General features: G+C 29.1%; 10 protein-coding genes, 1 non-coding gene and 1 pseudogene across 31 annotated transcripts; 7 read left to right on the top strand and 5 right to left on the bottom strand.

Annotated features, from left to right (window-relative positions):
- Positions 1-9539: 9539 nt before the first annotated feature.
- Positions 9540-11692, top strand: LOC137818075 (uncharacterized). The gene is made up of 2 exons (XM_068621298.2): positions 9540-9671; positions 10844-11692. Exon 2 carries the CDS (start codon positions 10850-10852, stop codon positions 11474-11476), a length of 627 nt encoding a protein of 208 aa, XP_068477399.2. The 5' UTR covers positions 9540-9671; positions 10844-10849; the 3' UTR covers positions 11477-11692.
- An 8423-nt stretch (positions 11693-20115) lies between these two features.
- On the top strand, positions 20116-25066 carry LOC150024830 (uncharacterized). Of its 2 annotated transcripts, none has more exons than XM_090296213.1 (2): positions 20116-20248; positions 21482-25066. In XM_090296213.1, exons 1-2 carry the CDS (start codon positions 20156-20158, stop codon positions 22100-22102), a joined length of 714 nt encoding a protein of 237 aa, XP_090152339.1. In that variant the 5' UTR covers positions 20116-20155; the 3' UTR covers positions 22103-25066. The 2 variants fall into 2 exon arrangements, with proteins under 2 accessions (XP_090152339.1, XP_090152340.1); XM_090296214.1 differs by having other exon boundaries at positions 20180-20248; positions 21470-25066.
- Positions 24179-25066, top strand: LOC150024831 (uncharacterized; annotated as a pseudogene).
- Positions 25067-34445: 9379 nt separating this feature from the next.
- On the top strand, positions 34446-35769 carry LOC137819220 (uncharacterized). The gene is made up of 2 exons (XM_068623000.2): positions 34446-34485; positions 34865-35769. Exon 2 carries the CDS (start codon positions 34867-34869, stop codon positions 35497-35499), a length of 633 nt encoding a protein of 210 aa, XP_068479101.2. The 5' UTR covers positions 34446-34485; positions 34865-34866; the 3' UTR covers positions 35500-35769.
- A 5630-nt stretch (positions 35770-41399) lies between these two features.
- LOC137818710 (uncharacterized) lies at positions 41400-43111 on the top strand. The gene is made up of 2 exons (XR_016516421.1): positions 41400-41444; positions 42187-43111. It is a non-coding gene; the product is annotated as an uncharacterized LOC137818710 (transcript).
- Positions 43112-45800: 2689 nt separating this feature from the next.
- On the top strand, positions 45801-49303 carry LOC137819743 (uncharacterized). Of its 2 annotated transcripts, none has more exons than XM_068623711.2 (2): positions 45801-45956; positions 48404-49303. In XM_068623711.2, exons 1-2 carry the CDS (start codon positions 45864-45866, stop codon positions 48983-48985), a joined length of 675 nt encoding a protein of 224 aa, XP_068479812.2. In that variant the 5' UTR covers positions 45801-45863; the 3' UTR covers positions 48986-49303. The 2 variants fall into 2 exon arrangements, with proteins under 2 accessions (XP_068479812.2, XP_090152503.1); XM_090296377.1 differs by having other exon boundaries at positions 45852-45956; positions 46626-49303.
- A 6273-nt stretch (positions 49304-55576) lies between these two features.
- Positions 55577-58077, top strand: LOC137818476 (uncharacterized). Its single transcript, XM_068621929.1, has 2 exons — positions 55577-57428; positions 57602-58077. Exon 1 carries the CDS (start codon positions 56345-56347, stop codon positions 57374-57376), a length of 1032 nt encoding a protein of 343 aa, XP_068478030.1. The 5' UTR covers positions 55577-56344; the 3' UTR covers positions 57377-57428; positions 57602-58077.
- Positions 58078-60831: 2754 nt separating this feature from the next.
- LOC137819742 (NAD(P)-binding Rossmann-fold superfamily protein) lies at positions 60832-63883 on the bottom strand. The gene is made up of 8 exons (XM_068623708.2): positions 63404-63883; positions 63018-63107; positions 62849-62904; positions 62552-62647; positions 62358-62435; positions 61656-61718; positions 61406-61579; positions 60832-61188 (listed from the first exon to the last, which is right to left on the bottom strand). Exons 1-8 carry the CDS (start codon positions 63675-63677, stop codon positions 61009-61011), a joined length of 1011 nt encoding a protein of 336 aa, XP_068479809.1. The 5' UTR covers positions 63678-63883; the 3' UTR covers positions 60832-61008.
- A 1423-nt stretch (positions 63884-65306) lies between these two features.
- On the bottom strand, positions 65307-69299 carry LOC137819741 (PHD finger protein ALFIN-LIKE 4). 2 transcript variants are annotated; one of them, XM_068623706.2, is made up of 5 exons: positions 68987-69299; positions 67763-67795; positions 66864-67092; positions 66567-66702; positions 65307-65901 (listed from the first exon to the last, which is right to left on the bottom strand). In XM_068623706.2, the coding sequence occupies exons 1-5, from the start codon at positions 69078-69080 to the stop codon at positions 65629-65631; spliced, it is 765 nt and encodes a 254-aa protein (XP_068479807.2). In that variant the 5' UTR covers positions 69081-69299; the 3' UTR covers positions 65307-65628. The 2 variants fall into 2 exon arrangements, with proteins under 2 accessions (XP_068479807.2, XP_068479808.2); XM_068623707.2 differs by having other exon boundaries at positions 66570-66702; positions 68987-69274.
- A 5176-nt stretch (positions 69300-74475) lies between these two features.
- Positions 74476-79135, bottom strand: LOC137818980 (nuclear transcription factor Y subunit A-3). Of its 7 annotated transcripts, none has more exons than XM_068622654.2 (6): positions 78654-79135; positions 77186-77484; positions 76581-76729; positions 76432-76506; positions 75292-75459; positions 74476-75124 (listed from the first exon to the last, which is right to left on the bottom strand). In XM_068622654.2, exons 2-6 carry the CDS (start codon positions 77442-77444, stop codon positions 74729-74731), a joined length of 1047 nt encoding a protein of 348 aa, XP_068478755.2. In that variant the 5' UTR covers positions 77445-77484; positions 78654-79135; the 3' UTR covers positions 74476-74728. The 7 variants fall into 7 exon arrangements, with proteins under 7 accessions (XP_068478755.2, XP_068478756.2, XP_068478761.2 ...); XM_068622655.2 differs by having other exon boundaries at positions 78567-78655; XM_068622660.2 differs by lacking the exon at positions 78654-79135 and adding an exon at positions 78418-78576.
- Positions 79136-83885: 4750 nt separating this feature from the next.
- Positions 83886-99522, bottom strand: CID4 (CTC-interacting domain 4). 12 transcript variants are annotated; one of them, XM_068623698.2, is made up of 15 exons: positions 99251-99522; positions 96522-96688; positions 96289-96450; positions 95994-96130; positions 95583-95776; positions 93158-93335; positions 92828-93058; positions 91238-91365; positions 91027-91093; positions 90874-90907; positions 90387-90613; positions 90101-90247; positions 84686-84781; positions 84543-84599; positions 83886-84197 (listed from the first exon to the last, which is right to left on the bottom strand). In XM_068623698.2, exons 2-15 carry the CDS (start codon positions 96658-96660, stop codon positions 84168-84170), a joined length of 1827 nt encoding a protein of 608 aa, XP_068479799.2. In that variant the 5' UTR covers positions 96661-96688; positions 99251-99522; the 3' UTR covers positions 83886-84167. The 12 variants fall into 12 exon arrangements, 7 of the variants coding, with proteins under 7 accessions (XP_068479799.2, XP_068479801.2, XP_068479800.2 ...); XM_068623700.2 differs by having other exon boundaries at positions 96522-96718; positions 99251-99393; XM_068623699.2 differs by having other exon boundaries at positions 98623-99313.
- A 3443-nt stretch (positions 99523-102965) lies between these two features.
- On the bottom strand, positions 102966-108327 carry LOC137819738 (phospholipid:diacylglycerol acyltransferase 1). The gene is made up of 6 exons (XM_068623697.2): positions 107826-108327; positions 106494-106716; positions 106043-106326; positions 105153-105465; positions 104221-104480; positions 102966-103730 (listed from the first exon to the last, which is right to left on the bottom strand). The coding sequence occupies exons 1-6, from the start codon at positions 108284-108286 to the stop codon at positions 103244-103246; spliced, it is 2028 nt and encodes a 675-aa protein (XP_068479798.2). The 5' UTR covers positions 108287-108327; the 3' UTR covers positions 102966-103243.
- Positions 108328-111726: the final 3399 nt, after the last annotated feature.

Genomic DNA, 111726 nt, shown 5'->3' with positions numbered 1-111726 from the left:
TCAAACTAATTTTTCAACAATTTTTAAATACAAAGACAAATTTGTATACTTACATTTTATCAATATAAAAAATACATTTTTCAATTACACCCACATCACTCACAAACTTTCATAATTTTTTCGTACACTTTCTACTTTATTTACTTTAATCCAAAAAATCTCACTTTCTTAGAGAGTCTTTCAAATAATCTTAAATCTACTTTCTCAAATAAATAATTTTGTCTATCATAGGGTACGTGTCATATATGTAACACCGTATAGTGTCAAAGTTCAAGAGGGGGTGAATTGACCTTTTAAAAGTTCTCGCAGAATTACAGTACACAGAAAATAAATCGATTTATTTGGAAATGAACAGATTTATTTTGGCACTGTTTACGTTTGAAAACGTTTATATCAGCCAAGTTAATCTCGAGATTATGCAGATTGATTTTCCAGATACACACTGATTTTAGGAGTATATTATGAAACACATAAATCAGTGACCTTCAATTTTATAGGCAAGTGATAAAGGTTCAATTATTAGTTTGACAATCAATTGGGTAACCTATCACAATCAATCTGTGGCTATTAGCAGATTATGTATGTTCTTTTCAGAATCAAACAGTTTTTCCATAAATTAAGAACAATATGAAACAAGCCCAGAAAGAACAGATTTATTATTAATTGAACCAATTTATTTCTTGACAGTTTAACAGCAGTAATTCGAGTGCAGAGGTTAAGGGAGATTGAAAAGACAATTATACTGGTTCACTCCAATGAGCTACATCCATTCTTCACCTAATCCAAGGTGAAATTCACTAAATCACAATCCAAACAAACACAAACACCACTGTTCTTGAACCCTATCAAGAAGAGTTTACAACCACACTTTTACAAGAAATGAAATGTGAAACGAATACACCTGATAGAGGATGTAGAAATCTGCCTTAAATCAGTAGAACAGATTGCTTGAACAGTAGCAGCACCTCTCACCAAGCTTTGGAACTAAACAAGAACAAACACACTTTTGATTTTCGAAATCTTTCAAGAACGAATGCTAATTCTTTGTAAATCCTTAATTCTCTGATGCAAAACTTATTTTCTCAATTGTATGATCTGTGTTTAAACTCAGAAACAAGTTTTCTTTTTATAACTGTTAAAAAAAGAACAGATTGAAAATAAAATGAACAAATTTATTTTCAAAAAGCAGTTAGAGAATTGTTATGTGAGGAGACTTAGTCAACCATTCTGGTGCAAAAACTAAAAACCGTTTAAGATAGACATGGCACCAAAGTAAAAAAGAATCTATTCATTTACAGATGAACAAATTTATTTTTCAAAATGATAACAGACAAAGCTTAACTATTAGAACACAGTCGTTTTGAAAGGTAGAAGACTTAGTCAAAATACTTGATGCACAAAATCTAGTTTTCACAAGACTTAGCCAAAGCATCAGTTTAAAAAATGATCTGTTTATTTAGAAAAGAATAGATTTATTTTTATGCAGTAAACTTGTTTTTTGTAAAACATGTGAAAAACAGTTTAAGAAATTTTGTGCTTGCTCTTATCACATGGTCAGGGGTTAAGAGGTGAGTTACCCAGCAAAAAGTATACTCTTAAACACCCTCTAAACACTACCTAAGACATACTTAAAGCAAAAGGAAAATATACATGAATTGTACATAAAAGTCTTCATCAAACACATGTCTTGAAGGGGCAACAACCATCTTCAACACCGTGTTCTATAATTGTTTGTTAAGTTTAACAGTCCATCCATATTGAAAGATCAATTATTTTAAATATAACACACTTTTTTGTTTATTGTTTTAATTTAATGAAAAAATTATTTTATTTTAGTATCTGTGGACTTGATCTATTCTCAACTTTATTTAAATTATTTTCTAAAATAAAGTAAGAGTTAAAATTTATTAGTCTGAAAATAATAAAAAAACTAATTTAAGCATCATCTCCAATTAATATTATACTATTTCTTTTACAAATGTGTTGATTCAAATCCTAAAAATTTGAGTATTAATAAAGAGTTAGGTTATTAACATCTGACCATAAATCATTAGTCATATTAGAATAATACAATGCAAGGATAAATGCAAGGATAATGATTATTGTACACTATCGTGTTTATGTAATGTTATGTTTTGACTAGAGAGTGAATTTGAGATCATTTGAAGAAAAAATTATAGAAAATGAGGTTGTTTGAATTAAAATAATAGAATAAAAAATACAGAGAAAGTATACAAAAGTTTGTGAATGATGTGATGAGTGCGATTAAAATTATATATTTTTTAATTAATAAAAATATAACATTATAAATTTATCTTGTATTTAAAAATTATTGAAAATTAAATTAAATTTATTTCTTTGTGAATTAAAATTGTTTTTAATTAAAACATTATTTTCGATAGTAAAAAATAAATTCGAAACAATTGCATGATGTTTGAAATTGTCAGAAGATAGTTATGATTGTAAATTGGAATGACTATTTAATGTCATATATTTAATAAATGTGAAATAAATAAAATTATTAAATTATTAAAAAATTTAAATAAATACAAATTTATATTATATAATGTCTTATTTAAATGAAAATTTGAAATATATAAAATATTCAAAAATTCTAAATAAATAAAAATTCTAAATTATGTAATATCATATTTAAATAAAAATATGAAATAAATTAAAATTTTAAATTATTGAAAATTTTAAATAAATATAAATTTTAAATTATTTAACGTCCTATTTGAATAAAAATTTGTAATGAATAAAATTTATAAATTATTAATAATTTTAAATAAGTAAAAACCCTAAATTACTCAATGTACCACTTAAATAAAAATCATCAATAAATAAAATTTATAAGTTGGTAAAAAATCGAAAAAAATATAAATCCTAAATTACTTAATGTCCTATTTAAATAAAAATCTAAAATAAATTAAATTCTTAAATTATTCAAAATTCTAAATAAATACTTTAATGTCCTATTTAAATAAAAATATAAAATTTTTAAAATATTCAAAATTATAAATAAATAAAAAACCTAAATTATTTAATGTTCTATTTTTAAATTATTCAAAATCCTAAATAAATACAAATCTAAATTATTTAACATCGTATTTAAAAAATCTAAAAATCAACCCACAATCGATTATGGGTATCTAGAATCGATGTTTAGTGAAATAGTCATTGGTAATCGATGTTCCACATGTTCAAAGCACCACAACATCGATTATGGACACCCAACATCGATATTCACTGAAAAAAGCATGGACAATCGATGTTTCGTTGTTTCAAATGCACTTGAAACATCGATTTTGAATTGGAAATAAAAGGAAAATTGATGTTCATGATCAGTCATTTGTCTAAAAATGCAAAGGACATTTCAGAAAATACATATGTGTCACGTTGTCTTTCTCATGTTTTTTCTATACTTGAACGAGGAAGTGTCACGTTGTCTTTCTCATGTTTTTTCTATACTTGAACGAGGAAGAAAAAAAAAACGCACTCATCATTTCACGCTTGCAAATCAGCAAGAGAAATGGAAACAAACACGAGTGTCACCCGTCGGAAGCAAACACTACATAAGTATTTAATTTTTATTATATTAAAATATATATAATATAATATAATTACATTTAAAATATAAAATATTTATAAGATTTTAGGTACTTGTAATATAATTTATTTAAGAAAAATAAAATAATTTAAAAAATGTATTAGTAGTTTTATGAAAATAATATTAAGAAATTATGTAGTTGTTACGTTAAAAAATTAAATTATTATTTAAAAAAATAAAAAATATATTTATCTATTTATCTATTTATTTTATTAATAAATAAATAAATAAATTTTGTTATTAATAGAAAAATAATCGTCCAATTAAAAATTAATAATAAAAAATTACTAAATATTTATATAATATTATAAATATTTATTAAAAGATAAAATTATCAAATTAGAAAATAACACAAAAGAATTATCAAATAATATATCTCTTTATATAATGACACAATGATATATACGTCACAACACGTTACACATCCAATCTCACACCATTTTTACATTTCAGTTTTTCGAATAAAAAATAATTTTAAACATTAATATTGGAATAAGTGTGATGTGAAATGTTGGAAAGTGGAAAAAATGTACAGTTCATGATAATGTGTAGGGACTTACAAAGTACAGACCACACAAATGAGAGGAAGATGTGTTCTCATAGGATTTTGAATTGGTACATGCATGCAAAATTCTTTCATTCTCATAGGATTTTGAATTGCTATATGCATGAAAAATTCTTTCATTGTCATAGGATTTTGAATTGGTATATGCATGGAAAACTCTTTGATTGTCATAGGATTTTGAATTGGTATATGCATGGAAAAGTCTTTTATCAGAGAATTGATGACAACATGGTTTTCCTTTGTTCTACTGGGAAAAAAGGGAATTAGGCAGTTTTTACTGTATAATTTTGGAGCAACGGCAAACCAATTCTTATTTTTTATTGATTTTGTTGTTTTCAATGTCTTTGATTTACATACTATTGTTGATTTTTGTTGATTTTTTTATAAGGGTTAAGACATTTTTGAATTAAACTCTTTAAATGTTCTTCTTAATTTAATTTTATTTTTTACTGATGAAAAGTGTCATAAGAAGACATATAATTGGTGTTTGATTAGAGAAAAAGAAAGAATACTCAGAGAAGAAGAAAAGGAACAGGACAATGATATTTTTATATTTTAATTTTTTATATATATATTCTATTTTCCAATTAATAATATTCTTATTTTACTTTAAAAAAAATTATATTTATTTTTATTAGTTAAATATAATATTTTATTATTAAAAATAGTTGTGAAGTGAAAATGAAAGAAAGAAAACTGTTCAGACTTGAATTTTTCAAAGTTGTGACCACGGGATATACTAGAACTCAAAATGTGGAGACTTAAACAATTAAATATTTAAAATGTTTGACTGAATTTTAATATCACTAAATACTTAATTTGGTGTTTTCCTAAATTGAGTGGATGTATGGGAATTTAAAAGTGTGAAAAAAAAAATAGTATGTTTGGATTTTTTTTGAGTGATGTAACTATCATGAGAGAATTTTTTATTCTTTAAAATGTGTGAAATGTAAGTTTACAATTTTATTTTTGTATTTAAAAATATTTAAATAATGAGATATGAGATATTTTTGTATAATTTGAGTTAATTCAAATTTTGTAAATTCATTTTGGTACCGTTAAGAATAAGTATTAATACAAGTCATTTAACATTGTCGGAATATGAAAATTTATCATAAAAATAATATTATTTAAGCATATATAAATTTACCATTATATTAAAAATAAATTTAAAACTATAATTTATTTATTTGTGTATTTTAGTTATTTGTAATTAAAAAATTATTTTCAAAATTGTGTAGGAACTCACTTTGAAAAAAAAAATACAGATTATATAAATTTGTCAAAAAATTAAAAATTGTCAAAAAATAATTGTGTTTATATTAAATATATTTTTTGATATTTATAATTGTATCGACTTAACAACAACCACAAAACAAATCAAACAAAAGCAACTTTAGTGTAAGCTTACAAAACATAGGCATAATCAATTATGCTTGAAGATTAACGCTAAACATAATCGATTATGACTTTTAAAATAGTTGATAATCGATTATGACTAAGGTTAAAAGTATCAAACAATCGATTTTACTTAGAAAATATAGGACATGATCGATTATCTTGCATGTGTTTTCTCATACATAATTGATTAAACATTTTTTTTAGTAGATAATCAATTATCTTGTTTGTGCTTTCTCATATATAATTGATTATCTACTAGAAATAAATAGTTAATCGATTATGATCTCCGTGTACATTGATTATGGATCATCTAGTTCAAAGCTTCAATACAATGCTATCTTTGATCATAAGGTACAAAACATCTCTTAAACACACCAAATTTTGAAATGGGAGTGAAGAAACCTCTCAAATGCTCTTAAGAGACTGGAGAATGGCACTCAAATGCTCTGAAGGCACAAACTCTCAGCAATAGAAATATGAAAGCATCAAATGGTGCACAACATCTTCACGGGCACAAGCTTTTTAAACCAAAAAAATCAAAAAGCAGTTACTGATGCTTTATGTGGATTCCTTTCCTTCTACATGGATTCCTTCATGGCAGTGTCTCATTGCATTAGTTTTCACATGCACACACAATGGCAAAAATGAATGGTACTTGCAATAGGCAAAAACAATGAAGTAAAAGCCAAATATGGTACATGACTTTAATTGTATTTCTTCGAGTTTCTTTGTAGTTGAAAGAAGATGCAGAAACCTCAATGACTTGCTCTTCCGTCCTCACACATATGAATACAATTTTCAATTTTGTATGTGGCTAATATATGTGTGAACTTAATAAGTGTGAGACATAAGTAATAAAATAAACTTAAATAAAAAAAAGGATAATTAAACAATAAGTTTTTTTTTTGTATTTTAAAGAATTACTAATGCAAACTTAAAAATAATGTGTTTGTCTTTTCTCTCTATGAAATTGTTCAATTTGAAAATATGGCATAAAAAATTATACTTGAAGAAGAAGAGTTCTTTACTTTTGTAGAACATAAAGAGAAAAAAAATAAAAAAAATGAGAGAAATATTTTTATTCAAATTTTTGTTTAGAGATATTTTTATTGTTTTGGGTTATGTAATAAAAATGGTGTATTTCTTAGAGACAATGTAATAGTGAAGATTAAAGTTAGGAGTTAAGGTCATTTAATTCTATGTTGGTAATGGTGGAGGAGGAAGAGTTCTGAGGATTTTTTTTAATTTTTTTAATGGTGTATTGGAGTATAAAGTTTTTCTTTATCTTAAGGTTATTGGATACAATCATCCCACAATCACCAATGTCACACACAATGAAGTTCACTTTCTAATACATTTAATAATAATGATGAAAATTCACTTTCTAATACATTTAATAATGATTTTTTTATATTCAGTTAAAAAATTTGTTTTTTTAATAATATGACATATGTTAGATCTTCTTTAATGATAATATCCTCACATGAGGTCACAACCTCTTTTTTTGATCTTATTCAAATATTTATTTCCTGCTCATCCAATATATTTATCATTTCTACAATAACATAATTCTCAACATATATTTCAATACTATTTATGTATTATTATCAATTCACATATTACCTTCACAAAGGTTTAACTATTAATATACATGCCTAACTTTGTATACATAAATTATATAAGCACGTTAAAGACCTACCACACAAGAGGTAGAACGAAGCCCTAAACAAAGAAATAAAAAGACCAACTTATTATACAAAATCTCACAACTTTTTTCAATTTTGCTTGAAATCATTATTATCTATATTTGATAATATTTTATATTTGTTTCACTAAGCAAGAAAACCTTCTTCAACTATTTTTTAATTTTCTCAGAATTTTAATTTATTAATCAAATTTCTTAAATAAACATAATTTAAAAAATAATAATGTGATTATCAAATGAAAAAAAATACAAGACTTAAAAGGTCATCCAAGCTCCACATGGATAGGTATGGAAGATGGGTTAGTGTAGTATTAAAAGGTTTGAAGTAAAGATAATAAGAGAATAGTAAAGAATGGTGTGATTATTGTTGATGATGTTGGATGCAATGGAAATATTTAAATGAGTTGGAGATCACATTAATTATCAATAATATATAACTAGAAATATACACATAAATTTATTGTTTTAAAATTTTTGAATTAAAAGAATGCTTCGGTTTTTTGAGTTTAGAGTTTAGGACTTAAACTTTAAACCTTATACATATGATTGTTTTAAAACAATCATATATTAATTATTTCATTTATTCCTAATACATATATGTTAACTATGTGGGTTGAATAATACTATGATATTATTAAGAACTTGTGAAATAAAAACTATTTTCTAATAATATCTTAATAAATTTATAGTATTATTAATAATATAAGACCTCTTTGAAAAGTATTTTCTAAACAAACCTTTTAAGATAAAATAAATAGTATGTAAAAAAATTTCCTTGTTAAAATTTAGAAATTTTTCCTTAAGTTCTTCATGAGCTATATGTAAAAGTTACTTTTTATAAAATTCTCTAAATTTTTTTATTTTATTTGTTAAAGTTATTTTTATTTTTTAAATGTTTGTAGAGTCAACATTTTGAATTTGTTAATTTGTATTGGTCGTATCTGTCTAACCCTTTAGGCTATAGGGTGACGCGGGCTAGTTTGTCAGTCCGACCTCCTTTATTTGTTATACTTTTAAACAAGAATATCATGCTTTTGGAATCAAAATTGATGATTGTCAATTTTTTTTATCATCAAAGAATATAAGAATACATAAAATAAAATGAGACACTTCAGGGATTAACCTTTATACAGTCACTTCAAGGTGTCTCAACCCTTATACAAAAATTACCATGATCAACCTGCTCAATACTTGACCTATATACAATCTTTAGGCTCTACAAACTACCCAATCAATTATCAATAATGAAAAGAAATGGTAGGCCACATTAAAAGAAACATTAACTACCCTATCAGGTTATTTATAACTAATCTTTAAATAAAAAGAGGACAAAACACAATATACAACTTTATTTACATTAATATACATCATTTGATTCATTAAAATATTATTGATATTTACTTTGTTTTGTTAAGCATTAAATCTTTTTTTTTATCAGTAATAAACAATGAATAAATGTGAGTCACTTTAGGGGTGACCCAACCCTTATACAAAACACACGACCTTTAACCTTTTCCACAACATACACCCCGCCAACTCCTAAATACTTAAATAAATTCGGAAAGAACCGCTTACAACCCTCATTCTTATACCCAAACAAAATATCAAAACATCATTTTCATATAAACCAAAGGATCAACACACCAATCAGAGAAAGAAAAGATCGCATCCTGCGACTTGGAAGTAACCCAAGCCTATGCCTTTAGTTGCACCAAAGCGAATACTTCCAATACATCTATTACGCCCCCTCTAAATATTACTCTGTTTCTATGTTTCCAGATTGATTAAAAAAATTATTAATATCTAAAAGTAAATTTTATTATTAATAAATAATTTCTAAATTAATATTTAATTAATTATCAAAATTTTTGCTACCAATATTTAGAATTTAATTATTTGATAGCTAAAACTTTGATAACTATTTAAATGATAATTTAAAAATTATTTTTTAATAATATAAACTATTTTAAATGTTAATATATTTTTTTAATATTTAAAATAATATATAATTTAATTAATATAATAATTAATTTTTTTTTTCTAAAACTTGAACCCTGTTTACTTATTTTATTTTATAATCTAAAAAATAGTCTCATGCATACTAATAATGTCTACATTAGTACAACAACTTGGTAAAGTGAAAGTGAAAGTGTTCAGCAATTGTTTAGATGAAGACAATAGTACAACAACTTGGAAAAATCTTCAATTAAGTGATCACACATCCACGAAACTGATTTTATTGCAAATTCCCAGCATACCCTTATTCCTTAGGCTATGAACAAATTCTGACAGTATATATATGTATTCCTTCTGGCTTCAAAATCAGCAGCTTCGTTGCAAAAAGCAACAAACTAATACCATCTTCACCTTTCTTACTCAAGCAAGTGAAGGTATGTCATCTCCTATTATGTCTTTCTCTCTGCATTTACTTCTTATCAATATTCTTTTAAGCGATATTACTAAAAAAATTTATTAAATATAAACTAATTTTAGAAATAAAAAATAATTAGTTGTTACAGTTATTAAAGTAAAAATAATTTTAAAAATTAAAAAAATTATTAGTTTCTATTATTGATAAATAATTTTTAAATTGATATTTAATTAGTTACCAAGATTTTTGCTATCAAATTTAAAATCTAAATAACTCATTAGATACCAGTTTAAAAACTATTTATCAATGATAAAAATCAATTTAGAAATCAATAATTTTTTTAGTTTCTAAAATGGTATCTAATTTAGTTACTATAGCAATTAATTATTTTTTTATTTAAAATTAATTTTTAATAATTTTCTTATAGTATAATAACTTCTAAAATTATCATAAGAGGTTTTCAAACACTTGTAAATATATAACATGAAAAACTAAAGCAAGAGGAGGAGAAGGAATCATTCTGTCTTAGAAACACAATTGATATTGGGATCTTACTTTTATCAAGTATAAAAAAATAATATTAAACAACATATGTATTTTTGAAGTATTTTAAAATGTTCTCATGGTGTCTTGAGAGATTTCAAGCAGACAAACAAGTAATAGAAAGAGACTCTTGTGATTGATATAGAGCCCAATGCAGCGGAATTCTTCATTTTAATTGTTTTCAGAAATTCAATATTATTCATTTTTATTTGAATCATATTCAAATATTAGACAGCATTGACCCGGTTGATATTTGAGTGTCGTGCATTAATAATACTGAGAATCAAATTTAAAGAACTATTCATGCTATTACTATCTGATCCTACCGTATTTAAATCCTATTGAATTATTGGACTAATACTTAGTACCGATCCCAAAACTTACAAGAGGCTTTAAAAAAATAACTTAAAAGTAATATTGATATAATCACATATCTTTTTTTTTTCTTTTCTGATAATTTTAATCAGTTAGTTAATTATACAATGATTTAAAGAAAAACACTTTTTAACCCTACACAATAATGCTTTTAGTTCTTTTTAATCCATGGCATATAAAAGCAATTAACTGAATAATTAAACATTGAAATGATTATGAGATATTCATGTAATTAAATCTAACATATGCAAGTACTTCTTAATTTTCATGAAGCTCATTATGCAAGATATATCAGTTACCATGGACCAAAACTTGACAAAAGAGAATAAGTGGTGGAAAAAAGGTATAGAAAAAATGGCGAATTGGCTGGCAATCAAGAACAAGAATGAATGGCTAAAGGACATGAGAGGGAATCTGAGTTTGGCTGCTACCATAATCACAACCATCACCTTTCAAACCGCTATTAATCCACCAGGTGGTGTTAGACCAGCCACAGAGAGTGGAGAGCTGAAATGTCTAGAAAATTTAGAAAATAATCCATGCCCTGGTGAATCTGTCCTAGCTATAGTTTACCAAGAAGCTTATGTCAGATTTCTTTTATTCAACACTATATGTTTCGTTTCATCCTTAGCTGTGTGTCTCTTGCTTGTGAGTGGTTTCCCTCTAAATAACAGATTTTTCACATGGCTTTTGTCAATAGGCATGTGCATCACCATGACCACTCTCACTTTGACCTACATGATTGGTGCAGATATGGTCACACCTTATCCCGTTTGGTATAGAACCCAAACCATGTATAATAAAGTCATTTACACTTGGCTTGCACTCTTAGGACTCATCATACTTTTCCTTTGTCTGCGTCTATTTGTTTGGATTGTCACTAAATGCATGAAGAAACGTAAATGATGACCTCCAACAGTGTTGTTTTTTTTATGTGACTTTTGTAGGTTGGTTTTCTGTCAAGAGTAGTTTCAACCTTCTGTTTATGCTTTTTTTTACTTTTTTATTTATGTTTGCATGTGGGTTAGAGCACTTCTTATTTAATACATCTTTGTCGTTGATAAAAAAATTCATGTATCTTATGTTATCCTTGTCTAAATTGAATAAATTTGTATTTTAATTTATGTGTCATGGTATTTTTTAAATTGTGTCTATATTATAATAATTTTTTATTTTTCTAGGACAATCGAGTATAACTTTTGGAGATTATAGTTGTAAATGAAGTTTTGAGAAAAAAAATTTTCCAGTAATCTATTAAGGGATGAATAAGAAAGATAAAAATACAAATGTAGTGTTGGAGAATAATGTAAAAGGATTGGAATACTTCGATTCAATTTTAATTAATTAATTTATTTATTGTTATTGATAAAAAAAGAAAATAAATATTAGAAAATGGCATGAGTAATTCAATCTTAAAAATTGTCATATTTTTTATATGAGGTATGGAATATATCTTAATTGAGAAAAAAAATAAAATGAAAAAGATTACTAAGATACTATTATATATTAATGTTATTTGACCATGAAACTTTCAATGGTCCAATTTAACATATTTAGAATTGATGTAAAAAAAATGGATACAAAAAATTTGCTTGTGCGGTAATTTATTGTTTGACATGTGATTGTGTTATTCACTTTAATTATTTTAATATATAAAATTTTTAAAAAATAATTGAAAAAATAGATTTTTTTTTACAAATAAGATAATCATATATATACATATATCTTTTTTCTAAATTTAAAATATTGTAAATAATAACTTTTATATTTGTATATTTTGTGTTTATATTTTTTTATCGATAAAAAAAACAAATAAATTGAAGTTTCAAGGTAAAAGTTAAAAAAAACCTCAGCACTCTACCATCCAATTTAGAGTCACCATAATTTTATCAAGAAAAATGTTTATTTAACACTCTACATTCTCAATAAATATTAATATTTTAATTATTTATAAAATTTATAATTTTTTTAATTTTATATTTTGTTTATATTTTTATTAAGGAAATTTTTAATTTTTTTATTATAAATATTAATATTTATTGTGAGTGCAAGATGAAAGATGAGTATCAAAACATGGTAACTTTCTATACTTTTCCCGCTAAAGGTAGGTGAAAAAGTTCAACCTCAGTTATAAAGTCAAATCCCCTCATTTCTCTTTTATTATTCCCTGCATCTAATTCATTTTCTCTCGGTATGCTTTCTAGTGCCACTAAAATCTCCTAATACACCAATTTTTAAAGGTTTTTACTAGTTTTAGTTGAGTTAATTCTTCCCATACAGCTGTTTTACATTTGATATGAAGGGGTGAGTATGTTTAAGATTTGTTCCACATACTTACTAACCCCTAAATTATTATTTAAAATAAACTTTAAAATAAATTTTATATTCACTTATAAATTATATTTTTTTTTAATTTTTAATTGACGTGAGATTTAAGAAATAGATTCTTCTATTGAAACCAACAAACCTATGGGAATCACCACTTTTATAAGGGAAATTTTATTTCAGACTTACGCTCACATCACTTCATTTTCTGTAATTTATAAATTGTACCATGGTTTTTAGCCATTCCTTTGGAGAAAAAATAATTGAAAGATATAAAAATTAATTGAACATAATTACATATTGTAAAACTGCTAATTTATTTATTTTCGATAACTCCCTAGATAGCATCGCAACTGGATATGTGGTCTCCCTGACATGATGTAGTTTAAGAATTGCTTGATAAAAAAATAAAAAAGAATTGTATATATGAACGCTAAAGTTTACACTAATTAATGGTGATTTAGATACGCAATTGTACCATGCATTTTTTCAATTTTAAAAAGCATTGATAAGCATGTATTTTTTGTAGGTTCTGTTTTTTCATTAAGAGAGCATGTCTCTTTATTTTTCATTAAGAGACTCGTTTAGATGTAGGTTCTGGTTTTAATGCAGCTAATGTAGATTCAATAATGGTTCTGCTTTTGGTGCTGGCCTAGATGCAAAAGGAGTGACTTCAAAGTTCCAAAGCTCCAAAGTTTCTGCATTGTGGATCCTTAGGAGGAGAAAATCAAAAGCTCCAAAGACATGCTAGTGATCAGAATTGTGAGATCATTTTGGTGCCAATACAATTGATAGTGCTGGTATACAATTGATTTTGGTGCCAATACAGTTGAGAAGTTGAATGAATGGTTCAATGCGATTTTCGAAGATTCAAATCAGTTGCGAAATTGAACAATTCTTCTTCTTATATAAAGAGAGTTTCATCCACTTCGGAATCACAACTTTCACTCACCTTCTTCATCTTCCTCATCCAACACAATGTGAAACCTTTCTTCTTCCTATCACCTTTACATATTTTCTCTTTCTCTCATCATTTATTATTATTATATTTCTGGGTCTATTGGATATTACTTTTTAAAGAGTAAGTTATTAGTTTTGATTTTTGGACATTTTAGGAAGTTTTTGTTGTAACTTGCACAATACATCGCGAATCAATCTTTATGATAAGTGATTACGCACGAAAAAGAAAAACAATTGAGTTCTTTAAAATATTTCAATATGAATATTCTACATTAACTACAGAAAGGTATAATCATATATATAGTTACCATATCTCGTTGATACTGAAAAATAATTAACTCAAGTTCTCTTCAAACTTGACTGTTAACGGAATCCATTGTCTAGATATTATACATACCTGTAATACTATTTTAAGAAGTATAATTGACAATTGATTACTTTTTAACTCACTTTATACTCAATTGTTTACTGGTTTTTGAGCGTTTGAATTTTTTTTTTTCATGTGGATCACTATTAGATTTCCAAGCATAAAGTTTGATAATCATTTAAAAAAAAAAATCAAATCATTCACACAATTTGAATTTTCTTTGGATGACTCCAACTCAATAAAAACAAATATGAAATGACTTTATTAAAATGGAATATATATATATATATATATATATATATATATATATATATATATATATATATATATATCCTTGTCACAAACTAATTTCGTATTATATAAAAGTCTCCTAATGAGGTCATAAGTCTTTAGCGATTTAAATTTTATTAGTTTCCTAAATATTTCGTAGTGAAAAAAATAATTAACTAATAACGTTAACAAAATTAGTAAATTAATTTTTTTACTTTAAGTAGATATTCTTAAGTTCATCATTGTTAATATTCAAAACTACATATACAAACTATATATGCAATTGACGACCTAACCACGATCTTGTGTCGTTTATTTTTATGCAGTTGATTCATGATTGTGTCTGTTACTTCCGCGTGTGTTTTTTCCATCAGTGAATTCGACAAAGTGAATTTGAGATCATTTGAAGAAAAAGTGTGTAGAAATTGAGGTTGTTTGGATTAAAATAAATAAAGTAGAAAATGTAGGAAAAGTGTATCAAAATTTGTGAGTGATGTAATGAGTGTAATTGAAATTATATTTATTTTAATTGATAAAAATGAAACTTTACAAATTTGTCATTGTATTTAAAAATTATTGAAAATTTATTTTATTTTATTTATTTGTGGATTATAACTATTTTTAATTAAAACATTGTTTTCGATAGTAAAAACTACAAGATTGCGAATGATGTAAAATTGTCACAACATAGTTATGATTGTCAAATTTGAATAACTATTTAATGTCATATATTCAATAAAAATATGAAATAAATAAAATTCCTAAATTATTAAAAATTTTAAATAAATTTAAATTTAAATTATATAATGTCTTATTTAAATAAAAATCTGAAATATATAAAATTTATAAAATATTTAAAATTCTAAATAAATACAAATTCTAAATTATTTAATATCATATTTAAATAAAAAAACTGAAATAAATTAAATTCTTAAATAATTAAAAATTCTAAATAAATAAAAATCTAAATTATTTAATGTTACATTTAAATAAAATATGAAATATATAAAATTCCTAAAATATTCAAAATTCAAAATAAATAGAAATCCTAAATTATTTAATGTCCTATTTGAATAAAAATATGAAATAAATAAAATTATTAAATTATTAAATTTTTTAAATAAATACAAATCTAAATTATTTAATATTCTATTTAAATAAAAAATTTAAAATAAATAAAAATTTTAAATTATTCAAAATCTTAAATAAATACAAATCTAAATTATTTAACCTCATATTTAAAAAAGTCTAATCAACCCATAATATTTAGAATAAATGTTTAGTGAAATAGTCATGAATAATCAATGTCCACATGTAGAAAGCACCACAACCCAAAAAAAAAAGCATGAACAATCAATATTTGGATGTTTTAAAGACACTTGAAACATCGATTTTTTAAATTGGAAATAAAAGGAAAACTGATATTCACGTTCAGTCAATTGTCCAAAAACGCAAAGGGTATTACAAAGAATACATGTGTCACCCGTCTTTCCATATGCATAAATAGTGAAACTGTGGAAGGAAACACTACATTATTGTATTTAATTTTTATTATATTAAAAATATATAATATAATATAATTACATTTAAAATATAAAATATTTATAAGATTTTAGGCACTTGTAATATAATTTATTTAAGAAAAATAATATAATTTAAAAAATATATTAATAGTTTTATGAAAATAATTTTAAGAAATTATGTAGTTGTTACGTTAAAAAATTTAGTTATTATTTTAAAAAATAAAAATATATTTAACTATTTATTTTATTAATAACTAAAAAAATTATTTTATATTTATTAATAGAAAAGTAATTTTCCAATTAAAAATTAATAATAAAAAATTACTAAATATTTATATATTATTATAAATATTTATTAAAAGATAAAATTATCAAATTAGAAAATAACATAAAAGAATTATCAAATAATATATCTTTTTATATAGTGACGCAATGATATATACGTCACAACACGTTACACATCCAATCTCACACCATCTTTACATTTCAGTTTTTCTAATAAAAAATAATTTTAAACATTAATATTGGAATAAGTGTGATGTGAAATGTTGGAAGGTGGAAAAAATCTACACTTCACGATAAAAATGTGTAGGGACTTAGAAAGTACATAGCACATGTGAGAGGGAAAATGCATATTCTTTGTTGTACATTAGATTTATTTTCAATGTTTTGATTTTATAGTTGTTGGTTATTGTATAATGATTGAAACACTTTTGAATTAAACTTTTAAACTGTTTTTTTTTAATTTAATTTTATTATTTGATGATAAAAAAATGTCATTATTGACAATGATATTTTGATATTTTAATTTTTTTTATATATTTCTATTTCCCAATTAATAATATTATTATTATATTTTAAAATTTTATTTATATTTATTTTTATTAGTTAAATATAATATTTTATTATTAAAAATAGTTGTAAAGTGAAAATGAAAGAAATAAAAATGTTCAGACTTGTATTTTTCAAAGGTTGTGATCACGGGATATACTAGAACTCAACATGTTGAGACAATGAAAAAATTTAAAATGTTTGACTGAATTTTAATATCACTAAATACTTAATTTGGTGATTTACTATATATTGAGTGGATGTATGGAAATTTAAGATGAAAGTGTAAAAAAGATGAGTATGTTTGGATTCTGGTTTATAGTGAATTTGTAAGGAAAATTTATTAAAATTTGTGAGTGATGTAATTGTGGTGAGAGAATTGTTTATATTTTAAAATGTATGAAATGTAAGTTTATAAATTTATCATTGTATTTAAAAATATTTGAATAATGAGATATGAGATATTTTTGTGTAATTTAATTTAATTAAAATTTTGTATTTTTTTAGTTATTTGTAATTAAAAATTATTTCAAAATTGTGTACGAACTCACTTTGAGAAAAAAGACAGATTATGTAAATTTGTCAAAAAAAATTAAAAATTGTCAAAAAATAGTGGTGTTTGCGTTAACTACATTTTTTTTATATATATTTATAATTGTATTGACTAATTAACAATCACAAAACAAATCAAACAAAACAACTTTAGTGCTAATCTTACAAAAACATAGGCATAATTAATTATGCATGAAGATAAACGCTGAACATAATCGATCATGACTTTTAAAATAGTTGGTAATCGATTATGGCTAAGGTTGAAGGTACCACACAATCGATTTTGCTTAGAAAATATAGGACATGATCAATTATCTTGCATGTGTTTCTCATACATAATTAATTAAACATTTTTTTTAGTAGATAATCGATTATCTTGTTTGTGTTTTCTCATACATAATTGATTATCTACTTTTTAATTGATTATGGCATCCGTGTACACCTAATTAAACATGGATCACCTAGTTCCAAACACATAATGATTCTAAACACCTAATCTACCATGAATCCAACACATTACTAATTAAATATTAAGATGATATACAATTTTTCATTTTGTATGTGACTAGTATAGGTGTGAACTTAATAAGTGTGAGACATAAAATAAACTTAAATACAAGAAAAAGGATAATTAAACAATAAGTTTGTTTTTTGTTTTTGTATTTTAAAGAATTACAATAATGCAAACTTAAAAATAATGTGTTTGTCTTTTCTCTCTATGAAATTGTTCAATTTGAAAATATGGCATAAAAAATTATACTTGAAGAAAAAAGTTCTTTACTTTTGTAGAACATAAAGAGAAAAAAAAGAAAAAAAATAGAGAAATATTTTTATTCAAATTTTTGTTTAGAGATATTTGTATTTTTTTGGGTTATGTAATAAAAATGGTGTGTTTCTTAGAGACAATGTAATAGTGAAGATTAAAGTTAGGAGTTAAGGTCATTTAATTCTATGTTGGTAATGGTAGAGGAGGAAGAGTTCCGAGGATTTTTTTTATGGTGTACTGAGGTATAAGTTTATCTTAAGGTTATTGGATACATATAATCTCAACATTCACCAATGTCACACAATAACACCAATGTCACATAATAATGAAAGTTCAAATATGTTAGATCTTCTTTAATAATAATATTCTCACATGAGGTCACAACCTCTTTAATCAACATGTTGATTTTTTTAACATATTCAATAATGTAAAGATATATAGATCATCATTATAATGCATGCTGAGTTACAATATTTTTTTTCATCTTATTCAAATATTTATTTCCTACACATCTAATATATTTGTCATTTCGAAAATAACATCATTCTCAACGTACAATTCTCATTCTCAACATACAATTCAATACTATTTGTGAATTATTATCAATTCACATATTGTCTTCACAAAGGTTCAACGATTAACTGAGAAGGATGAATATAAAGATAACGTTAATATATATGTCTAACTTTGTATACATAAATTATATAAGCACATTACAGATCTACCGCACAAGAGGTAGAACGAAGGTCTAAACAAGAAATAAGAAGATCAACTTATTATACAAAATCTCACAACTTTTTTCAATTTTGCCTGAAATCATTATTATCTATATTTGATAATATTTTATATTTGTTTCACTTAGTAAGAAAACATTCTTCAATTATTTTTTAAACTTTCCTTGATTATAATATTAAAATTTGATTCAATTTGATTATTCCCTCTTATATTCTTATTGTCCAAAAAGTGATATTAATAACTACAACCAAATAAATAGGTTCAAAACAAAAAAAAATTACAAAAAAATAAAAAGTGATGAGTTCATCTCTGAATCCGTCAGTTCATCCTATAGGATGAAACATGTTACCAATTTCAGTCCATTTAACATAAGCAGATCAACCGGTCCGTCTTGCTTTTGACGAGTCAAGAGTAGGTCGAACTAACCATGACTTCTTGTTTTGTGCGTGGTAACATGCTTTTGGTGTGATGCATCAATTATATGCTTTGGATTAGATCTTGATATTTTGACATCCAACTTTTTTTCTACACGTACTTAATAACAAACAATAACTATTATTTTAATAATTTTTTTATATAATTTAATTACAAATTTATCATTTATTGTATTTTTTTTAAATCATCACATCAAGAATGGTATATAACTCTATGGATGTCAAAGTATACACTACAAAAAATCATTAAACATAGACTACTTTTAGAGACAAAAAATAATAGTCATTATATTAACTAAATTACATATTATTTTAGATATTAAAAAAATTATTAGTATCTAAAAATAATTTTTATTATGAATAAATAATTTTTAAACTGATATTTAATTAATTATCAAAATTTTATCTACCAACATGTAAAATTTAATTAGTTGATAGTTAAATTTTGATAACTAATTAAATAATAATATAAAAATTATTTTTTAATAATATAAACTATTTTAATAATAATTTTTTTATTTTTAAAAATAATATTTAATTTAATTAATATAATAATTAATTATTATTTTTCTACAACTTGTATCTGTTTACTTATTTTATTTTAAAATCTAAAAAGTAGTCCCATGCATACTAATAATGTCTACAATAGTACAACAACTTGGTAAAGTGAAAGTGTAAGTGTTCAGCAATTGTTTAGATGAAGACAATAGTACAACAACTTGGAAAAGTCTTCAATTAAGTGATCACATGAAACTGATTTTATTGCAAATTCCCAGCATACCCTTATTCCTTAGGCTATGAACAAGTTCTGGCAGTATATATATGTATTCCTTTTCTGGCTTCAAAATCAGCAGATTCAGTTGCAAAAAGCAACAAACTAATAACATCTTCACTTTCTCACTAAATCAAGAGAAGGTATGTCATCTCCTATTATGTCTTTCTGTCTGCATTTACTTCTTATTAATATTCTTTTAAGTGATATCACTATAACAAAATTATTAAATAAAAAATAATTACTTGTTAGAGTGACTAAATTAAATATCATTTTAAAAATTAAAAAATTATTAATTTTTAAATTTGTTTCTATTATTGATAAATAATTTTTAAGATGGTATCTAATTAGTTATCAAAATTTTTGTTACCAAATTTAGAATCTAAATAATTGATAGTTAAAGTCTTGATAACTAATTATATATCAATTTTAAAATTATTTATTAATAATAAAAACTAATTTAGAAACCGATAATTATTTTAATCTTTAAAATTATATCTAATTTAATTAGTATAACAACTAATTATTTTTGCAGTCTAAAATTAGTTTTTCTTTAATGATTACCGTAGGTTTTCAAACACTTATATATAATATTAGGACAAGGAATCATTTTGTCTTAGAAGTAGAACTGACCTGCAATCTTACTCTCAAGTATAAAAAAATTATCTAAAAAGCAGTCAGTCACAACAAGAACAAAATTTTTTTTCATTAATTTCAAACAATAGAGAGTCACTTTGTTTTGCTGTGTTATGTTTTTAGAGTATTTTAAAATGTTCATTATTTTAAAATGTGCATGTATCACTGTCTTTAGAGATTTCAAGCAAATAATAGAAAGAGACTCTTTTGATTCATATAGAGCCCAATGCAGTGGTATTCTTCATTTTAATTGTTTTCAGAAATTCAATATTATTCATTTTTATTTGAATAATATTCAAATATCAGACAGCATTTTGTTAACCCAGTTGATATTTGAGTGTTGTGCATTAATAATACTGAGAATCAAATTTAAAGAACTATTCATGCTATTACTATCTGATCCTACCGTATTTAAATCCTATTGAATTATTGGACTAATTCTTAGTACCGATCCCAAAACTTACAAGAGGCTTTAAAAAAATAACTTAAAAGTAATATTGATATAATCACACATCTTTTTTTTTTCTTTTCTGATAATTTTAATCAGTTAGTTAATTATACAATGATTTAAAGAAAAACACTTTTTAACCCTACACAATAATGCTTTTAGTTCTTTTTAATCCATGGCATATAAAAGCAATTAACTGAATAATTAAACATTGAAATGATTATGAGATATTCATGTAATTAAATCTAACATATGCAAGTACTTCTTAATTTTCATGAAGCTCATTATGCAGGATATATCAGTTACCATGGACCAAAACTTGACAAAAGAGAATAAGTGGTGGAAAAAAGGTATAGAAAAAATGGCGAATTGGCTGGCAATCAAGAACAAGAATGAATGGCTAAAGGACATGAGAGGGAATCTGAGTTTGGCTGCTACCATAATCACAACCATCACCTTTCAAACTGCTATTAATCCACCAGGTGGTGTTAGACCAGCCACAGAGAGTGGAGAGCTGAAATGTCTAGAAGAATCAAAAAATAATCCATGTCCTGGTGAATCTGTCCTAGCTATAATTCACGAACAATCTTATTTCAATTTCCTTCTATTCAACACTATATGTTTCGTTTCATCCTTAGCTGTGTGCCTCTTACTTGTGAGTGGTTTCCCTCTGAATAACAGATTTTTCACATGGCTTTTATCAATAGGCATGTGCATCTCCATGACCACTCTCACTTTGACCTACATGATTGGTGCAGATATGGTAACACCTTATCCCGTTTGGTATAGAACCCAAACCATATATAATAAAGTCATTTACACTTGGCTTGCACTCTTAGGACTCATCATATTTTTCCTTTGTCTGCGTCTATTTGTTTGGATTGTCACTAAATGCATGAAGAAACGTAAATGATGACCTCCAACAGTGTTGTTTTTTTATGTGACTTTTGTAGGTTGGTTTTCTGTCAAGAGTAGTTTCAACCTTCTGTTTATGCTTTCTTTTACTTTTTTATTTATGTTTGCATGTGGGTTAGAGCACTTCTTATTTAATACATCTTTGTTGTTGATAAAAAAATTCATGTATCTTATGTTATCCTTGTCTAAATTGAATAAATTTGTATTTTAATTTATGTGTCATGGTATTTTTTAAATTGTGTCTATATTATAATAATTTTTTATTTTTCTAGGACAATCGAGTATAACTTTTGGAGATTATAGTTGTAAATGAAGTTTTGAGAATTTTTTTTTCCACTAATCTATTAAGGGATGAATAAGAAAGATAAAAATACAAATGTAGTGTTGGAGAATAATGTAAAAGGATTGGAATACTTCGATTCAATTTTAATTAATTAATTTATTTATTGTTATTGATAAAAAAAGAAAATAAATATTAGAAAATGGCATGAGTAATTCAATCTTAAAAATTGTCATATTTTTTATATGAGGTATGGAATATATCTTAATTGAGAAAAAAAATAAAATGAAAAAGATTACTAATTAAGATACTATTATATATTAATGTTTTTGGACAATGAAACTTTCAATGGTCCAATTTAACATATTTAGAATTGAAATAAAAAAAAATTGGATACAAAAAATTTGCTTGGACGGTAATTTATTGTTAGACATGTGATTGTGTTATTCACTTTAATTATTTTAATACATAAAATTTAAAAAATTAATTGAAAAAATAGATTTTTTTACAAATAAGATAATCATATATATATATGCATATTTTTTTTTTCTAAATTTAAAATATTGTAAATAATAACTTTTATATTTGTATATTTTGTGTTTATGTTTTTTTATAAATAAAAATAACAAATAAATTGAAGTTTCAAGCAATATGTAAAAGTTAAAACACAAATGCCATCCAATTCAGAGTCACCATAATTCTGTCAAGAAAAATGTTTATTTGACACTCATCAGTTACATCCTACACTCTCAATAAATATTAATATTTTAATTATTTATAAAATTTATAAATATTAATATTATAATTATTTATAAAATTATTGGACCAATTCGTAGTATAGATCCCAAACTTACAAGAGGCTTTAAAAAAATAACTTAAAAAGTAATATCGATATAATCTCATATCCTTTTTTCCTTTTTCTGGTAATTTTAATCAGTTAGTTAATTGTACAGTGATTTAAAGAAAAACACTTTTTAACCCTTTAGTTTCAAAATAACTACACACAATAATGCTTTGCCTTTTTCTTCTTGCACCCCTATGTTTTTCTATCTGTACCCCCATAATTTTAAAACTTCCAAAACTGGCCTTGACCTTTTATTAAAAAAGGGTACCGTGGTGGAGTGTGGTATGGATTCATCAATTCGGAAGTGAATCATGTTGTTTTACAGATGAGGAGGTGTTCTGAAAGCAAATTGTTAATAAATTGTTGATTTTCGGATTACTGAATTTGGAAGCCTAACATCTGTTACAGATTGATGGATTCGGAAGATTTACGGATTCCCCGATCCGAAAGATTTATGGATTTTCCAATGAAGATTTATGGATTTCCAAATCCAGAATGTGAAAAAATCAATGCGGATTCCTGATTCCGTAAAATTACCGAACTGCATTGTTTGGAATACTAGATATAAACTGCGGAAACGATAATTTGAAACACTAACGATCACCACCAAAAGAAACACTTTTCTATGTTAAGAGATGGAGCAGCGTCGCCGCTGTTTAGAGAGAAATAAAATCCGTGTGTGCAATTTGAGGGCAAAGGAAGAAGAAAAAGTAGTGTGGGTCTTATGTGCATTTTGGAGTTTTTAAAAAATAATAGGATTATTTTTGTCTTTGCATTATGGGGGTACAAGAAGAAAATTGTAGGAGTACAAAAAGAAATTGCCTAATGCTTTTAGTTCTTTTTAATCCATGACATATAAAAGCAATTAATTGAATAATTAAACCTTGAAATGATTATGAGATATTCATGTAATTAAATATGATTCCATAACATGCAATTCATTACACTAAATGCAGAAAACTGATCTAACATATGCAATTATAGTTGTTAATTTTCATGAAGTTCATTATGCAGGATATTCTAGTTCCAATGGAGGAAAACTTAGAGAAGAATTGGTGGAAAAGAGGTATAGAAAAAATGGCGAATTGGCTAGCAATCAAGATGAATGGCTGAAGGACATGAGAGGGAATTTGAGTTTGGCTGCTACCATAATCACAACCATCACCTTTCAAACCGCTATTAATCCACCAGGTGGTGTTAGACCAGCCACAGAGAGTGGAGAGCTGAAATGTCTAGAAAATTTAGAAAATAATCCATGCCCTGGTGAATCTGTCCTAGCTATAGTTCGGCAATAAGTTTATGTCAGATTTCTTCTTTTCAACACTATATGTTTCGTTTCATCCTTAGCTGTGTGTCTCTTGCTTGTGAGTGGTTTCCCTCTAAATAACAGATTTTTCACATGGCTTTTGTCAATAGGCATGTGCATCACCATGACCACTCTCACTTTGACCTACATGATTGGTGCAGATATGGTCACACCTTATCCCGTTTGGTATAGAACCCAAACCATGTATAATAAAGTCATTTACACTTGGCTTGCACTCTTAGTACTCATCATACTTTTCCTTTGTCTGCGTCTATTTGTTTGGATTGTCACTAAATGCATTGGCAAACGTAAATGATGACCTCCAACAGTGTTGTTTTTGAAGGGTGACTTTTGTAGGTTGATTGGTTTTATGTCAAGTTTCAACATTCTGTTTATGCTTTCTTTTACTTTTTATTTATGTTTGCATGTGTGTTAGAGCACTTCTTATTTAAAACATATTTGTTGTTGATGAAAAAATTTCATGTATGTTATGTTATCATGTGTAAATTGAATAAATTTGTATTTTAATTTACGTGTCATGGTATTTTTTTAAATTGTGTCTATATTATAATAATTTTGATTTTTCTAGGACAATCCAGTATAACTTTGGAGATTATAGTTGTAAATGAAGTTTTGAGATTTTTTTCCACTAATCTATTAAGGGATGAATAAGAAAGATAAAAATACAAATGTAGTGTTTGGGAATAATCTAAAAGGATTGGAATACTTCGATTCAATTTTAATTAATTAATTTATTTATTGTTATTGTTAAAAAAAAGAAAATAAATATTAGAAAATGGCATTAGTAATTCAATATTACAAAATTATCATATTTTTATATAAGCTATGAAATATATCTTAATTGAGAAAAAAGATAAAAAAATAAAATGAAAAAAATTACTAATTAAGATACTATTATATATTAATGTTTTTGGACAATGAAACTTTCAATGGTCCAATTTAACATATTTAGAATTGAAATAAAAAAAAATTGGATACAAAAAATTTGCTTGGACGGTAATTTATTGTTAGACATGTGATTGTGTTATTCACTTTAATTATTTTAATACATAAAATTTAAAAAATTAATTGAAAAAATAGATTTTTTTACAAATAAGATAATCATATATATATATGCATATTTTTTTTTTCTAAATTTAAAATATTGTAAATAATAACTTTTATATTTGTATATTTTGTGTTTATGTTTTTTTATAAATAAAAATAACAAATAAATTGAAGTTTCAAGCAATATGTAAAAGTTAAAACACAAATGCCATCCAATTCAGAGTCACCATAATTCTGTCAAGAAAAATGTTTATTTGACACTCATCAGTTACATCCTACACTCTCAATAAATATTAATATTTTAATTATTTATAAAATTTATAATTTTTTTAATTTTACATTTTGTTTATATTTTTATTAAATAAATTTTTAATTTTTTTATTATAAATATTAATATTTATTGTAAGATGAAACATGAGTATACTTTTCCACTAAAGGTAGGTCAAAAAGTTCAACCTCAGTTATAAAGTCATTGAAATCCCCTCATTTCTCTTTTATTATTCCCTATCTAGCACCATTTATACTTTTATTTCTCTATCTAACACTCTTTTGTTTTTATTTTCCTATCTAACACCCTTTTGTTTTTATTTCCCTATCTAGCACTCTTTTATTTTTTATTTCCCTATCTAGCACCATTTTAAAAATAAATAAAAAATAAAAAAATAATTTTTTTTTTATAATTTTAATTTTGAATATATTAAAAAACAAGTATTTTTAATGTTTAAAATGTTAGAAATATAATTAATGAATAAAGAAATGAGTTTTTACAAAATAAAAATAAAAAAGTAATAAATTAAAAATGTTTAGTTTAATTTTTTTTGTAAGAATGAAGAAAATAAAAAATTAAACTCTACAACATCATAAAAGTTGAATTTATAAACATAAATTAGTATTTATTTTTGTTATCATTGATAATGTAATCATGTTAATTTCAAATAAAAAATGCAGGACATAATTATAAAAAAAATCAAAGTCAATTAGTATTAATTAATATTGAACGCAGAAATAATATTGAAGTGTCTATCTACCCTAAATGCAAAATCCTAAAAAAAAACTAATGCAATTGCTACACTTAATGCTTAAAAATGAGAAAAAGAAAAATGTAAAAATAAATATATATAGAAAATAAAAACAGCAACATTGCAACAGATCTTTCATGTTATGAAACACTATTTGATGGAACTCAGAAATGAGGAGTATTGGTCTGCATACACTGGTCAAATACTATGTCCAAGTCCTGACATGAAAATAACTTCAAAGGGGAGACTTAAGTCAAGTCGAATAAAAACTGATATGGACATAAGAGAACAACATAATTGAACAAAAAAATATTCATATTGTCAAACATCACGACACACAAAAAGAACATGTCTCAATATTATTGAATTGTGCACTTCTCGTCATTAATTATTACCATTTAAGAAAATATTAAATGAATGATCATCTTTCATTTATTTTTCTTTTTATGATCAACATCTACTTATTTAGTATTGTCTTATATCTCTTATCTTTATCTTGTTTGAATTTTTTTTTTATATCTTGTATATTTATCTTATTTTGTTTTGCCTTTATTTTATATCTTATATGTTTTTAGTTATTATTTTTTTCTGCCATTGTTTATTTATTTTTGTTTTTTGTTTTTATTTTATTATTGTTGTTTTTATTTTCTATACTTATTTATTTTTACATTTTTTTTCTTCTCATTTTTAAGCATTAAGTGTATCATTTGCATTAGTTTTTTTTTAGGGTTTTGCATTTAGGGTAGACACTTCAATATTATTTGTGTGTCCACTATTAATTAATACTAATTGACTTTGTTTTTACTTCATCAATAATAATAAAAATAAATACTAATTTATGTTTATAGATTCAACTTTTATGTTGTTGTAGGGTTTCATTTCTTATTTTCTTCATTCTTAAAAAAATAATTTTAAACTAAATATTTTTAATTTATTACTTTTTTTTTATTTTGTAAAAAATCATTTCTTTATTTATTAATTATATTTCTAACTATTTTAAACATTAAAAATACTTATTTTTTAATGCATTTAAAATTAAAATTATCAAAAAAATAATAATAATTTATTTATTTATTTATTTTTGAAATGGTGCTAGATAGGGAAATAAAAAATAAAAGGGTGCTAGATAAGGAAATAAAATCAAAATGGTGCTAGTTAGAAAAATAAAAGTGTAAATGGTGCTAGATAGGAAATTTACCCGAATTGTAAAGTCATTGAAATCCCCTCATTTCTCCTTTATTATTCCCTGCATCTAATTCATTTTCTCTCGGTATGCTTTTTAGTGCCATTAAAATCTAATTAAGCACATCAGTCATCAACACAATTTTTTATTAAATTCACAATTAAAGACATTGGCATTTCTATTTATACGTATAGATACGTCGACATGGACACATACAAGATTCGTGACATTTTTAAAATTAAAAACAAACTATATGGGATAATTTTATTTATAAAAAAACATCTATTTTTAAATTAACATTTATATTTTTATATTAAATTAATTATAGTTAATAATGAATACTAAAATAATACTAACAATATCATGTATTATCTTCTCATTTTCTACATTCATGTGTTCTATTATAAACTCAAACCATATGCTTTATGTAGGTAAAACTTAATTCAGTCATTCTAGTTTTTATATCCAATGATTTTTAATTTTATTAATACTAATATAATAACTATTTAAATTAGTGTCATTTAATTAAATTATGTGCTTTATTATTTTGGAGTTTTTTTAGTTTTATTACAAGTCTTTAGTAATTTAAATTTTATTAGTTTCCTAAATATTTCGTAGTGAAAAAAATAATTAACTAATAACGTTAACAAAATTAGTAAATTCAAATTTTTACTTTAAGTAGATAGTCTTAAGTTCATCATTGTTAATATTCAAAACTATATATACAAATTTGACCATTTAAAAATAATTACTCAAATTAAATCTTATTTCAATTTAATAATTTATTTTATCCGCTTCATTTAAAATCATCATAATTGCAACGAAATTAATAATATTAATAAATATAATAATAAAAATATTAAAATTAATAATATTAATAATATAATAATAATAATAATAATAATAATAAAAATAAAAATAGTAATAGTAATAATAATAGTTATTATCATGATCACTAAATATATTTGTTCTTGTGGTTACAAGCAATTGTATTATAAGTTTTACCTTCAACAAAATGGTGATTTTAACTCTAATAGTAATAAATAATATTTTTAATAATAATAATTAAAAATATTATTAATTATCGACGAATTTTTATTGTGGTAAAATAATTTTTTTTTTCTAAGTTGTAAATTATAGTGGGAAAGACATACAACTCTACATTATTTGATCCTATCACTATAAAAAAATCATGAAATAGAAACCAATTTTTAGAGACCAAAATAATTAGTTGCAATAGTAACTAAATTAGAGACCATTTTAAAAACTAAACAAAAAAATTGGTTTCTAAATTAGTTTCTATTATTTTCTATTATTGTTAAATAGTTTCTAAATTGGTATTTAATTAGCAACCAAGGTTTTAACTATGTAGTTAAAACCTTGGTTGCTAATTACATACCAATTTAGAAACTATTTAACAATAATAAAAAATAATAGAAACTAATTTAGAAACCAATTTTTCTTTTAGTTTCTAAAATGGTTTCTATTTTAGTTCCTATTGTAACTAATTATTTTGGTCTCTAAAAATTGGTTTCTATTTCATGATTTTATTGTAGTGAATGAATAGGATTCTGACCTATTTTGAATAAGTCTTATTCTTGTGAGGAGTTGTATAGTAATACAAACAAGTCTTATTGTTTAAGACTTATCATTCAAGACTAATTAAAAATATGAAGACAAGAATATCAACAAATAATATAGATAATATTGATCTCATATAAATATAGAAATATTTAATCACAATTAAGGTGAAATAAATACATAATCTGGAACAAATATGAAAAATAATTTAGTAAATCTTAATATAAGTAGTAAGGATCAAATCATTGTTAAATTAAAGATATAATCAAATAAGATAGAAATGAGGGATGTGAACTTTCAAATAATTGTTAAATTAAAGATATATAATCAACCAAATGAGATAGAAATGGGGATGTGAACCTTAACCTTAAGAAAATAATTACAAACAAAATACATTATTATAAATATGACCAAAAAGTAAAAAAAAAAAACAGAAAATATTAATTAGAAGGATTATCATCTCTCTTGGTTGGAACAAATATTGTTCATACCCTTTATATTTTATTTTATGTTCATTGGCTAGAATAAACGAATAATTATTTGAAGTCTTTTTTAAAACTTCTTAAATCATTTTTATATTTTCTAAGTATTATGATAAGTTTGTTTCGTCTTACATTTTACTTGGAAAAAAACATGGTAAAAAAACTTTGGTGGTTATTATTTGATGCAATGTGTTGAAAAACTTGTGACAAAAACAAAAAAAATTATCAAAAGGTCTTGCTATAACATTTGATAGACGATCTAGTCAAGCTATAACATTTGATAGACGATCTAGTCAAGAGTATCTGACAGACTGTCTAACCATGAACGCATATCAGACGTTCTCGTTAGAAGTGTCTATTATATAGTCTAACCAATAGTGACTATCATAAAGTCTTGCCAAAAACGCCTATTAGAGGATTCAATCGAAAGTGTCTATTAGACAATCTGCTAAGAGTGTCTATTAGACGGTTTCCTAAGAACATTTGCTATTTTTTCTTATAAAGATATGTTGAGTCTACTAATCTTAGTTTTTAGTTCTCTCTATTTTTTTCTCATTTGTTACTCTTTATTTTTGGCTTATATATAGTGTAACTTTTGGGTGTTTATCAATCAATGAACAAAATGTAATTTTATTTCTCTCTTTTTTTTCTTGATTGCTTCTTCCTCTCTTTCTTATTTCTTTATCTTCAATCAACGTGTGATGGAACAATCACATGAGAATGACATACATGTCTATGCATTGCAGAAATCTATTATGGTATCATAACTCTTCTCATGAAGAGTTCTCCTCCACACTCATTTCTTTCTCTTCTTGCTTATCTTTCACTTTCTTTAGTTATGGAAGAAGAACCGTCAAACCATAGTTATCTTTACCTTCAAAGATTGCAAAGAGTATCATTATTTAATACAATGTAAAAACTTCTGACAGAAAAAATAATTCCAATAATTTTTTTGAGTATGACTTTGTCTTTGACTACCATGCATTTTACGAAAATTGAAAAAAAGGTGACTTTTTTTTTAATTTTTTTAACAAGATTGTAAACACTATTTTGTTCCAGTAGATTTATGACAAAAAAGAAAAAATAAAATTATTGAAAGCAAAATAGTTAGTTTCAATTTTTTTAGAATTGATACTATCTTTTATTCAGTCAATTTCAATATTATTATTTTTATCGGCCAATTTCAATATTATTGTTTTCAATCACTTTGAATTCAACATTTTCACTCCCATTAAGCAAAATAAAATAATATAAGTATAACTGCTTTAACATATTAACAAGATATATACCAATTAGTAATTTAGACCATTCACTAATATAAAATTATTAAATAAAAATTAATTTTAAAGATAAAAAATAATTATTTATATATTTACTAAATTAAATATTATTTTAAAAATTTAAAAAAATTATTAGTATTTAAAGTAGTTTATATTATTGATAAATAATTTCTAAATTAATATTTAATTATTAATATTTTAGTTACCAATTATTTATATTCTAAAGTTGGTAGCTAGAATCTTGGTACCCGGTTCTAACCGACCAATAATAAAATTAATTTAGATACCAATAATTTTTTAAGTATTAATTAATTTTTGTCTCTAAAATTGATTATTGAATGATGTACCGGTCAGAATCGAACAAGTCTCACAAGTCTTGGTACCCGGTTCTAACCGACCAATATGTTCAAAATACATTAGGATCAAGAGATAATTAACAAGGCTAAGTCGTACGGAGAATTGGGTAATACACCCATAATCACGATCCATACATTAATCTCAGTCAAACAAAGTCCACTAGAAAGATATAAATAAGCACTTATTGCACCAATACTGAATACTCACTTGAATGTCGGAGCACCTTTTACAGATGTCTTACTGACCGAGGGCGAACAAAAGAAAATGACCTTGATTGAAGGAGAGGAACGAGAATTGAGGAAGGAAGGGTTTGCCGAACGAGTCTATGCCGACCAACCAAAGCAAAAGAGTGAATTATTCAGCCGTTAGGAGTTCTCTCAATTCCTTTTGGCTAGAGACAAAAATCCTTTCTTGAAAATGTGCTGACTTCTCGGTCTCCTCTTTTGAGTTGGTCTTTCGGTCTACTCTTCCTTTGACTTGAGATTGAGCTTAGATGATAGGTAAACTAACTTAATTGAGTTGAATCAACTAGGTCTCTTAGTTCTTGATCTCGCTCTCCTCTCACATATGGACGTGTGTACCACCTGCAATGCGCTCCAATGTCAAAGTCAGAATCAATTTTGTATAATTATAAGATAAATTAACTCTACTTACCTCTTGGGTTGAACATCTATTTATAAGGCTCTCTTATTAAACTTAGAATTTGCTTGAGTTTTTCTTTTTGTACCTAATATTTTTTAAACACACACTTGTATATTTGAACTTGTTTTATAGACTTTACTACATTAATTAGTTATTTTTTATATTTAACCTTGACATTTCGATACAACCTTTCAATTGACCTTTCAACTTATACAATATATATATATATATATATATATATATATATATATATATATATATATATATATATATATATATATATAAAAGCATACTCCTCACCCTAAAATTTCAAACCTTTTATCTGTCCACCCTATAATGTTATCTGGTTTGGAAGATGGCTTGGTGGAGGTACATATTTTGTGCTTTCGAATATTTGTACCTATAACTGGTACCTTTCACACTTTGATTTTGTTGGAATTAATGGTTGCAAAGCCTTCCAAGTTGGTTGGATAAGAAAAGACTTATTCTTCTTCTGATATATTGGAATAATTGTGCATGATTAGGTGTCAAGATAATGAACTTGATTCTTCAACTTTTTGCTCTGCATTTCACTAATTATTCATTTGTAAGTCTCACAAGTTCACAATCACAAGCTTATTTCATATCTTTTTCTTGGTTCTTTCTTATAGGACATTCCTTATGCTCCAGGAGGAGTACATATTCACCACCAAAGTAAGTCCACTAACTGTGGTTTTTATTTTGTGTGGGTCCTAATCAACTTTATTTTCTATGGGTATGCTTTCTCATGTTACAAATTCTCCAGGAATTTACTACAAATTTTCCCAATATTTTTTTCATTTTGCTTATTTTATACATGTTCAATCCAGTTACCAAAATTAGGTTTTTTTTTCTTGCAAGGAATTTTATACATTTTTTTCTGAATAAAATAAAATAAAATAAAAACACAAGAGGTACTTCATCTCATATACAAAACAGTTAAAAAAAATCAAGTAAGGAATATTTTACATGCTTCAGAAAGATTGCAAAAGAAAAAAGAATGGAAGTTTTTTTTTTTTTGGTAAAAAAGATGGGATATTTTGGAAAATAAAGTGGAAAAAATTGATGATGATAATAAATTATTCATTTCAAACCGAAAAAAAAAGAATTTTGCAAAGCTTTTTAGTTTTCAGTATTTTGATTAATTAGTCAGATTAGTCGTTTTGTAGACATGATTTCTTTACTGAACTCCCCTTCACATTAATTTCTCACCCCTTATAATGTTATATAAATAAATTATATAGTATATTTCTCTATTAATTTTTATATATAATATAAAAGTAATTGTTTAGGCAATCTAAAACACACTCTATTCCAAGGCCACTTTTTAATAAATATAAAGATTGACAATATACAACCATATTTTTTATTAAATAATTGAATTTAATATTTTATTATTTAAAAAAGTTGTCAAGTGCGTTTAAGGTAAAATATCTTTTTCCATAAATATATTCAAACCATCAAACATGTGATGAATTTGTAAAAAAAACAAAACTGAACTTACCTTTTCTTATAATGAGAAAATGGAGATAATACTTTGACACTTTTCAAAATTTATATTTTCATCTAACAATTATTTTTATTAAATTTTTATTCAATAATTTAATTTATATTTTAATTAAATAACTTAATTAATATTTCATTATTATATATAGTTGTCAAATAGATATAAGAGAAATAACATATTAAATGATAGGGTAAGACAAATTTAATAGTGAATTTTACCACAATTAGAAAATAATACTATTTTTTTTTATGTATGAACAACTTTGCATCTATAAATATATTTATGTGGTTTTTATTATTAATAAAAGATTATAAAAATAATTTTTAAATTGATATTTAAATTAGCTACTAAAGTTTTAGTTACTAATATTTTAGATTCTAAGTTGGTTTTAATTAGTCTTTTAGAAATTAATTTAGAATCTAAAATATTAGTAACTAAAATCTTGGTAGTTAATAATTAAAAATCACTTTATAAATTTTTATTAATAATAGAAACTAGTTTATATACCAATAATTTGTTTAGTTTTTAAAATTATTTATTTTAGTTTTTAAAATTATTTAGAATGATGATTTTCTTGAGTGATGAATATATATAAAAAGAATCCATCTTACCTTTTTATAACTTATTACATTACATCACTCTTAAGTTGCGACTTGCTCTAATAAGAAAAACTTAATAGTGGATTTTACCACAATTAGAAAATAATCCTCTTTTTTATGTATCAACAACTTTCATCTATAAATATAGATATGGTCTCAAAAGCAAGTTCACCATTCACTTGGCTTTGCGAGCTACCATACCAAAACAAACAAAGGTATGTCAGACCCAATGAATCCTATATTTTATTTTATCTTTCATCTACTTCTTTACTCTACTTTATATCTAGCTAGCTTCATCTCACCTTTCTTCTTTTTTTATGCATGAAAAGAAATCATCCTAAATTTAAACTGTCATGAAAGAAGACACATCACTCTACATTTGAACCTACAAACAAGGTTTTTGATGCATTATCAAAATGGAATCGATTTTTACTATTGAAAATATAATGTGGAGTTGAAGTGGTGTAAAGATTTTTATTACTTTAAAGTGATGAGATTTTGGTTTCACGTTATTAAAAAAAGAAATATGATAATCCATATATGCATACATGCATGCAACTTACAGTTCTAAATAGTTGTTATAATTTGGTGAAGGCATGGCAGATCCATCAATTATGGTGAACCTTTCAGAGGAGGAGAAAGAGGAGTCAAAAGGGTGGAGAAAAGCTCTGAAAAATGTAGGGAATTGGATGACACATAAGGATAAGGATAAATGGTTGAAGGACATGAGAGGTAACCTTTCTTTGGTGGCTACTGTAATCGCAACAATGACCTTTCAAAGTGCTCTAAACCCACCTGGTGGTGTTAGACCGCCAAAAGAGAGTCAAGAAAAAGTGGATTGTTCAGACGATCTCTGGCCATGTCCTGGAGAGTCTGTCCTAGGTTTTAGAATGCCAAAGGATTATACCGACTTCCTTATTTGGAACACTACATGTTTCATATCATCTTCAGCTGTTTGTCTCTTGCTTGTTAGTGGATTCCCTCTCGAGCACAGATTTTTCACCTGGCTTTTGTCAATAGGCATGTGCATCACCATCACTAGTCTTACTCTTACCTACAAGTATGGTGTTGAAATGGTCAGCCCTGATCCTGTTTGGAAAACATCCCTCTCCATGTTTAGAATAGTTTTTAAAATTTGGATCGCACTGCTAATACTCGTGGCTTTTGTTCTTTGCTTGCGCCTCTTTATTTGGATTCTCACTAAATGGTTTGCCAAACCTAAGAAATAATGGCATATCCAATCTATTGGGGGCAATATGTACCTTGAGAGACCTAAAGTCCTACTAAGGACATTATGCAGTAATTATATTGTTGGTAAACTCTGGTGATGGTTTTGTAATAGGTTTTCTGTTTATTGTTTTTTTTAAGAAGTCTTAGTGTTTGTAATAATGTGGTCCGACTTAGAACTCGGATTCGATACGGTGCACTTGTATTTGTAAAGAATTTAAGTTGTTCGAATTGTATAAGGATTGAAGTATCTCTGAAATATTTTTATTATTTATTTGTTTTTTTTCCTTTTTGCATGCGTTTATATATCATGTTTCATTGCAACCTCAACACAAAGACTTTCTTTATTGGATACATAAAGCAAACAAGAGTTTCACTATTTTTAGTCTTTTAATGTGTGGCAAACTCCTGTCGCCTTATTATTTGGGTTATGAAGAAGCTCTTCTACATTGTGGCTTTGCTGGTCGAATTAAAAATGGAAGTTGCGTGTTAAGATATCCAAAAATTGTTGATCATGGAATCAATAAAAAGGATTTTTTTTTTTTCATCGAAGTGGTGCAATTTAGATCATAAATTGTGAATTTGGACAAAAATAATTATTACAAGTCGAACAAATTTACATAAAAAAAACTCTAGTGATTCATACAACTTCACTTTCACATTGAGTTCACGTGAAAGTTGTATCACACTAACATTTTGACATGATTTTAACATAAAATTATATTAATTTGTTTAATCTAATTTTTCAAAGAATGATCGAGAACAAATGTTCTGACCTAAGAAATTGTTGGAGATCTCACATCAACTAGAGATTAGAGTCTTTCATAGTATATAAGTAGGTGCAAACCTCATCCCATTGAGCCGGTTTTATGGGGTTGAGTTAGGCTTAAAGTCCACTTCGTAATATGGTATCAGAGCCATTTCGAGTCTATCCTAGTGAGGGGGGTCTTATTGAGCCGGTTTTATGGGGTTGAGTTAGGCTTAAAGTCCACTTCGTAATAGAAATCTTATAAGATAAATGAATGAATGGACAGAGGATGGCGAACCAGAAAAACTGCACAGTTAAGAGTAGTAGATGGGAAGTTCTCTTAGGTATAAAATGTACTCATCTTCACTGTAAGCTGTAATTTTGGTCGAAGTGAGGTGCTCTGCAATGCAGCCATTGACTTGTTGTGGATTATTCAGATTTGACAAGGATTGAAAAAAAAATTGAAGGTTTTGTAGGTTGAAAAACAGTTATCCAGGTTTGAAGACTGTTTTTCAACACTACCAACTTCCATTGGTTATGCTTCTTCAACAAATATGCTTGTCCACAGGTTTGCCACATGAGATTAAACCTCCTTGCTAATGAATATCAAGTCAAGGATTCAGTTCTTCATGGTAATTTTCTCATATACTGATTTTTTATTTGCATTCATTTTTCATATTGAATTTAGTAAATTTCTTTCTTCATATACCAAAGTGTTTAATTTTCATAGACCAAAATGTTTTATTTTCTTTCTTCTAGAAGGATGCATATAGGAAGGATAGAGTTGGGGAGGTTTCTCCAGTTTACAGTAAGTTGTGGAGGTGCAAAGCTTTGCCTTCCGCTTTGGTCACTGTTTGGAGGGTGATGGAAAATAAGATTGCTATTAGGGTAAATTTGGAAAGGCGAGGGGTGGTGGTAGAGAATCTGGTGTGTGGGAAGGTGGAAGAGTCGTCCAGTCATCACTGTTTTCCATCTGCGAGTTTACCTGGCGGGTGTGGTGTCTTTGTTTTGAGTGGCTTGGAGTGTCATTTGTTATTCACAAGGACCCTTTGGTAAACTTCCAACAATTCAGGTTGTGTTCGGCTTCTGATGTGGTTAATGACGTTTGTGGGGCGATTTGGGTTGGTGTTGTGAGTGAAATTTGGAGACATAGGAACTCAGTGACCTTCGACAGGGGCGTGGTAGATGCGCTCAAGGTATTTGCACTGGTACAGGTAAATATTTGGTCTTGGATTTTTGCAAAGTCCTGTTGTAATTCCTTTACGTACCCCAACTGGGTTTTGAACCCAGTGGATTGTATGAGGCTGGTTGTTTAATGCTTTCTTGAGTTGGTTTGGTTGTTCCTTATTTAAGTTGGAAGGTGTTCCTTAGTTGGAGATTGGTAAGACGCTAGCTCTTTATGTATAAGAGTTGGATCACCCCTAAAGTGGTTCCCATTTATTTATTTTTTATTGCTGATAAAAATAAAAGGTAGTTATGTTATGTTTGCATGTGCTATCTCATTGTTCTTGGTGTGTTGGATTGGACATCTCGGTGGGATGAGAAGAATGCTTATTGATTAAAATTTGGCAAACACATATAAGTTCTTTGAATAAATTTTAATCAAATAAAACGACAAGGTATTAAAAGGAGTGACGAGACTAAGCACGAATGATGCTAAGAGGAATTTGGATATTAAAAGTCATTTTATTATTTATTTAACTATTCATCTTTAATGAAAGATAAAAATATAGTATACAACATATTTTAGTTTTTGTAAAGTTGCAAAATTATTTAGTTTACTTAAATATATGAATTTTATATTTATCCTTTTTTTACAATGTTTATTGGATAACGAATAATTATCCAATAATTGGTTTATATGAAAATTATATATTATTATATGTAGGTTGGTAATACTATTAATGAATTGAGGAAACTAGATAAAGCTAATCAATATTTTTTTTAAAAAAATTAACTTATTATGACAGTTGTGACTCTACCTATCATAATAACTCTATTTTCTATGATCGTTCTAAAAATATTTGTCATAGAAAGTGATTTACTATGACAATTGCAATGTTGAATGTCATAGTAAGTCATATTTTCTATGTTTGTTCTGAAAATACTAGTCATAGAAAGTTTTGTTTAAACATATTATGACAAACATTTTGCATATTTTATAATGGTTTATATATAACAGTCATAGTAAGTAAGCTTGCTATGACAATTTTTCAACTGCCATAGAAACAACAAAGTTTTTATTATGCCTAAATCTATATCACCATCAAAACTGTCATAAAAAGTCTTGTAGACTGTTATAAAATGTTTTTTTTCATTAGTATACTCAAGACTGAGGGACTATGTAGTGATAATAGAAACTAATTTATATTTTTTTATTAATAAGAGAAATTATTTTAGATACCGGTAATTTTTTTAGTCTATAAAATAATATCTAAAAATTTTAGTTTATAAAATAATATCTAATTTTTTTAGTCAATATAGTAACTAATTATTTTTTTACTTTAAAATTAGTTTTTATTTAATGATTTTTGGAGTGCAAGTAGGATTTTAACCTACCTTGAACAAGTCTTATTGTTCACGAAGAGTTGTGTAGTGATACAAACAAGTCTCATCGCTTAAGACTTAAGACTTATCATTCAAGACTAATTATGAATATTAAGACACGAATATTAGCAAATAATATGGATAATATTGATCTTGTATATTTGTTCACAATCAATATGAAATAAATACATCATTTAGAACAAAAATGAAAGACAATTTAATAAATTTTAGTACATGTAGTCAAGATCAAATAATTCTTAAATTAAGAAAATAATTAATAAAATGAGACATCATTTAGAACAAATATGAAGGACAATTTAATAAATTCTAGTACATGTAGTCAAGATCAAATAATTCTTAAATTAAGAAAATAATTAATAAAATGAGACAGAAATGAGGGATGTGAACCTTAACCTTAAGAAAAGTAAGACAAAACAGAAAATACTAAGTGCTTTAGTTAGAAGGATAATAATTTCTCTTGGTTGGAACAAGTATCGATTACACCCTTTTATATATATATATATATATATATATATATATATATATATATATATATATATATATATATATATATTATTTTATGTTCATTGACTAAAATAAATAAATAATTATTTTAAGACTTTGTTAAAACTTCTTAAATCGTTTTCATAGTTTCTAATGGTTAGGATAAGTTTGTTTCGTCTTAGATTTTACTTGTAAAAAACCATGGTAAAAAAAATTTTATGTTTATTATTTGATACATTGTTTTCCAAAACTGTTCATTACGAAATTAACACTTTTACTATAAATAACTTAAAGTTTAAGATTTGAATCAACAAGTAACGAAACTAATTTATCAAATGTAGATAAAAATACTTGAATTGAATTGCTTCTATCTCTGTCATTAATATTTTGGAATAATACAATATAAAATTAATATTTTTGATATTGTAATTTGAAGTCATTCACCTTGATTCCTCACAGATGAAATTCATTAGAAAATTTCTCAAACACTGATTCCTCATATATTTAACAAATCATCCAGCCTTAAGAACAAAATTATGATGCAATTAATAACCTAAAATCTATTCCTATCAAGTTATGAAATATTTTCGTCTATGTCAGATCCTTAAAGATACTTTCCAATTAAATTTAAGGATCAAATTCAAGACTCTATTAATCAGAAAAAATCTAGCAATAAGCATAAAACGAAAATTAGTTACTCCATTGACGTGAAGACCGACTTAACCAAACATATTCTTTCTGCTAGAGATAAAAATCTCCCCTTCCATGCACTTAGTTTAACACTTATCTTATTCAAAATAGACTCTCAGAAAGGCTTCTTCCTCGGATTACCACCCACTTCTAGCCTCAGATACTTGAAGGGTACCCTCATCACATTACAATGTAGAGATTTTGCATAAACACTAAGAGAAGCGTTTTCGACATTAATACCTGTCAGCTTATATTTGTGGAAATTTATCTTCATCCCATAAGTGAGCTCATAATACCTAAGGATAGCTTTCATGTTGATGACATTTGAGAAGGATTTTTCGCATAAAAAAAGAGTGTCATTTGCAAATTGTAAAACACAAACCTCAACCTCCCAACTACCCACCTACACACTTTTAAGCAAATTGTTTTGATCACTTGTCTTACTAACCCATACAAACCTTCACAACAACCACAAAATACAGAAACGGAACTAACGGATCACCTGTCTCAACCCTCTTGTAAACTTAAATTTAACAATAACAAGATATATAGCAATCAGTAATTTAGACCTAAAATTCAAACCTTTTATCTGTCCACCCTATAATGTTATCTGGTTTGGAAGATGGCTTGGTGAGGGTACTCTGTGGTTTGGAATATTTGTACGGCTTTCAAGCTTTGCTTGGAGTTAAAGGTTGCAAAGCCTTCCAAGTTGGTTGGATATGAAAAGACTATTATACATTATTGATTCTCCAACTACTTCATTCAACTTTTTTGCTCTGCATTTCACTGATTATTTATTTTTTAGTCTCCCAAGTTCACAATCAAGAACAATCACGAGCTTATTTCATATCTTTTTCTTGGTTCTTTCTTATAAGAGACTCTTTATGCTCCCAGAGGAGAACATATTCTTCCACCACTAATTGTGGTTTTTATTCTGTGGCTCCTCAACTTTATTTACTATGGGTATGCTTTCTCATGTTATATAAAAGAAATTGTTTAGGCAATCTAAAAAGCACTCTATTCCAAGGCCACTTTTCAATAAATATAAAAATTGACAATATACAACAATTTTTTTATTAAATAATTTATTAGAAAAAGTTGTCAAGTGTGTTTAAGGTAAAACTTTTGTGAAAATATATTTTTCCATAAATATATTTAAACCATCAAATACGTGATGAATATATTTAAAAAAAAATCCATATCTTACCTTTTTTCTGTAACGGAAAATAACATATTAAATGGTAGGGTATAAGGAACACTAGTCTATTACATTACATCACTCTTAAGTCTTGACTTGCCATAATTAGAAAAACTTAATAGTGGATTTTACCACAATTAGAAAATAATCCTCTTTTTTTTATGTATGAACAACTTTCCATCTATAAATATAGATATGGCCTCAAAAGCAAGTTCAGCATTCACTTGGCTTTGCGAGCTACCATACCAAAACAAGCAAAGGTATGTAAGATTTTGTTTCCCGAATCAATCCTATGTTTTATTTTATCTTTCATCTTCTTCTTTACTCTACTTTATATCTAGCTAGCTTCATCTCACCTTTCTTCTTTTTTTATGCATGAAAAAAAATCATCCTAAATATAAACTGTCATGGAAGAAGACAAATATCACTCTACATTTGAACCCACAAACAAAGTTTTTGATGCATTATTAAAATGGGATCGTTTCTTACTATTGAAATATTGAAACAAAAATACGTCAACCTGAAAAAATCGTGTTAAAATGATATGAATTTTATCATTTTAAAATGAAATCGTGTTAAAATAACAAGATTTTTATTCAAAATGATTAGAGAAAAATCTCACTATCATATTATCTTGTAACGATTTTGTTATCATAAAAAAAACTCATTTTAATATATCTGTATTTAAACCGACTATCATGGGATAAATCCTTAACTAATATTAGCTCAGCAAGAGGTATTTTTTCCATTTTTAAATTTTCATAAAAATATTATATAACTTTAAAATCAACATTGACGACTATGATTAAAAAACATATGATATACAGAGATAAAAGTCAAAACTAAATATTATCCATACATGATTAAAAATGTATTTAATTCTAAGAGTATATATATTGTAACAGAAGTTGATGAGATTTTGGTTTCACGTCACGTATGCATACATGCATGCAACTTACAGCTCTAACATGAAGTATATATATTTGTTATAATTTGGTGAAGGCATGGGAAATCCATCAATTACTGTGAACGTTGCAGGCGAGGAGAAAGAGGAGTCAAAATGGTGGACAAAAGCTCTGTAAAATGTAGGGAATTGGATGACACATAAGGATAAGGATGAATGGTTGAAGGACATGAGAGGTAACCTTTCTTTGGTGGCTACTGTAATCGCAACAATGACCTTCCAAAGTGCTCTAAATCCACCTGGTGGTGTTAGACCGCCAAAAAGAAAGTCAAGGAACTGTGGGTTGTTCAGACGATCTCTGGCCATGTCCTGGAGAGTCTATCCTAGGTTATACAATGCCAAAGCCTTATACCCACTTCCTTATTTGGAACACTACATGTTTCATATCATCTTCAATTGTTTGTCTCTTGCTTGTTAGTGGATTCCCTCTCGACCACAGATTTTTCACCTGGCTTTTATCAGTAGGTATGTGCATTACCATCACTAGTCTTGCTCTTACCTACATGTATGGTGTTAAAATGGTCACCCCTGATCCTGTTTGGAAAACATCCACCTCCATGTTTGGAATTGTTATTATTATTATTTGGATGGCACTGCTAGTACTCGTGACTTTTGTTTTTTGCTTGCGCCTGGTTATTTGGATTCTCACTAAATGGTTTGCAAAACCTAAGCTATAATGGCATATCTAATCTAGGTTTATGCCAATATGTACCCTGAGTGACCTAAAGTTCTGCTAAGGATTATGCAGTAATTATATTGTTGGTACACTCCTATAGATTATTTTGTAATAGGTTTTTTATTCATTGTTTTCTTTTAAGAAGGCTTAGGATCATGTTTGTAATAGTTTGTTACGGTTTGTAATAGGTTTTTTATTCATTGTTTTCTTTTAAGAAGGCTTAGGATCATGTTTGTAATAATTTGTTACGGTTTGAACTCTTAATTCGATGTGTTTGTACTTGTAAGGAATTTAGGTTTATAAGAGTTAAGATATTTCTAAAATATTTCCATTATTTATTCGTTTGTTGCTTATAAAAAAATGAATTTGCATGCTTCAATGTTCATATACCATGTTTGATTTTATTCTTAAACATCAAAACACCTAAAACATTGCAATCTCAGCACAAGACTTGCTCATGATTATTGGATACATAAAGCAAACAAGAGTTTCAGTGTTTTTAGTATTTTAATGTGTGTGGCAATCTTCTCTCGCCTTGTTGTTTTGGTTATGAAGAAGCTCTTCTACGTTGTAGCTTTGCTGGTCGAATTTAAAATAAGTTGCATGTTAAGATATCCAAAAGTTGTTGATCATGGATTCAATATTTTAGCATCAAAAGAGTTTTTTTTTTATCTAAAGGGTGCAATTTTTAGATTATAAATTATGGATTTAGGAAAAAAAATGTTAAGGATCAAATGAATTTACATAAAGAAGTCTGGTCACATCCACACTATTTCACTTCACACATGAAAGAAAGTTGTGCCAGAGTTACATGACTTTAACACAAAATTTGTGTATGGTCTCTATGACTTTGCTTAATTTTGAATTTAAGAAACTGGAGTCGTGCATATGAGTGACACAATTTTAGTTGTATCTCTTTTATATTGGTTTCATTCAAATCATACATTTAATTTGATAATTTTCTTAAATTGAAAATTAAAGATTTAATGTGAAATGTATTATGATTTAATAAATCTCTAATTGATATAAGGAAAAGATCACTAAAACTTAAAAATTTTCTGACAAATGTAGTAGGTATGTGAATTAAAACCCTACAAAATACCTTAAAATAGTAAAAAAAATGAAAATAATAGTAAATAATTTATTTTCAAAATTTGGCAAATTTAATGAAATAAGATTAACTCAACTTTATTTAAATTATTTTCTGAAATAAAGTAGGAGTTAAAATTTATTAGTCTGACATTAATAAGAAAACTAATTCAAGCATCACCACCGAATCAATATTTTACTATTTCTTTTACAAATGTCTTGATTCAAATCATAATAATTTGAGTAGTAATAAACAGTTACGTTATTAACTTCCAAGTACTTGTAGGTGACAATAACATTAGCCATACGAGGATAGTGTCTTTTTCTCTCAGTCTATTTACATTTTAATTAGCAGCTGGGTTTACATTTTGTGTGGACTAACATTAAATAAAATTAGTAATCATAATCTTATTAATAATAATATTATTATTGTTATTATTATTAATATTATAAATAAAATTATTAACATTAATATTAATAATATTGTTCATATTATTAATAGTAGTAGTATTATTATTAACATTATTATTAGTATTACTTTTAATAATAGTAATATTATTATAGGTATTAATATTAATATTATAATAATTTGTAGGTAAAATAGTAAGTAATCTATAATTTTATTTACCAATTAATCCAGTACTATTATCTATGGATAATATCCTTTAAAAATATTATCGTTTTAATGCACTAAAACTACATACAAATTTTATTTTCGTATTATTTTTATCAAATTACTTAAAGAAAAATATAAAAGAACTTAATTTTATTTACTTTTAATAATTCGTACTTAAAATCTAAACGTAAATTCTGGTTTATTTAGAGATCCAAATTTATAAATAATTATCACTAAGTAATAGTTATCTATTAATGACATGACATAATGGTATATATTCGTTCACAACACATCGAATCTCACCCATGGATAAGTTTATTTAATAAAAAAAAGTTTAAATTTGAACCATTAATATTCGAATAAGTGTGATATGAAATGTTGGAAAGTGGAAAAAGAAATGAAGAACTTCATGATCGTGTCATGCATTATTGATGTGTTGGGTCAGGGAAAAGGAAAGAATATGTGGAGAAGGAGAAAAGTTACAAATAATTATGGCTTTTCTTTTAGTATGTTTTTGGTGAGATGCATTATATGGTTTGGATTCTGAAAAGTTGTCTACTTTTTTTCTTTTATTAACAATAAAAAATAAATAAATATGAATCACTTCAGGGGTGATCCAATCCTTATACATAAATAGTTAGTGCCTTACTAACTTCCAACCAAGGAATACATTTCAACTTAAATAAAGAACAATCAAAGCTACTCAAAAAAAGCATTAAACAACCAGCCTTATACAATCTACTGGGTTCAAAACTCAGTTGGGGTACGTAAAGGAATTACACCAGGACTTTGCAAAAATTTAAGACCAAACATTTATCTGTACCAGTACAAATACCTCGAGCACATCTATCACGTCCCTGTCAAAGGTCACCGAGTTCTTATGTCTCTAAATTCCACTCACAACACCAATCCAAATCGCCCCAACTTGTCCCATGCATACTAATAATGTCTACAATAATTTTTTCTTGCTAATAATATGGTTAATGCAGACAAATCTATTCTAAATGTGTCTGTACCAACCATTTTCTGCCTTTTTCTGTAAGGATCTTCGGCCATATAAGCTTCACAATATTTAAAAAAGGAAAAGTATTCCTTGACCACATTTTTTATCCACGAAATAAGAATTTATAAAATTGTAATTTAAATGTAAGAAAAAAACAGTGAAAGTGTTATAAAGTAGTATGATAAAGCAATTGTTTAGATGAAGACAATAATACAACAGTTTGGTAAAGTCTTTTCAATTAAGTGATTCACACATCCACTAAACTGATTTTATTGCAAATTTCCCGGCATACCCTTATTTCTTAGGTTATGAACAAGTTTTTGCAGTATAAATGTATTCTTTTTCTGGCTTCAAACGCAGCAGCTTCGTTGCAAAAGGCAACAAACTAATAGCATCTTCAGCTTTCATACTAAAGCAAGAGAAGGTATGTCATCTCCTAATATGTGTTTCTGTCTTTACTTCTTATCAATATTTTTTTAAATAATTATAAAATTAGAATTAGAGGTTGTCAAATACTATTGTAAATATATATAATATGGAAAAATAGCAAGAGGAGGAGAAGGAATCATTCTGTCTTAGAAGCAGAACTGATCTGGGATCTTACTTTTATCAAGTATAAAAAAACAATTATGCACAATTGCTTTCTTGACTATGGTTAAAACGGATTGGTAAATGAATCCTAGTCAATGCCTTCTTTGTGACCAATGAAAGGTCTGTAAGATAGGGTTCAGGAAACAGTCTGTTAGGAGCTTTTGGAGGGTTCATGCATGTCTTCTTTTGTTGATAGCAGCTGGTTTGTGGGCTGTGGTGTCAGCTCTCGGCTATTGGCAGTTCTAAGTTGCACTTGGTTCACGAAAACAGGTGTTTAGGAGTCTATTGTAGGCATGATGGTGGGTTCCTCTGTTTTAGTAGTGCTTGAAGCTAAAACCATGGTGTTTTCTGGCTTTTCTCCATGGGCGTAAGGGCTTTTTGGTAGCAGCTGCTGCTACCGTTTTCAAGCTGTTACACCATTTCTGCTTTTCTTTTTTTTGGTTCTGTGTTGGTGTTGATTAGGGAAGGCATTCAGCTCAATAAGACTAGGTGTTTTCTGCAGGTTCTGCAACTTAGCAGTAGGTGCTTCATCTGGTTTTTTATGCGCTGTTGTGGCACTGGTTTTGCCAATTTTTTAGTTTTTTTCACTGTAGGAATTCTGTAGTCTTGTAGTCTTGGTGTTGGTTGTTTTTTATGCGTTACTTATACTTGTTTATTAGAGCTGTAAATTAGTTGTTTGGTTCTTTGCTTTTAGCCCAAGTGGCCTTGTACGTTTGTGTATATAGTCTTTTTTTTAATTTAATTTATTAAATGTTGATGTATGTTCAGATCTTGTGATTGATATAGAGCCCAATACAGTCGACTTTTTCATTTTAATTGTTTTCAGAAATTTAATATTCATTTTTATTTGAACCTTATTCAAATATCAACCCACATTTATTCACCCGGTTGAGTGTTATGGATTAATACTTGAAATGTGTTTATCAGATGTTTTGGGTTGCTGCTGTTGTGTTATCTGTAGTTACACTACAATTTATTTAGGAATGGATTCCCGTTTGTTATGGCTAGCCTATTTTTTTTTTTTATAAAAGTTAGAACATCTTTAATGATTATGTTAATTTTATTAATTTTTTATCATAAGAAAAAAATAGTGAGAAAAAAATTTAAAGAAATAGTACATATACTATTATTATGGGAATCAAATTTAAAGAACTTGTTCATGTACTATATACTATGTGCGGCACTTAAATTGATACCGGACTCACAATTACAAGATTCATTAGAAGGGTATCTATTTTTACTTGGTTAAATGACTACATTTATAAGATTTTTTTTTTTTTTTTTGTCTTTTGTAAATATTGGATTGAACCTTTTCTGTTAGGATTTTCTATTATTTTTCAGTATATTCAGCACAGTTATCTATTAGAAGAAAAGATGACTTTGCAAGGGATATTATAAATCCCACGATACTTGGATATAGCAGAGTGTGTATTCTTGGCTCTTGCATTCTCTTTTATCTTAAAGGTTGTTTTTATTCTATCTGTTGTCTTTTTTCCGATCTTTTTTTTTTTTTTTTTTTGGTATTCTTTCTCATCCTTGTATCATAAATCCTATTGAATTAGTGGACCAATTCGTAGTATAGGTCTCAAACTATGTAGCACATACATTGATAAAGATAATGGATACAACACGAACACTTCGACACGTGAAATCTCCAAAATGTAGGACACGTTGATTTATATATTATATCATTATGACTAAGTTTTTTGTTTATGCAAGAAAGATGTTTCTCATGACTGGTTCAAAAGGATTTGTTCCTTATTTTTATAATCATAATAAAAACTTATACAATAAGTTTGAGTTTTTTAAAAAATCATTATATTTGTGTTTTTCAAAATTGTATTGGAACCATACTAGAATTGTTAGGAACCCAAAACATAAATTTTTAATTAAACACTTCACCGATACATATGTCGTACGAGTATAATACATGTGTTAGTGTATTATACTCGAACGATAATGATTTTAATTAGTTAGTTAATTATATAATGATTTCAAGAAGAAGAAAAAGCACTTTTAAACCCTTTAACTTCAAAATAAATAAAGACAATGCATTAAGTTCTTTTTAATCCATGGCATATAAAAGCAATTAACTGAATAATTAAATCTGAAAAATATTGAAATGATTCAGAGATATTAATGTAACTAAATTTGATTGCACAACATAACAATTAAATTAAACCCTACATCAATCAACCCTAGGTACATGCAATTAATTCATTACATTGAGTGCAAAAAAATTGATCTAACATATGCAAGTGCTTGTTAATTTCCATGAAGCTCATTATGCAAGATATATCAGTTACAATGGATGAAAAGCTGAAAGAAGAGAAAAAATGGTGGAAAAAAGGTATAGAAAAAATGGCGAATTGGTTGGCAATCAAGAACAAGGATGATTGGCTAAAGGACATGAGAGGTAATCTCAGTTTGGCTGCTACCATAATCACAACCATCACCTTTCAAACTGCTATTAATCCACCGGGTGGTGTTAGACCAGCACCAGAAAGTGGATATGTGGAATGTACAAAAAATTTAAATGGTAATCCATGTCCTGGTGAAAACACTATATGCTTTGTTTCATCCTTGGCTATGTGTCTCTTGCTTGTGAGTGGCTTCCCTCTAAATAACAGATTTTTCACATGGCTTTTGTCAATATGCATGTGCATCACCATGACCAGTCTCACTGTGACCTACATGCTTGGTGCAGATATGGTCACACCTTATCCCGTTTGGCATACAACCAAAACCATATTTTATAATGTCATTTACATTTGGCTTGCACTCCTAGGACTCGTCACACTTGTCCTCTGTCTGCGTCTATTTGTTTGGATTGTCACTAAATGCTTTGACAAACGTAAATGATGGCCTCCAATTTATTCTACTGCTCATTCCTACATCATTAAATAAGTTGCATGTATGTAATGCAATATCCCATGTCATGCTATTTTTAGACTTTGTATGAATGTTAGCTTCTTTTGGACATGAAGGTTGTTCCAAATCAGAATTAAGAGAAGATGTTAGTTATTAATTCAGATTTTATTTACTGTAAATATTGCATTTATGGTCAGTTATAGGGTTGTTAGTATTCATATTTTATAGTTTCTAATCATTGTAATTTTATTATATATATTCTTGAAGTAAATCAAAATGAATGTATAGTTTAACAGTTTTGTAATTTTTCGTACAATTAAGTTCAATCGGTTTTACAACTTTTTATTTTCTTCAATTAATTTCAACTTTATAATTTTATAATTATATCTTTGCTTAGTGATTATGCTGTAATAATTTTGATGTTTTCTATCAACAATGGAGTAACTTTGTAGATTATAGTTGTAAATGCAGTTTGGGATTTTTTTTTTTTTTCACAAATCTATTAAGGGATGAATAAGAAAGATAAAAAAAAAAGGAAAATAAATGTTAAAAAATGGCATGAGTACATAGGTCATATTTTTATATGAGCAATATAATATAACATAATAAAAAAAACAAAAGAAAATGAAAAAAAATATTGAGATACGATTATATATTAATATTATTTGACAATGAAATGGTCCGATTTAACATATTTAGAATTGGTGTAAAAAAAATTGGATACTAAATTAATTATAGTTAATAATGAATGACTAAAATAATACTAACAATATAATGTATTATCTTCTCATTTTCTACATTCATGTGTTCCATTATAAACTCAAACCATATACTTTATCCTGAGATAAACTTAATTTAGTCATTCTAGTTTTTATATCCAATTATTTTTAATTTTATTAATATTAATAACAATTATTTAAAATAGTGTCATTTAATTATATCCTGTGTTTTCTTATTTTGAAATTTTTTTAGTTTAATTACAAGTCTTTGGTGATTTAAATTTTATTAGTTTCCTAATTATTTCGTAGTGAAAAAATAATTAATTAATAAAATATTATTTTTTACTTTAATTATATATTTTTAAGTTCATCACTGTTAACATTAAAAAATATACAAATTTGACCATTTAAAAATAATTACTCAAATTAAACAATTTAATAATTTATTTTCATGCACAATTTCATTTAAACTCATCATAATTGTAAAGAATTTATACTTGTATTTATTTAGATTTCAACATTTATTCAGTTTTTTTTTTACTTTGAGTTATTTAGAAAATTTTACCATTAATGAGCTCACACATCTTTAAACCTATTTAAAAAATATCTTAATTTCTCTCTCTCTTAATTCTACAGAACTATGAAATAAAATAGTAACATCATAATTATTATTAATAATAATATGCAATAAAAATATAAAATTAATATAAGTTTATAAATTATAAAAAATATATAAAATAATAATACTATAAATAATTATGAAACTCACTTATTATAACTACCTTTTATTTTAACAAGATTTTTTATAAAAAAAAAAGTTAAGAAATACAATAATTGATATTAAATATATTTATAATTTAATTTGACATTTTAATAGGATGAAAATAAGTGATGTATTAGTTACTCAGATGTAAAAGTGACTTTTTTAATATTATGTTTAATTAAAATATTTTTAAATACAGTAATACAAATATGTTCATTTAATTTATGTAAAGGTTTTTTACAATTTTAAATTCTAAATTAATGGGCCTAAAACAAAGCAACAGCCCAAAAACACACAGTGTGTCATTAATCCAAACGACTATATTTTTTTACTCTTTTTTTTTTCTTTCATTTTCTATTTTTCTTCAATCCTACCATCGTGTTTGCTTCATAATATAGAAATGTGTATATTTAATGTATAAGAAGAAAAATTAAAAAAACACAAAAATAAAACAGAATAATCACAAAAATCAAGAATAAATACTGATAAAACTTTCTATTTGAAATCGTGAATAAATGTAACAAAAGTTATGTAACTGGTTATATATAATGATTACGTATATAAATATAACACACTATTTACAAACATAATCAATTATGTTTAAAAATTTCATTTTAAATATTATTATATATTTATATATTTTATAATTAATAAATTAATATTATTAATAATTATATTTTATAATATAATATAATAAATTTTTATTTTAATATCAAATAAAATAATTTATTTAAATATAATATTATTTTAAAATATAAAAAAAATTATATCAAAATATTATAATAATTTATTTTTATATTAAATTACTTTTAAAAAGTTGTTTTTTTAATTAAATTATTTTATAAATATATTAATATATAATTAATATTACATCAATCACACCTAATAAAAGTTTCTATTCACCTCTTCCTTTTTTCTCAATTAAAAAAACACTTTCAATTTATTATATTCCTTTCTTTTCTTTCATATGTCATTAAAATTAAAAATAAAAAAAAACTAAATAAAATATATGAACCGGTGACAGCAAACACGTGATAATGAGTATGTGGCATGTTTGTAATGGATGCTTACGAGTTAGAAATTTGTAGAAGAAGATTGTGCAGAGTTGAATATACAAGTCATTGTTACAGTGTTACCAATACTATTTGCAATATTGTAATAAGTTAACCCTATGAATTCTGTTCTATTCACACCATGCATATTTCATTCTTATCTTAACTGTTTTCAATTTTAATTAACTTAATTTAGTTGTTTGATTGCTTTGATTAATTCTAAGTAGAAAAAGTCAACCTTGTTTTTGTATGAATTGAGGAAGGTAACTTCTTTTTTTAATCTATTAGTTTTAAAATTTTGAATTTTAATCATTTTTTGGGTCTATGTCCATTGTATAATCTTAATTGAAAAAAAAAATCAGCATTCAAATTATTATTCCAAAATTGGAACAATAAATATTAACCTCATACCATATTTTTTTTATTAGCGGAATAAATAAATGAAAGATATTTTAGAAATATTATAATTTATTAAAAAAATAGTTATATATAAACATAATCTCCAAAATCATCCATGTTCAACATAATTTATATATAAGACTCGTAATCATAAATCATTTTGGTGGAGAGATTTGTAGGAGATCGGGATGCAGGAAGTTTGAAGAATATCCTTCTAAGATCGTTTTAGGTAAAAGTTTGGAAACAAGAAGAAGTTACTTTTTTGAGAAGATAATGAGTTGAGTAATGACTTTTCTTATTGTCAATATTGAAAGACTCTAAGTTTTCTCTCTATGGGGATTGGGTTAATAATGTTTGGGTGTGGGAATTGGCTTGGAGAAGAGGTCTTTTCGCTTGGGAAATGGAACAGGTTAGTGAGCTTCTGGAAGTTGTACAATTTTCGAGTCCTCTCATGATATTGAGGATAAATGGGTCTCGAAGGATGGAGGTGACATTGATTATTCAGTTAACTCTGTGTATGGTTTTTTAAAGGGTTCGGTAGAGGGGGAATCCTCGAGTTTTTAACAGTTTTTGGAAGATTAAGGCTTGGTCTTCTGCTCACATAACTGCTTAGAGGGTTATGGAGAATAAGATTGCTAAGGTCAATCTGGCGAGACGTGGGATTGTGGTGGACAGTTTGCTTTGTTGTTTTTGCGGGGAGAAAGAAAAGACTACTAGTTATTTGTTCTTTGAATGCAGAATAACTTGGCTCGTGTGGAGTCATTGCTATGATTGGGTAGGGTTGAAGTCGACAAATCATCTTGAGTCTGCCTCACATTTCTTGCATTTTAACTTGTTCGGTGCTCCCACTACCGGTAATTTAACTTTTGGAAATATCCGGATTGTTTTGGTGAGTGAGATTTGGTGTCATCAGAATAAGCATATTTTTAAGGGAGGAGTGATTGATCATTTTGAATTTTTTTCCTTGACTCAGTTGAAGGTTTGGTATTGAGTTACTTCCAAAAAAAAAATTTATTTGTTTTTCCTTTTCAGATTGGTGTTTTGATCCTTTGATTTGCATGTTTTCAATTAAAAACAAGTGATATGTGTTCGGTATATTTTTTTTATGCTGTTTGTGAAAGATTGTTGTTTTTTGTTTGAAATATTAGGGATTTTTAGCCCAAAGTGTATAAGGATTGAACCATAGTGGTTCGCATTTATTTATTTATTTCTTGTCGATAAAAAAATGTATTTATCTTAGAAAAATCTTTTTTTCTTATCCTTTACTCAACATAATGTAAACAGTTTTGTTGATCATCCATCATTGTATTTTATTTTTGTGCAATTTTATATAAGAGTTTATCACTCTATTCCTATTTATTTATTTTTTATTATTATAAAAAATTTAGTAATAAATTATCCTATAATAGAATGTTTCAAACTCCAATTTATGTGTAAAATTAAACCTCCTATATGATATTATATTATTTATAGAAATAAATCAGAAATATTTTACAGAAAATTATCATTATTTTTTAGATTAATCTTTTATTAATCTGAAGATACAAAATAATTAGGTTATCTCCACTATGTAAAATACAAATATATTCCCTTTATGCATAATAAATGTTATACATTTGCTCTTTACAGTTTTTTACGAGAAAGATATTAAAAGATGGTATATATATATATATATAATAAAATGAGGGACTTTATATAAGAAAATGTTATATAAATATTATAACTCTTTATCTTATTCAGCAAATATTGATGGTTTATTTTCTCTCTACTTTTACTTTTTTTATAGGATGAAAATCGTGTTTAATAAGTATTACTCTAAAATGTATTATGTAATTATTTTTTATAAAATACTTTTCTAGCTCAATAAATAACTGGAGCTATACATTAATTTAAGTATATTTTGGTGTTCATTAATGTTATGAGTAGTTTCTAAAAGAAAATTACTTTTTTATTTGTATTTATAAGACAAATCAGTTAATTATTCTAAATTAAAAAAAATGGTTAATTTAATTTAATACATTATATGTCTTAGTTTTAGTATGAAATATATAAGTTATTGTGATCATATAATCATATCTATAAAAATATGAAGTGTGCAAATATTATATATATATATATAAATGTTTAACTAACAACAAGAAGAAGATCTTAATAAAAGAATGCAAGTTGGTTATTTTGGATTGTATCATCTCTTTTTCTTCACTTTTTGGTCCACCACACTCTCCACACTGCATTCTCCCCGGATCTCAATCTCTCACCTTCACCCTTATCCATTCATTTTGTCATAGAACACTATTATAATAACAAAATTCAAAACTATATTTTTAATCTATATACTTTTAATCAAATACATTTACCATTCTTAAGTTTTTATATTAATAACATTAAATTAAATTTTAAGATATAAATTTAGTTTCTTATAGTTTTAAAATGGTTAAATATGTTTTTCGTCTTTGTATTATAATATAAAATTAGTTTCCGTCCGTCTTTAGACCTAGACCATTTACATAATTATAATATGAAAATAATTGGAATTGATCATTTTATATGAAAAATGACTTTTAGTGTTTGTTTTTTCAAAATTATTTGTTATTGTTTTGATTGCAGATATGTCCATTGTAACTACTTTCATTGGATTGATGAAGTGAAACTTCAAATTGAATCAATTTTATATACATGCATATATATTTTAATCATTTTTATACTAAAAGTACTGACAAAAAACTTATTTAACCCTAAAAATTTTGATATTTTTTAAATAGCATTTAATTTATAATTTTCAAATTAAATAACAAAAAGTTCTATAGCATATTTATATTGTTTACCAAAAATATAACGAATAAATAGGTAAAGAGTTTGATAAAGCTATATATACATATAAGTATAAGTAAATAGCTAATAACTAAGAAGAGTAGTAAGAAAATAGATAGCTAAAAAAATAATTGTAGGTTTTTGTTTAGGGTAGGCTCACTTTTATGTGTATATGTATATATTGTTTATTATTAATAAAAAAAATCACTTTATTTGTTTATGTTTTTTTCTTCTCCTTCAATTATTTTTTTTGTCTTTTTATCTTTTCATTATGTTTATTTATCTCAGACAAGGCTATAACCAATTATGTAATAAAGGATAATTATGATAAATTGTAATATTTATCAAACTCAACAAAACAGAAACACATTAAATCTGTTCATTGATGAAACAAAAATAAAAACCCAAACATGCTATGTAACTATTTAGAGAAAATTATGCATGTGATAATAACTAAACTTTGTTTATATGAAACGAGTTTTCTGAAAAAAAATGAATCTGTCGTATTTAGAATAAAAATTAATATTTATTTACATTAATCAAAATCTTAATCTGGGATCTAACAATAAATTCACTCACTTTTTATTTTTTCTGAATCTATATAATATCATACAAACAGATTTATTTTCACCATATTTCCATATGATCGATCATACACATTATCCATCATCTGACAAAGCAGGATCAGACGATTATGATACGCTCAACAAACGAGTAACATGGTAGTAGTGTGGTACGCGTCACAGGAGAACAAAGCTCCAGCCACCCAACACTGGATAAGGATTGCCACGTCACTATCTTTCTCGGAGCACAAATCCATCTGACAAAAACCAACAACAAAAACAAAAACACCTTGACGAACAAACACATGCCCTAATCCGTAACCGACACGTGTCAAGGCCTTCCTCCTTCTCCTCCTACAAATCCACCTCTCATTCCGGTTACCCATCTCTCTCGCACGCACTGTTTGTTGATGCTCTCAACATTTTATCTATATATGCCTCTCTGATGCCGACGGGTGCCCCCAATTTCCCGGCAAGCTTCAAACCTTCCGTCGCCGGCTCCGATTCCGATGTCTTTCCGGTATGAATCGTTTGCGACACCTCTTTTGTTGATTTAGAAATGCTAGATCTACTCATCGTGTCACACGTTCGATCTAAAACCTGGTTCCACAAGAGGAGAAAAAACCACCTACTTCGTTCCCACAAACACTAGTTATATTTCTCTTCCAATTTCGCAACACTTCTTGATTGTAATTTGCCAATTGTACAGCTAGAACATCTTTCCTTTTTAAATTTTTTAATTTATTTCTATATTTTCTTTATTTTTCAATTTTCGTTGCCGGGTTTTCTGAGGTTGTACAGTTAGGGTTGGGTTGGATGGTGTTTTGAAGGAAAGAGCAGATTTTGAATCTGGGTTTTTGTTGGATGGTGGAGATCATGGATATAAATAGCGGTCTCTTATGGCGAAATTGGCTGCAACTTCAAGGTTTTTGAGGTGTTGTGACCTCGATTGTGTCTGCATTTGTCAGTAGTTTTCTGCAATATCAAGGAACGTGACAAAGCTGTGACTGTAACTTAAAAGCTTGGTATTGAAAGTGGGGGAAATGAGCATTAGAATGGCAGAGGGAGAATCTAGTGAGGAGGTTCATGTTCCGGGTGAGATTGATTGGCAAATGCTTGATAAATCCAAGTTCTTTTTCCTTGGTGCTGCTCTTTTCTCTGGGGTTTCTGCAACCCTTTACCCTGTTGTTGTGTTGAAGACTAGGCAGCAAGTGGCTCAGTCCCAAGTATCTTGCATCAGCACTGCATTTTCATTGATTAAGGGTGAGGGTTTTAGAGCATTGTACCGTGGGTTTGGGACTTCTCTGATGGGTACAATCCCTGCTAGGGCTCTGTACATGGCTGCATTAGAGGTTACCAAAAGCAATGTGGGCACGGCCACAGTTAGGTTTGGTCTTGCTGAACCCACTGCTTCTGCAGTTGCCAATGCAGCTGCTGGCTTGAGTGCAGCCATGGCAGCACAGCTTGTGTGGACCCCTGTTGATGTTGTGAGCCAGAGGTTGATGGTTCAAGGTTGTTGTGATTCTGGTAGTCCTAAGGCTTCCGCATATCGGTACATCAATGGGATTGATGCCTTCAGGAAGATACTGAGCAATGACGGTCTTAGGGGCTTGTATAGGGGTTTTGGGATCTCAATTTTGACCTATGCCCCTTCAAACGCAGTTTGGTGGGCTTCATATTCTGTTGCACAAAGGATGGTCTGGGGTGGAGTTGGGTACTACTTGTACAAGGGCAATGATAATGCAGCTAACAGTGCTTTGAGGCCTGATACAAAAACTATGATGGCAGTTCAGGGAGTCAGTGCAGCAGTGGCTGGTGGCATGTCTGCTTTGATCACCATGCCACTAGATACCATCAAGACAAGACTGCAGGTCTTGGATGGCGACGAGAACGGCCGTCGTGGACCCACCATTATGCAGACAGTGAGGAGTCTGGTTAGGGAAGGTGGTTGGATGGCTTGTTACAGAGGTTTGGGGCCTAGGTGGGCATCAATGTCAATGTCTGCAACAACAATGATCACTACTTACGAGTTCCTCAAACGGCTCTCCGCAAAGAACCAAGAGGTTTTAACATGATGAAGGATAGGTTTATGACAGCAAAGAAAAGGATAAACAAAGAGAAGACGAGGTTCATCTTCCCTCCCTTCTCGTGCCTGTTTTCTGTTCTTTTCTTCTTTCTATTTGTCACTGTTGTTTCTTCCCTTTTAGTTTACCACAATGACTGCTTCATCAATGTAAGCGATTGCAGGTTATTACATAAATAAAAATTTACTTCTAACACATCTATTCCATATTTCTCAGTCACCATATGCACAGGCCTCATTTTTACTTGGAAGTTTGATCTGATAATCGTGACTCACTCTGGTTTTCAAATTGAATATCATGAACTATCTGACTCACCAACTCTCAAACGCAAGAATCATGTCATGTGGATTTCAACCTTATGCACCATGTGATCTACTCAAGACTTTTCAAACAAAGAAGAAAAAAATGTTGGGTTGAGAGTATAGTCACATGAGCATTCGAGAATCTTTTATGTATTTTTTCTACTCACATATTTACTAAGCTAGTTATGAGGAAGTGGGAACAACTTTTAGGTATCTATTTTATTTGTATCTGTATAGGTTTGGTTTATAGTGGATAACTTTAATAGAATGGTAGGGCCACCATTACCAACATGTTCAGTGGTGGACCTGACTTTGCTCATTTCCAAAAACAAAATTCCCACTCCCTAATAAATAAAATCACATATCAACCCTGTTGCATCTTTTCACAAATTTTTGTATTCTATAGAATCTTTAACAGATTTTTGTTATTGTTTAACAGAGGTTTCTCCACAAGTTTTCATTGAAAAAAGACAACCTATATGTATGTATATGTATATACATGTATAAGAGCATTCTTCTATCCACATGCTGTGTTAGAAAAAAGTACAAATATCTGTTATATATAAATTAGTTTAACATATAACATATGAAATAATGCTCAGAGGAGTATTTTTTGCCATGATCCTTGTTTTGGATTCCAACTCTGATTGAGTCTCTAATCTGTATTATTTGTTTATAGGTTTTGGAATATAATAAAGTGATAGATTCTTGAGGAGAAGAATCCATGCACCTCATATGTAAATAATTGAAATAACCGTCATATCTAAGAGCCACTTGTCCAAAATAGATATTTTAAATATCATTTTAAAAAGGGTTTAATCTTTTTAAATTGACTGTGTTAATGAATCTGTGAGAAAAAACACATAGTGATAGGAAGGTGGGTAGGCCCCAGAATAAACAAAATTAAACACATACCAATAATGTATAAATAAATGGATAGTGCACAAACATATAAAATGCAATTCAATAAACAAGTGTAAATTGCTTAGCATTTTTCAGTAATAAAATGTTTCTTATTATGATAGTCAAAGTGCATAATATAAATTACATTATCCTTTAAGCATTGTTCATATCGTATTGTTCCTACCATCCTTTAATAAACTAATATGTTCTATTTTTTAATCTGTTTGGATATGACTGACTTCTTAAACTAGTTAAGATTTGGTGTATCTTAATATTGTTAATGACTAGTTTTAAATTTCTATTATTAGTTTTTAAGACTTTGAAATAAATTATTAAAATGTTACAAATGGTTGTTATTGTAGTGGAACATCTAGGGGACAAGAATGTCCCAGTAAAACTATTTTACAAAAAAAGGTGTTATAAATTTAATATTTGTATAAAAATACTTGTGGTTATGTAATTTCTTAGATAAGTATGCGTAAATATATTTTTATCCCTTTAATTCACTTTAAATTTTATTTGAATATCTATTTTAAAAGCTTATATTTTAGTTTTTATAATTTTAAAAAAATACTTGATTTGACCTAACTATAATAAATTTAGAGACTTAAAACACAAAATAAAAATGAATAATCAATTTAAATTTGTTTAACCAACAAATTAAGCCAATCATACTCATCTTAACCTATATTCAATTCAATATGTTTTCAATTCCTTTTAAGATAATCCCATTTATACAAATTGGACTGATAAATTAGAACCATGTTTTACATTCTACTCATGATCACACTGTTACCTACACCACTTTATTTATGTGTATAATCAATAAAAGAAAAAATAACATAACTTCAAAAACAATCAAACATAACCTAAGCATAAACTATAACCAAACAACATTTTAAACTTTACTATTCTTAAATTCAATGTTCCCTATAACGTTAACATAATTAATCTAAAAGGATATAATACCAAATTTAAATTGAAAGACATGTTTTTAACATCATGAAGCTGCTAGAATAAAGAATATATTTAATCTTTCCAAAAAAAAATCTAATGCATCAATTATAATTTTGTTTTAGAATTGGGATATAAATCCTATTTAATTTCACATCTCAGAATAATTTTACCATAGAAAAGAACATGCAGCAACTTTTTTCCTATTCTAAGTCTTTATAATTCAAATCATTCATGTCCTTTAATAATGAAGAGTGGGTTATCATTCTTTAAAACAAAGATAACCAAATCATGTACATAATCATTGATCTGAAACAGAATCTTAAGCCCTTTAAAAATCATATGGTAATTTATTTATTTCACTTCAAATTTACTATAAATGGAAATAAAAGTTATACAGATGAACATTTGAAGTACACTAGTGAATGAACCAGTGAACAAAAGAAGACAAGAAACCCACAACAAACTAGAACAAAATGACATAATTTGGGTGTTTTTAATCTAAATCTAGATCAACACAATAAAATCAGGGTTTGCTTGACTTGGACCCTGCTCCAAAACCAAGATACAAAATGAAATAAAGTTTGTTGGATTCTTAGCTATTTATATATCTATTATACTAGTAGTCCCCACACCTATCTCCATTGAAATTTGTGGGAAAATTATCCATCTCCAATTACTCATTTTGCAGATATTTTTGTAGGAACTGATAGGGTGTGGTCCAAGTTCTTGGATCTGCAACTAACTACAAGTATCATGTCAAAGCATCTAGTCTCAAGCCTGAGAATACTCAGATTTTGGCTAGTCTGAACTCAATATCTATGATAATTGTTAAGTCTGGTTTAGTCTACTATATGCAATTTTTTTATCTAGCCTGTTTAATAGTTTATTTTATAAAAAAATGTATAGGAAGTCAATAGAGATTGAGTGCTGCCACTAAAGGAAATAAGAAAATTTCAAAAAATAATCAATCATTAAATTAAAAATAGACAGAGACACGTTCATCTTGTCATAGGACAAAAATATGATAAAAGTAATGAGAAGATAAGTCCAGTGGATAAACTTCTATTAGAATACAATATTTTCATCTTTATGACAAATCACCATATTATTATTACTCAAGATATTAAATAGTATTATATAATTGTGAGTACTCGTTCAAATTTTTATTTTATTTTAAGTCTGATTCATGTAATTTTCTTTTCTTTTCTTTTCTTGACTATGATAAGCTTACTTGTCTTCAATCTACTAGCCAAGAGAGATCCAATAGGAGGACAGAGCACCCAATTTCTTGCCTTTCAATCAACAATGGTTATTAAAATATGGGATTACACCTGAAAGTTACAATTTTGATCACTTTAAGGCAAGGCACAAGGCTTTCCTTCCCCATGAAATACAACAAACCCATTAGAGAGCACTCTGCACATAAAGAATTAAATAGGGACACACATTTCCTGTCAATAGTCACTGAAGCTTTTTATTTGCTTTCTCCATCAATGTGGACAAACATTCTTTCCAATCTGAAACTTTGTTATCCCCATTGGCCACTTCAAAGATGAAACCAGTTTGTGGGGTGCAATCCAAGGCTGCTACACAAACAAAGGCAGCATCTTCTTTGCTAATACTTCCACTAGCTGCACAACCCTGTTGAAGTAAACATAAAAATGGAATTAGTAAGCTTGGCAATGATACCATAAATAGCCAGCACCTGTTTTTGTTTTGGAGATTTCAGTTAGCTATAGTATAAGCACTTGATAATGTGTAAGGTGGGTTGATGATTAGGAGGGTCCTTGGGAGATCCCTTTTGTCTTGATTTTTTTTTTTTTCATTAAAAGAAGAAATTAAGGCCTCTAGTTTGTACCTCATCAAAGGTAAAGCCTTGCTTCCCACCAGGTGTATCTTGTAATGCACCAGTCCTAATTAGGGTGTAAGGAATTCCTGAGATCTTCAAAACTGATTCATCCTGCTCAGCTAGTTTCTTTGCATTGCTTTTCATCATAGATTGAAAGCCACTTTTACCACTATAAGCTGACAACTGTAACCTTGTTAAAGCAAAAGGGAGTTTGTGTTTGTGGTGAAAAGAAATGCATTTGGGGTGAGGGTAGAAGTACCTGAGATAAGACTATTACATGTTGTACTCCTTGAAGGCTCCCAACGTTAGAAAGAAAACCCTCCTGTAAAGAATGAAACAGTTCAAGAATTTATTCACAAATTTGTTTGCAGGCCAATTTTCTCAACATTATTGCAAAAATAGTGGAAAATGGAGAGAAACAGACTCAAGGGCAGGCAAATTGTTTAAATTAAGAAAAAATGCTTTACTTGCACTGTAGTTTATATCAATAGCAGTAATCATGCTATACACTTGTTCTATGTCTGCTAAGTTGATCAAGTACGTGGTCAGCTATTCCTTGTTCGTCATTCATTCCATAAAAATTAAATCCGAGAAAATTCAATCTCCATAATACAAAGGTCAGTAATATCTTTCTCACATAAGCTAAAAAGAGTCTTGAGTTGCTAATTTTACACTTCCTAAAAAAAACTGGGATACTACAATGAAATCAACCTTTGAATAGCAATGACTTGTGGTGGTTTACATCACAAGACACGCTTCAATTCTTTCCACAGGGAATATGGACTTGACAGAAAACTAAACTTTGTTGAAAAAGCTATGATTACTTAAAATCATAGAACTTCAATTCACAGAGAAGCTTCAATTCTTCTAACCTTTTATTCATGGAACTTAAAAATCTCTTTTGACAACTGTAATCAATGTGAACCAAAGATATATTACTAGAGAGGCATGGTATTCATACATTTGGGCATATGATTGTGCCAACTCCTCTGAGAGCTTTCTTGACGAATCGATTGTCACTTGTATCTCCTGCCATGGACTTTGCAAAGCATCACGTGATCAATAATAAGAATCTGAAAAATAGACAAAACTACTAACAAACAAAAAATATACCGTTACCATCTGTTAGTAGTTTTGCAAATTAACTTCACACACCTCAACATAACTTCCAAAGGCTTCAAGTGCAACCCTTTTATCCTTCACCAGTGCCTTTACTCGAGCTTTTTTGACAATCAATGACAATATGACCATCTACGTAAGTCAGAAAATAAGGCCAAAAATTAGAATTCGTTTGATAATGCAAATCAATCATGGTTATAAATACAACCCATCAATTCATCATATCTTTCTATAAGAAGAATATAAAATCGGAGTTTCAAGATTCCGATGCATCAACTTATCAAGTAAGGCTTTATGCTTGGAATAAAGTTTGATAGAAAAAGGCAAGCAGACCTGACCAATCTCACTATCTCCATCTGTTACCAGCACTGCATCCCTGACCTCATCTTCTGTTTTGAAACACTTTGTCAAAACAAAATCACCAACACTAGAAACAAATGATAATAAGTTTCTCTGACAAATACAACCATTGTCATTTATGGATCACTATTCATTTACTCACCCGGATAATCATCCTCATCGCCTTCTATGGCAGTACCATCTTTTTCAAGGATGTCAGGTGCACCATACCACTTCCTTAATTTGGGACCCCCTGATAATCAACACAGAATCAAAGGCAATAAGCAAAACAGGAAAAAGAAAATGTTGGAAACAAGGTTTTGAAAAACAGACTCAAACCGTGATCACGGCCACAACATCAACAATTCTAGAGTTTCCTGACTGCATCGCAGCCGCAATTACGGCCACATCAGACACACGTTATTGCAATTTTCCTCAATACCAAATATCGTGTCAAAATCACTTCACAACCACAATTTAAAACCTCGAAAAGAAACTTGATTGTAAGACAAAATAACTATAGATGAGGTATGTGTAGAAAGTAACCACCTTCAATATAATCGAGAATTTGCTCCATAAAGCTAAGTTTCTTCTTAGCATGACAGACAACAAGTGGTGGAACAACAGCACCATTATCTCTGCTTGATGGGAAAGAGAATCCAAATGGTGTTCCTGAACGTTGAGAAGAGAAAGGAACAGAATTTTGAAACGATAGAGTGGAAGAAAGCGTAGCAGCATACGCCAACACCATTGTTGGCAGTGTCACACTCCAACCGTCTCTTCCCGCTATAAAGGATAACGCATTTCTTACCAATGATGCCATTTCATTAATAATTAGTAGTCCCTGAAAAGGAAATTCAATCCTTTTTATCACAGCCGTCAAAACACTTCAATTCTATGATATTAACCATTGGATCATGCCAACCTAACATCTCAAAATCCCAAATGCACCCTCTTTTCTATCTAGGGCTTGCCATGACCAAATTGCAAAGAAGAGGCTGCATTTTCTTCAGAAAGCTCGAGACCCAGATGAGCAAAAAGACAAAGGCGAGTCCTAATTTGACTTTTTCTCCATCAACTATGGAAAGTTTCATTTTTTTTGTTTGGGATTTTCTGTTTTCGAAATGTAGAACAGTGTGTAAATTTTATATTGCAGTAATCACGTTAAGCTTTTGCAGTTAAGGTTGTTACTATAGAAATGCTTTTGTAAGTAATCTTCTTTGATCAGAATATCAAATGATGTAAAGTTTACATTGCTTTGTATAGTCATGTAGTTAGATAGCTTAAATAACAATTCTACATGTGTTAATAACAAATGTCTTACGTGGAAATGGTAGTTATTATTAAGGGTTCTCAGTTGCACCAATAGAAAATCTCTTCAATAACTCATCCTTAAAACCTTCCTATGTTATGTATGTTGTCACGTTTCTTCTGTAAATACAAGAACTAAAGCATGAACATTCCTTCCATATGGATAAATGGCAGATAAAGCCTTGACTTCACCCATGATTTAGTATTCTGGAAATAAAAAACTTTAGTAATGAAACCACTTCCATTAAAATTGAGGGATTCAACATTCTGAATGGCCATTTTAAACTTCGCTGAAACCCATCTTTGTAGTTGGAAGAATGAACATGGAAATGTCCATGATCATGTGATTGAATCGTTCTAACGTTAGAACTTCCTACGAAGTAACCTCGTCATCTCAACATTCATCTCCTCCACCTGCTCATCCAATCCTTCCCTTCTAGACCAAATATACCACACAAAACCATCTGCTACACACTTTTCATGCCCAGATATTTAGGATACTTAGATTACTAGACTCATTCCATGCCGAAATTACCTTGTAATTAGGCTTGAATGTTAGAATTGTGACTCACCTGCATCCAAACTCTAAATAGGAAACCTCCCACACCATCTGGTGCTGGATCATATACTGACACAAGGTATGTTTATGACAAGTTGATTCTCTATTTATTTAACTTAAAATCCACAAAATATTCAGTCACATTTCCAAAAGTAGTTGCTGAAAAACCAAACAGCTCCTAAATGCTGGTTTCGTGAGCATTTATTTATCCAATATCTCGTGCTCTTGCAAAAACTAATCAAAGTACCCAGTGCGTAATCAATTTAACAGGTATTATATTAAAAGAACAAGGACTCGTGGTTTCAACTTCACCAGCTTCCTAAGATGATACATGGAGCATGCACGCATTAACTAAAATAGAGAAAACAGTTTCCTTGATACATTAGCTTAGCAACCGTTTTCCCAGCGAAAAGCTCGGTATGAAAAACTCCTTCACAGGAATGTACCTACAAACCAACCCAACAATGTTGAAGAAATTCTCTAGTGGAGTACGCATCCATCTTTTAGATGCACAATGACGGACCAGGAAAACATTAGGCCCAAAAGACCTTAAGTTATGGGGGAGGGTTAGCAAACTAGCAATGACATAACTAGACATCCATTTAAAATAACTTTGTGTTTTTCATTAACCTAGTCTTAGAGTGACATTAAGGAAGAGACTTCACTTTCCCAAGTCAACAATGCATAAACTACAAATTGATCATATCCAAGAAGGCATCAACTGAATTGCAGCTGACAATAACAAAACCAAACACAGCAGAATCCTACAGACTAGAAAAGAAACCTACATCTGTCAAACACAAACTATCCATCAACCGCAACATCTAGGAAGTAAAGCAGAACAACATGATCAGCAAGGAGTCCACAATGATTGTCAGTGGTGGAACAACTTGGCTCATGTTCGTCAAGGGCGAGCTCTCTTGTTACTGCATGATGGACACTTGTATTGCTTGATATGCTCTGCCCTAGCTGGGGTAATCTTCACACATTTACCATGGAACCATTTCTCACAGATGTCACAGCAAATCCAGAATTCATCAGTGCCATAATGCTCACCACATGCCCCACACAAGGTCTCTCCATGTTCATCTTCATCTTGTTCTTCCAGATCTTCATCCTCTTCTTTTGGTTGTTGCAATGGCTTTGACTGTCTACTCTGAGATTCCGGAGCCCGTTGCTGCACAAAATAACAATTATATGAGAACTACAGCTACAATGCATTCCATTTAAACCAGCATGTCAACAGACTACTACGGAAACATTAATTCAAGCAAATATATTCCCAGAATCAGATTAGAATTTAAAAATATAAAAAACCATGATCGCATGCTCGGATATTTTATCCCCCTTTTCATTTAACCCATTTCCTACAGGAATGAGGGTAGTAGTTAAGAGTCCAAAATCCAAACAGATCATTTATACATGTAAGGTACACGAAATATTGGAAGTTAATCAATAGATATGAACTAGTTCATCTGCCTGCCATTACGGGGATAGTATACCATGATATTAAACCCCTACTTACGACGACACAATGATATCCATAAAATGTGATACTGATTAATCTACTAAAGATTTATATGTAGATTTTTCGCATACATTATAATTATACATCACCATTTTCATAACTATTCTAATGTTTAAAATTATAGAATACACAGACCGAACTTTTCTAAAATTAACTTAATGAACAGTGTACTTAAAGTTTAATGAGGCCATAATCTAGAAACAGACAACACCTGAAGATCAAACTGAGTTCATCACTGCTACCCAAAAAAAAAAAAGGTATAAACGAAAAAATATATTTATAGGCCATGCATGGGTGCAAGAAAATATTATTACTGCCTTAGAGCTGGACTTCGACTTGCTGCCACTGTGGTTTGAAACAGTAGGTTTCTCCTTAACTTGCTTCTTTGCTGCACCAGTAACAACTTCAAATATTGTTGGCAGTTCATTGATCATGTTGAAAAGCCGTTTCCTGCATTACATGTGCAAATCATGAGTATATGGAAGGATGAGACACGAAAAGAAAAGAACCTAACCAGACAAATCAGACAAGCAGAATCCCAAATGCTTAGTGATTTTGCACACCAACTTAAGTTAACTTCAGATAAGATTTATGGTCGGAAAATGAAATACCTGTCAGCTTTATCAAACCCGAATCTGGCTCCAAAATAGAATGCTATAGCAAGTAACCATGCATCACTATGGACAGCAACTAAAGATAGCCAGTCTTTTTCTTGCATGCCATCCCTAGCAAAGTTAATGCCCAGCACGGGCTCAGGAAGCTCAGGTGGTACTTCTTCAGCAGGTAAATTTACTTCCCACTGTTCACTGGGAAAGCCATACAAGCAGAGATTCTCCTTCTCTGAAAGAATGAAGGGAAATTATTCATAAAACATGAGCACCAAATAGAGTATCTAAAAAGGAAAGCTTACAATCCCTAATAAAATTCTTAATCCTTTCTCTATGGTATTTTGTTGCAGCTAGAAGAGCTGCAAAAGTAATATTTTTGTTTGCAGAGAAAAATTAACAAAAATTACAACCAAGAGACTGAGAAGCACCAGGCACTCAATTAAATTTAACATAACTCTGCATAGAACAATATCTATAGGAGAATAACATCGACAGTGATAAGAGTATGACAAGTTGACAATGTAAATGCATTTCCCTAGAGTTCAGTCAATAACCAGATTTGATAATCACATTTCTATAATGAAATAACCACTCATAACTAAGCCACGATTCAACAAAACAAAACAGGAGAAGTGTAAATTAATCAAGAGAACAGGTAACTTGGAAGAGTTTAAAATTATACCCTCATATGAAATAGACAGCATTACATATATTAGTTAGTCCAACATTCAAAGCAAAAAATCCTTCAAACATCATAGTAAATCAACCGAATGATTAATTATTTCTTAATCTTTACAGAAGCCCCAATTGAATCCATCTATACAATAAGTTAAAAGCTAAATGATATTCGAACACACAAATGTCGTTGCAAACAACACTACTTTAAAGAGAGTACAACTAACCAGGATCACATTGGTTGTAGAAATCTTCAACATCTGCAACAGCATTACCAAGAAGAAAAAGTCCATCAGTATGAAAAAGCTTCCAAAACCTTCACACATAAATTGTAAAAGATAAACAAATACAAAAGGCTGAGCATCACATCAAGCGTTGAAAATGAATATAGATATTAAGGGTGTGTTTGATTTTCTCACCCGTCTTTTTATTTTAAAAACTTACGTTTACAATATTCAACAATCTATTTGTCTTGTCTTCCAAAATCAGTTCGGGAAAATTGTTTCCGTAACCAGTATTTTAAAAACCAAAAACAATTGGAAGATGTGCTCAACTTTTAGAAAACAGAAATGTGCTCAAAGGAAAAAAAAAAAGTTTCAAATTCAAATGTATTTAGGAGACAAACAATATTTATTTCAGGAAATAAACAAAACTGTTTATGAAAACAGTAAACAAACAAAGACTAATGCTCAGGAAATAAAAGAAACTGACAGGAAGAAACGCATCATATGTATGTTTGGATTGCCGTGTTTCATAGGCACCAAGTGTCCTTACACACTTTCCAAAGCTAAAAATGGAGAAGTAACAAACACCGAAGTAGCAGTTGCAAGTTAAAATATCAGCAAACCACCACATTAAGCGCTAAACCATACCAGAGTTAAGCACTGAAAGGAGAATAACAAGAAGAAAAGGAAGAAACACATGCAAATTCCTTAGAAAGCACAAATCAAACAACACTCAAAAACCACACACACCTACTATCGAAGCTTCAAAGCCTCTCCATCAAACAACAATACAATGCCAATAAGAAAGCCACGAATTGACACAAAAATCAAATCAAATGAAAATTGACAACGGAAAATCATCCAAAGAAAGTTCGAAAAAACCAAGCCCATACACACGCAAACCTAAAAAACACACAAAATCAAAACTTACACATAGCAAACAAAACCTAAATTATCAGCTGAAATTAAAGTTTAAAAAAATGTCAAACACTCCAAATATCAAAACCAAACTTCTCACCAGCACCTGTCAAGCGTCAACGGCAACAACACCGACGCCTAACACGAAGCTAAACCCACACGAAAATTTTCACCAACCCATTAAGTAAAACCAAAAGACAAAACATAAAAACACAAAATTTGTATTCAAAGCACATTACTTGACTAAAAAAACGGCGTAAACGACAGGAATTGAAAATTATCTTAGATGAAGAAAAGTGAAAAATTTACCAGTGGTAAGGGCTTTGATGAGAGCAGCTCTCCGGCCCTTGAAATCCCTAAAAACCTCTTCGACAGTGCGTGGATTATACGTGCGCGAGTCCATTGGGCCTTCCGGTGGTCCTCCTCCTCTGAAACCTAAATCAGAAGAATGAAAGCAAAGGAGAGTGCGAAACGAAGTCGTTTAGGAGGAAACGAGATTCGTGAGTTGCAGAGATGAGAGCTAAAGTGTAGAGAGTGATGCCTCTCTCTGCCTCTCTGCAACCAAAATTTTGCAAAGTGCAGTCACTGCTCAAACACAACAACAAAATAAAACTCTTCTTTTTATTTCTTCTATTATTTTATTTTTATTTTTATTTTAATATTTTACTCATATTTTTTGTTTGCGCCGGCGTGGTTACAAACACTTCTTAAGTCAAATTTATCTTCTTCCATTTTCCTCAATTTTCAAAATTATTTATTTTCTTTGATATTGTTAAATTGTCTTTTTTTCTTTCTTTTCAGCACTTAACATTTTACAATTTATTACTTTTATGTCTGTGTTTTAAATCGATTATTTATTTATACAGCTTTTTTTCTGTCACGAGTTAATTATATATGTAATTTTAAGTTTGAATAGTTTTTATTATATTTTCGAGATGTTTAAGATCCATGAGAAGATTTTTATTGAATTTTTTTAAGCAAAAAAACATTCATAAAATGCTTCTTAAACACAAATGGTAATGTAATAATAATAATAATAATAAAATTAATTACTTTACTTAGATGAGTAATGGTCGCATTATTACTAAAAGAGGAAAAAATCACCTAAATATGCGAACATTCATTTTTGTTTCCTCTATTCTAAAAATAAAACAATAATTTTTTTAAGTTATGATACACTCAATAAAAAACATTTAATTAATGTAAATTTAATTAAAACGATTTTTTTTTTAATTATCTTGTTTCCTCTCTTCAATGCAGATAGCACTGTTATTGAGATATTGTTGAAAAAGTATCTTAAAATACTAAAACACTATTATTTTGAATCAAAATAAAAGCAAAAATAAAGAAAATACTAATATCAAATATAAAGGATATTACTTTTTCGTCCTTGTATTACACATGTGATATTAACGATTCAATCTTATATTGTTATGAATCTAGAAGATGCGTACCTCATTTAAAATTAATTTAAATAAATTGTTATTTTTATCTAAAATTACTATATGTATATTTGTAATAAGTTTGTCTATATCTATAGTAACAATCTTAAAATTTATTCTAAATATAATTTTATTTTATTAATCTAACGTTTTTTCTAACAATACAGGACATCTAAACACCTAAAAAATAAATTATAATTTTGGTTCTTTATCATATTTATAAACTTTGATTTCATTTTTATCTTTTAAATAGTTTTTTATTGTAATATAAAATTTAGAATAATCTTTTATTAAGACATAAAACTTATGTATTAGAATTTTGAACAGTGGCTCCTGAGAATTCGCACAACACTTTTTTTATCATTTTTATGACTTTTCGAGATAATCGTATAATAATCCAATATTCATAATATGCAAAGCAATAAGAATATGGGATAGAAAATTAATTTAAAGGTTGATTTTTCTTCAATGCATATTCTATTAAGTATGTTCAATGACAATAATATGGGTTAACCTAGTTATTTAATTATCTTTTCAAATCAATAGTAATGTTATTTTCTAATAATATATAAGTTAAATATGTTTTTTTCTTACTACAATATAATAGTTTGTTGATTTGGTCTAAATTTTAAACGAACAAGTTATTTTAGTATAAAAATAATTGAAAATGAACATTCTGTTGGTGAAATAATTGACAATTTTTTTTAAAATTTATTATTATTTTGATTGCAATATATATATATATATATCATAATTTATTTCGATCATTTTCATAAAAAAACATTTGTATAATGATAAAAATCAATTTTGTATATACATAGAAAAAATATACTCAACTCATAATATAATATAATATAATATATATATATATATATATGTATTAGGATGTATTAGAAAAATGTTATATATTTTTTAAGCTTTCTTTTATGTAAATATCGTGTCTTCTTGTAACCTTAATTTTCTAATGTACAAAATCCTTCTGGTTAATGATCTTGTAAATATTGGGAAACATATTATAAACTTTTTCAAAATCCACAAGGTAATTATTTTATTAAAAAAAATTAATTAAAATTTATTTTCATCTATTATAAACTTTTTTTACTGAAATATACTTCTATTTTATTAAAAAAATAAAGATAAGGAATCACATGGTTAAAAATTGTAAAACACAAGGATAAATTATAACTACTCTAGTTAACTACGAGTAACTTAATTATAAATTGTTATACATAGTAAGATGGGTTATATTTAGAATTATTATATATTAAAATTCATTCAATAATAATTTTTAAGTGAGTAAGATTTCTTTAGATAGTAGTAGATGATAATTATTTTTGAGAGATGCAATAATAAACATAGTTTTTTCTATATTTTCTCACTTCATTCTCTCTTCTTCATTATTATTAACAGTTCATTAATAAAGTACATTAAATAGAAAATAGTTAATTGTTATATTAATTAAATTAAATATTATTTTAAAAATTAAAAAAATTATTAATATATCAATTTTTATAAATTATTATGTAACTTGTAATAAAAGTTTTAATTACTAGATTTAACTTTACTTTTTCACTTCATTCTCTCATATTCGTCGTTATAAACTAGACATCATCGTCTACAGAGAAAAAATTAACGAAAGTGTGTTAAAAAATGTATAAAGTATTTATTTTCCAATGTTTTTCTTTTTACTTTTCTTTTATAGTTTATAGTTTATAATATACAAACACAAAGATTGTAGTGGAGAAGAAATAATCAACATAAATATTTGAAACTTCATTATTCTTTTTTTTTCCCTCATTTTATCAAACACGTTAAATTATAACATGGTTCTAGTTTTTTTTCATAAGCTGTAATGTGGTTATTTTATTAACAAAAATAATTTAATTGAAATGTACTTTATTCAATCACAAATGGGATATAATAAGTTTGTTGATATTTATAATTATCCTAACCTCACGTTTGGATGTAGAATTTTAAGAAAGAGATTTAATTTTTAGATAACTTAAATACAATTTGTGGCAAAAAATATTATATAAATATACAATTTAGAATAAATTAAATTTATACTAATTTAGAAAATATTTTGATAACTTGTAATTGGAAAATTTTAAATATCACTAAAAAGATGAAAAAAAAACATGTTTGTCTCTATTTTTCTTCTGTCAGTCAACTCTTTCTCTATTTTTCTTCTCCTTCGGTCTCTCCTCTTTCTTCTCTCTATCAATATAGTCTAAAATGAATTGATAATTGTAATTTAAATAATAAAATTTATATATGGGAGTTCAAACTAAAATTTTGAATTAAAAAAAATTAAATTGATTTATTCAAATAACATATTTAAAAAATAAACCTAATTCAATTAAAAATAATTCATATGTGAAAATCTCTAAAAGTATACGATTTTTAATTGGGTGAATAAGAATTTTTTATATTGGCTATTTTGAACATTTTTTTGCTGAAATAAATATAAATTTAAGTATCTAAAATACACAAATTGAAAATAATGTATAGAAACAAGTCGCTGGTCTAAATGATATTAGAGAAAGTTCCTATAAACAAGGTATATATTGAGTCTTATGAATAAAAGACAAAATTTAATCATCGACAAAATCGATGAATATTTTATACCAATAAGACTTTCATAGAATAGTTTGTTATATGCAGGTAAGTGAGAAGGAATAAATCCTTGAAAAAAGCATGCCTTTCACATAAGAAGATTGATTGTGTAGGAATTCTCATTATAATGACCCAAATGGAGCTTGAGGGGGAGTAGTGAACTTACATTTCATTTTAATGTAGGTTTTATAAACATAAATTTCTTAAAATTCAAAAATTAAGAATATAAATAATTAACTCTTTTTAATTTTATTAGGAATAACAAAGTGAATCTTAAAGATGACAAAGTGAATCATAGGGATAACAAAATGAATCTTAAAAGATGACAAAAGGAATTAAATTCGACATATCAATCATTAAAATGAATCTTAAAGATGACAAAAGGAATTAGATTCGACAGATCAATCATTAACTCACATCAAACAAATCTGTCTAATTCGCCAATTAATCTCTATTAATTCACATCGAACGATGATGAAAAATTGAAAAATCGTTATATAATAATCCAAAAATTGCAATAGAAAAGAAAAAGAGAGGTTTGAGATGATTTTTGAATCTTTTATACTGGAGAATCTAGTATTCTTATGCATCTCGCCAATTAATCTCTATTAATTCACATGGAACGAATCTATTGAATCTGATTTGTCTAACTCCTCAACTCATCCAGTTGTCTTGACGAGATAGTCTAGATGAAAAGGAGACGGATGATTCTATAAATTTTATCTTTATTTATCATGTTTTTTAATATAAAACCAAAATTGGTGAAAACCTTTATTTACTTTATACTATTTAATTTTTTTTTAGTGTTATTAATATTTATTTTATTTTATTAAGTACTAAACATGGTTTTTGATTGATTAAAATATTAAAGTCATTTAATTTTATATTATTGTTTCTTACATTATTATTGTTCAAAAAAGAATATAACCAAATAAATAGATTTAAAAAATATATAAAAAAAGAAAAAAAATTAAAAGAAAATGACCAGTGAGACCCGTCGACTCATCAAATATAGAAAGATAAATTATCAATTTTAACCTATATTATCTAGACACCTAGTCTCTAAACAATGAGTTTTTCCTAAATAGAAAATTTTGAAGAAAAAAAATCATTCCAGAATATTATTTCCAGTATCAAAAAAATTCCAATTTTTTTTTCAGATTAGTAAATCCAGAATTAATGTTTTGTTTAGGAAATATTTCGAAAAGAGCAATGCAGAAGTCGTTTTTTAAAGAATTCTTAAAAGAGGTAAAACCGTAAAAGGGGTAAAACAGTTTCTTAAAAAATGATGGGGTGCAGTAAGAAACAGCCATCTCATTTTAAGACCCTAAATTTTAAGCAATTCATGTTTCTTAAGTTCACATTAAAATAATATTTTTATTAATTAAAAATCATTGTAAAAAACACAGCAAACAATGGTGAACCACATGGTTCCATTTAGATCATTGGAAAGAGCTAAGAATCCTGATTCAAGAGATGAACAACTACTGAAATTATCACGAAGGATTCAGTATAAGTTCCACTACAAGATCAATGATCTCATAAATATCAGGGATTTGCATGGAAGTGAAGCAAACCCCAATTGAGAACTGACATTCAGCAAAGCAAAAGATGCTTTGAAATAAACGACAAGGACCTAACAATTGATTTTACCAGAGACACCTTCTTACCTCAAAAATCAAAGTCACAATCAATAAAGCATCAACATACAAAAGATAAAACAGACACCACAATCAAAACATTAGTCCAAAACCAAATTTTCCAATGTGACAACACAAAGAAACATTGTTGTGACTAGTTAGTCAAATGTGCTTCTATGCCCGAACATTTTCAGGGCAACAAACAATATATGATAGTTGAAATCTAGCAAAGGTCCAAAGCCAAGTTGTAGGACAACCAATAGACATAACAATGTATGAGCCAAGGATGACTTCCCCATGGAACACATGCAATTGTCTTCTCCAACTGAATGCAGAAGATTAACTTGCTAGTGTCACATAAGGACTGATAGACGGTGTTGGTTTCCACCACCACCACCCATATCAGAAGAGTAACCCTGCATGTTCCTTCCAATATGAGAAGGGTAACCACATAATCTAAATTCTGATTGATGTTGTTGGAAGACATCACCACTATTAGATGCAGTAGTAATATCGGAAGAGGTTGTTGTGGAAGCACCATCTCTGTAGTTCAACTTCTCCACTAGAACCACCCTCCTAGATTCTGACATGTTTCCCCTCAGATTCAATCGAGTACAGCTTGAAACATCTGCAGCATGGTTAGCTGAAGTGGGTTTAGACTCTTCAACCTTTTTGGTATTCAAGAAGCGACCACCAGAACCTCTAGCTCTCTTCATTGCATGTAGATGGCGAGACTCGTGAAGATATGGCTGAAAAACAATTATGGCAATGTTATGGAGAGAAATTGAACTTTGAGGGAAGAGGAAACATAAGAGAAGTGCTCAAAGCACACTCTTTTTGAACACTTCTATTCCTAGTCAAATTTTAACTTCAAGAGTGATTTGATAGAATTTCTCAAAAACAAAAATGCACTTACTTTCCTTTCTTTGATGAGTTTGTTCTGTGCTTCAAGTTTTGCACGGTATTGCCTGCGCCTCAGAATAGCATGGTACTGCTTTGCATTCACATATATAGGCTCTTCACTGAGATCAAGTGGCAGAGGAATTCTAGCAGTAGCCATTCCTATCAGTTGAGCAGGATGAATCTGGCCATATTTTGACAGCATGTTTCAGAATATGGTAATGGACATAATTTGTCTTAGTGTTACAAACATGCAATTTAATGGAAGTTTGAAGGCATATGTAACTTTTTTAGGTCATTTAATCAAAATAGGGAATCAACACATCATATGAGAATCAAAATACTCAAAGCTTGATTATCCATAGAAGGCTCAATTTCTTTTTACAACAACTCTAGACAAAGGTTAGCAAAAGAGTAACCATGATGTATGGTAAAGAATGCATGTCAGATTGTTAAGTTTATAAAATAAAGAATATCTTGAGTCAAAGATAAGAAACAAGCTCCACCCACCATAATAAAAACAATGAAAGAATAAGAACAAATGAGGTGCAAAGAAACATTTTTAAATAAAAAGATTCTTCATGGATACACTTTATGAACTATTGAGAATCTTTAAGGTTGGCAAGCTCAGAGTGGCACAACAAATAGTACAAACTAATTAAGATTAGATGATTGCTGAAAAGATTCCCAAGGATGTATATATCATAAGTAAAATAAAGGCACTATTCATTACTCATTTAAATAAGTAAAATAAAGGCATTAACAGGAATACAGAAACAAACCATAATAGTAACATCTATCCAAAAGTCCCTCAGAAAGCTTACAATCAAAAGAAAACTACAAATAATAAGGGCCATGCTTTCCCCAAACACCTTTACCATATTTCTAAGTCAACAACATAACAAAATCATTGGAAAAAAAATTGCAGTGTACCAACCTAAGTCAGAACACACACAGTGGGGCAATTACAAAGTGAAAACCTCTTTATACCAGATCTAAACAAAGTACTTTCCAGATAAACCATAATCTGATGCCATGAGTCTGTCATACAGTTACTTTAGCAATTTGTTTACATGATAATCTTTAACTCACTGTGCTGAAGTTGACAATAATACAAAATAGTGAAAAAAGAAATGAATAGACTCCAATATCTTACGTTAGGCTGTGGCCCATATGGAGAAGCTAGTAGGCCACTAAAGCACGGCTCAACAAGGTGGAAAGCAGCATGAGCCTGAAAAGCAAATTATAAGAAAAATATTTGCAAACAGTATCAGTCCACTGAGATACAATCATACATCAACTTACAAGTGGTTGGTTGTGACACAGTTGTGAAGGAGGGAAGGTGAAATCCTGACCCCGCACAACAGACCTGATGGCACCTTCCACACTCTTTCTCCCAGTTGTGTTAAGTGTTGAACAAGCAGAAGAATTGCTACACTGGACTGAAATTTGACCTACAACAAATATTTACCAACATCCATTAAGCAAAAAGTGTTTTCAAATACCGATTAAGTGCATGTTTAGGATTAATTTTGGAGAGTTCAAAAGTACTTTTGAACAGATCTTTCATTCTCAATTCATGCATTGGATCGAAAAAAAATTGTATTGGATCTCACAAAAGTACTTATAGAGCTTTAAACCAAGCATGCACTAAGCACTTATAAAGAAAATTTGTTTAATGTTTGGCTATCATTATTACTTTCCTATATATGAAATGCTAAGTGAGGAGATATCACTTAACAGTAACATCATAATCATAAATTGGTATTACTTCATTTTTTTTCTTTGCTACAAAGATTCCTACTCTTCATTACTTCACAACAGGGGAAAATATGTGTATAGAAACAATAAAAAGGAATCGATTAGAACAGTCAGACATATAGATATAGACTAAGGTTTATTACAAGTACCTGATTGCGCTGAACCAACTTCCTGATAAGACTGACCAGTTGATTGAGATGAAGATGAATCTCGGTCTTGGTATTGAAAATTCAATGGCTTAGTCTTATGGCATTGTTGCGGCAGAACACTCATTTTCAAGGTCAAACCTCTGGACATGGATGATTGTTGAACATTAGATTCAGAGGAAGTCCCCCATGATGTGCATCCAAGAGCATAAGGAGCTGCTAAATGGGTAGAACCAGAGCCTTTCTCAATTAAGTTCTTCATTGTTTTCCCCAATGGATTAAGCTTTGCTTAGAGTACTTACCTTCAAACAAGAATAAACTATGATCTAAAAACCAAGATTGAACTATAGCCTTTTCTCAATAAAAACAACTATTAATGAACATTTCAATTTATACATGCACAAACAAACAAGGCAAACAAGTTGAAGTAGCCACTATTTTACAACAACTTATAGTTTGTGTATAAGAAAAAGCTGCCATCTTTGCATGTCAGCAGCTTGTGGCATGTGTATATCCAGAAAATAAACTCACGGTTCTGTACTGGAAAAAAGATGTACGGAAGAGAAAAACATTATCTTTCAGTAATCAGACAGTATGAAATGCCATGCAGAAGCTCCTATAACATACTTAAAAAGGATTTGGCAAAGAGGATCACAAAAACTAATGGTAAATCTTTTCAAATCTCGAATCAGCATATCATGTCCTATGGATGACATTTAAATTGCCCCACAGAATGTCATGTACTTCTTTTATGCAAACAATTGAACAGTGTCTGGCACGTCATCAAAAGCAAGAAGTAATTGCATGAGACCAGAAGTTTCCTCCTGTCTAAAAAAAGATTGCAAATAAGAAAGTTAATAAATTTCTTTAAAAAGTATGAGTCTAGGAATCTTCTACATTTTCACAGCCTTTAAATCCAACAAAGAATCTTGGTTCAACACAACAAAATAGACAGATGGAATGCATGCGAACCGTTAAATGAAATTGTGAATAAAAAAAGCAGAAAAACATAGGGGTGTTGGGAGATAAGAAAGAAAAAAGAAAAGTGAGGAGCAGAAAGAAAAGGAATTGTTTCCTTTAAAGACTTTTTAGCAGCATAAAAAACATGCCAAAATTGAAAAGCTTCTTCAGAAGTGGTTAATTCCCAGAATATTCACATAAACATGAAACAAAGTCATTGCCAAAAACAACAACAAGGTATCAACCATCAGGAAATAGAAGTCTGTCTGCCTTACACATAACAAGAAACCATCTATCTAAGATCACCTCAGATTCACGACCATGCCACACACACAAAAAAAAAGATTACTTTTTTAGAAGAAAAAAAAAATCTTTGGCAGAGAAATAAATAGTAAAGGAAAAAGAGAATGAAGGGAGATCGTACAGGAAGGAATAGTATAAAGAGAGAAAGAGAAGTTGAAAAATCAGTAAAGTGTGAAGAGGAACAAGAAAATGGGATTTTGGTACTAACCAAAAGCTGTGCATGTACATGTATATGTACTTATAAGCTAAGAAGAAACTCTCAATCTGAAACAGAAACTGAAAGTGGTACCCCACTATTGTCTCACACTCCTCCACTTCATCACCCACTTTCTATTGAATTGAAGCCTTCACTTGTGTTGTATCTGATCTCTTTAAAGTGCAACACACACTTGAACAACTATGAACTCTCTCTATATATATATATCTCTCTCTCTATTTCTATCTCTGCATTAACACAGTCAATTAAGTTGAACTTCAAAACTCAAGTGCACTCTCTCACCACTCACCTTCCACAGACCACACCACCAGCTTTCTCAATTCTCCATTACCCAAAAATATAATTTATTATGATCATTAACGTTAAAGTGAAAAAAGAAAAAGGGTAGATGAAATAAGATCCATTTACAAAGCAACTTTTTTTCTATGGTGACATTGACATATGACGATGTGAATATGATCACATCCTAATCTGAACAAAAGGGTTTTAGAAAGTAATGATAAAATATTGAAGGGATGAAAATGAGTTTTGTCGTGTAATGGTACGTTGAAATGTGCATAGGGATTTGGGATTGCTTTTAAATAAGAGGGCTGCAAGTTTCAACTTCATATCAGACTGTGATGCCTCCTACTCATAGACTTCTGTGTTTCTCTTTAAATGCACTTCTTCTTCATTCTTCACGCGCTTCTTCTCTAACTTTCTTTCTTTCAACACTACTTTCCCTTTCTTCTTATCTTTCTATGATTTTCATTAACTATTTCAACTCTTCACAGATCAAACAGAGGGGAAAAAACATGCAAGATTAACTGTTCTTTCCTCTGTTCTTTGATTATCAGCAGTTTAAATGATTTTGTAGTTTTCATTTCCAAAACTTTAAATAATATTAATTATTTTTATTATTATTATTATCTATATCTCGGTTTTTATTATTATGTAGAAATAAAAATGATAAAATGGAAAGTTTGTGGCAGGGAAATTTATTATTTTCTTTAATGACATGTTTGTTTTCAACGTTAAGAAAAACATGGAGGTGCCCACTTAAGTGAAAAATGTAAAAAATAAAATAAAAATAAGTTTATTTTGTAATTAATAAATATATTTTTAATCACATCTGAAGTGTTTAACATTGTCTTTCAATAAATATGTTTTTTAAATAAGTTTAAAGCAGGAATAATTTGACTTTATTAATTAGAATTATTGACTAACGTAGATTTTAATTAATTAAATTATTGGATAACGTATATTTTAAGTATATTCTTTCATTTTTTCAAGTAGCATCTTCTCTCTTTCTTTTTTTTTTTTAATTATTTACAGAGATTTTCAACTTTGATGACCACATTTTAAATGAAGTTCTAAAATATTATTTAGATATAATCATATGTAATTTTTAGTTGATTTAGAGCAAATTTCCATTCAATTTTTTTTGCAATATCTTGCAGTAAATTTGATTGTGTTAAACTTAGTTAATAAAAATATAAATTGCATATATGAAATAAAAGAGAAACAAATTATATTATAAATGATTGAAAGAAAATATTGAAGATAGAATACGAATTCAAATTCAGGAAGAAAACAAACATATAAATAATAGAGAATTTAGAGAAAAAATAAAGGAGGCTTGAGAGTTGTATAACCCACTCTAAATTTTTTATTTTATTTTTTATATAGAAGGCTAAACTTTTTTAATTGATTATTTTGAAATTTTACAATGAATTAAGATTATATGTAATTAAAATTTTATTATTCAATATTTGTAATAGGATGATACACAATATGATTTTTGAGTTTCAATTTTTGTTATTGGAACTTTTTTAACGCATTTAATTAAAATTCTTATTTAATTTGCATTATTTTGAAAAAATTTATTTGTTTGAATTTAAATGATTGAAATTTAACTTTTATATTAATTAAGTGGAATAATTAAAATAATTTAATTAAACCAATCAATGTTAAAATATAATTAATATTTATATTAATTAAGAAAAATAACTTATGTTATTTAATTATAACAGTAATATCTAAAATAATTCAAAATGAATTTCTTGAAACATGTATAAAAATGAAAATTTATTAAAGATAAAATCTCAATCAATTTTAAAAGTATTTGTGAATAGTACTACTAATATTTTTTTGGTAATGTCTACATTAGTCTTGGTAATGACAAAAAATATAGATATAAGTATGACTCTAATAATAATATTTGACTTTTTAAGTCGAATATTATGTCTTTGTTGTTGCGTTCATAATAAGATATATTTAACTTATTTTGATATTTTAATTTAAAATTTGCGATTATAATTTTTTTATTGTTATTTATCATTAAAAAGAAAGATATTCTTTCATATCTAAATTTTTTAATATTATATTTTACTTAAAAAAAAAGCATACATTTAATACTATTTAGTATTAACATTGGAAATAGGACTGTCTAGAAGTTTGTACTTCAAATACGAAATTATGTGTAGTCATACTTGCACTCATTTTGCTCTACTGTGGTCCACACTCACTAATTTAAATAAAATAATTAAATTTAATTAATTTTTGTTTTTTACTCAGTCACTTATTTATAATCTAATTTAATATGTGGTATTTGTTGGATAAGTTTTTTTAATCTATTAAATACCTTTCTAGTTTCATAGATAATTGTGGGGTCGTTAACCATTATGTCAATCTTAATTATTTTTTTAATGTTTGCATGTGAGTTGAGATAAATTAGTATCAAATAAATAAATAAATAAAAGTGCATTTGCTGTCTTAAAACATATAAAATAATTTAATACGTATCAGGTAAGTCTATTACTAAATCTTTTAAACCATTTATAACTTTTTAAATGATTTATTAATATATAACTTTTAAATTAATAGTGTACCACTTTTAGGTTCATGAACAACTTCTGCATGGATATTCATTGTTTATATTCAATTTGTATAGAAAGGAATCAAAAATACAAAACAATGTTCTTCATATATGGATGGCCAAAATGCAAGTAAGTATGCAAATAAGATAAATATGAACTAAAGTGATTTAATAATTTAAAATAAAAATAAATATGAAGAAAAAAATACAGCAAATATGCATAAACACATGGTGGTACTTAATTTAAAAGGTAAATTGCTACCTGTTTAATCAATTTAAATATTTCACTTCACATGGAAACAAGTTTAAATAATAATTTTGAATATAAATTTATTAACCGCAAGTACAATAAAAACATTGATGAAAAACACACGCGCAAAAGCAACACACATAATCATGAATCTACTATAAAAAATAAACATCATACCGGATTTAAATAGATATTTTATTACAATTTTATTACTATCACAAATATCTCTTAAATAGATATTATAGAAGGGACACAATAATTAAGTCCGCTCACTAAAAGATAATGTCTTGTCAGCCTAATCCAATTGGTCATGACTTCACATTCAATAAACATATTATATATAATATATAGTGCGGTTTAGACTTTAAGTCCGTTGAGATTATATTGCTAAAATCAATTACTGTATTTGAAATATTATCCGCTTTAAAATTCGGAATTTCATGACGATTTTATCTTTAAAAAATATTTTAATTGGTTAAAAGAAAAAATATATCTAAAATATCTTTATAAGACATATAAAAAAAAATACCAAACAAAATATATAAGTGAGACAAATTTATATTATAAGGAAGGACATAATTTTGTGATGTCTTAGAAAAAATTAGTACCCATAAGAGTTGGCAGCTAATCATGGTGTCCTATATTCATATTTAATACTAGTTTTGATGGTAACCAAAGATTATGATAAATTACCAAAACTTTAACAATATTTTAAATTTATTTTTGGAAGGTGCTTGTCCTTTTCATTTACTTATAATAGAATGTTGGTTTTCTTTAAGATTTATATTTGAGTGGAAGACAATTGCAACTTATGTTTCATAAGATAAATTAAAAAAAGTTATTCTGTACAACATATTATGTTGCATTACCTTACAATATATTGTATTACAGAAAGTAGATATAATGGAAGCATGATCTGCAGCAACATCTATAAACTTGTTTGATAAAGAGGAATTGCAAGAAAACGTGAGAAAGGGAAAGATTTTGAAAATTTATCTCATTTGGGGCTGTTTCTTTCTGCACCTCCATATATTCTTCTCTCACCTCCATAAAATTTTTATATTTCCAAAAATATTCTTCTATAATATTCTGATTATGTAATCTGAAAGTATTTTTTCAAATTTATAATTAGCTTTCGGATTACATAATCTAAAAAAACTTTTTTTTTCAGATGCATGATTAGTTTTCGGATTATGTAATCCGAAAGTCTTTTTTAGCTTTCGGATTACATAATCCAAAAGTCTTTTTTCAAATGCGTGTCCGAATTTAATAATCCAGAAATTAAGTATTTTTCACATTTTGTATGGAGTGGGAGAAGAACTTATGGAGTAAAGGAAAAAACATTCCTCATTTGGTTGTGCAGATAAAAAACAAGAGAAGAAAAATATTCAAAGATTCACATTTGTAAATTTCTTCCTCAGAACAAACAGTTGCGAATTTCAACCTTACTAATATCTCCCACTCAAAAATAATCGATCATTGTTGTTAAACAATTGTCACATAGCATATTATATGAATACTACTCATTAAAATTTGATATAATCAAATTAACATAAATCCTTTATTTCCGTTTCTTTTTTTTTTCTTCAACTAAATATTTCTCACTTATTTTTCTCTTACATACTTTCATCCATTTTTGTCTATATTTTGCATCAAACAAGACATACTTTATTAATATTTACATATGGCTCCATTATATTTATTATAATAAATAAACTAAAATAAAAAAATTAACTCAATTTTCATTAATCTTTCAATTTTTTCTGCAATTCAAACAATTCTACTTTTCTGCTGCTTTTTATTCATTTTCTTTTCCATTCGCCATCTTTCCATCACCAAATTCAAGTTGAGGTTTATTTTTGAGGAGGTTCTAAAGCAAAAAAGGCAATTTCAAGTTCACACTAAATGATTAAAGCTATGTTTGAGACAACTTTAACTCCAAAATTACGTTTGCACAAGAAACCCACCCCGTATTAGAAGTGCATACAAAATGTACGGTAATTCAAAGATGCATCATTTCCATCAATCAAACAAGCATATGAAACTCATAACCTAATGATTGTAGACATGACTAAAGGTCAAAAGAATGGTAGTAATTAAACTAGGGAAGACACACATTAAAGTAAAAGTTGCACAATAATAATAATAATAGTAAGGGCGAAATGTCAATCTGAATATTACATGACAGAAAACTGAGAAATCCCAGAAGATGTATGAGAGTATAACAGAAATAAACTTGTATCCCATAATAAGTCAGCTTCCCAGAATTACCAAACTCTCATGGAAATTCTCCCACAAACTGCAGATATTCTTATCTTTTGAAATTCTTTAAGCCATCACATGGTTCATTCTTTTCAGGCAAAGATCCAAATACCAGGGAATGCAGCCCACTAGGCTGTCAATAATCCCGTCCCTTATACGGCATCTCCTGTAAAAAAATTGGAAGATTGAGTTTCCAAAATACTGACCATAGAAGTTATCTTGGAAGCAAGTCAAGGAGCTAAGTTTGTTCAAATGCAGATCAAATGTCTAAATGATGAAAAGTCCTTCTCCGTGTCTCTTACAAGGAAGGATTTTCAACATCGGCATATATTAAACCATTGAGAGAACTACTTTTATCACGTATCTTTCTCACACTGAGATACACAAAATTAAAAAAATACACAAATGAAACCTTCTAATCAGAGTAATGGAAAAGGGAAAACAATTGTGGAATAAAAACCAGAAAAAGAAATAAAAACTAAAATTTATGAGCAAACATGCGAGTCCTTACAGGTTGGTAACTTGGCACATATAAAACTTGCCTAGGATGACCCATAAGTTGTCCATACTGCAATAAGATTAAAATTTTAAATAGCTGAGACTATCTTTTGACCATTAAGAGTCACCAAAGAGTAACTACGAGTGAAATCCCACCTGTGGTCCATTTGGATGAAAATATGGTTGGGATGGCATTTGTGCCACTTGTGGATTATACATGACAGGTTGTGGCCCTGCAAAAGTAGTTCCAACCTGCAAAACATAAGCAATTTAATCAAACAGAAGTCAGAGGTTACCGAATACAACTTTTCAACCTCACTATGAAAAGATAGGCCAATTTGGCACTTAACCAACAAGTAGAATAATACTATGATTTGCTTAAAATTTTTCTCACCAAACAAACAGTCTCAAAGCATGGTCTGCAGAGATGAGAAACAAGACCAGCAAGTAGTCACTAACATTAATCCTTTTTTACATCCCATAACTAATCAGGAAATTCATGGATTAATAAAATAAGTTGGAGGACCAATCCAACCCAGTAATCATTGAAACGTACACTAGAAGCACCATTCCATTCAATATCGGTTCATGACAACTATTAAAGGAAAAGAAAGAATAGGGTAAATCCCTTGTGTATATTGAACACATAGGGTTATGTTTATATAGGAAAAAGAAACATATGGGCTAAGCCCATTACATAAATATGAGATATCTAACAATATCTATAATATCTCATAATATCAAATAATATCTAATTATATCTAATAATATCTAATTATATCTAATAATATCTAACACTCCCCCTCAAGCTGGTGCATATAGATCATATGTACCCAGCTTGTTACAAATGTAATCAATCCTAGGTCCTCGTAAGGGTTTAGTAAAAATATCTGCTAATTGATTATTTGAATTAACAAACTCAGTCTTGATATCTCCTGATATAATCTTTTCTCGAATGAAATGACAATCAATCTCAATATGTTTTGTCCTTTCATGAAAAACTGGATTTGAGCTAATATGAAGAGCAGCCTGATTATCACATATCAGTGTCATTTGAGTAACCTCTCCAAATTGCAATTCTTTAAGTAACTGTTTAAGCCAAATAAGCTCACAAGTAGCCGAGGCCATAGCTCTATATTCTGCTTCTGCACTAGATCTTGCCACAACACTTTGTTTCTTGCTCTTCCAAGAGATCAAGTTATCACCAATGGAGACACAATAACCAGAAGTTGACCTTCTATCAGATGGAGATCCTGCCCAATCAGCATCTGAATAACAAACGACTTTAGTATGGTTATTATGACCATATAACAAACCTTTTCCAGGAGAGCCTTTAATGTACTTCACTATACGAATGACTGCATTCCAATGATCTTCACATGGAGAATTAAGAAATTGACTCACCACACTGACTGCAAAGGAAATATCAGGACGAGTAACAGTGAGATAGTTCAATCTTCCAACTAATCTCCTGTACTTCTCAGGATCTGAAAGAGGCTCCCCCTGATTGGGTAGAAGCTTGACGTTGGGATCCATGGGAGTATCAACAGATTTCGAATTCATCAACCCAATTTCCTCCAAAATATCTAATGCGTATTTTCTTTGAGAGATAACAATACCAGTATTGGATTGTGCTACCTCAATCCCCAAGAAATATCTGAGTTTGCCTAGATCTTTGGTCTGAAAGTGTTGACAAAGGTGTTGTTTTACTTGTGAGATGCCATGGTGATCACTGCCTGTAAGAACAATGTCATCAACATATACTACAAGATAGATACACCCAGCACTCGAGTGACGATAAAAAACTGAATGATCGCCTTCACTGCGAGTCATACCAAATTGTTGAACAACATTGCTAAATTTTCCAAACCAAGCCCTAGGAGACTGCTTGAGGCCATATAAGGATTTGCGAAGACGACATACCAATCCAGAAGACTCCCCCTGAGCAACAAAACCGGGAGGTTGCTCCATATAAATTTCTTCCTGCAAATCCCCATTAAGAAAAGCATTTTTAACATCCAGTTGATAAAGAGGCCATTGTTGAAGAGCAGCCATAGCTATGAATAAGCGAACAGAGGCCATCTTTGCTACTGGAGAAAAAGTATCACCATAGTCTAAACCAAAAATTTGGGTATAACCCTTAGCCACAAGACGAGCTTTGAGACGATCAATAGTACCATCAGGACCAACTTTGATAGCAAAAATCCACCTGCAACCAACAACAGATTTCCTAGATGGTAAAGGAACAAGTTCCCAAGTTCCATTATTCTGAAGCGCATTCATTTCATCAAGCATGGCCTGACGCCAACCAGGATGGGCTAAGGCATCACCTACAGATTTTGGAATGGATACAGAAGAAATAGACGAAAGGCAGGTATAAAAGGGTTGAGATAGTCTATGGTAACTCAAAGCAGTATAATGTGGAGAGGGATTACGAGTAGAACGTATACCTTTACGGATAGCAATAGGAAGATCAGGTTCAACAGTCGGAGGTTCAACTATAGGAGCCGGAGGGGGATGAGGTGTTGGCACCAGAATAGAGTCTGCTGATGGACGATGAGACGGTTGACGACGACTATACACCTGAAGAGTTGGTGGCGGTGGTGAATTGTTAGGTGCACTAGGCACAACAAGAGGAATATTTACTTGATTAGATGAAGAAATTGAAGGAGAAGGACAAGACTTAAAGTAAAGGGAAGATTCACTGAAGGTGACATCTGCTGAAATAAAATAACGGTTTAAAGACGGTGAGAAACATTTATATCCTTTTTGTGATCTAGTGAACCCTAAAAAGACACATTTGTGTGACTTAGGAGATAATTTATCAAGACCAGGACTAAAATTATGAACAAAACATGTGGACCCAAAAACTTTGGGAGGTAAAGAGTGGAGAGGGTCATGTGGAAATAAAATAGAATGAGGAATTTTGTTATCTAAAACTGAAGATGGCATGCGATTAATGAGATAACATGCACTAAGAACAGCATCACCCCAAAAACGCTGAGGAACATCACCATGGATTAAAATAGTACGAGTTGTTTCAACAAGATGTCTATTCTTGCGCTCAGCTACCCCATTTTGTTGAGGTGTATAAGCACATGAAGTTTGATGAAGAATACCATGAGAAGCCATAAAATTTTTAAAAGGATGAGAAAGATACTCACGTCCATTATCACTGCGCAAAATTCGGATGGAAATTCCAAATTGATTTTTAATTTCATTGTAAAATATTTGAAATATAGAAAACAACTCAGAACGGTTTTTCATTAAAAATACCCAAGTACATCTTGAATAATCATCAATAAAAGTAACAAAATACTGAAATCCTAAATTAGACTTAATACGACTTGGTCCCCAAATGTCAGAGTGAACTAAGGCAAAAGGAGATGAAGCACGTTGTGAGACACTACGAGGAAAAGAACTACGAATGTGTTTCCCTAACTGACACGACTCACACGATAAAGTAGACACATTAGACAAACTTGGAACAAGCTGTTGCATCTTGGCAAGACTAGGATGACCCAACCGAGCATGAATGAGAGATGGAGAATCCATAATTGCGCCAACATGTGCAGAGATCTGTAGTTGATAAAGTCCATGAGACTCACATCCGGTGCCAATCATCCGTCCCGAACTCCGGTCCTGTAAAGTAACAGAATCTTTGGTAAAAGAAATAACACAGTCAAGGGAACGAGTGAGACGACTAATGGATAATAAGTTAAATGGAGACCCAGGGACATAAAGAACATTATCAATAGATAAAGATGAAAAAAGATTAATAGTACCAACACCATGTGATGGTACCCTATATCCATTGGCCATGGTAACTGAAGGTAAATAACCCGTAGTAGATAGGGAAGAGAAAAAAGATTTATTACCAGTAATGTGATCAGTGGCACCTGAATCTAGAACCCAAGGGCCATGGGAAGTGGAGTGAGTGAGGCCAACAAAAGATGTACCTGAATGTGCAACAGAAGCCGTGGAACTAGGGTTCTGACGATCCTCATACCATTTAAGAAATTCATTGAAAATAGCAGGCTGGCTTGGGGTATCAATTGAAGTATGGTCCATGGTAGAAGGTTGCACAGGGGCAATTTGAGCAACCGCAACAGATCTAGGAGGACGACCATGTAAGGCATAACATCTGTCAATTTTGTGGCCAAGTTTGCCACAATGGTCACACTTGTGACGCCCTTTGCCCGGCTTGTGAGGGCGAGTACGATCATTATGCTGAGATACTAAAGCAGAAGAGTCATCAACATGAGACGTTATATCAGCGGTGTGTTTACCTGGCACGCGCAAAAGGGTAGAACAAGTGGAAGTAAAATTGGGCACAATAGGAGATCCCAAAATTTGATCACGAACGTGAGAATAATCATCAGGAAGACCATGTAAACCCAATAACATGAAGAACTTGGATCTTTGTTCTAGTTCTTGAGAAGGAGTAGAGGCAGGAGGTAATAACTCATTAAAATCATGAAGAAGAGCATGAAGTTTACCTAGATATTCTGCCATTGTACCATCAAGACGTTTGGGAGCAACAATTGTGAGAAGATTTTGACACACACCATAAAGACGTTGAGTATCATTGGTGTATAATAATTTTGCTTGTTCCCAAACTTCTGAACATGTTTCATAGGTACGAAAAATTTGTTTTAAAGATGAGTGAATGGTCGATTTGATAACAATGCATAATTGAGCATCAATTTTCGACCAACGAACAACCTCATTTTCAGGAAGAGTAGGATGAGTAAGATGATCAACATAACCTTGACTCTTAAGCCATAATTTAATATCTGATGCCCAAGTGTCATAATTGGTTCCATCCAATTTGTCAATGGAAAGATGAACATTGACGTAATTAGTATAAATAGATGAATCCGGCATAATGACTGAAGAAGAAGCCATAGTGGCAGCGGAAGCGGAAGAAGCCATAAAAGATAAGGACAAATCCAGTCACCGGTTAATTGGCGGGAGCAACAAAGATGAAGGCTCCGACAGCGATTCCGGCGGCGTCTCCGGCGAAGGTCCGGTGAAGGTCCGGCGAAGGTCCGGCGAAGTTCCGGCGAAGGTCCGGCGAAGGTCCGGTGAAGGTTCGGCGAGACAGTGGGGGTGGTGGCTGGAAAATTCCAGTGAATAGTGGATTCACCAATAAAAATTGAACCCTAAACCCTAACCTTATGCTCTAGATACCATATTAAAGGAAAAGAAAGAATAGGGTAAATCCCTTGTGTATATTGAACACATAGGGTTATGTTTATATAGGAAAAAGAAACATATGGGCTAAGCCCATTACATAAATATGAGATATCTAACAATATCTATAATATCTCATAATATCAAATAATATCTAATTATATCTAATAATATCTAATTATATCTAATAATATCTAACAACAACAAACAGAAATATTGTTAGACCTAGGCAATCAATATAAATAATACATACACTGAACGCCTAGAAGAAAACCTTATAAAAGAACACGGTGAAAATATGAAACAATAACTACAATAGTATAGTACATAATTTCCTGATTGCAGAGGGACAATAACATCCCATTAAATACTTACTCCAATACCCATGGGCATGGCTGGCATATTTGGTACGGTAGATACAGTAGCAGGGTAATAGAAGGAACCATCAGACACTGGGGAGCGGGGCCTAGCATGTGCTTGGGATGGCATAAAACTCTTTGCATTAGGGTTGAGTTTGAACTCCTGAATACAACAACAAATGGGAAGCTCTGAGAAATGACAATTATATAAAAAGAAATAAATTGTGTCTACCTTAAAATAAATTATCAGCAGTCGTAGGTGCAATTTCCAACTTTATAAGGTCAATCTTGCACTTTCTCACCTTGGCATAGGGATTCAGAGTTGACTTCTCCGAAGACAGGGAACCAACCGAAGAACTCGGTGATAGACCAGGACCAGAGGTTGATGTACCTAGTCTTCCACGTGCAATTACAGACTTTGTTTCCCCAACCGACACATTTTCTTCAGGAGTCTTCAATAAAATATGATTAGAAGATAACCCCCCTTCATCAGAACCATCTTTCTTAGACTCCAGTGATGACCGTAAATCTGCATTAAAAATTGCCAAGATCAGAGAAATATAATACATTATAAAAGAACAAATCAATGAAAAGAAATTTCAACTGCAGGGGAGAGCTTCAATTCAGAAGCATTATCAAATCAAGTACTGGCAAAAGGCTTTAATACTTCCTTCATAATAAACAGAACAATCACTTAAATGACAGTAGTTAGGTTACATCCACATTAGTTTCAGGCACAGTGCTTTCGATCTAATCAATTCGGGGAGCTGAGAAAGAAACTACACAAACCCTGAGATTTTGACAGTTGGACATCCTGAGCTTGCTGCATCAATTAACAGTAAAAAAATAAAGAAAAAGAGAAAGATGAGATTTAAGATTTTATAGCTATCTCGAGTGAGATATTTGAGCAGATACGATATGAGAGTTGTAACTCTGACTCACTATCCAATTTTCTTCCACAGTATTATCATTGGCTCCATGAAGGTTATTAGCTGAGTTCTCCTGAATCCTGTCAGTTGGATTTAAGAATTATGATAATGTTGGCTTTTATGTTTCAAAAGCCCCTTGAGCAGAGAGATTACAATAATTACTATGAATAAAATAATTATATAAAGAGAACTGAAAAAATAAAAAGAAAAAAATCAACAAATACCTGCTTTCACCATCTGAAAATGAGCAACTCTGGGCAGGGTGTTCAGATGCTAACTGCTTAGCATGATCATTAGAACCAGAACGACATAAATCCATACCACTTCTTAACTGGGATAATTCGGAGTGATCCTGAGAATTAAAGCAAAAGAAATAACAAGCTAAATATAGGAAATTAAGTAATTACTTTATAAGGAACAAGGGAGGAGAAAGCAAGAGTATGAATAAAAAGGAACATCTTATTACTTTGTTTTGGACACAATTTACAAAATTTGTGATATGTTTAAATGTTAAACTTGTACTTATTTCAAAAACAGGAGACTGAAACATTTAGCACACTTCCAAGCAGAAATTATACACAAAAATTATCATAACTCAGTACTAAAACAAGAGTTGCAACATTGAAACGTCGCCTTCCCCCATCTTAGGCTGGAATTTAAGATATTAACACACCCAAAATTGGATTTGGATATACTGTGTTTGTCAAAACCAAGATCCTTAAGGTTTGGGTGGGGTGAGGATGAAAGATCATGACTAGGTGCTTGAAACACAAGTACTGAAAAATATAACAGGGCTTTCTACATATAAAATACAACAAGTAATTAAAACATGTAATATAATACCACCAAATATCAAGCGAGAATTTCAGGTATTTATTTCAAAGTTATTGCATTGTCTTGTTGAAATTTAAATTTGATAGTGATTATGGAAAGGAAGGAAAAAATAGCAGAAAGATAACAGAAGAGGTTAATTCAAATGAAGGCCCAGAACAAACTCAGTTCATGGGTTTCAGAAACCAAAAGAAGAAACAAGATACACACCAAAGTGATCTGTGATCCAAGTGAGAGGGAAGTTGAGAATTAAGAGACAAAGAGGTTGGGTGTTTGAGATAGAGAAGAGGAAATTTGAATGATTCAGAGAGGTCAAGACAAAGGAGATGTAGGAATTTCAGATCTCTCAGAAGAAAGTTGCGGTCTTTCAACCCATCACCGCAAGGCTCACCCAGCTCACCAAACTCAAATGATTCAATGGTTCCGGCATGTCTACCCAGGGTTGCAACCCCAATCTTGCAGTTTAACAATACTCAATACAGGCAGGATCATGTGACCCCTCCAAGTAAGGTCACGATAATGTTGACAGCAATAGGATAGGATACTGTTTAATGGTGTTCCCAAGTTAAAACGAGTGTGTTTCCAAGGCCTAGAACACACTCCTGTCAGAGATGTGTGTGCAAATGGTGATTAAGAAAAATATAGATTCATATTTATTATAATTGAGACAAACGGTTTTCACCATACAGGAAAACTGAAGTAAAAGCACTGAGAAGAAAATGTCATCCAGTTATCTCACTCATAATTTGAAGCCAAGGGGGAAAGTTAGAGGTAAAATAATTACTATAAAATTCCCATAACAGATAAATCCTTTACGCAGAAACATGATTAGCCTCCCAAACAGCTAACACACTCTTCCCGATATAACACTCGTACCCTAGTATTCAGTACAAGATAGGACACCAGTAACATTCAAAGTGACAAATGATTTAAAGTATAGTCTAACTAAAATATAATACATATATAACTGGTTGAGGAGGTACCACAGAGGAGAAATTTGCCAATTTTTGAGCTCCATTATTGCCTTTAACTTCACCTGGTCTCTTGATGACTAAACCATAAATATTATCAAACCTTTCAGAATTGTGTGAATCCGAATCCAACAACTTATCCTCATTTTCGTCATATCCACTATCATCAACAGTGTTACCCCTATAGACTGAAGAGAATCTGGTTTCTTCATCAATATCAAAGTTATGGTAAAGGCCTCTTTCCTGTTGATAAAAATCAGTTTGAGGAATCCAAATAGATAATTAAATAAAATGTTACACAAATTCACAAAAGGAGAAAAAAGCCATTGAAGCCACACCAACCTCTGCTAGATGGAGATCTTGGGTTTCCTCACCCTCAATTTCTCTTGCAATTCTTAAAGCTTGCTTTTCCAACTCTCTTGTCTGCGGCCCTTTTTCAAGTTTTGTTGTATATAACTCCTCATTGAATGTGCTTTTTACACCGAATAACATTTTGTTCGTTTCAAACTGATCCCATCCCCTAAAAAAATACAAAAATAATTGTTAATGTAAGAAACAAAACAGAAGATCTGTTAAGAATTGTAACCTGAATGTAAAAAATGGTAGTAGAGACGTAATTGAGCCTGATCTTTTTAAGTAAAGACCTAGCACAAAATTCTTATTTCCATTTTGCTATATCAGAATAGTTCATTATGCCAATATATTTTCAATAATTCAACCAGGAACATTTCTTAGCTTCCATAATATCTCTTAAACATCTACTATTTGTGTCTTAGATCATATTTTTAATAAACACTTGAATTTAGAGATGGCTACAAGTATATATATATATATATATATATACATATATTTTATAAAGATGAGTACAAGTATATCTCAAAGAGGAAGGCTACAACCTATGTTCCTTAACCTAAAGCTAGGTAGACCAAAAAACAACTTTTATATAAGCTGTACAACAAAACAATATCATATATTTCAACACTCCCCCTCATGTTGAAGTATATACAAAGCTAGGAACGTATAAATTGAATTATAGGCTCTCTTGATATATAGTCATAGATCTATATTCAACTCCTGCACTAGATCTGGCAACAACAATTTGTTTCTAACTCTTCCAAGAAATAATATTCCCTCCAATGAATACACAACATCATGTGGTGGACCTCCTATCACTGGGACAGTAAACCCAATCTGCATCAATATACTCTAAGATTTGAGTATTTCCCTTGTCCTCACAAACTATTGTTGTCGTGGAGCCTTTTTGACATATTAGAGAATGTGAATCATAGCATTCCAATGGTCAATGCCACGATTATGCACGAATTGACTAACAACTCCAATTGCACAAGTGATACAAGGTTTTGTAATAGTGAGATATATAAGACAACATTTTCTTTGTTAAACTACAACATCTTCCTATGATTGAACCACTTCAATACCAAGAAAGAATTTCAAATAGTCAAGATCTTTGGTCTGAAAGTGACTGACTAAGTGTTCTTTTAGTTGGGAAATCTGAGTAGCATCATTTCCTGTTCTAATTATATCATCAACATAAATCGTGAACACACTTCTTAGGGGAAGTATGTATGACAATAGAAAACTGAATAATCTGTCTCACTCCATAGATTTGCACAATATGACTAAATTTACCAAACCAAGCGCTAGGTGATTGATTCAATCCATAGAGAGAATGATGTATTTACAAATTCAAGAGATCACTGCATGTAAATCTCTTCCTCAAGGTCACCATGAAGGAAGTCGTTTTTAATGTCAAGTCGGTGAAGTGGCTAATGATGAATAGCAACCAGAGCAATTAAACTGTGTTGATACCGAGCTTTAAGGCAGTCAACTTCCTAGTAGGCCCTACTTTTAACATCAGACACTCATCAACAACCAATAGTCTTGGTCAAGGTGTGTGTGAAGGACTTCGCATGAAGATCATACTTGATGACCTTGAAATAAAGATTAACATCCTTATGCAACTCTACTGTCAGCCATAAGCATTATATATAATCCAATCCAACACTATAGTACCAAACATACTAAAATTAATAGTCACTTCATCAAAGATAATCTTAACAGGGGCCTAGTGGTTACAACCGGTGCCTCTAATGGGTTTTAGATAGCAAACATTTACCACTAAAAGACTTCCTCATGACAGATTTCAGGATATTCTACAGCAGCTTGAACTTTTGCTACATGTGAAAGCATATCATGGTAGCCACTAAAGAGCAAGGTCAAAGAACCGTGACAAGTCTTATGGGTCGAGCAAAGTCACTCGGTGGCTGGAGGGTGGCACATGGGCTTCACACGCCTGGCTTTCAGCATGTGACTAGGAGAATTAGTCACACCAAATTTGGTGCTTGCCAAAGATAAAGGCAGTGGCTGATGACAAAGGACAACTAAAAGGAAATGACGAGCACTAGTTGGCATTGCTCGTCATGACGAGTAAGACCACATGCTTGTCAAAGAAAAAGAAAACTGAAAGGGTATGTTCCTAGACCTAAAGCTAGGTACATCCAAAAACAATAAGCCTATATGTAAACTGTAAAAGGTTCATACTACAGTTTCTGAGCCAACTTAAAGAACAACAGAGGAGACTGATGAGCATGCATCTGGGTGTCAAGCCTTCAAGGCAAAAAAAACAATTCTGTTTCAGAAAAAAACAGCCTAGTGCTATAAAGTGTGTTTGTGTGGGATCCACAGAAAGTAACCCATCATTCATGAAAGAAAGTTTTTAAGTAAAACAAGAGAAATATGAAAACACCTATTCCAAGGGCCATCAAAGATATTTTCCAGTTCAGGGCATTCTGGATCATCTTCATCAGGTACCCATCGCTGTAATTCTCTGCCTGTCTCAACATGTCGAGATTGAGATATTACTGAATCAACCATGATCTCATGATGCATGTCATCATAGTGAGGTGCACTAGTTTGGCCATCTCTGAAAACAGAAACATCCTGCCAAAATGACGAAGAAAGAAACAATTTCAGGAAACAGATTGACAGCATGTTCAATGCAACTTCACCTAATCCTGAAGAGCTGAACTTTCCCAACACCATTCATTACTATATCGATTCATTTTTTTGTTAGTTTGTTTTTAAACAACATAGAATTTAAACTTGAATTACTATCATGATTTTCTCAGCACACAGCAAATATATGAAAGACAGCAACCTTTGCTATAACTTGTACAAGGTCATTGGAAGGTATAATTAAAGTCTTAGAAGGAGCTTTGCTGAAAGATTCTACACGAAATCTCTGTCCTTGCAAGGAGCCATCCTTTGTCAAACAAGCCATTTTCAAAATGATTCCTAAAAGAACAGTAATGAGTAGCAAAATATGACAAATTTTATACGATCTATAAATATATTAATAAAACTAGAAGCTGCAATATATTAACTAAAACAAAGAAAAATATCACTGTCCTCAATATAAAAAGAATTAATCACACAAGCATAACGAAACATACCATAATCTTTGTCAGTATTTGTTGCATGAAATATTCCAGAGTATATAGATCCGTTTTTCACCTGGGCTTCCACATGCTGCCCAATAAGGCATGATGTTAAATATACTAGTCGATCATGTGAAGGACTCCCATAACTACCACCTTTATTGTCAGACACTACACCTGTAACCATAAATATCAGCAAAGTATCAAGTAAAATAGAAAATAATAAAAAAGTCAGATCTGAAGTTCACCTGTACTAGGTAATCTGCTGCTGGCATTTGACTTTCCAGAGGGGATCTTATAATCAGACTTAGTTGCCCCCTCTTTCTCAGATTTTCGACGGATGTATCCATTAGATGATTTAGGCTGCCCAATTTGTTCCAAATTCATCCTCACCCACAGCCCTAGTTCCACTAACCTAGAACACTTATGAAGTCAATTTTCAAGACTTCATTTTATAAAAAGATGGTAAAGAAAGGGTACACACATATATTCATAAAACAAAAATCTACAAAGACTAAACAAACATTACAATGCAAAAGCGTATGAAATAAAATAACCACAGAGAATATATGCAATCCAGACACTTTATATAACACAGGTACAATAGAACACTTAAAAATTCATGATACAGACTATTTATGTTAACATGAATTGGAAAAAAAAAACACTCTACCCAAATGCACAATATTTGAAAAGAGACATGGATAGTTTCTAATTAATACATGATTTCATCCGTGGATGATAATCAAAATTGATAAAAGAAAGGGAAAAGAAAAATACTAGTAGAGTAGTGATCATTTTTATAATTATCAAGCAAAAATAGTTGCATGTCATTCCTTTGCCCATATCACAATATATTCCCTCCCCTATCAACATGCACAAGAATTACATATGTTTCCCTATCTATGTTAGAATGTCCAAAAGGGCATCATTAGTCTTACTCAAAATAAGTCTTGACTATATAATTGTCTATTATTTACTATAGCATTAAGGATACAAAGGAGAAGATATAGAAATATTTAATTTTAGTCCTGCGAGGACTTTTTCGGTGGTCAAGATATGATAGGATATAAATATAAATTAAAAACATGATAGGATAAACATTAATAATATTCAATGTTTGATGCAAATCATGATTGACCAGAAAACAATATCTTGCAATGGTGGTGACAATGCTCTTGATGATAGTGGTAGTGATGGCAGTAATGAGATGTTAGCAACAATGATAGCAGCAACATTATTGGTGATAATAATGACAGTGGTAATATCAAGATGATAGTGATGATGGCAGTGGCGATGAAGGAGAGAGTGATAACAACAATGGTGGTAGTTAACATAACAATGATGCTAATGGTTAACAATAATGACAACATAAGTAGTGACATTAATGGCGGTGATGGTGACAATGTATTGATAGTTGCTATGATGAAGATTATGTGATGATAGTGATGATCAAAATGATAATGATGGTTACAATGATGTGACAATGGTAGAAGTGGTACCAAAAGTTTTGACAACAATGGTGAAATGGTGGTAGTTGTTGTGACGGAAATGATGATGATAGTGGAAACTATATATATGGGGTGGTGGTGGCAACAACAAAGATTGTAGTGGTCACAGGGACGACAATGAAAACAGTGGTAAAAGGGGTGGCAATGACAACTAGGATGGTCATGACAAGGGTACTGATGATGATACTGGTTGTAATGAAGGGGGTAGTGTGAGAGTAGGAGCAAGGTCAACTATCCTATCTTATTATAACTCAGCTTCCCTTACACAAGTAGGATAGGAAAAATAATCAAGTAAGGAGATCATATCATGCCAATGTAGCAACCAAGAACGGGAGGATATTTATCCTTTCCTATCCTATTATGTCCTAGAACACCAAACGACCCTTAAAGTATTGAATTGTATACCACACATATGAGTAACTTTTAAAAAAAAATAAAACACATAAAAATATGTATAATAACATATAATACATATATATATATATATATATAGAGAGAGAGAGAGAGAGAGAGAGATGTTAGAGATCTTACACCAACTAGAAATATGATCATATTATAGCATATAAGTGGATGCAAACATGACTTTCAATTTTGCGAAGTTGAGTTCAACTTAAAGTTTACTTTCTAAAATAGTAAGAGTTTATCCTAGCAAGGATTTTGGGACATATTGTCTCCCCCACTATTAGACCACCACCTTCAATTATCTAATCTCACACTCGGGATGTATATTCCTCTGCCTGGGTGTATTGAAAATCCTACATTGACTAAAGACATAGTCATGTTATAACATATAAACAAGTACGAACCTCACCTTAGAAACATATAAATAAATACAAACCTCTTCTTAGTAACGAGTTTTGTGAGTGTGTTTGGGGGGAGCTGTGTGTTTTCCTTTTACCAGCAAAAAAAACTGTATTTGTCTTAATCCAAAATATCCAAAGCCCCAGTGACTCTGAAAACACACCATTTTACTCCTCAAACTCCAGATCCCTTTACTTTGTTATAGGTCAATCTTGTCCGAGCAAAATCAACCTTCAAAACTAAAAACCCAAAAATCATTCCACTATTACTAAACCTAAAACATAGCGTGGAAATTAGAACCTCAATGCCCTCGACATAACACCAACTACCAACATCGAGGTCTTCAAAATTTCAAACAACACCTCCAACAGTTGACTACAAAGCCTAGGGTAGCAGAGCCATAATTTTTTCTTCGTAATGAAGCTTCGTTTTCACTTTTCCTTAAACTTGATCAATTTCCCACTCCTCTCCCTCTTCAATTAGAAACTTAATCAACCAATTAAATTTTTTACCGGTGCATTGAGGAACGAACAAATGCACGAGAAATTTCGCCATCCAGGAATGAAGCGAATGCAGATATTGTTGATTTTGAAATTGAAATTACAGACGAAACAAAAAGAGTGGTGTTGGTAGGTTTGACAGAATTGGAAAAGAGAAAACGATACCTGCGATCAGAATAAGAATCGCGTTGAAGGGTGTGGGGCTAGGGATGAAAACGACGTCGCAGCGACGGAAAGAGAATCAGAATCAGAGTTCTTCTTCCTTTGGGTTTCAAAGGCGTGGAGAGAACAGAGAAAAAAAATTGAAAAGAAACTAACCATAAAGCTTCAAAGCACTTAACAATTTTTGCGAGGGTAAACAATTAATTAATTAACGTAAACCATTAGAGATAATTGTAAATTACGATCGTTAATTCATCTCTTAAAAACTATCATTCATTAGGAGTCAAGATAAAGTCAATTATCATTCTATCCCCTCGTGTATGCCAATTCTCAATGCCATTTTTTTTATTTTAATATATTAAATTAAATATGTTTTTGGTGTCTCTTTAGTAAAATAAATTTTAGTATGAAAATAATTGGAATATATCCTTCAATATTTAGTTATAGTGGACCTACAATCAAAATAATAACAAATTTTTGAAAAAAAACTAACAATCATTTTATATATAAAATTATCTATTATAATTATTTTCATACTACATATAACTTAATAGTCTAAAGTTTGAAACAGGGAGTAAAACAAATTCCGTGTTATAATACAATGACAAAAAATAATTTTATGTTATAGTATAAGAAGAAGAAAAATATATTTTATCTTTTTTAAATAAAATTTAGAGAGAAAAATGCACTAAAATTATGATTAAATGCTAAACATTTTCTAAAAAAAATGTTTATTTCACTTCACTCTCTATAAAAAAAAAATCACTTTCTTCTTTATCAAAAACTTTTCACTCTTAATTGTGATTGCTTAAACTCTTATATATAAGTTATAATATTAATGTATCTCAAGTCTCTTTTTTTTTCTCACATCATTTTCTCTTAGAGAGAGACAAAACTGTCATTCTTACTTTTTTCATTTTCTCTTTTTTGTAGATATGTACTCTTATTTTTTTCTATGGTTTTTACACCTGCATTACAACACCCACTCAACCAGTTAGTGTGTATTGAGAAACCTAAAATTCTAGACTAAGCAAAAAGTGAAACCTAAAATTATAGAGTAAGCAAAAGTGTATGAAATGATGACAAAACACTTTCTTCTTTTTTTTTCTTTTTTTTTTTACCAATCTTCAATTAATTTGTTTCCAACGCGCTCTCTTCTCCCGTTCTCCTATTCTATTTTTTCCACTTTCAAAAGAGTAAGTTTTTTTTATAAAAAAAAAAAATCATAACACACTACAACGGTAAATGCAACCACGTTTTGTTTTGTGCGTTCCGAATTTATAACAATTTGGAGAGGAATTTAAGCTTATTTACATGTTTATGTTTTGTTCAAAGGCTTCCTGGATACAAAGGTGTAGAAGTCATTAATCCAAAGGTTAAAGAAAAGGTAGAGATGTAGAAGAGGAAGCATAAAGAGGAAGATGAAAACAATATGTGTTTATTTATTTATTTTTCTCCTTTGACTCTTTTATGTAAAAGAAAGAGATGACTACTAGAGATATTTTTTCAAGATATTTTCTTTGTTTTTTAAAAGTTGAAAAACAAAAAAAGCATATCAAATATTGAGTGTCTAAGAATTTAGTGAAAAAAAGCACATAAATTGTTCAATTTTGTCCCAAAATTACAAAAATAGGTAAGTTATAAGGTAGAAACATGACTTAAAAAAATTTCTGAAAAAATTGTGCATGCATTACACACATTTTGTGAAAAAACAAAGTGATAAAAAGTTGTCATATTCATGCACGACTTTAACTTTGCTTTACTTTATCTTCTAAAAAAGTTTATTTGTTTTTTGTTTTTAAAAATAGAATAATTATAATTATAAAAAATTTGGAAAAAAATTCAAATAGAGAGTTAGGATTGGGACGCGCTAAGGCTTTGTTTGGATTAGAGGGTGTGAGGAAGTGAAAAGTTGAAGGTGTGGGAGAGTGAAAGTGTGAAGATTTGTAAAGAAAGTTGAATGTGTTTGGATTGAGGTATGTTAGAGTGAATATGTAAGGAAAATTTATTGAAATATGCGAGTGATGTGATGGTTATAAGGATATTTTAAATTATTTTTAATTGTGTAAATTGTAAGATTACAAATTTACCATTGTATATATAAAAAAAAAGAAATAAATGATAATTAATTTTGTGGACATTATATTTAATTAAAAGAAATTAAAGTTTTAATTATAAATAAAATAAAAAATGATGTAAAATTCAAAGAAATAAATTAATAATTTTTTATATTTAAAAATAATTTTATTATTTTCCATTTTATTAATTTAAATTAATTTTGTTAATTAAGTTAATTTATTTAGATAATTTTAATATTATTTATGTTTCTTGAAATTATGTTATATATATATATTTATATACAAAATTATTATTAATAAGGATTTTCATTATTATCATTAACCAAAAAAATATAATCAACAATGCATGCAGGAGAAAAGCAAGGGTTTGCATTGCATGGAGGAGAAAAAGCAAAGGTACATGCGTAACTTCATACGTCACATTCCCTTGGGTAATCTCTCTTTTCTCTTCATCTTTTAGATGATCACATATCCACTCCACTTTCTTTCCATCCCCTCCCTCACCCACATGCAACTATGGAAGCAAACGGGGTGCACGCATACATCTGTCTGTCGTCAACAACCGTACCACTCCCAAAAGCAAACAGAGGCTAAAAGTGAAAGTTACTCAAGATGAGGTAAGGAATTCCATGGACAATATCTAAAGGGGATCAGGGATATCAAATTTTCAAAAAATAATCATTTACTAATATTTTTTATTTTTTAAGTATTTTTTAAACATTTTTGTATATATTTAAGATTTTAGTTTTCGTTTTAGGTTTAAGGTTATGTTTTCATTTTATGATTTAGGTATAGTTTGTACCTGTGCAAGATTAGTGTTTAGCTGTGACGTTTTTGGTTAGGGTTTATATTTTATGGCGTATGATTCAGGGTTTCAATTTAACATATTTTTTTAATTTATTTTTCATTTAAAAAACAACTAAATCTCTCATGGTTTTATAAAACTTGTTAAATTAATAATTTAATTAATTATTATAATTTTAAAAAAAACAATAAACTTTTTTTAAAAAAACTTACAAATTATAAATTTCATATCACATCCCTCTTAATTTAATTTCATTCTTTGCTAATAATAAATAAATAAATAAATAAATTTCATATCACTGAAGTCGAATATGAAGTATGACAACTTCTTCACAATTTATTTTTCTCACAAATGTCGTGTTATACATACACTACTCTTTCACAACATTTTATTTAAAATTGTGCTTCTTTCTCACAACTTACCAATTTTCGTAATAAAAGAAAATTCTACCCATTCTAATAATTCAGAACAAAATTGCACCATTTACGTGGGAATCCAATCCTGAACTTGAACATTAAAAAGGTCTAGTTTAGGAAATAAAGTGTGCAGGGTGTACTTGAGAATTTTATTTGATTTATTTGGTAAAAAATCACCACTTCAAACGCCCATTTGTCTAGTTCTTTATTGATTTAAAAAATTATGAGATGTTTTGGTTTGTTGGAATTAATAGATTTGTTAAAAAATCAATCTCTTTGGATTATGAGTTTTACTCTGAGAACACAAAACTCGTTTAAACATTCCATTACTAATCTTTGAATTATGACAAAGATTAGTCAATACTTCATTTGATTAAAAAAGGAACATTTTTGGTTAACAATCTATAACTCATAAGAGCTTCTTTTTATCATAACAAACCAGATGAACTTATTGAGAATAATGCACCTTGCTTGGTTTCTCATACAAGACAAAACAAATCTTAACCATAATTTTCAATACAAGCACTTTCAGTGTAACCAATAAGCATAGTTCACCCCTCCATGGAACCACAATTTCATCAGCAGAACCAGAAATTCTAAGTGCAAGTCACAGAACTCTGGTGGCAGTGAAACTATGCTAAAAAATTATAACAATCTGGTGCCATTCTTTCAAGAGATGTGTGGCATTGTGCTTAATTCACAGTGGTAACTTGATTTTCTCAGACCATTTAAAGATATCAGAATACACCTTATCACCTCCTAGTTCTTCTCCTGTGGCCCCTGCTGCCACTCTAATAACATCCTCAATCAGTGCAAAGTTTCCCATGATGTCAACATGAGCACCACTCTGTGTGCCTCTTCCTTCTAACAAGTTGGCTGGAGGAGAATGATCATATTCTCTAACGTAGGTGCGAATGCCAGAAGGGTTGAATCTTGTTTTTCCACGCCAACCTTTAGCACACATGAAGCCTGAGCTTAGAACTGGCACAGTCTCATCCCCCTCAACAGTGTACACTCCACCTTGCAGACAGCTATCTTCATCATTACCACCATCTTGTGTAGTGTCAATTTCAAAAGGAATGTAACACTCGGCAAAGGGAGTTAACTTGTAGACATAAGACCTTTCAGTTGGTAAGCCAACTCCATACATAGAGAAGATTTCCATATCAGGAGCATTTGGTAATCTGCAGTTATTTTAGAGTGGCAAAAAACATCAATTGAATACACAAAATGAGTAACTCCAAATCCTAATATGAGAAGTGGTCAATCAATACACTGTCATCAACCAGCATGCCAGCTCTAAATTCCACATTATAGGAGCTAAAACTAATCTGGACCACTACCACCATAGTAATAATAATAGAAATGTAAAACAATCATAAGGGTATGTTTGATTTCTGTTTTCAGAATTTGTTTCTAGTTTTTAAAATGCAACTACATAAAGGAGAGGTTTGAACAAGATGAAAAGATAACCTCTTCAAGTTGTTTCTGTTCTTTTGATTTTAACTTTTAAAACTTGTAGATTTTCTTGGGGGTATTTAATTGATTGTTGAGTAGTGTGGATTTGTTGTAGAAAGTAGCTTTTAAAATAAAATAATAAGAAGTCAGAAGAGAATCAGACAAACCCTCATTGTTTAAATACACTAACAAAAGTAAGTAACCAAAAATTCTTACTTTGTTTCCAAGGGATTTGACCAATACTTGTAGTGACTGTATTTAGGGTCATCCAAATTGTCAGCAATTCCGTAAGAGAAATGAGCACTACCACGAGCCATCATCTTTGGAGCAACAAAATGAAGCAGATCTACGATTGAGCCAGCTGTATAAACCTTATGTTCAGCAACTGCTGTTACTCCCTCAATTCCCATTTCATGGTATTCGGTCCACACATCACGACAAGTGGTATTAGCAACACTGCGACCCTTGTGGGCATCCTGTTAAAAAGAAACTCAGTATAAACTATAAACATAATAGATTCAAAAAGCTAGATAAAATATTTGGTAAAAGTGGCCTTCAAGAAACTACCAACTTATGCATGAGACTAAGTCCAACAAACTCTCGTTAAGATAGACTCTAAATGACTCTGGTAGCATATTAAGAAATAGACTTTTAGCCTAACTCAATCTTATAAAACCGACTTATAAAGTGAGATTTGCACTCACTTATATACTATGAAATATTCTTATTTCTAGTCGATGTAAGATCTCCAACAATTTATGAACTAACTTAACTCAACAAACTTGACTTTTAAAGTGAGAATTATCCCAGCCTTATAAGAACTATGTTACTCATATCATATCTCTAATATGAGATCTAAACACACCTCCACGTATCCAGAACTAGACATTTGGAGTGTGGCAAATAAGGGTTGGCCAAGTAGCAACACCCCATGTTACCTAAGAATAGACATGAATGTAGATGATCCAGTAACAGATCTAGAATAGACTTTGATAACCATCATAGAAGTTGAGCTTAGGATATAATTCAATCTCACAAAATTAGCTTTAAGGTGAGAAAATTGTTCAACTCTTATAAGAACTAATTAGCCATTTCTCTAGCATACAATAGTAGAGAAATTTAAAGATCCATTGTTAAAAGAACCTCACCCGGAAGTCAGTCATCTCAATCTTAGAGGAGGGTGCCTCGGCCACGTTTCTTCCAAATGATATCATCCTTCCATAGTTGACAGAAGTTGTTTCTTTTGACTCTTGGTGTGTTAACTTAGTATTATTATTGTTGTGCTTTCTCCTGCCAGGGTGATAGCCTTCCTCTGGTGACCAGTCAAGATCACCCCATATAGTATCTCCTCCTTTTGGTATCATTGACATTGTTGAGTCCCAAGAACGGGTCATCTTCATCACATGTTGCAAGGTTTGAAGCCGAAACAGATCGTTATCCAAAAATCCTGGAGCTATTGTCCTTGATGTATAACAAGAAAGAACCAAATTAAGTATAAGTCTAAGATGCCGAAAAAAAAATACTGATATAGCATTAGTGCCAGTTGCAATCTGAATGTCCTTTCTAAATACGGATAAATAGTAGGTGAAGCAGAAAATGTTGCACAGGACTATTTACTATGCAAAAAAACTGTAATTAAAACAAGAAATTGTAAGGAGAAGAAAATTCTTAAAAAGGTATTATAAACTACCAAGCAAAGCTTATTTAAACAGCTAGAGCAAACAGGTAGATAGCTAAAATTTGAGCAAATAACATTGATGCCTCATGCATAAAGCTTCTTGAAATTGCCCATGAACCTATGCTTTTTATAAAGTTTACAACAATCTCCTTATAGATGTATACAATATAATGTGTTGATTAGGTGACAGAGCATATCAATGTAATGTGTAACTGTACAAAGAATGTCAATGAAATATATTTCAAACCATTAAAGAAGGTAAGTGTAGGGATGAAAAAGGAAGGAGTACTGACAAAATATGATGAAACCTCAGCAGTAATTTTGTTCTTAGCAACTAACATGATCAATAAGTAAATTTACCTGGCAACAGCAATATCCCTGGCCTCAGCTGAGAAAAGCCCTGCTATAGCCTTGGGAACACCTAAAAATGGTCCACCAATGTTTAAAACTGCCTTTATATACTTAGAACACCAATCTGGTCCTCCCCCACCACCCATTGGAGCTGGTGCTTCAACCCATTTCATAAAATGAAGAAAGTATAACACACCCATTGAATGTGGAATAATAACTGCCTTATTCCCACCATTAGTAGCAACCATAAGTTCTATGTTGCTTTTTATCCGACTAAGTGTTTGATCCCTCACCTGAACAATTAATTTAACAATTAGAAAAATAAAAAAAGATTCAGCAATTATTTTAGAAATATATATACTACTCTTTTTATCTTATAAGTCATTATCAATGTACTTCTTTAGGTGAGGGACGTGTGGCACAAGAACTGTAGGTGAAATCAGTTATAGAATATATATACCTCAGTGTTCTGAAATGCTATTCTCCAATCATATGAAGCCATGTACATGGTTTTTTCTTCATAACCAATGCGTGCCAAGTTAGCAATCAGGACTGCCCATACAAAGTATCCTGCAGCAAAGTAATCAGCAGCTACAAGTCCAGAGACAGGCCTAACTCTTATGCCTGGTGGATCTAATCCTGTTTCATTGTTCAGTGACATGTGATCCACCCAGCATGAAGGTCTGCAAAACATTCATCAAGAAACAAAACATAATCCTTATCCCACCACCATATCTAGGTCTACAGGAACTTAGTTACAAGTATCACAAGCATAGGTTAAGATTGCAAGTCAAAAAGAAAAGAACAACTAGTAAGAAGTGGGATATCAAAGAATTTCGCAAAGCAATAAAGTTGGCAATCTAATGCACGAGTTTCCCACCAAAGGATAAGCAACAAAAATGGCAATCCAATCACAAGGCATCAAACTTACCATTGTGCTAAGGTTTGACATTTTAAAAACACCAAAATGAAGGTGAACGATCTTATACACCTTATCATACTGTATTTAGGATTATCATTTCTATTTGGATATCCTCTCTTAAGAGAAGTTAATTCAAACAACAATAAACGAACAAACAAAATAACTCAAAAGCGGAAAATTTAACCATCTCAAGCAATCTCATCACAAACCAAAAAACAAGACCATAAAAGGAAGTCCCCTTTCAATTCATTGCTTCCAAAGACTCCACCACCCATAATGGAAACAAGTTGACAAATCCATCCAACGTTCTAAACCTAGAGCGACATATTTCACCATACATCACCAAAGGTTACCTAATTAGGACCATTCCAATCTGCTATCACCCATCATCATCCTCATCAGCATCAACCAAAAACAGAAACACGACACACCAATAACATAAACCACTTACCCCAGTCGCACGACAAAACAAGCCACATCCATACATCACCAATCAAATTAAGGTAATGACTAAGAATAAATACTTTATGCACTAACAATGTAAAGGAGTTTACAATATCAGCTGATCACAAACGTTCTTGTATGTTAAGTTTATTTGACTTTTATAATAATATTAACTAGCAACTTAAAGTCATACTACGTTTTCTGATTAGTTAACAATCCAAAAATATTATGCTAACAGTGAATAGAAATTGAACTGAATGAACAAAAGCAAGCAAGAGTTTTTATCATAATCAACAAAAAAGAACATAAACAAAGAGCATACCAAACCCTAAAGCACTTGCCTAGTGGAATGACAAAACAAGCCACAAGCAAACATCACCATCAAGTCAGATGTAAGCAGAAAACAAAAGCAAGAACAAGCAATACCTTTTATATACTTCTCCAAAGGTACCACCCCACAAGCGTTTCCTGAATAACCCTTCTGCACACTGATGACCCTCCCATAGTTCAAGCCCCCCAGTGACAATCCCCGGCACAAAAACAACAGGGTGCTTCGCCCTGAGCCCCTCCTTCTTGAGCTTAAGGCCCGGCGGGTCAGGCATAGGCCCAGTGAATGCCTCGGTCACGTACTGGGGAATCGAAGAAGGCATCATCTGATACAGAAACAGAAGAAACCACCACAACGTGCAAATGAATCCCACCCACCAGCAACAGTGATCCAAACACGACCATTTCCTCTTCTTCTTCTCCCCAACCTCATCTTTCTTCTTCTTACTCTTCTTATTCTTATCATCTTCCTTCTCCTCTTCGCTCACAACATTAGGCTCTGAACTCGGGCCCGGAACCTGTTCCGTTTCCGGCCCTTTTCTCCGACGAAGCAAAGACATCTTCTACAACACGTTACAAGCTTCAAACCTCAATTTTCTCGAAAAAAAAAATCACTTTTTTCAGTTTCTCTCTCTCTTTTGTTCCGTTCACTTCCCCCCCATAAATTACAAACACAAGGGCTGCGTTATTTTCCCCCAAAGATTGAAGATTTAAACGGAAATCAAAAACCCATGATTATAAAATCGCAATGGGTAGCTCGGCCAGCTCAGAATTCTGCTTTTCTTTAAGAAAAAAAAAAACAGGGTTGCTTTATCTGCACATAGAAATGAAGATCAAAGTGGCGTGAGTTATTGGTTATGGCATCTCTGAACCACTGAACGGAAACTGATCTTGAAGCTATGTCTTCTTTTTCGCTGTGTGTCTCAGATTTTGTCGAGAAAGAAGGAGAAGCTTATCAGAAATTTTTGAAGGTGCGGTTATTGGTTGTGTTATTGAGTGATGGTGAGTTTCAGAGATTTTCCTTAATTAAAACCGAATTCAATAACGTGGCTGAAATCAATTGGTTCCAGTTAACGATATCTGCGTTCGTATCTAATAATGTCAATTATTTTAGTCTGAGGGGTCACAAGAAGAACACAGAGAAATACATGGTTTCATAAAAACATTATTTTCTTATTTTCTTTTTCCTACTTAATAGCATTTTTTCTGAGTTAGATAGTTTTCTTTGAAAATTATCAAGTATTTAACTAGATTTTCCTATAGATATTTTAATTTTGACTTCTCGTGTAATGATTCTTCGATCTCTTTGTTAAACTCAACTCATAGCATCATTTTTTAACAAATACTAATTATTTTTTATTAATTTTGTATTAATCTTAAGTTGTTTATAATACTCAATTTAATTTGTCATTTTGCTATTGATGTATATTTTGTGGCATTCGATTCCCTTTATAATATTTATTTATAATATAATAGTTTATCAATATATAAGGACATGTTTGGACTTTTTTACGAGATTTGAACGTGATTTCCTTTTGAAAAATACTTTTATAAAAAAAATCTTAATAACATTGTTTGGTGAAAAGACTTAGCGGCGATTAAGATAGTGTCGGTAGGAAACGCGTAGATAGCAAAAACAGTTTTTTCTAATTTTGTCTATTCTTTATGATAATACAATTATTAAATAGTTTCTGATTATGAAAATAATAATTAATTTTGTTTTGTTCTCAATAAAAAAATTTGTTCAAAATTAAAGTAACAATGTCACACATTTTTTAAAAACAAAACTAATACTTTATCCTTTTTATTATTGTATCCATAAAAATACTTATGATTTAGAGGAAATTTATATAGACAAAATAGTATATTTCTTTTAAGATTTAAAGTTTTTGTACTTTATATTCCATAAAGAGAATTAAAATCATTAAATGAAAACAATTAAAATTTCATTCTTAAATTTTTAAATTAAGTAATGAATCTAGTTTTTCCTTTTAATTGACTCTTTTTTCGTTGATAATCTATTAAAACGTAATTGAAAAATATTTAGAGATAACGTAATCTATTACTCATTCAAAATAATATAACGTAATTGAAATTTAGAATAATTATAAAAATGTCATTATAAAAATATTAAAATAATTTAGACTAGACTTGAAGATAATATTGACCATATATTATTTGTTATTACACTGTCAATTTTTATTATAAATTAAGTCTTAATTAAGTGTTTGAACAACTTTAAACGAATCAACCCACCAATTTAAATATCAATTTTTTTTAATCTTTCAAATAATATTTAATTTAATTAATATAATAACTAATTTTTTATTATTTTTAAAATTAAATTTTATTTAATAATTTTTTTTGTCAATCTCACTTCTTACTCTAATTTTTTTCACCTCACCCATTCTTTTCATCGCATCTATTTATAGTAGAAAAATATAATTTTTTAAATGTTAATAATAAATTGAGATTTTTAAACTTATACTTATATTTTCTTTGTATGAAAAGATAAGCTAATCCTTATCCTTTTATTATTGTTTTAAAAAAATTCAAACTTTTTTTCATTTTTATTAATTAAACAGTTAATCATATAATATTGGAGAAAATAAAAAAAAATATTTAAATTATTTTGAAAACAAAACAATTTAATACATTGTAATTGAAAAAATATTGCACCCTAATTTTTTAAATGTTACAATAATTATTTAATTCATCCAGTTAAAAAAATCAATTGATTAATTAAAATGTAAAAAATATTTATATGATTAAATGTAATTTCTCATTTTTTTTGCCATGTTTTTTTGGTCAATAGTACGTTTTATCAAATTACTTCAGATTAATTTGTTTTATAACTCCTAATATTTTTATAACCATGGTTCTTTTTAATTGTTGTAAAAAGAAGTATATTTTGCACTGTAAAATATATAAATATATTATAATTTATATATATATATATTAAATTATTAAATCTAAAAGTTAAAATTAATTTTATTAATGCATAATTTAAGATTAAAAACATTTATGAGCTATTTTCTTAAATCAGGCAAAATTACTTATATCTATACCATATATAAAGGAGTTTTTGTAGCTGGATTTTTGTGTACCCCTTATTTAATATATCTCACTATATTAGTACATTATAGTATTTTGTCATTTCATGTGAATTTTAACATTTTTAAAATTTTTTAAATTAATATTACTTCTCCACTCTTCCTTTGATTCTTTATTTTAAGGCAACAATAGGAAAAGAGATCATACTCTCACATATCTCTACACCAAATCTCACATATAAAATAAAATAGCATTAATTTTCAATCACTCTATTTCAAACTACTATATTTTTTGATAAAACTATTATTCTTCTGTATCTACCATCAAGTCAATCATAACATTAACATACACATCATCACACTTTTCGAAGAAGAAAAAAAAAGTTATTTAATTAATTCATCATTTTTCTTTTACATATTATATTATTTATTGTTGTTTAATGTTGACTCATCTAAATTATCTCTATGTTAAATTTCTATCATAGAAAATAAGGATATAAAGTCATAAACATTATCATACGTTTGAAACATGTCTTTGACCAACATTATATTTTTTCTACTGAGCAACAATTTGTTTTGACATTTTTAACAACATGGTCATGCAATAAAAATTTTATTAAATACAATATTTTTGGCAGTGTATGCAATTAATTACAGGGTGTTTAATGATTAGGTCAACCTATCCAATGAACTAATGCATTGGTTAAGTGTTTTATGGTTCTTTCGTTGAATTCAAAATGAATCAATGCATATATATAATAATATTTTTTTAAATGTAACGTAAGTAGTAAGATTTATTATTTTATCTTTGTCTCTTCTCTTGCATCTTATTCTCCAACCCTACCACGTTTTCTTGCCGTTTTGCATTGACATAAGCATCGTCATTAACGCTTTCTATTAGTTGGTAAAACTATTTTTATGTTAATAATTTCACCTAATCCAAACAA

This window comes from Phaseolus vulgaris, chromosome 10 (genome assembly GCF_051622355.1).
Source record: "Phaseolus vulgaris cultivar YP4 chromosome 10, ASM5162235v1, whole genome shotgun sequence".
Classification (NCBI taxonomy): Eukaryota; Viridiplantae; Streptophyta; class Magnoliopsida; order Fabales; family Fabaceae; genus Phaseolus; species Phaseolus vulgaris.
The sequence above is the reverse complement of the archived record's forward strand: the minus strand, read 5'-3'. Positions and strand labels throughout refer to the sequence as shown.

Bases quoted from the DNA above. Each gene is read 5' to 3' on its own strand.
- LOC137819220 (XM_068623000.2), top strand. From the start codon at position 34,867: ATGGCAGATCCATCAATTATGGTGAACCTTTCAGAGGAGGAGAAAGAG.
- LOC137818476 (XM_068621929.1), top strand. From the start codon at position 56,345: ATGAGCATTAGAATGGCAGAGGGAGAATCTAGTGAGGAGGTTCATGTT.
- CID4 (XM_068623705.2), bottom strand. The intron at 93,059-93,157 runs GTTGGTGTGGCT...TTTTATCAACAG, and splicing joins AAGATCTCCATCTAGCAGAG to GAAAGAGGCCTTTACCATAA. The intron at 90,248-90,386 runs GTGAGAAAGTGC...TGTTGTATTCAG, and splicing joins CTCTGAATCCCTATGCCAAG to GAGTTCAAACTCAACCCTAA.
- LOC137819742 (XM_068623708.2), bottom strand. From the start codon at position 63,677: ATGGCATCATTGGTAAGAAATGCGTTATCCTTTATAGCGGGAAGAGAC. The intron at 61,719-62,357 runs GTATGAATACCA...CATTCTTTACAG, and splicing joins GCACAATCATATGCCCAAAT to GAGGGTTTTCTTTCTAACGT. The intron at 61,189-61,405 runs GTACAAACTAGA...TTACTTCAACAG, and splicing joins AAGGCTTTACCTTTGATGAG to GGTTGTGCAGCTAGTGGAAG.
- LOC137819738 (XM_068623697.2), bottom strand. From the start codon at position 108,286: ATGTCTTTGCTTCGTCGGAGAAAAGGGCCGGAAACGGAACAGGTTCCG. The intron at 106,717-107,825 runs GTATTGCTTGTT...AATGTTTTGCAG, and splicing joins TTTGGAGAAGTATATAAAAG to ACCTTCATGCTGGGTGGATC. The intron at 104,481-105,152 runs GTGAGGTTCTTT...TCTTTTTAACAG, and splicing joins TTGAGATGACTGACTTCCGG to GATGCCCACAAGGGTCGCAG.
- LOC150024830 (XM_090296213.1), top strand. From the start codon at position 20,156: ATGTATTCCTTTTCTGGCTTCAAAATCAGCAGATTCAGTTGCAAAAAG. The intron at 20,249-21,481 runs GTATGTCATCTC...CTCATTATGCAG, and splicing joins TCTCACTAAATCAAGAGAAG to GATATATCAGTTACCATGGA.
- LOC137819743 (XM_068623711.2), top strand. From the start codon at position 45,864: ATGTATTCTTTTTCTGGCTTCAAACGCAGCAGCTTCGTTGCAAAAGGC. The intron at 45,957-48,403 runs GTATGTCATCTC...ATTTCCATGAAG, and splicing joins TCATACTAAAGCAAGAGAAG to CTCATTATGCAAGATATATC.
- LOC137819741 (XM_068623706.2), bottom strand. From the start codon at position 69,080: ATGGACTCGCGCACGTATAATCCACGCACTGTCGAAGAGGTTTTTAGG. The intron at 67,796-68,986 runs GTAAATTTTTCA...ATGCTGTTGCAG, and splicing joins CATCAAAGCCCTTACCACTG to ATGTTGAAGATTTCTACAAC. The intron at 66,703-66,863 runs GTATTTCATTTT...CATGTAATGCAG, and splicing joins GGGTTTGATAAAGCTGACAG to GAAACGGCTTTTCAACATGA.
- LOC137818075 (XM_068621298.2), top strand. From the start codon at position 10,850: ATGCAAGATATATCAGTTACCATGGACCAAAACTTGACAAAAGAGAAT.
- LOC137818980 (XM_068622654.2), bottom strand. From the start codon at position 77,444: ATGAAGAACTTAATTGAGAAAGGCTCTGGTTCTACCCATTTAGCAGCT. The intron at 76,730-77,185 runs GTACTTGTAATA...TATTTGTTGTAG, and splicing joins AGTTGGTTCAGCGCAATCAG to GTCAAATTTCAGTCCAGTGT. The intron at 76,507-76,580 runs GTAAGTTGATGT...TTTGCTTTTCAG, and splicing joins TGTGTCACAACCAACCACTT to GCTCATGCTGCTTTCCACCT.